This window comes from Chiloscyllium plagiosum, unplaced genomic scaffold (genome assembly GCF_037043375.1).
Source record: "Chiloscyllium plagiosum isolate Xiang-an unplaced genomic scaffold, Cpla_swu_hap1 HiC_scaffold_35, whole genome shotgun sequence".
NCBI classification, from domain to species: domain Eukaryota; kingdom Metazoa; phylum Chordata; class Chondrichthyes; order Orectolobiformes; family Hemiscylliidae; genus Chiloscyllium; species Chiloscyllium plagiosum.
In genome coordinates this window covers 11,444,904-11,589,082 of record NW_028270173.1, presented here as the reverse complement: position 1 = coordinate 11,589,082, position 144,179 = coordinate 11,444,904, and the positions used below count along the sequence as shown (strand labels likewise).

The 144,179-nt window shown below is 44.4% G+C and overlaps 3 protein-coding genes and 1 long non-coding RNA gene across 4 annotated transcripts in view; all 4 read right to left on the bottom strand.

Moving 5' to 3' along the window:
* Positions 1-4,466, bottom strand: part of LOC148140062 (zinc-binding protein A33-like) — a 31,249-nt gene extending 26,783 nt beyond the window's left edge. The window contains exons 1-5 of the mRNA XM_087979232.1: positions 3,886-4,466; positions 3,700-3,795; positions 3,376-3,609; positions 870-892; positions 658-773 (exon numbers count right to left, since the gene is read on the bottom strand). Coding sequence (XP_087835358.1) covers positions 658-773; positions 870-892; positions 3,376-3,609; positions 3,700-3,795; positions 3,886-4,296 — 880 coding nt within the window. The 5' untranslated portion in view covers positions 4,297-4,466. The remainder of the gene's footprint in view (positions 1-657; positions 774-869; positions 893-3,375; positions 3,610-3,699; positions 3,796-3,885) is intronic.
* A 19,987-nt stretch (positions 4,467-24,453) lies between these two features.
* LOC122541456 (uncharacterized) lies at positions 24,454-37,044 on the bottom strand. Its single transcript, XM_043678236.2, has 2 exons — positions 36,935-37,044; positions 24,454-32,186 (listed from the first exon to the last, which is right to left on the bottom strand). The coding sequence occupies exon 2, from the start codon at positions 31,752-31,754 to the stop codon at positions 30,945-30,947; it is 810 nt and encodes a 269-aa protein (XP_043534171.1). The 5' UTR covers positions 31,755-32,186; positions 36,935-37,044; the 3' UTR covers positions 24,454-30,944.
* A 9,694-nt stretch (positions 37,045-46,738) lies between these two features.
* Positions 46,739-71,251, bottom strand: LOC148140061 (uncharacterized). Its single transcript, XR_015753022.1, has 3 exons — positions 70,843-71,251; positions 52,803-53,992; positions 46,739-47,262 (listed from the first exon to the last, which is right to left on the bottom strand). It is a non-coding gene; the product is annotated as an uncharacterized LOC148140061 (long non-coding RNA).
* Positions 71,252-116,378: 45,127 nt separating this feature from the next.
* Positions 116,379-127,060, bottom strand: LOC122541445 (zinc-binding protein A33-like). The gene is made up of 6 exons (XM_043678223.2): positions 126,311-127,060; positions 126,121-126,216; positions 125,797-126,030; positions 123,824-123,846; positions 123,613-123,728; positions 116,379-117,132 (listed from the first exon to the last, which is right to left on the bottom strand). Exons 1-6 carry the CDS (start codon positions 126,719-126,721, stop codon positions 116,600-116,602), a joined length of 1,413 nt encoding a protein of 470 aa, XP_043534158.1. The 5' UTR covers positions 126,722-127,060; the 3' UTR covers positions 116,379-116,599.
* Between the last annotated feature and the right edge of the window lie 17,119 nt (positions 127,061-144,179).

The window sequence follows — 144,179 nt, the reverse complement described above, 5'->3', positions numbered from 1 at the left end:
AGTAACTGAGGAGTCAGTAGGTGAGTTACTGGCTGCAGACTCTCTGACCTGCTCTTGTAGCTATAGTGTGTGTTCGATAGGTGAGTTCACTTTCTGGTCAATGGTAACCTCCAGGATGTTGCAAGTGAAGGATGCAGTGATGAGTGGAATTGTTACTGAACATCAAGTGTCGATGGTTACATTCTCTCTTGTTGGAAACGGTCATTGCCTGGCACTCGTGTGGCACGAATGTTACTTGTCACTCGACACCCCAAAGCTGGACAGAGTCATGGCCTCATTGTATTTGGACATGGATTGTTTCAGGATCTGAGTGGTTGGAAACGGTGCTGATTATTGTACAATCATTAGTGAATATCTCATCACCTCCACCGTGACCTTATGACGGAGGGAAATCCATTCAGGAAGCAGCTGAAGATGCTTAGGCCGAGCCATTACTCTGACAACCTCCTACAGAAATGTCTGGGAGCTGAGATGGTTGATCTTGAACAATCACAACCATCTTCCCTTGTGTTCAGTATTACTCAAAAAAGTAGAGAGATTTCCGCTGATTCCTATTAACTACAGTTTTGCTCATTACAGACTTTGATATTTGCATGAACAAAAATACAAATTATACAATATAAACCAGACTAAAGGAGGAACTTATCTGAGCTTTACCAGGTTGAGTGGCTTCCTGCATTTCTTTCCATACAAGAAATGGGAAGAGGCTGCAGAATGTTTGAGTGGAGAGGATACCGTCTGTTATTGAGAGCACATTAAGGTCATCACTAATTCTGTAAATATTAAACATTAATTGATTAGAAATTTAGCATAAATACTTTCCTGAGTAATTTCACCAACTTGCACTGAGTTTCAGTAAAGTGTCCTACCTCCTCCTCCGAGATGTTTGCTCCTGAAATAAACCAAACACAATCTGAGTTGACAGAGACTGACTGTCTATATACAGATAGCATTAATTACACTCACATTGTTGCAAGCTGCTGAGAATTGCCAATTCTGATTGTTGGAGGCATCAAATAGAAAGAGGATGTGACACCAAGGATATTGAAGACCAGAAAAACAAATAAAAAGTTTGAACAATTACAAAGGATTGAAAGAAACATAAATATATTTTACTGGATAAAAATCTGACTTTGATATTTAAATTTACAATAAAGAAAGATATTGATCCCATAGATTCAGTAAAGATATTTTCACTTCTAAGTAAACTAAATATATGAGTGTGTGAACATCATCCAGTTATAAATAAATCCAATAAATAAATACAGAACCTGCTAAAAACCAGGCATGAGGCCTTTAGATCAGGAGACCCACTCAGATATAAGGATTCCAAGTTTGACCTTCACAAAGCTATTAAGACAGTCAAGGACCAATATCAATCCAAACGAGAGACCCAGACAGACACCCAGCAACTATGGCAAGGACTGATTGACATCACAGGTTCGAAAAAGAGACTGTGCAAGATAGCAGACGATGACATATCCCTCCCAGAACGTCTTAACATCTTCTGTCCTCGCTTTGAGCAAAATTTCAATGGAGAGGTAACACCTATTCTGACAAGTCCTAATGAACCTATCCCAACAGTCACTGCACCAGAGGTCAGATCAGTTTTCCTTCCTATGAATCCAATGAAAGTGATGGGACCAGATGGAGTACCAGGCCGTGCACTCAGAGCATGTGTAGATCAACTGGCAGAGGTCTTCTCGGACATCTTCAACCTCTCCCTGCAGCAGGCCACTGTCCCTGCCTGCTTTAAGAGGGCTGACATCATCCCAGTGCCGAAGAAGGCTTGTGCAGCATGTCTCAATGACTACCGCCCAGTGGCCCTAACTTTGGTGGTCATGAAGTGCTTGGAAAGGCTGGTCATGGCATTAATCAACTCCAGCCTCCCCACTACTCTTGACCCACTCCAATTTGCCTATTGGACCAATAGATCCATGTCAGATGCCATATCACTTGCCCTTCACTCCTCCCTAGAGCATCTTGACACCAAGAACAGCTAGGTAAGAATTCTACTCATTAAGTACAGTTCAGCCTTCAACAGTATTATCCCTTCGAGACTGATTACTAAACTTAGTGATCTCGGACTAAGCCCACTCTCTGCAACTGGATCCTCAGTTTCCTGACCCACAGGTCATAATCAGTGAAGATTGGGGACAATATTTCATCCTCACTAACACTCAACACTGGAGCCCCCCAGTGGTGGGTACTCAGCCCCTTACTGTACTCAGCCCCCTACTGTACTCACTGTATAGCCATGGCTGCATTGCAAATACCAGACTAATGCCATTTACAAATTTGAAAATGACACCACCATAGTCAGTTGAATCTCAGATGGTGACAAAACAGACTACAGATGGGAGATGGAAGAGCTGGAAAAATGGTGCACTGAGAACAACCTAGCTCTCAATGCAGGAAAACCAAGGAACTCATTATTGACTATCGGTAGGATGTTACTCATGCCCCCCCCCCCCCCTACACAATAACAGCACAAAAGTGGAACGAGTGGAGAGTGTCAAGCTCCTGGGAATGGTCATCAACAACAAGCTTTCTTGGACTCTTCACGTGGACACATTGGTTACAAGAGCCCAACAATGTCTCTTCTTCCTCAGGTAGCTAAGGAAATTTGGCATGGCGGCGAATACCCTTGCCAATTTTTATAGCTGTGCCATCAAGAGCATTCTGTCTGGATGTATCACCACCTGGTATGGCAACTGTACCATTCAAGATCAGAGACAGTTACAGAGAGTGGTGAACTTGGCCCGGACAATCACAAAGGCCAACCTCCCATCTATAGAATCCACCCACCAGGCCCGCTGTCAAGGAAAGGCTACCAGCATTCTCAAAGATCCATTTCGCTCTGGCAATGCCTTTCTACAACCTCTACCATTAGGTGGCAGGGGGGAGGAAAGGTACAGAAGCCTAAACACACGAACCAGCTGGTTTCGAAACATTTTCTACCCTACTGTTGTTAGAATACTGAATGGACTCTTAACATTCACCTGTGTCTGTGTTTTTGTTTTTGCCACTGTTTACCTATTATTTAAAACTATGCTACTTAACTCTGTGATCAGCCTGTATTGCTTGCAAGACAAAGCTTTTCACTGTGTCTCGGTGCACGTGACAATAAATTCATTTCAATTCAATTCAATGGGGAGTTCAGGAGAAATGTCATGATCAAGAAATTGATGAGAATGTGGAATCCACAGTCACACAGTGTGATTGAGACAAATATATTGAACAGAAAAGTGGAGAACCTAATGATGGAGAAAGCAGCAGAGGGAGATGGTGACGGAGGAATGAAGGAGGATGGGTGTCTGCATCATGTTGGGACTGTTCACTTTCACTGAACTAAACTGAAACATAATCCCTCACCTTCAGAAATTCCACACTGTCTTTTTGTTCCAACTGTTTCTCCAACGTTGAGAGTTTCTCCTGAAGAGAATTTAAATTATCTTGAATTTTACAGAGATTTTGCTCCATTGGTTTGAGAATGTTTTCCTCTTGTTCCCTGAGATCTCGGAGTAAACTCTGCTCTTTCTCAGTCAGCATCTGGTGCATTTTAGTGAACTCGGATTTGATGTGGGTCTGCAGGCTGCTGGATTCCTCCTGTCAGGGGAAATATAAACACAATATGTTTCTGCAAAAAAAAACAAATGAACAAATCAATTGTTGAAGCCAAACCCAGGGAGAGTTTACCTGAATTTTGGAAATCTTCTGTTTCTGCTGCTGCTCCATTTCTAGAGCCGCTGATTTCTTCCCTGTGAGAGAATCCAAGGAAGATTTCACCCGATCCTGGGATTGGGAAAGAAAATCAAAAAATAAAAACGTTAGATCATGAAAATATGATGAAATAATCAGGGGATGGAATGTGTTTCCTTTTACCTTGTAGATTCCAACAGCTTCTTTAACCGGGATAAAGCAGTGCTCCCTGTGTTCCCAGGAATCTCTACAAATCACACAGATCAATTTCTTGTCAGTTTCACAAAACAGCTTCAGTCCTTCCTGATGTTCCTCACAGTGATGTTTACTTTCCTTCTCTTGCGGATTCACATTTAATGTTCGAGCTTTCTCGGCCAGATTTGCTAAGGCCCAGCTGCCTCTGAGGGTTCTGTCCAGAAACTCCTGTCTACATTCCGGGCAGGAGTTTATCTCCTGCTTTTCCCAACTCTGGGTGATACAGGAGCGGCAGAAGTTGTGTTCACATTCCAGTGAAACCGGATCGGTGAAGAAATCCAGACAAATGGGACAAATTACCTCCTTGGTCCAACTCTCTCCCTGCTGTCTGGAAGCCATGTTCGAGCACTTCCTGATTCAAACTGCTTTTAGTTTTGATGTTCTTTCCCTTCTGAACACCTCCAGACATTCGCTGCAAGACTGGGAATTAATCTTGGACATGAATTTATTTCCCACTCACTTATACACAAAAAGACTAAACCAAGACCAGGTGCCAGGTGAAACAGAGAGTACCGAAGGATACAAATTGAATGCAGGGGAGGAAGGTAAAAGTCCAAGGAAGTGAAAGTCCAAGGAATGTTGACAAAGGGAGTGGCTGGAAGGCAAAGGGAAGAGGTGAATCTTTAACCCTGTGAGTGACAGGAATCCTCGTGTTACAGGAGATGTGATCTACCTGGACTTCAGTAAGACGTTCGACAAGGTTCCCCAAGGGAGACTGGTCAGCAAGGTTAGAACTCATGGAATACAGGGAGAAAGAGCCATTTGGATACAGAACTGGCTCAAAGGTGGAAGACAGAGAGTGGTGATGGAGGGTTGTTTTTCAGACTGGAGGCCTGTGACCAGTGGAGTGCCACAAGGACCGGTGCTGGGTCCACTTCCTTTCATCATATATATAAACGATTTGGATGTGAGCATAAGAGGTACCATTCATAAGTTTGTAGATTGGAGGTGGAGTGGATAGTGAAGAGAGTGACCTCAGATTACTACAGGATCTTGACCAGATGGGCCAATGGGCTGAGAAATGGCAGATAGACTTTAATTCAGATAAATGTGAGGGTAAATTTTTGGAAAGCAAATCTTAGCAGGACTTATACACTTAATGGTAAGGTCCAAGAGAGTGTTGCTGAACAAAGAGACCTTGGAGTGCAGATTCATAGCTCCTTCAAAGTGGAGTCACAGGTAGATAGGATAGTGAAGAAGGCGTTTGGTATGCTTTCCTTTATTGGTCAGAAGTTGAGTATTAAGTACAGAAGTTGGGAGGTCATATTGCAGCTATACAGGACATTGATTAGGCCACTATTGGAATATTGTGTGCAATTCTGGTCTCCTTCCTATCGGAAAGATGTTGTGAAACTTGAAAGGGTTCAGAAAAGATTTACAAGGATGTTACCAGGGTTGGAGGTTCTGAGCTATAGGGAGAGGTTGAATAGGCTAGGGCTGTTTTCCCTGGAGCGTCAGAGGCTGAGGGGTGACCTTTTTCGAGGTTTATAAAGTCATGAGGAGCACGGATAGGATAAATAGACAAAGTTTTTTCCCTGGGATTGGGGAGTCCAGAACTAGAGGGCAGAGGTTTAGGGTGAGAGGGGTAAGATATAAAAGAGACCTAAGGGGCAACTTTTTCACGCAGAGGATGGTACGTGTATGGAATGAGCTGCCAGAGGATGTGGTGGAGACTGGTACAACTGCAACATTTAAGAGGCATTTGGATGGGTATATGAATAGGACCGGTTTGGAGGGATGTGGGCTGGGTGCTGGCAGGTGGGACTAGATTGGGTTGGGATATCTGGTCAACATGGATCGGTTAGACTGAAGGGTCTGTTTCCGTGCTGCACATCTCTTGACTTCATGTACTTCTCTCTCTCAGTGACTGTGAGCATTCCCACAGGAGTGGGTGCTGAAGATGTGCTTCACCAATTGGGACCCACAAACTGAGACAAATTGTACAATGCACAATGACCTGTCTCTTTAAATCCACAACAATGATTATTATCTGACTGGTCACTTTGGGACAGACATGTGCTGGAAACAGTCATCACTTTGTCATGGGGAATTCGTTTATATCAGCCATTAGCTGTCCGTTCATTTTCATTTCTTCCTTTGAGGTGAATGCACTGAGGCAACTTCCAAATGATGTGGGATTGGTCAGAGGGATCCTGTGTATATTGTCACACACAGTCTCCAACAAGCTGCAACGCTGGAATGTGGAAAACCTGCCCGGGTGTGTGCTGTCCATAAAACAGAAACATGACAAATCCCATCCAGACAGTCAGCATTCACAGAGCTAGCAAGCTGCACTTACTCAGTGACATGGGAACACCATCACCTGCACGTTCCCCACCAAGTCACTCACCATCCTGACTTGGAAATTTATCCCCATTCCTTCACTGTTAATGCAGCCTTCCTTCTCTAACAACACTGTGGGTCTGACTGCAGCAGTTGTAGAAGGCAGCTCACCATGGCCTTCTCAAAGCCAGCTGAGGACAGCCAATAAATACTGGTCAGTGAGCAACACCCATGATTGATTCTATGAAAACATAACTTGCTCACTGACACTCTGTTTAGGTTCCACCAAGACCAAAGGCTGCTGACCTCATTAAAACCTTCATCTAATAAGGACAAGGGAGCTGACCTGAGAGAGAGGGGAGAGCGACTGGCCCTGACAGTTTGAACAACATGGTAAAAACAATGACTGCAGTTGCTGGAAACCAGAGTCTGGATTAGTGGTGCTGGAAGAGCACAGCAGTTCAGGCAGCATCCAAGGAGCAGTAAAATCGACGTTTCGGGCAAAAGCCCTTCATCAGGAATAAAGCTTGAAGGGCTTTTGCCCAAAACGTCAATTTTACTACTCCTTGGATGCTGCCTGAACTGCTGTGCTCTTCCAGCACCACTAATCCAGAGTTTGAACAACATGTTTTTAGCAGCCGAGCAGAGAGAAGGAAACTGGATTTGTAAACAAGAACATTAGAGCATCAGAACTAGGAGCAGGAGTAGGCCATTCAGCCCCTCAGGCCTGCTCTGCCGTTTGATACAATCATGGCTGCTCTCATCTCATCCTGAGTTGAACTTTCCTGCCTGTTCCCCATAACCCTTTAACCTGTTACTCATTAAAAATCTCTCTATCTCCTCCTTAAACTAACTCAATTTCCCACCATGCACTGTACTCTGGGATAGTGAATTCCATATATTCAAATCTTTTCAAAGAAGTACATTTTTTTCTGTTTTAAATCTGCTACCCCTTATCATTAAACCATGACCTCTCATCTAGACCTCCCCACATGCGGAATCATCCTCTCTCTGGTTACTTTCTCAATCCCTTTTAGCATCTTAGATCTCCGCTCACTCTTCTAAACTCCAGACAGCAGAAGCCTCAGCTGCTCAGTCCCTCCTCAAAAGACAAAATCCTCATTTCTGGAATCAATCTCATGAATTTCTTCTGAACTGCCTTCAATGCAACGGTACCCCTCCTCAGGAAAGGGAACCACATTTGCACACAATACACTGGGTATGGTCTCACTAATGCCCTGTACAGTTGTGTAGTTCCCTATTTTTGTCTATTTCTTTTATAATAAATATCAGGATTCCATTTGCCTTCCTGTTCCCTACCTTGTTAACACACACACGGCTATCCAGATCCCTCTGCACTGAAGCACTCTGAAGCTTCTCTCCATTTTGATCATAAATTGCCTTTGTATTCTTCTGACAAAAATGGAAAACCTCATACACATCCACATTAAAGTTCATCTGTCAAATTTTGGCCCATTCACCTTATCTAACCGTATCCATTTGCTGATTTCTTATTTCTTCGTTGCAACCTAATTTCGTGCCATCTGTAAATTGTGGCTCTAGTTCCTTCCATCCCTGTATCTGGATAATTAATGTAGATTGTAAATAGTTGGGGCCTATGGGACTTCATGAGTTACATCTTGCTAACCAGAAAAAGTTCCATTCATCCCATCTCTCTGCTTTCTGTTCATACGCTGATCCTCTATCCAAGCTAATAAATTACCCCAAACCCCATGTTAATCTGCAGCATCTGCAGTTCTCACCTTATCCCATGTTCATCTTACCTTGTAAACTGAAACATTGTCTCTGTCAAACTCAAAGTTAGTGCCCAGTGAAAACAGTGAAAACAAGAACTCCAGCAAACCTTTCTATCGCTGAACAAACCAGATAACAGCGTAACACCCAGGATTCAGGTAATTCTCACAACTCAAAGACTTCAAACTTTCATTTCCTGTCTGGGTGAGACACCCTGTCTGTTCTACTTAAGTTATTGCCTGTGTTTTTGCTTGATGATGCATCTTTATATTTTTTCAGGGAAGTAGGTTTTTTTCACTCAAGAAAACCTTATAATTTGACTCCATCCTTTTGACTGAATTAAGTACATTTGAATTGAAGTTTGTAGCTGTGAACCAAAGCAGGAAATGAAGACATTTATTGTGATGGATGAAGAGGGATTGGAAAGCGAGGACCTGATATGTGAATATAAGAACATAAGAAACAGGAGAGTTAATAGGCCATTCAGCCCCTCAAGTCTGCCCTGCCATTCAACAGGATCATGGGTAATCTGCCCCAGATCTCAGCTCCATTTTGGTGCCAGCTCATCACAGCCATTAACTCCCAGATATTTCAACATCTCTCAACCTCCACTTCAAATCCTTTTGGTGATGGACCCTCCACAACTCTCAGTATTACATTAATATTTGATGTCTCTTGTTCCAAATGCAACACTTTAAACTGATATTATCTCTCTTTTTTTTCTCCCTTTCATATTTAAATCTTGTTTTCTCTTTTCCATTTATGTCTTTTCAATTAATTCCTGTCTTTTCAGCGAGCAAATAGAACCAGTCTGACTCAAGATTGGAATACATACAGACTCTAACCTCACACCTTTAATGCACTGTCTGAGCAGAGAGGTCACCATTTTCTTTATAAAATATTAATTTATCTCGGGAATGTGACTTATAGAGTCATTGAGATCTACAGCACAGAAACAGACAGTTCGGCCCAACTCATCCATGCTGACCTGTTATCCCAACCTAATCGAGTCTAAATTGCAAGCACTTGGGTCATATAGCTCTAAACCTTTCCTATTCATATATCCATTAAGTTTCCTTTCAAATGTTGCAATTATAACAGCCTCCAACACTTCCTCTGGCAACTCTTTCCAAACCCGCACCACCTTCTGTGTGAAAAAGTCGTTCGGGTCTCTTTTATATTTTTGCCTTCTCGCCCTAAACCTATGCCTCTAGTTCTGGATTCCCCCACAACAGGGAAAATACATTGTGTATTTACCCTTTGATTTTGCCCCTCCTGATTTTATAAACCTCTATAAGGTCACCCCTCAGCCTCCGATGCTCCAGGGAAAACGTTCTGGCCTATTCAGCCTCCCCCAAAAGCTCAAATCTTTCAACCCTGGCAACATCCTTGTAATGATTCGGAGATGCCGGTGTTGGACTGGGGTGGACAAAGTTAAAAGTCACACAACACCAGGTTATAGTCCAACAGGTTTAATTGGAAGCACTAGCTTTCGGAGCGACCTGATGAAGGAGCGTCGCTCCGAAAGCTAGTGCTTCCAATTAAACCTGTTGGACTATAACCTGGTGTTGTATGATTTTTAACTTTGAACATCCTTGTAAATCTTTACTGAACCCTTTCAAGTTTCACAACATCCTTCTGATAGGAAGGAGACCAGAATTGCTTGAAAGAAGTTCTGGGATTTACATATTAATGAATCAAAACCTGCAAGCCATTCTTAAAAGATGAAAGACTTAACAGCAATCTAGGTTTGTTCAATATGTCACATCAGTGTATGACACTGTGATCTTTAGTGATAAATGCTGTGTCTTATGATCCTACTCCTCCAGCAACCCTGACAACAACCTGTTGAACTATAACCTGCTGCAGTCAAAAGGAATTAAACTGTTGGGGCAGCTGCCTGCAGGCCTTTAGAGGAGTCGGGTTGTAACAATCCAGATGTCCTGACCTTCTTGAGAAGATATGTCCAGGTCGAGGGAGAGAGTACCGATGTGGTCGATCCTTTCGGGATCTGGACCAGCAAACAACAGGTCAGGGTAACCCTGAGGGTCGATGCCAGTGGGAACATCCTCCACCCACCCTCCAGCTTTGCCATCGGAGGAAGCAGAGGTTACCTGACATACGCAGGGCAGCCAAAAGTGTGCCGAACCTGCGGGAGGTCAGGCCACATGGCGGCGGATTGTAAGGTGACCGTCTGCCGAAACTGCAAACAGGAAGGCCACCCGACCAAGGAATGTAAAGAGGCCAAGAACTGTAATCTGTGCGGAGAGGCGGGCCACATGTACAAGGCCTGCCCAAGACGAGGGGCCGCCACCTACGCACAGATGGCCGGAGGTGGCAACACGAGCCGTGGACCACCTAAGACCAGCAAGGTACCACAAAACAGCTCGGGAACGGTGTCTGGAGGCACCCAGAAGGAAGGGCAGGCTGTATCGGAGCAGACGGCAGACAGCGGGGAGGTGCAGCAGCCGATCCAAGCTCCTGCAAGACAGACGGAGGAAATGGAAGAGAAGGGATCAAAGGAGGCAGAGGATTGGATTACCGTGAAAAGCAGGAAGAGGAAACCTCCCAGAGACACCCAGCGAAGGGGGAAGTGACACCTACACGGCGAGGATACAGGCAGCTCTTCCGACGGTGAGGATGGGCGCAAGGTGGGTCTTCACCAGAGGAAGAGACAGAGCGCCGCGGGGAAAAAGGAGGGCAGCACCGCCCAAGCAGGGAAAGACGATCCCTCTGAGGGGATGGGTAAAGGCCACCCCCCACCCGGTGAGAACCAAGAGGTACCCACCGGCCCACAGCTCCAGGTAACTGGGAGCAGCGGTCCTGTGACAGCCCCGCTGTCAGATGGAGAACTGGACCGTGCGGACACTGGGCCCGACCCGAAGACACCAGAGCGGGGAAATGGCTCCAGCGTGGAGCCGGACAGCTACCTCAGCCCTGGGAGGGTCCAGCAGTTTGCCGTCACCACGGGGATGCACACAGCTACCCCAGAGGGGCAAGACCAGCAGCAAATGGACACTGTTCACCTTGTAAACTGTTAAAATGGGGGTAAAAATTGCCAGCATCAATGTGCGTAGCATCAAATCGGCTACGCGATGTGTTTCTACGATGGCCTTCCTGGCCAACGTTAAAGCCGACGTCCTGTTCCTGCAGGAGTGTGGGATACCGCACCTCAGCAGCTACAGGAGATGGTCGAGCTTGTGGGCCCATGGGCCGTCCGTTTGGTCGGGGGGGCAACAATAGCTGCGCCTCCGGCCTGGGTATCCTGTTGAGAGGAGGCAACTTCGCCATCTCCAAGGTGAAGGAGGTGGTGGGCGGGCGTCTCCTCGTCGCCGACATCATGTACAGGAATGCTCCCCTGAGACTGATTAATGTGTACGCCCCAGTGGGTAAGAGGGAACGGTTGGCCGTCCTGCAGCAGCTTCCACTGTTGCTGGCTACGGCCAGGCCGGTCATTCTGGCCGGAGACTTCAACTGTATCATTGATGCAGATGGACGATCCGGCGGGGGGGACAGTAAACTGGACACCACGTCCAGAGCCCTGATGGACACGGTAAAAGATGCCAAGCTGCACGACGTCTTCAGCACCCCTGCAGACGGAGCGCAGCATAGATACACCTGGTCACGGGCAGACGGGTCTATCCACTCAAGGATAGATTACCTGTTTGTGTCCCGAACGCTCTCGGTTAGATCCACCGACGTCAAGCCGGTGTTCTTCTCTGACCATTGCCTCCTGCTGGCCGACTGTCACCTACAGGACGAGCAGCGGGCTGGTAAGGGAACGTGGAAGCTGAACACCAAGCTGTTGACCCCGGGAAACATTGAGGAGCTCAAGAGGGACTATGCAGGTTGAAGAACCGTGAAGCCCCTCTTTGAGTCCCCAGCGGACTGGTGGGAAACAGTAAAAGGGAACATCAAGAGGTTCTTCATCCTCAAAGGTGTTCAGGAGGTGAGAGAGAGGCGGGGAAAACTGTCCCAGCTCCAGGAAAGTATGCAGAACCTGCTCCTGCTGCAGACGATGGGGGTGGATGTCACGGAGGACCTCAAGGAGGTGAAGGGCCAGCAAGCCTCGCTCTTTGCTTCGGAGGCCTCCAAGATAATCTTCCGGTCCAGGGTCCGCTCGGTGGAGCAGGACGAGACGTGCTCACGTTTCTTTTTCCAGAAGGTGCACAAAGAGAGCTCTGTGCTCAGCAGCCTGAAGGAAGAAGATGGCTCGCTAACATCATCTCAGGCTGACGTCATGAGGATCAGTAAATCCCTCTACGCCAGTCTGTATGACGCGAAGCCGACCGACAGCATGGCCTCCCAGTCGTTCCTGTCCTCTATCACGGAGGTCTTAGACGACAGAACACGGGAGAGGCTGGACCAGCCGCTATCTCTGGACGAGCTGACCAAGGCCCTCGAGTCCTTCGAAAAGAATAAAACTCCCGGAAGCGACGGCTTACCGGTCGAGCTCTATTCCGCTCTGTGGGACTTGATTGGCCAGGACCTGCTGGAGGTGTCTGTCAGAATGCTTCGGGCAGGTACCATGAGTGAATCCATGAGGAAAGGCATCATCACCCTCATCTACAAGCGGAAGGGGGAGAGGGAAGAAATTAGAAATTGGAGACCAATCTCACTGTTAAACACAGACTACAAAATCTTGTCAAAGGTCATCGCCAACCGGGTTAGGTCTGCTCTGGGGTCGGTGATTTACCCTGACCAAACCTGTGCTGTGCCGGGCAGGAAGATCGCTGAGAGTCTCGCACTCCTCAGGGATACGATCGCCTACGTGCAGGACAGAGGGGTGGACACCTGCCTGATCAGCCTGGACCAGGAGAAAGCCTTTGACAGGATATCACACAGGTATATGAGAGATGTTCTCTCCAAAATGGGCTTTGGGGAGGGAATCTGCAATTGGATCAGACTGCTCTACACCAACATTGTCAGTGCAGTCTCAATCAATGGGTGGGAATCAGATAGCTTCCCAGTCAGATCTGGAGTCAGGCAGGGCTGCCCTCTCTCTCCTGCCTTGTTTGTGTGCTGCATAGAGCCATTTGCCGAATCCATCAGGAAGGATGCGAGCCTGAGAGGGGTGACTATTCCTGGCAGCGGGGGCCTGCAGGTTAAGGCCTCCCTGTACATGGATGACGTCGCCATTTTCTGCTCGGATCCGCTGTCCGTGCACAGACTCATGTGCATCTGTGACCAGTTTGAACGGGCCTCAGGGGCCAAGGTAAACCGAGGCAAGAGCGAGGCCATGCTCTTCGGGAAATGGGCCGACCAATCCTCGATCCCCTTCACCGTCGGGACCGACCACCTGAAGGTGCTGGGTATTTGGTTCGGGGGGGCTGGGGCGTGCGCCAAGACCTGGGAGGAGCGGATCAGGAAGGTGAGACAGAAACTGGGCAGATGGGAGCAACGGTCGCTCTCCATCGCGGGTAAGAACCTGGTCATCAGGTGTGAGGTACTCTCCGTATTGTTATACGTGGCACAGGTCTGGCCTATCCCCAGAACCTGTGCCGCCGCAGTCACCCGGGCCATCTTCCACTTCGTGTGGAGATCAAAGATGGACCGGGTCCGGAGAGATGTAATGTACAAAGACCGGTGCAATGGGGGAAAAACACACCCAATGCCACCCTCACCCTGATGGCCACCTTTGTGTGTGGCTGCATCAAGCTGTGCGTGGATCCCCGGTACACAAACACCAAGTGTCACTACGTCCTGAGGTTCTACCTGTCCCCGGTGTTGCGAAGGATGGGCCTGGCCTCGCTGCCGCGGAACGCTCCGAGTAGTTGGACCGTTCCGTATCACCTGTCCTTCGTGGAGAAATTTATCAAGAAAAACACCTTTGACCACAAGTCCTTCAGGAAGTGGTCAGCACGTAGTGTCCTTGAGACCCTTCGGGAAAAGGAGAGGGCGGATACTATTGAGCGGTTCCCTGAGCAGACTGTCAAAGCCATTTGGCAGAATGCCTCATCGCCAGAACTTTCCAACAAGCACCAAGACATGGCTTGGCTGGTGGTGAGAAGGGCTCTGCCTGTGAGATCCTTTATGCACGCCCGGACTCTCAGCCGCACCGCACGCTGCCCTCGAAGCGGCTGTGGGGGGGACGAGACTGTCACACACCTCCTTCTGGAATGTGCCTACGCAGAGGAAGTCTGGAAAGGAATGCAATGGGGTTTGTCAAGGTTCGTCCCGAGCAGCGCCGTGACGCGGGACTCCGTGCTCTACGGCTTGTTCCCCGGGACGCACACTGAGACAAACATCAACTGTGCCTGGAGGATCATCAACTCGGTGAAGGACGCTCTCTGGGCAGTCCGAAACCTGCTGATCTTCCATCTGAAGGAGTTGACCCTGACTGAGTGTTGCAGACTGGCACATTCCATGGTCCAGGACTACGTGTTGAGGGACGCGCTGAAGCCTGGGGCAGCTGCCGCCAAGGCGCGGTGGGGAAAGACCACCATCTAACATCTGCCTGCCTAAGAAGAACAGGGGGCCTACCCAGTCATTTGGGCTCTGCTGACGCCTCAGCTCAATGTAATTGCACCAACCTGTGAATAGGAATGATTACCCTGTTTCGATACGCAAAGAAATGGAATGTTTACAGGATGATGACATGTCCAATTGTATAGATTAAATATATATGAATAAAGTATATTTTTGAAATATAAAAAAAAAAGCTGCCTGCAGGATTTCCCTGTGGCAGGCTATTTCGATGTGACCTTCAGGAGTGTGAAGAATTGCGAGCAGCTCCTGAAGGTCTTCAAGGAAAAGGAAGGGGAGCCTCTGTTCTCCATCTTGTTGGCGGTCCCGTTGTGTGTGCTTCCTGCGCAGAGGAGTCGGGTTGTAACAATCCAGATGTACAACCCTCACGTCCCAGCAGCAGATGTCCTGACCTTCTTGAGAAGTTACGTCCAGGTCGAGGGAGAGAGTACCGATGTGGTCGATCCTTTCGGGATCTGGACCAGCAAACGACAGGTCAGGGTAACCCTGAGGGTCGATGCCAGTGGGAACATCCTCCACCCACCCTCCAGCTTTGCCATCGGAGGAAGCAGAGGTCACCTGACATACGCAGGGCAGCCAAACGTGTGCCGAACCTGCGGGAGGTCAGGCCACATGGCGGCGGATTGTAAGGTGACCGTCTGCCGAAACTGCAAACAGGAAGGCCACCCGACCAAGGAATGTAAGGAGGCCAAGAACTGTAATCTGTGCGGAGAGGCGGGCCACATGTACAAGGCCTGCCCAAGACGAGGGGCTGCCACCTACGCACAGATGGCCGGAGGTGGCAACACGAGCCGTGGACCACCTAAGACCAGCAAGGTACCACAAAACAGCTCGGGAACGGTGTCTGGAGGCACCCAGAAGGAAGGGCAGGCTGTAGCGGAGCAGACGGCAGACAGCGGGGAGGTGCAGCAGCCGATCCAAGCTCCTTCAGGACAGACGGAGGAAATGGAAGAGAAGGGACCAAAGGAGGCAGAGGATTGGATTACTGTCAAAAGCAGGAAGAGGAAACCTCCCAGAGCCACCCAGCGAAGGGGGAAACGACACCTACACGGCGAGGATACAGGCAGCTCTTCCGACGGTGAGGACGGGCGCAAGGAGGGTCGTCACCAGAGGAAGAGACAGAGCGCCGCGGGGAAAAAGGAGGGCAGCACCGCCCAAGCAGGGAAAGACGATCCCCCTGAGGGGACGGGTAAAGGCCACCCCGCTGTCAGATGGAGAACTGGACCGTGCGGACCCTGGGCCCGACCCGAAGACACCAGAGCGGGGAAATGGCTCCAGCGTGGAGCCGGACAGCTACCTCAGCCCTGGGCGGGTCCAGCAGTTTGCCATCACCACGGGGATGCACACAGCTACCCCAGAGGGGCAGGACCAGCAGCAAATGGACACTGTTCACCTTGTAAACTGTTAAAATGGGGATAGAAATTGCCAGCATCAATTTGCGTAGCATCAAATCGGCTACGCGATGTGTTTCTACGATGGCTTTCCTGGCCAACGTTAAAGCTGACGTCCTGTTCCTGCAGGAGTGTGGGATACTGCACCTCAGCAGCTACAGGAGATGGTCGAGCTTGTGGGCCCATGGGTCGTCAGTTTGGTCGGGGGGCAACGATAGCTGCGCCTCCAGCCTGGGTATCCTGTTGCGAGGAGGCAACTTCACCATCTCCGAGGTTAAGGAGGTGGTGGGCGGGCGCCTCCTCGTCGCCGACATCACGTACAGGAATGCTCCCCTGAGACTGATTAATGTGTACGCCCCAGTGGGTAAGAGGGAACGGTTGGCCGTCCTGCAGCAGCTTCCACTGTTGCTGGCTACGTCCAGGCAGGTCATTCTGGCCGGAGACTTCAACTGTATCATTGATGCAGATGGACGATCCGGCGGGGGGGACAGTAAACTGGACACCACGTCCAGAGCCCTGATGGACACGGTAAAAGATGCCAAGCTGCACGACGTCTTCAGCACCCCTGCAGACGGAGCGCAGCGTAGATACACCTGGTCACGGGCAGACGGGTCTATCCGCTCAAGGATAGATTACCTGTTTGTGTCCCGAACGCTCTCGGTCAGATTCACCGACGTCAAGCCGGTGTTCTTCTCTGACCACTGCCTCCTGCTGGCCGACTGTCACCTACAGGACGAGCAGCGGGCTAGTAAGGGAACGTGGAAGCTGAACACCAAGCTGTTGACCCCGGGAAACATTGAGGAGCTCAAGAGGGACTAAGCAGGTTGGAGAACCGTGAAGCCCCTCTTTGAGTCCCCAGCGGACTGGTGGGAAACAGTAAAAGGGAACATCAAGAGGTTCTTCATCCTCAAAGGTGTTCATGAGGCAAGAGAGAGGCGGGGAAAACTGTCCCAGCTCCAGGAAAGTATGCAGAACCTGCTCCTGCTGCAGACGATGGGGATGGATGTCATGGAGGACCTCAAGGATGTGAAGGGCCAGCAAGCCTCGCTCTTTGCTTCGGAGGCCTCCAAGATAATCTTCCGGTCCAGGGTCCGCTCGGTGGAGCAGGACGAGACGTGCTCACGTTTCTTCTTCCAGAAGGTGCACAAAGAGAGCTCCGTGCTCAGCAGCCTGAAGGAAGAAGATGGCTCGCTAACGTCATCTCAGGCTGACGTCATGAGGATCAGTAAATCCTTCTACGCCAGTCTGTATGACGCGAAGCTGACCAACAGCGCGGCCTCCCAGTCGTTCCTGTCCTCTATCACGGAGATCTTAGACGACAGAACACGGGAGAGGCTGGACCAGCCGCTATCTCTGGACGAGCTGACCAAGGCTCTCGAATCCTTCGAAAAGAATAAAACTCCCGGAAGCGACGGCTTACCGGTCAAGCTCTATTCCGCTCTGTGGGACTTGATTGGCCGGGACCTGCTGGAGGTGTATGTCAGTATGCTTCCGTCAGGTACCATGAGTGAATCCATGAGGAAAGGCATCATCACCCTCGTCTACAAGCGGAAGGGGGAGAGGGAGGAACTCAAAAATTGGAGACCAATCTCACTGTTGAATGCAGATTACAAAATTCTGTCAAAGGTAATCGCCAACCGGGTCAGGTCTGCTCTGGGGTCGGTGATTCACCCTGACCAAACCTGTGCTGTGCCGGGCAGGAAGATCGCTGAGAGTCTCGCACTCCTCAGGGATACGATCGCCTACGTGCAGGACAGAGGGTTGGACACCTGATCAGCGTGGACCAGGAGAAAGCCTTTGACAGGATATCACACAGGTATATGAGAGATGTTCTCTCCAAAATGGGCTTTGGGGAGGGAATCTGCAATTGGATCAGACTGCTCTACACCAACGTTGTCAGTGCAGTCTCAATCAACGGGTGGGAATCAGATAGCTCAAAGTTTGTGCGAAGATTTGTAGCTCGGGTGCTCGTTGTTGTGGTTCTGTTCGCCAAGCTGGAAGTTTTTGTTGCAAACGTTTCGTCCCCTGGCTCGGCGACATCATCAGTGCTTGGGAGTCTCCTGCGAAGCGCTTCTTTGATGTTTCCTCCGGTGTTTATAGTGGTCTGTCCCTGCCGCTTCCGGTTGTCAGTTTCAGCTGTCCGCTGTAGTGGTTGGTATATTGGGTCCAGGTCGATGTGTTTGTTGATGGAGTTTGTGGATGAATGCCATGCCTCTAGGAATTCCCTGGCTGTTCTTATCGTCCTGGACCCAATATACCAACCACTACAGCGGACAGCTGAAACTGACAACCGGAAGCGGCAGGGACAGACCACTATAAACACCGGAGGAAACATCAAAGAAGCGCTTCGCAGGAGACTCCCAAGCACTGATGATGTCGCCTAGCCAGGGGACGAAACGTTTGCAACAAAAACTTCCAGCTCGGCGAACAGAACCACAACAATCAGATTGCTTCCCAGTCAGAACTGGAGTCAGGCAGGGCTGCCCTCTCTCTCCTGCCTTGTTTGTGTGCTGCATAGAGCCATTTGCCGAGTCCATCAGGAAGGATGCGAGCCTGAGAGGGGTGACTATTCCTGGCAGCGGGGGCCTGCAGGTTAAGGCCTCCCTGTACATGGATGACGTCGCCGTTTTCTGCTCGGATCCGCTGTCCGTGCGCAGCCTCATGTGCATTTGTGACCAGTTCGAACAGGCCTCGGGGGCCAAGGTAAACCGAGGCAAGAGCGAGGCCATGCTCTTCGGGAACTGGACCGACCAATCCTCAATCCCCTTCACCGTCAGGACCGACCACCTGAAGGTGCTGGGTATTTGGTTTGGTGGGGGCTGAGGTGTGCGCCAAGTCTTGGGAGGAGCGTATCAGCAAAGTGAGGCAGAAACTGGGCAGATGGAAGGTACGGTCGCTCTCCATTGCGGGAAAAAAACCTGGTCATCAGGTGTGAGGCACTGTCATTGCTATTATACGTGGCACAGGTCTGGCCTATTCCCAGAACCTGTGCCGCTGCAGTCACCCGGGCCATCTTCCAGTTTATATGGAGGTCAAAGATGAACCGGGTCCGAAGGGACTCGCTGTACAAACATCTGGACAACGGGGAGAAAAATACACCCAATGCCACCCTCACCCTGATGGCCACCTTTGTGTGTGGCTGCATCAAGCTGTGCGTGGATCCCCGGTACGTAAACACCAAGTGTCACTACGTACTGAGGTTCTACCTGTCCCCGGTGTTGCGCAGGATGGGCCTGGCCTCACTGCCGCGGAACGCTCTGAGTAGTTGGACCGTTCCATATCACCTGTCCTTCATGGAGAAGTTTATGAAGAAAAACACCTTTGACCACAAGTCAATCAGGAAGTGGTCAGCACGTAGTGTCCTTGACACCCTTCGGGAAAAGGAGAGGGCGGATCCTATCGAGCGGTTCCCTGAGCAGACTGTCAAAGCCATTTGGCAGAATGACTCATTGCCAGAACTTTCCAACAAGCACCAAGACATGGCTTGGCTGGTGGTGAGAAGGGCTCTGCCTGTGAGATCCTTTATGCACGCCCGGACTCTCTGCCGCACCGCACGCTGCCCTCGAAGTGGCTGCGGGGGGTTGAGACTGTCACACACCTCCTTCTGGAATGTGCCTACGCAGAGGAAGTCTGGAGAGGAATGCAGTGGTGTTTGTCGAGGTTCGTCCCGAGCAGCGCCGTGACGCGGGACTCCGTGCTCTACGGTCTGTTCCCCGGGACGCACACCGAGACGAACATCAACTGTGCCTGGAGGATCATCAACTCGGTGAAGGACGCTCTCTGGGTGGTCCTAAACCTGCTGATCTTCCAGCTGAAGGAGTTGACCCCGACTGAGTGTTGCAGACTGGCACATTCCAAGGCCCAGGACTACGTGTTGAGGGACGCGCTGAAGCTTGGGGCAGCTGCCGCCAAGGCGTGGTGGGGAAAGACCACTGTGTAACATCTGCCTGCCTAACGAAGAACAGGGGCCCACTCAGTCTTTTGGGCTCTGCTGGCGCCTCAGCTAAAAATGTAATCGTACAGACCCGTAAATAGGAATGATTACTCTGTTTCGGTATGCAAACAAATGGAATGTTTACATATGTCTGACATGTCCAGTTGTACAGATCATCAAAGTATTTTATGAATAAAGTATATTTTTGGAAAAAAAAACGTGTACTGCAGGATTTCCCTGGGGCCGGCTACTTTGATGAGACCTTCAGAAATGTGAAGCAGTGCGAACAGCTCCTGAAGGTCTTCAAGGAGAAGGAAGGGGAGCCGCTGTTCTCCATCTTGTCGGCGGTCCCATTGTGTGTGCTTCCTGCGCAGAGGAGTCGGGTTGTTACAATCCACATGTACAACTTCTATGTTCCAGCAGCTGATGTCCTGACCTTTCTGGGAAGGTACGTCCAAGTTGAGGGAGAAGCCACCGATGTGATTGACCCCTTTGGGATCTGGACCAGTAAGCAGCAGGTCAAGGTGACTCTGAGGGTCGATGGCAATGGGAACATCCTCCACCCACCCTCGAGCTTCGCAATTGGAGGGAGCAGAGGCTACCTGACATATGCAGGGCAGCCAAAAGTGTGCCGAGCCTGCGGGAAGTCGGGACACGTGGCGGCAGATTGCAAGGTGACCGTCTGCAGGAACTGAAAACAGGAGGGTCACCTGACTAAGGACTGTCAGGAAGCAAAGAGCTGCAACCTGTGCGGAGAGGCGGGCCACGTGTACAAGACCTGCCCAAGACGGGGGGGGCCCCACTTACACACAGATGGCTGGAGGTGGCAATGCGAGCCGTGGACCCCCAAAGACCAGTAAGGTGCACCCAGACAGCAGGGAAACAGAGTCTGGTGGCACCCAGAAAGAAGAACAGGCTGGAGTGGAGGAGGTGGCAGCCAGCGGAGAGACACAGCAGCTGATCCTAGCTCTCGCTGGGCAGATGGAAGCAATGGAGGAGGAGGTAATCGAGCAGGCAGAGGAGTGGATACCTGTTAAAAACAGGAAGAGAAAATCCGGCCAGGCCCCCAAAGCCTCCCAGCAAAGACAGCTGCACGAGGGAGGGACAGCCAGCTCTTCGGATGGGGAAGACGGGCGCAAAGAATGTCATCACCACCAGAAGAAGAGACAGAGCGCCGTAGATAAAGAGGAGGGCATTTCCTCCCAACCAGGAAACAACGGACCCCCCGAAGTCCACCCTCCACCCAGTGAGAACCAGGGGGTACCCACTGTCCCACAACTACAGGTAACTGAGAGCTGTGATCCTCTGACAGTCCCATTGTCAGACACAGAACTGGACAGTGCGGACCCTTGCCTTGGCTCAATGACTCCAGAGCAGGTAAATGACTCCAGTGAGGAGCTGGATAGCTACCTCAGCCTAGCGAGCGTCCAGCAGTTCGTGCTCACCATGGGGATGCAGACGGCTTCCCCAGAGACAGGACAGTCAAATGGACCACGGTAACCCCATAAACTGGGATTAAAAAAGGTGCATTTGCTATCGTATAACAGGGCACCCACTCAGTAGGTGGGTTCCGCTGAAGCCACAGCTAAATAATAAGAGACTGGATGGTTAATAAAGGGAACTGTAAATAGGATAACTGTAAATTCGAGTAATTCAATCTGTTCTTTGTAATGTTAAGACATGCAATGTATATATATTTATGAACGACATGACAAATTGTACAAGTACCAAAGATTTATTTCGATGAATAAAGTATATTTTGAAATAAAAAAAAGAATTCCCAATTTTCTGTCCTTCCCCATTACTTTGTGTTACTGTATTCTTCCGCAAGACTGCATATTTTAAAGGACCAAAGTATTTAGATCACTCTAAACCTTTAATCTCCAACGAACTGTTTCCAGTTCAATTTTTAAATCCCGGTTGGAGAACAAATAGTGCAATACTACCACTTGCTGACATTAAATGGTATTGCAAGTAATAATTTCCCACAATCGATTCTTTTACGTGGTACAATATTGCCATCAGCTGGCCAGAAATGGGAGTGCAGCCTTATAATTTTGTTCCATATCTCAGGGAGGCCGTGCTGTCGGTCGGCTTCGTGTCATACAGACTGGCGTAGAAGGATTTACTCATGACGTCCTCATGACGTCAGCCTGAGATGACGTTGCGAGCCATCTTCTTCCTTCAGGCTGCTGAGCACAGAGCTCTCTTTGTGCACCTTCTGGAAGAAGAAACGTGAGCACGTCTTGTCCTGCTCCACCGAGCGGACACTGGACCGGAAAATCATCTTGGAGGCCTCCGAAGCAAAGAGCGAGGCTTGCTGGCCCTTCACATCCTTGAGGTCCTCCATGACATCCATCCCCATCGTCTGCAGCAGGAGCAGGTTCTGCATACTTTCCTGGAGCTGGGACAGTTTTCCCCGCCTCTCTCTTGCCTCATGAACACCTTTGAGGATGAAGAACCTCTTGATGTTCCCTTTTACTGTTTCCCACCAGTCCGCTGGGGACTCAAAGAGGGGCTTCACGGTTCTTCAACCTGCGTAGTCCCTCTGGAGCTCCTTGATGTTTCCCGGGGTCAACAGCTTGGTGTTCAGCTTCCACGTTCCCTTACCAGCCCGCGGCTCGTCCTGTAGGTGGCAGTCGGCCAGCTGGAGGCAGTGGTCAGAGAAGAACACCGGCTTGACGTCGGTGGATCTGACCGAGAGCGTTCGGGACACAAACAGGTAATCTATCCTTGAGCAGATAGATACACCTGGTCACAGGCAGACGGGTCTAACAGTGATGAGGCTGATCTCTGTGAACACATGGTCAAGTTCTGGCACTTGCTTGGATTGAAATCAGATTCAAAAGAACCTGAAGATGGCAGTGCTGCTAGTGTAGCTGCTGGTGCTCCCTCAGCTGCTGCTGGTGTAGCTGCTGGTGCTCCCTCAGCTGCTGCTGGTGTAGCTGCTGGTGCTCCCTCAGCTGCTGCTGGTGTAGCTGCTGGTGCTCCCTCAGCTGCTGCTGGTGCTCCCTCAGCTGCTGCTGGTGTTGCTGCTGGTGCTCCCTCAGCTGCTGCTGGTAATGCTGCTGGTGCTCCCTCAGCTACTGCTGGTGATGCTGCTGGTGCTCCCTCAGCTACTGCTGGTGATGCTGCTGGTGCTTCCTCAGCTACTGCTGGTGATGCTGCTGGTGCTTCCTCTGCTGCTGCTGCTGGTCCTCACAGGCAGCCTGTGGGCCTGTTCCAATCAGATTAGATTAGATCCCCTTCTGTTCCAGCATTCTTCCAAACTCCATCGCGACAGTTTTTACACACTCTGTCAGGACAGGTGATTCAGACTCTCCTTCGGACAAGAGAGATGTGTCTGGTGAAGATGGACCGATGGATTACTACAGGAGTCAGTGCTAACCCCAAGAGTTTTCAACATTTATACAAATGTCGAGTGAACAACCACGTCTCACAAGGTCATCTTTGTTGATGATATCTGTTGTGCCACACAAGCTCCATTCATCTGCAGCTGGACTCTACCTTCCATGGTGATGTGACCAAGTTGGCTGATGACTGCAGCGCATGGCTTTTCACACACAGTCCCTCGAAAGCAATACCCATAATGCCAATGCCAAAAACTAATTTGTATCAAAATGGATGGTGAGACACTAAAGCTTGATCCCAATCCAATGTACTTGGGGCAGGTGGTAGCTCAGTGGTTAGCACCTCTGCCTCCCAGTACCAGGGACCTGGGTTTGATTCCAGCCACAGACAGTGACTGGGTTTCCCACAATATCTGTGTGGAGTTTGCATTTTCTCCTTGTGTCTGCATGGGTTTTCTCCCACCGTCCAAAGTTGTGCAGGTTATATAGATTGGCCATGGCAAATTTAAGGTTATTAATGTGGTATGCTGTTCAGAGGGTAGGTGTGGACTCAATGGGCTGAATGGCCTGCGTTCACACTGTAGGGATTCTAATCTACTTGGAACTGGGGAAATGTCCTTGTCTTGGAACCTTAACTCTGCTGCCCTGGGTACAGACATTGCCAGACCCTGCAGATTTTCTCCAGCACTTTCTGTTTCAAGATTATATTATCCCTTCCCTCAGACGGTCTCCTGAGGTTTGCTGAACAAGGTTTGGCTGCCAGATTTCCCACAACAGTGACTTCAAAAGACATTTCATGAGAAACACAGGATGCTGGAGAAACTCAGCAGGTCTGGCAGCATCTGTGAGGAGAGAAACCAAGTTAGTGTTTTGAGTCTAATGTGCTTCTTCTTCACAATGGAAGGGGGCTGGTAAATGGTGGTTTTTATATTTTTGAGGTGGAGGAGGGTCAAAAGGAACAGATGCTGTGGAGGTCACTGCAAGGACAAAGCTATTGCTAATAACTTTGTGAAGGAGAAGTGGTGATGTTAGATTGGTGTAAGTTTAGGTGTGGAAAGGTGAAAATACCTTTAAAAGGCCTTTGGATGCCTTGTGCACATGAGAGTTGAGACATAAATGCAAGTCTTTGATTTATTGGAAATGTAACAGACCCTGTAAACTGGGAATGATATCAATCCCATCGATGGAGACGTATCTCAGCCCAGAGTGGCACTGACCAATGCACTATCTACAGGACTCTCACTGTAGGCTCCTGGGAGTTTCACTGAAAAGGAACACAGCTCGCTGACAAATCAGGTTGGTTTGGTTAACAGGAAAAAAGTGAATTTAATGAGAGATATAAACATTTACAGGAGATCGATAAAGCAGCAAACAACCTCACAATATTTAAAATAGACCAAACTTTGAATCAACTAAAATAACACAAGGTTTTCCCGAAACAGGAAATTAATTTTGGAAGGGGCACACCATTTTTACATTGAGTTCTGACAGGCTGAGGGGATCTGTACAGTCTCACCCCTACTCCCTCACCATACACAGGAGAACACAAACGTTCCACATGGTATTAGTGAAATGCCCATCACCAGAACAGGATCGATTAGTTTGAATAAATCATGGGTTCGAAAAAAGATGACGTCAGACAGTCCCGAAGGGACACTTCAAGAAAAATTAACATTCCAAAGGAACCGTAAACATTTAAACGACGGTGAAGTCAGAGTGATGAGGTACACCAGCCTGCAGCTCCCACCATTAATGGAAGGCCTGACCCATCCCAATGGACACTGTGTGCTCTGTCTCCAAGCAAACCAGGGCATGGACATAACCACAAAGGAGAAGCTGATAGTCAGGCACAACAGCCCCATCCACATCCCACTGCCTGGACTTGTTAATGACTAAAGAGCAGACCAGAGGATCTGCCCATAATCTCTGTGATGGTGGAGCAGTAATGTCATTAGACCAGGGATCCAGAGCCCCAGCTCAAGGGTCGGGAGGCATTGGTTTAAATTCAAAGAATTTTTAATTAAAATTAACCATTGTTGATTGTCATAAAAATCATCTGGTTCACTAATATCCTTTAGGGAAGGAAATCTGCTGTCCTTCCTTAGCCTGACCTACATGTGACTCTGGACAATTTTCTGAGGAGGGTTCCTGTCAGTCACTCAGTTGTATCGACCCCAGAGAAACTCTAACTCAGAAATGAGACCGGACGCAACAAGGCACTAGAAACGACAGCAGGAAACTCAGCCCTGCCTCTGCCAAGTCTCCCTTCTACTAACACAGTCATAGAGACTACAGCATGGAAACAGACCCTTCGGTCCAACTCGTCCATGCTGACCAGATATCCTAACCTAATCTTGTCCCATTTGCCAGCACTTGGCCCATATCCCTCTGAACCCTTCCTGTTCATATACTCATCCAGATGCCTGGTAATATTGGAATTGTACCAGCCTTCACCACCTCCTCTGGCAGCTCACAACCATCTGGGAGCTTGTGCCAAAGTTGGGAGAACGGTCTCAAAAACTATTCCAGTAAAAGTTGGACAGAGTCATAATCACGGAATTGCACCTCAGAATGTCTCAGACAACACCATCACCGTCCCTGGGAGCGTGCTGGCCGGAGAGCGGGGAGGGGGTGGTGGGGGGGGTGTATTGGATGGGGGGGGCTTCATTACCCATCACCAAGAGCGGCTCAGCAGCTCCATGACTGACCAAGCTGGCCAGGTCCTCAGGGACACAGCTGCTCAGTGGGATCTGCAGCAAACAGGGGGAACTAAAGGGATATATCTACTTCACATTGCTCTCACCAATTCAATGGGCAGGCACATTTGTCGGTGACAATATTGGTCTGAGGAGCAGTCATGTGTGAGATGAAGTCCTTCCTTCCCACTGAGGGCACCCTTCACGATGTTGAGTGGCAGTATCACTGTGCTGAATGAGACAGGCTGGGACCAGATTACCCATGAGGGCTGTGGGCCATCAGCAACAGAGCTGTATTTGAGCAATATCAGGATTGTCACAGCCTGATACATTCCCCACTCTCCCATCACACTCAGGAGATTAACCCTGCTTCAACAAAGGGTGTAGGAAAGCAAGCCTTCAGCAATATCAAGCAGACCGAACAATGAAGGGCTCCCCTAATGAAGCTACAGCACACAATTTCCTGCCATGAAAAACAGCAGAGGAAACATGCAATAGTCCCAGGAAGCAATCCCACAGCCATCATATCAGACCGAAGGCCTACAGTCCTGCCACATCCAGTGTCATGGTGGGGGACAGTTAAACAACTCACTGGAGCTGCAGGCTCCCTCGCGTCAATGACAGAGAAGCCCAGTACATCAGTGCTTAAGGCAAGGCTGAAACCTCTGGACCCATCTTCAGCCAGAATTGGTGAATGGATGCTACATCTCAACCCATACTTGAGGGCTGCAGTAGCACCGACACCAGTCTCCTACCAATTCAATTCACTCCATGTCACAGCAAGATAAAGTGAAAACCTGAATAATGCAAAAGCCCTGGGTCCTGTCAACATTCCAGCCATGGTACTGAAGAGTTGGGCAACAGAGCTAGCTCTAACTCCTGCACCAGGATCATGCAGGACAGAACAACCTGTTCAATTAACACACTACCTTGGAGCTGCAACATCCACTCCATCCCCCACTGACACCCAGTAGCAGCCGTGTGTACCATCTACAAGATGCACTGCAGAAAGTCACCAAGGCTCCCGCGATAACACTTTCCAAACATGTGACTTCGATCACTGAGAAGGACACGGGCAAAAGATACATGGGAACATCATCTTCCGAGACATTTACAATCCTGACCTGGAACTATACTGTTGTTCCTTCACTGGCGCTGGGTCAAAATCCTCAAACTCTCTTCCCAACACACTGAGAGCATTCTTGTACCTGAAGGACTGCAGCAGTTTAAGATGACAGCTCACCAGGACAGTTAGGGACAGCAATAAATACCGTCCTTGATTAAACAAAGTTGGCCTGGCCGTTCACATTTCACGTCTATGAACAAATACAATTAAATAAAAACAAAGTAAGATCTGATTCTAATCCAACTGAAAGATGGTACACCTTACCCATTCACACTCAGGTAATATTAAACTCTCAGAGTACTCCAGCCTTTACAATCCTGGTCACCCTCGGCCGTTAACCTAGCTGCCAATTCAGATTGTCAAAAATGACTCTGAACTTTACTGGCACAAATGAAGCGTGTTTGTTGAATATAAACAGTTACATTTGGTGAGAGTCACGAATAGATAAACCAGTTCCCATTTCTGCACAAACCCTTCTCCTTCAGTTGAGTTGGAATGTGTTCGAATTCAGAGCTGTTTGCCCTTTGACCCTCCATTCAGCACAGTCCTTCTGTCCCCAGTGATCTGGGCTAACTGCTTCCTCATATTCACCTTCAGTGCCTTCTTCCAAAGATTGCCTTTACTTCCTTCATCCCGGTCAGTCTCCTTGTTTCTGACGTCCTGGAGATTTGAGTTTTGAGCGTACCTGGTGTACAACTGATCTTTCCACATTTCACCAGATCTGACATGATCACATCACATCACACTCTCCTGGACCTGTTTCCTCTGCTAAAACTGCTCATTACTCCTCAAGCATCCTGAAGATAAAAGGTAACCTGCAGCTTCCTCTCGCCAAATACAACAGTGTCCTTGTGAAGGTTGCGTTCAGCTGTCCAGAGCTCTGTTTAGACCCCATTCAGAGAGCTGTGTTCAGTTGCCCCTCAGCAAGGAGGATAATAACCTGACAGGGAAAGCATTATAGATTCCAGAGAAATGTTCCTTGCATTAAAAGGGTTTAATGATGAGGTTGGGCTGACATACTGAGTTTACATTCATTTGACATTTGAAATATAAGAGGTCATCTAATTGAGCTGTTTAAGTTAGTATGATAGAGGAGGTGGAGATAGACCATTTCTCTGCTGGGAGAGTGCAGGATGAGGGGGAACAACATTAAAATTAGAGTGAGGTTGTCCAATGGTAATGTCAGAAAACATCTCTTCATCAAAAGGGGACAGGAAATCTGGAACTCTTTCCCCACAAACATTGTGGAAACTGGGAGTCAGTGAAAGATTTATTATTAAGCGATGAAGAGATAAAGAGCCAAAATAGGTTTGTCGAGTTAAGATCGAGATTAGTTGTGATCTCCGTGAGTGGGGTAACAGGCTGAAGGGACAATGCCCTGAATTCCGATCGATTGTTCTCTCTCTGCTCTCAGCTCCATCAGTTAGTCAGATTCCAGTTGCAATTCTCACCCCATGCCATCTCTATTAGAAAGATCACCCTTATCCCGAACTATAATAACATGCCACATTAATCCATCTGCTGTTAAAATCCTTATCATTGCTTCTTGTTGTTTCTAAACTAGACCATTCCAAGGTCCTTCTGTGCAGCTTGCCATCTGCCATCCTCCATAAACTTCAGGTCAGCTAAAACTCTGTACAAACTAGCATCTGTGCTCACTGGCTGACACTGGCTCTCAATCCCCTGTGGTTCCAATTACAAATTCTAAAGCTCAAGTATAAATCACTCCATGGCCTCACTATCTCAGACACTTATAGTCCTATAGAAGCAAAGAGGTGCTTCTGCAGCTGTACAGGGCCCTGGTGAGACCACAATACACCTGGAGTATTGTGTGCAGTTCTGGTCTCCAAATTTGAGAAAAGACATTCTGGCTATTGAGGGAGTGCAGCGTAGATTCACAAGGTCAATTCCTGGAATGGCAGGATTACATTACACTGAAAGACTGAAGCGACTGGGCTTGTATACCCTTGAGTTTCGAAGACTGAGAGGGGATCTGATTGAGACGTATAAGATTATGAAAGGATTGGACACTCTGGCAGTAGGAAACATATTTCCACTGATGGGTGAGTGCCGAACCAGAGGACACAGCTTAAAGATACGGGGTAGACCATTTAGGACAGAGCTCAGGAGAAACTTCTTCACCCAGAGAGTGGTGGCTGTGTGGAATGCTCTGCCCCAGAGGGCAGTGGAGGCCCACTTCTGGATTCATTTAAGAAAGAGTTGGATAGAGCTCTCAAAGATAGTGGAATCAAGGGTTATGGAGATAAGGCAGGAACAGGATACTGATTAGGAATGATCAGCCATGATTATATTGAATGGCGGTGCAGGCTCGAAGGGCTGAATGGCCTACTCTTGCACCTATTGTCTATTGTTTTCTCCAAGTTCTCTGGAAACCTTACGTTCTGGCCAATAGTACATTTCTACACATCCTCTCCCAACCAATAACAGCTAAGTTCAATGTTTTACAATTCCCTCCTTAATCCTCCCTGAATCTTTCTCTCTCCTTAACTCCCCCTTTCTCTGTCTTGGTGTTACTTTGCTTGATTGCATCTTGATGGAACATTTTGGGGAATGTTTACTATCTCAACATGCTTTACAAACGCAGGCTGATTCCCTCCAGTTCTCAGCGAGAGTACAGACTGGCGACATCGATTACCTTGAGGGGCCATTCAGCAACTGTAGACCCAAAAAGTGAATAATGTGAGACATATCTTGCCCCTTTCCCTGATTTCCCAGTTGGTGTGGCTGCTGTGGAACAGGATTCCTGACTGATTCCCTCCCTCCATACCCCAGAGATGCTAAAGCTAAATGAATTTGAGTCACAGATGTACAGTACGGAAACAGACCCTTTGGCCAACTGGTCCCTGCCAGTCAGACATTCTAAATTCATCTCGTCTGATTTGGCTGCATTTGGCCCATATCCCTCTAAATCTTTCCCATTCATGTTCCTAATTACTCCCGCTGGAACGTAACCCATCCCAGATCAGAAGCTGAACTGTTTGTAACAACTGAGTATCTGACTGTCCTCTTGGCCAGACGGAGACTCAGTGAGTGACTCCTACCTGATTCTACACTGAGCAGATGCTGACTTTATGCAGAAGATTGTGTACTGCTGGTTAAAATTTAATTCAGGATTTTGACACAATCGGACTGATGTTGGGAGGGTTTTGAGAGACACATCGCCAGGACAGACAATGCTGTGAAATAACAGTTCTCCTGTGTAAGCACTGGAGGCTAAACAACAGACAACTCTCTGTTCAGCAGAACAGTGATCTGGCCCCAAGTTTGTGTCGAGTTGTCAGTGTGTGCCAAAGAATGGAGCAGTGGGTAAAACAATTCTGGTACACATCACACTGGGAGGATTTGTCGCCGTGTGGATTTGGTGTTGGTCCCAAAGTGTCAATGCTTCATCGCAGAAATAACACAAGTCGGCTTTCTCCCCATGTGAGTGTTCAAATGGATCAGGAGATACACTGTCCTTTCAAACCTCACACCTGAACGGTTCCCCACTGATACACATCCTCTGCTGCTTCAGGAGATCACAAGGTTGGGTGAAGACTGCCTCAGAAACATCGACACGGAAGGCCTTCTCGCCTGTGTCAGTCGGCTGGTGTCCCAGGAGATTTGAAGGCTTCAGTAGAATTCTGTTGTAAATCCCCCTCCCTTGGCTGGATCCTCTGATGGACCAGGAACGTCGGCAAGTGACCCTTCGGACCCACATTTCACAAGTAAATGGTTTCTCTCTGCTGTGGGTGTGCTAGTGATATCACAGGCCCTTGTTAAATGTCTCACACGTTAACAGTTCCCTCCTGGTCTGAATGTGTCTGTTTCACAAATATCCCTCAGTGACTGTGCAAAGGATCACACACCTCACAAGTGAATCACAATGACTGTGAAGCTTTTGATGAACCATCTCACATTTAAACATCCGTTCCTCAGTGTGGATGCATCAGTGCTGCATGAGTGTTACTGAGTGTGTGAGGAGTCAGTCGCACACTTGACTTGGCCACCCATTGGGTGAGTGCGACGATGATCCAACATGCTCCATAACTGCTCAAAATCTTTATGACAGACCTCGCACGTGAATGTTTTCTTCTCGCCTGTGTGAATGCGACGGTGACTTACCAAGCCTGACAACTGTGCAAAGCACTTATTACACACCTCACACTTGAACGGCTTCTCCCCAGTGTGAAGGCGTTGGTGTTCACGGAGCGTTGATGAGCGGGAGAATGATTTTTTGCACACCTCACACTTGAATGGTTTCTCCCCAGTGTGAATGCGTTGGTGTGCACGAAAATGAGATGAGCGTGAGAATGATTTGCCGCACACCTCACACTTGAATGGTTTCTCCCCAGTGTGAACACGTCGGTGTTGCACAAGTGCTGATGATTGTGTAAAGGCTTGGTCACACAACTCACACCTGAAGGGACTCTCTCCGGTATGAATACTCTGGTGTATCAGGAGCCTCGTCGATGTTGGGAAAGCTTTATCACAAACCTCACATTTGAAGGGTTTCTCTCCCGTGTGGATTGTCCGATGGACCAGGAGATTGGACAACTGGGTGAAGGCTTTGTCACAAATCTCGCAGCTGAACAGCTTCTCGCCCGTGTGAATGCGTCGATGCCTGTGGAGATGTGATGACTGAGAGAATGATTTGTCGCACACCTCGCACGTGAATGGCTTCTCCCCTGTGTGGGTGCGCTGGTGGATCAGAAAGTGAGATGAGCACGAGAACGATTTGTCACACAGTTCACACTTGAAAGGTTTCTCTTCCATGTAGCAGTCCTTGTTCACACAGTCATACAACGGGTGCAGAAAGTCTGTGGAGTCAGGCAAACCCTCCTCACACCTGGACAACCTCTCACCTGTCGGAAAGAGTCAGTTCATGAAGCTTGATGAATAAACAAAGCTCTGACCACACCTTGGAACAGAGCCAGACTCTTCCAAGCCTCACCCAACTGCCAACAGTTGAACCTTTGGAAAAGTTTGTTCTGAATTCTGATGGAAGACTCAACGTCACTGAGCAGTTACAGATCTGATAAAATGCCAAAGCTCCCCTCACCGAACCGCTTTCCAGACGTCGGTCTCACCGCTGAACCTTCCCTGTGCTGAGCAATGCTGCCTTTCCATAGTTGTGTAGTTATTCCTTCAGCAACGTTCAGGATCTTTCTGCAATTTCCAACCTCTCCTGTATTCAGAGCGGTCCTTCTGTAAAACAGGAAAAGATAACATGAATTCCTCTAACCTCCATTACTGGTGACTAACTCCTCACTTGGAGACAGTCCTGCAGTGACTGCCAGTCTGCTATTCCCCATAGGAATCCGAGTTTCACTTGTTTGTCTCACACACACACACACTTTATTTCCTCAGCGCAGCAGCCCATTCTCCGAACCCAGGGACAGGTGAAGGAAGTCTTCATCTTCAGATCAAACAAGTTCAGGAAAAACTATCACTTCCTTCCAGCTGATGTACAGCACAGAAACAGAGCCTATGATCCAACTCGTCCATGCCAACCAGATATCCTAAATTAATCTAGTCTGAACTACCTGCATATGGCCCTTATCCCTCTAAATCCTTCCTATTCATAAACCCAGCTGAAACGTGTGCCGCTGGAAAAACACAGCAGGTAAGGCAGCATCCGAGGTGCAGGTTAATCTACATTTCAGACATAAGCCCTTCATTAGCCATGCAGGAGGGCAAAAGAGGCAGAGACATATAGAGGAGGGTGGGGTAGGGATAGGGCTGGGGGGAGGTAGCTGGGAAGGCGATAGGTAGATGGAGGGTGATGGTGAGGGGTCAGAGGGGAGGGCGAGCAGATAAGTGGGAAGGAAGGATAGTTCAAGAGGATATTGCTGAGTTGGAGAGTTGGATCTGAGATGAGGTGGAGGGAGTGGAGTTGAGGAAACTGGTGAAGTCGATGTGTGGATGAAGGGTCCCAAGGTGGAAGATGAGATGTTCTTCCTCCAGGCGTTGGGTGGTTAGGGTTTGGCAGTGGAGCAGCTCCAGGACTTGAATGTCCTTGGCGGAGTGGGAGGGCCGGCCACAGGGTGGTGGGTTGTTTGCTGTGTGTGTCCCACAGATATTCCTTGAAATGTTCTGGGAGTTGGCGTCCTGTGTCCCTCGTGTAGAGGAGACCACATCGAAAGCAACGGACACAGTAGGTGAGGTATTTGGATGTGCAGGAAAATCTCTGCTGGATGTGGAAGGATCCTTTGGGGCCTTGGATGGAGCTGAGGAGGTGGGGGGGGGGGGGGGGTGGATGCAGCTTTTAAACATCTTGAGGCAGCAGGGGAAGGTGCCTGAAGGAATTTGAACAGTTCATCAACTTCATGAACACCTTCCACCCTTACCTCAAGTTCAACTGAATCATCTCAGACACCCACCCTCCCCTTCCTGGACCTCCATTTCTGGTGACCAACTCAATATGGACATCCAACTTCAAACCCACCGACCCCCACAGCTACCTGGACAACACCTCCTCCCACTCCCCTAATCCTTACTCCCATTTCCTCTGCCTCCACCGCACTGAGGGTCGGTGTGGACTTGTTGGGCTGAAGGACCTGTTTCCACACTGTAAGTAATCTAATCTAATCTGCTCCCAGGAAGATCAATTCCACTCCGGAACAGGCGGCACGGTGGCACAGTGGTTAGCACTGCTGCCTCACAGCGCCAGAGACCTGGGTTCAATTCCCGACTCAGGCGACTCACTGTGTGGAGTTTGCACATTCTCCCCGTGTCTGCGTGGGTTTCCTCCGGGTGCTCCGGTTTCCTCCCACAGTCCAAAGATGTGCGGGTCAGGTGAATTGGCCATGCTAAATTGCCCGTAGTGATAGGTTAGGGGTATGGGTGGGTTGCGCTTCGGCGGGTCGGTGTGGACTTGTTGGGCCGAAGGGCCTGTTTCCACACTAAGTAATCTAATCTAAATAGATTATGTAGAACGTTTACCTAAAACCAAGAATGGGAATGGAACATCCCCAATGTCCTTGGCAGAGTGGGAGGGGGGAGTTAAAGGACTACCACGTGGTCAATAATGCCCTCCAGCACATCTCCTCAACTTCCCGCACCTCTGCCCTTGAACCCCACCCCTCCAACCGCACAAGGATAGAACCCCTCTGGTCCTCACCTTCCACCCCACCAACCTCCGGACACAATGCCGTTTCACTCCCTCCAATCACACCCCACCACCATGGATATACTTCCCTCCCCACCCTTACTGGCATTCCACAGAGCACATACCCTCTGCGACTCCCTCATTAGGTCTACGCACCCAACAAACCCACCCTTCGCTCCCAGTACCTCTCAATGTGGTCTCCTCTACATTGGGGAGACAGGAAGCCAACTTTGCGGAATGCTTCAGGCCACACCAAACAACCCCACCGGCCTGTGGCCGACCATGTCAACTCCCCCTCCCACTCCGCCAAGGACATGCAAATCCTGGGCCTCCTCCATCACCAAACCCTTCCCACCCGAGGCCTGGAGAAAGAACGTCTCACCTTCCACCTTAGGACCCTCCAACCACACGGCATCGTTGATTTCACCGTGTCCTCATCTCCCAAACCCCCACCTCATCCCAGATCCAAACCTCTAACTTGGCAATATCTTCTTGAACTGTCCTACCTGTCCATCTTCCTTCCCAGCTATCCGCTCCACCCTCTCCTCTGACCTCTCACCATCACCCCCGCATCTACATTTACCTATCACCTTCCCAGTTACCTTCCCCTCACCCCCATCCTCCTATTTATCTCTCAGCCCCCTTTTCCCCACCCCACATTCCTGATGAAGGGATTTTGCCTAAAATGTCAATTCTCCTGCTCCTCAGATGCTGCCTGACCTGCTGTGCTTTTCCAGCACCACACTCTCAACTTTAGACTCCAGTGGAGTGACAGACAATGAACAGATTGAAACTGCTCAGGGATCTCAGCTGTAATTCTACCTAATCATGTTGGACCACAGACAGGAAAGTGGAAACAGTTCCATGAACATCTCCATCCTTAACTATATTGAAGCCCAGCACCTGAGTGCAAGACACAGGCTAAAATATCAAGTGGTTCATCCAATCTAACTCAGGAGCTAGAGCTGGAGAGAGAGAGAGAGAGAGAGAGAGAGAAAAAGAGAATGAATGAGAAAAGGAGAGAGAGAGGGTGAGAGAGAAACAGTGCTCCAAAGTATTCTTTCAGTCAACTGCCAGGTAGAATGCAGGAGGGAGTACAGTCTATCGTTGAAGTGACTCAGCCTATGGTAATCTAAAGATCTGATGTAGAGGTGCCTGTGTCAGACTGGGTTGGACAAGGTCAAAAATCACACTTCAGGTGTGAATATCCTTCTTCAGGTATTAGTGAGAGAGGGAGACTTTAGACAGAATTTATAAATAAAAGATCACAGGACCATACAACTGATGTGAATGAATTGAACCCACCTAAGATGGCTGTTAAATCATCAAGCACACAATTTGTAGACAGTCAGTCAATGTGACATTTTATAAATTCCTACATTGGAAATCAAACCAGTCTGATTCTAGGTTAAGACGCAGACAGACTCCAAACATGACCTTGCACCAAAAATGCACTGTCTGACCTGAGAATGTCACCTCTTTTATTCTGATAAAGCCTTAAGTGATCTTGAGGCAGTGACTTGAAAGAAATTCCAGGATTTGCATATTAATCAATTGAAACGTGCACCTCCATTCTAACTGATTAAAGATTTATCAGGAGGGAGTCAGCCATTTTAGTTGTGTTCAATACATTTGCATCACTTGTATGACTCTTTGATCTTTTACTTATAAATTCTGTGTCTAAGGTCTCTCTCTCTCATTAACACCTGAAGGAGAAGTGGGGCTCCGAAAGTGTGTTTACAAAATACATCTATTGAACTACAACCTGGTGCCGTGTGATTTTTGAAATAACTTAAAGGTTGAGGAGGATTCATCCTGACATGACTGGGGAGCAATATTTGGAGACAGCTTCGGTGTTAGCAGTTGGTGCGGAACTTCTCTGGAACTTGAAGAAATTGCTTTTGATGGACAAAATTACAATTCAGCAAAATGGGTGACATCAACCTCATAGAAGCCATGGATGGCTTCAACCTATTCATGTTCAAACTGTGATGCTGCAGATAGCTGGACATGGGGTGTTCAGTCATGATAAAAATTAAAGGGGAAAGATCTTTTCAACCAATTAGTTCAGTAGTTGCTGATTAGGTGTGGTTTAGTCATGTTTTTAGTTAAGATTTGTTCAAATATAAGTCTTTGAAAAAAAAAGTGAAATCTTCTTGTGCACATGCTTTAAAGTGTTCACTGGGAATTCAACTCCCTTTGAAAGGTTATCGGTCTCTAGGGGATTGCTTCAATATCCCAATTAACATTACTACAACCCAGATTGTCTGCTCATTGCTGTTTGTGTGCTCACTGGATGCCATCTTTCCTATTTTACAACAGGGACCACACTTCAAATGGAGTGTGAAAATTAGCTGTTAATCTCTTTGGGACATCTAGTAGCTGTGAAAGGTTCTGTGTAGATACAGAGATGGAGTGGTGGAAGGCCTCGAGAGATTTGAAAAGGTAGACAACATCGAAATCTCAGCACCCGCAGAGAACTCCCCATTCACAATTCACACAGTAACCAGCATACTCACAGCAACATCCCCAACAGTAGGAAACCAGTCAGAATACGAGATCACCCTGTACCTCCCAGATAATTACACCTCCGCTTCTCATATTCCGTAATGAGTCAACAACAAAACCCAGCTTGTAAATCAGAAGGAAAATGCTTTCAATAAACATTTAACACACAGCTCCAGTTCAGCACAAAGCACCGAGTAAACAGCTCCCTCAGCTGCATCTTCTCACACAGCAATAAGGGACATTTCCACCCTGACTGCCCACAGGATAGTCAGACTGCCTGAACATTGGTGTGGATACTATAGGATACAATTTGTATAAAAGCTGCTCCTTCACTTACCAGCTCCTCACTCGGTTCTGAGTCCCTGCAGGAAGTGAATAAACTCTGGAAGAGGAAGAGGAGAGAATGGGCAGAGTGGGTGGGCTCTCTGATTGATGTCTCTTTCGGCCAATCCAAATATTTCTGGAACAACTTGCGTTCCCTGAAGTTTGGGAAATTGACCGGTGACTTGGTGCAGCAGACCAAGTGGGAATTTAAACTTATCACTGATCCATCTGAATAAAACCTCACTTACTGCAGCTGCTGAATCAGTTCCCCCGGGAAACATTGGACAGGGATTTCTCCTGAGGGAATAGCCTTCACTTTCCTCGGAAACTTGCAAACTGACATCATGAGCGTGGGATTTCCAGAATTTCTGAATCACCTGATGAAGGAGCGTCGCTCCGAAAGCTAGTGCTTCCAATCACACCCGTTGGACTATAACCTGGTGCTGTGTGACTTTTTTAACTTTAAGATCTGTTTTGACTTCACCAGAACTCGTTCACCCTATCTGTGTTACCTCTCCGATTCCCTCTCTCCCTTCCATTCCCCTCTCTCTAACCACTACATTTCCCCCCTCCCTCTCTCTACCCCTACATTTCCCTCTCAACCTAATGCCCCCCTTTCTCTCTTCATTCCCTCTCTCTCTCCCTCTCCATTCCCACTCCCACCCCTCCATTCCCCCTCTCTCTCCCGCACCTTTTCCCACTCCATTCCCCTGTCTTCCCACTCTCTCCCTCTATTCCCTCTCACCCCCTTACATTCCTAGCGGGGACTAATGTCAGCAGTGATGGAGTTGGGTTTGGACCCAGTGTTGGACCTGGCATCATTGGGGTGTTACGAGGGTTGGCCCAGTATGACTCCTGGAGATGGTGGAGGGGAGATAGCACCAAACTCTGGTGTCTCTCCAGGGACCTGAGCTGAATGTTTTGTGCTGGTGAAGGAGCCCAGCTCCAGGCCCATGATTGAGCACTTAATAAGAAGGAATATAAAGTTTAACTTATTTCTTTATTTTCTGCCTTTATATTCAATGTATTGGTTTATTTTCTATGTTTTAAGATGGCACTGGAGCATGGCAGCACTACATAACACTTTTCACTGTATTTGTAACTAAATACACATTACAATAAATAATCAAATTGAATTCCCACTCCCGGGCTCCCCCATTCCCGTATCCCCACCCCCAATCCCCTCTCCCTGCCCCTCACATTCCCCTCTCCCTCACATTCCCCCATCTCCCTGTCCTTCACATTCCCCCATCTCCCTGTCCTTCACATTCCCCCATCTCCCTGTCCTTCACATTCCCCTCTCCCTTTCACTCATATTCCCCTCTCCCTCACATTCCTCCCTCCCTGCCCCTCACATTCCCCTCTCCCTCACGTTTTCCTCTCCCTCACCCTCACATTCCCCAACTCCCTGTCCTTCACATTCCCCTCTCCCTCACATTCCACTCTCCCTCACATTTCCTTCTCCCTGCCCCTCACATTCCCCTCTCCCTCACAATCCCCCTCTCCCTGCCCCTCACATTCCCCTCTCCCTCACATTCCCCTCTACCTGCCCCTCACATTCCCCTCTTCCTGCCCCTCACATTCCCCTCTCCCTGCCCCTCACATTCCCCTTTCCCTCTCCCTCACATTCCCCTCTCCCTCTCCCTCACATTCCCCTCTACCTGCCCCTCACATTCCCCTCTCCCTGCCCCTTACATTCCCATTCCCCTCTCCCTCACATTCCCCTCTCCCTCACATTCCCCTCTCCCTATCCCTCACATTCCCCTCTCCCTCTCCCTCTCCCTCACATTCCCCTCTCCCTCTCCCTCACATTCCCCCTCTCCCTGTCCTTCACATTCCCCTCTCCCTCACATTCCCCTCTCCCTCACATTCCCCTCTCCCTGTCCCTCACATTCCCCTCTCCCTGTCCCTCACATTCCCCTCTCCCTGTCCCTCACATTCCCCTCTCCCTCCCATTCCCCTCTCCCTCACATTCCCCCTCTCCCTCACATTCCTCCCTCCCTTTTCCTCACATTCCCCTCTCCCTGACATTCCCCAACTCCCTGTCCCTCACATTACCCTCTCTCCCTGCCCCTCACATTCCCCTCTACCTGCCCCTCACATTCCCCTCTCCCTGCCCCTCACATTCTCCTCTCCCTCACATTCCCCTCTCCTTGCCCCTCACATTCCCCTCTCCTTGCCCCTCACATTCCCCAACTCCCTGTCCCTCACATTACCCTCTCTCCCTGCCCCTCACATTCCCCTCTCCCTGCCCCTCACATGCCCCTCTCCCTCACATTCCCCTCTCCCTGCCCCTCACATTCCCCTCTACCTGCCCCTCACATTTCCCTCTACCTGCCCCTCACATTCCCCTCTCTCTGCCCCTCACATTCCCCTCCCCCTCACATTTCCCTCTCCCTGCCCCTCACATTCCCCTCTACCTGCCCCTCACAATCCCCCTCTCCGTACCCCTCACATTCCCCTCTCCCCGTCCCTCACAATCCTCTCTCCCTCACAATCCCCCTCTCCCTGCCCCTCACATTCCCCTCTCCCTGACATTCCCCTCTCCCTGACATTCCCCTCTCCCTGCCATTCCCCTCTCCCTGCCCCTCACATTCCTCTCTCCCTCACATTCCTTTCTCTCTGTCCCTCACATTCCTCTCTCCCTCACATTCCCCTCTCCCTGTCCCTCACATTCCTCTCTCCCTCACATTCCCCTCTCCCTGCCCCTCACATTCCTCTCTCCCTCACATTCTCCTCTCCCTGCCCCTCACATTCCCCTCTGCCTGTCCCTCACATCCCCCTCTCCCTGCCCCTCACATTCCCCTCTCCCTGCCCCTCACATTCCCATCTACTTGCCCCTCACATTACCCTCTCTCCCTGCCCCTCACTTTCCCCTCTCTCCCTGCCCCTCACTTTCCCCTCTAGCTGCCCCTCACATTCCCCAACTCCCTGTCCCTCACATTACCCTCTCTCCCTGCCCCTCACATTCCCCTCTCCCTGCCCCTCACATTTCCCTCTCCCTGTCCCTCGCATTCCCCCTCTCCTCTCCCTCACATTCCCCTCTCCCTGCCCCTCACATTCCCCTCTCCCTGCCCCTCACATTCCCCTCTCCCTGCCCCTCACATTCCCCTCTCCCTCACATTCCCCTCTCCCTCACATTCCCCTCTCCCTGCCCCTCACAATCTCCCTGTCTCTCTCATTCCCTTTTCCCTGATCCTCACATTCCCCTTTCCCTCTCTCTCACATTCCCCTCTCCCTGCCCCTCACATTCCCCTCTCCCTCACATTCCCCTCTCCCTGCCCCTCACATTCCCCTCTCCCTCATGTGAGAAACAAAAGCTCACTCACTTTAATAATTTCAGTCCGAGACAAATATCTGAATCCGCCATTTATTTATACACCTATAGGTGGGTGCCCTGTCTCATTACCAGGTAAGGTAATGACAAAATGCACACTAAATCCAACAAACTCTCGAAATTTATACAGTTTGAATCCCCATATTTTTCCTTATTCCATTGTTTGTTCCCTGCTTCGCTTACGTCACTCATTTCCTTAAGACTGATCACAAAACTTCTGTTTATCCTGTTTTGTCCGTGACAAACTCTTATCTCTGACTCCCATAAGGGTGTTTGACGTCAGTCTATTATAGATTATTGATTAGGCATATCTTTTTTTCTATCAGCATCTATTTCTATCCAGAGGCCACTTTGACCTCTTTGATTAGGGTTTGTTCCTGTGTCCCCGTGTAAGGGGGAAACAGATGCTTTCCTGTTTGCCCATATATCCACCATTGTTCTGTATTCATGTCTCATGCTTTCTTTTTGCTGAATATGTATTTTCTCATTCCTATTCTGTATCAGAATTTATACTTGCAGAAATAACATTAATTCATTTATATCCCACACTCACATTCCCCTCTCCCTGCCCCTCACATTCCCCTCTCCCTCACATTCCCCTCTCCCTGTCCCTCACAATCCCCTCTCTCTCTCATCCCCTTTTCCCTGTTCCTCACATTCCCCTCTCCCTGCCCCTCACATTCCCCTCTCCCTCACATTCCCCTTTCCCTATCCCTCACATTCCCCTTTCCCTATCCCTCACATTCCCCTCTCCCTGTCCCTCACATTCCCCTCTCCCTCACATTCCCCTCTCCTTGTCCCTCACATTCCTCCCCTCCATGCCCCTCCCCCATCTTTCTATTTCACATTCCCACTTTCTCCCTGCATTCCCCCTCTCGTTCTCCCTCACATTCTCCCACAGACATTCCCTCTCTCACACACACACATTCCCTTTTTCAATTCGAAATGATTGAAAAGGATTCGTTTATCGCACGTGTCAGAGCTGCAGTACATCCTCCCACCACTCGCTGCGCTGTGTCTAGAGGACTCACTCACCCATTAAAACGCACAGGGCTGCAACGCGTACACCCACCACTGGGTGCGCTGTGTCTAGAGGACGCACTCACTCATTTAAAAACACGTGGGGCTGCAATGCGTCCTCCCAGCACTGGGTGCGCTGTGCCTGAAGGACTACCTTCTCTCTGGTTTTTCTACTGAACTCTAAGGTCATGAGGGTGGGTAATATAAGGAATATTTTGAGGGAGGTGAATTTTAAATTTGATCCAGATGTATGAGTGACCTCGGTGAATGTATGTTGGTGATATTGTTAAAAATCACACAATACCAGTTTATAGTCCAACAGGTTTATTTGGAAGTACATGTACAACCTGGTGTTGTGTGATTTTTAACTTTGTCCACCCTAGTCCAACACCAGCACCTCCATCTCATCAGTGATATTGTTCACAGTTTTCTCTCTGCAGATGTTGTCCCTCACTGCTCTGAATCTGCTGTTACCCAGAAAAAACCTTGCATCCTTTCATCTTTTCAAACTGCAGCCCATTCTCAAACCTCCCCTCTCCAAAGCCCTTTCAACATGTGTTGCTTTCCAAATCGTAGAAGGAAGCTCAGCATCAGGTGAAGACAGAGGGTCAGTGTGATGGGATATAGTGAGGACTGCAAATGCTGGAGAGTCAGAGTCGATAAGTGTGGCACTGGTTAAGCAGCATCTGAGAAACAAGAGAGTTGACGTGTTGGGCATAACCCTTCATCAGGAGTGATGGGTCAGGTAAGGCATATCTCATCAGTTAGAGATGTCTGATGTGGAGAGAGGAATCAGTTGCTTAATCACAGGAGTCAGTCTTTTCATAACAGAGTAAAACTTCAAAATAAGTCACTGGACCTGAAATGTTAACTTTGCTTTCTCTCCCTGATGTTGCCCTGCTGAGTTTCTCTGTTTTTGTCAACCCCACTAGTTACAGCCTGCCAATGTAAGAATGACCCTTTTATTCCTTCTTATTTGCTTGTGTTTGTTCACCAATCATTAATCCATGTCAGTCACAGCACTCGACTGCCCAGTGGCTTCCTCCAAGCTACTTCTCAGGGTAGCAGGCCTGACTCAAAGCCTTAGACATGAAAATTGGGTCCAGTGGTCTCTGGTTTGTTGGATGTTTGTCGAACATTGTGGCAATTCAGCAGCCATACCTGTAGACATATTTACTGCATTGTCTTTTAAGGCTTTCTACCCGCCTTTCTGAAGAGCCTGTGCTTTGATTTTATAGTTTTGCGCAGGGCTGTGGCTGACAGTTGAATTTGAGATGTGCAGACGGAACGGGTGCTTTACATCTAAGTTCCCAGGGTAAACATAAACCCTTCAGTCAGCCACACTGAAGTACTACTTTCCTTAGCTTCTAGCACTTCCTGTCCAGTGAATTTCTTCAAATAAGTTTAGAAAAGAAGAGGAGAAATTTAAATATTTTAATCGAATTAGCATTTCTTAAGAGTCTTCTTTTTGTTATGAACTCTTTAAGGTTAAAACTGATTTTTCACCAGTATGACCTGAGCTCTTAATGAATTCACAACCGAATTTATACTCCAGCCAGGTGCCTTTCCATGGTCCTCATGGAACCTGGGAAGATGGGAGTGCTGGGCTTTGGAAAGAAAGTAGCCACTTTCCAACCGGTCGTTTTCCAGTGCTCCTGCTGGAAACAATGGGTTGTAACAGCCATGTGCAAGAAAGAAAGAATCTTTAAACCATCTCACAGTGAAATAGCAGACCAGCTGTCATTATGGATTCGTGTTTAACTGAGGAATCCTCCTTCAACAAAGGAGGAGGTGAAATGGGAGAAAATCATGTTTCGTTTTCCTGTTTTACAGAAACACCTATACTTGAGGTTACAGAGAGGATAGGTACCGCAAATAGATCCTGACCATAACCCAAAGAACAACAACACCAATGATGAGAAGCTATCTGATCCTTCATCGTACTGGTCAACACAGAGAAGGTGGGACAGTGAAAGTGTCATCTGGAAATTGGTCAGGTCAGGGATGCTTTGATATATAATCAGAATTTAAACTGTCATTGATATTGATCTTTCCATCAGAACCAACCATTCCAAAGGTTCAGCTGTGGGCGATCAGTGAGACTAGAAAATGTGTGTATCCTCTAAGTGTGGTGACAGCTTCAATCGTTCGTCAGGCCTCATGAACTAACTCATTCCTACAGGTGAGAGACTGTTCAAGTGAGGATACCGTGCTGCAGGCTAGGATTTCCTAATTTGCAAGGTGAATGTTGTAATGAACTGTTAACGCAGATGATTAACTGGTAGCAAAATTGTTCAAATGTGAGGTATACGGTAACACCTTTGTGATATCTTCAAGCCTCCTTAGACACCAGAGGTTTCACACAGGTGAAATTCTGCAGGTATGAGGTATGTGGGGTGGTTTTCCTCCAATGCTCAGATCTCGTGAAGTGCAAGAGAATCCACTCTGGGTAGAAACCATTCACATGAGAGGTGTGTGAGAAATTATTTTGAAAGTCATCGATTCTCTGCATAAATCAGCACCCTCAAACGGGAGAAACCATTCCCATGTAAGATGTGTGATAAATTTTTGGATTCATAACCCACTGTAAACTTCAACATGTTCAAATAAGGAAAAATCTGTTCAGGTGTACGGTTTGTGACAAGTCATTCTCACAGGTAATGTCCCTCCATGAATACCAATGCCTTCATGTAAAGGAGAGACCACTCACTCATGAGGCGTGTATCGAATCTCCGTGTCTAGCAGTGCATTCACACTGAAGAGAAAATACTCCTACATTATACAGATCATATGTGAATTCATTGCAATTTTTCTTGTACCAACATGTAAAAATGTGGCAAAATATGAAAATACAGAAAACTATGCACATGTGAGATGTGCAGCAAAGCATTATTGAATGCATTGTCCCTTTGTGAACATAAACATATTCACCCAATTGAGAAGGTATTGACTTATGTCTTCATGCAAGGGAGAAATCACTCACTTGTGAGGTGTTTGACACATCCCTCTCCAGGCCATGGAAATTTTACTATAGTCACAAAGAGGAGAAACCAGGTTTGTGCAAGGAGTGAGGGCAAATCATTCTGCAGTTAGCAAACCTCCATGTACATCGACACATTCACATGGAGGAGAAACCATTCATGTCTGAGGTGGATGATAAACCTTTCAAACGGTTATCAAGCTGCTTTGTTAATCAGATGATTCACGTGAGAAACCTTCAGGTGTAAGAACTGTTGTACGGCTCTCAACCAGTACTTTGATCGTCAAAAGTGCCAGAGAATCCACACATCTTTTATGTGTGAAGTGTGTGATAAAGTATTCACATGCTCAGCAAAACCTTTGTGGGCCAGCATATTCAGGCAGCCCTTCAACTGTAAGGTTTATGCCAAAAGGTTTCCTGATACCTTTAACCCGATGAGATACCAGAGGATTTACGACAGGAAAACCTCTTCAGGTGTGATGTTTGTGGCCAGACTTCCATCCATTTCAAGCTATTCAGGTATGAAGGGTATGATAGCAGTCAATATATCTCTGAAACCATCAACACACACAACTCTGCTGGCACGGGTTCTGTAATGAAAACATCACACAGTGGTCAGACTTCTAGGATCATTAGTGAATCTACACAGTAGAAAAACTTTCCCGAAGGGGCATGTACCACGGTTATTTCATCAACTCCTCCTCATTTAGCATATGTCAGAATCTCTTCACTTCTTTCCATTGTACTGAGTGGTGTCCATGGTATTTACTCTCCAGGACTCATTTAGAGGGAGCTGTTGTTCCAAAGCACAGTCTGTCTCAGCAGTGTTTGTCTTGAATCTCTCCAATCAACTCAGAAAGGTCAATTTAACATTTGACCAGATCATCAAATACAACTAATGGAAGACATCAATGTGCACAGATGCCTGTCATAGAGATGTACAACACGGAAACAGACCCTTCAGTCCAACCCGTCCATGCCGATCAGATATCCCAACCCAATCTAGTCCCACCTGCCAGTGCCCGACCCATATCCCTCCAAACCCTTCCTGTTATATACCCATCCAAATGCCTTTTAAATGATGCAATTATATTAGCCTCCACCACTTCCTCTGGCAGCTCATTCCATACACGTACTACCCTTTGCGTGAAAAAGTTGCCCCTTAGGTCCCTTATATCTTTCCCCTCTCACCCTAAACCTATGTCCTCTAGTTCTGGACTCCCCAAACCCAGGGAAAAGACTTTGTCTATTTATCCTATCCATTGCCCCTCGTAAGTTTGTAAACCTTTATAAGGTCACCCCTCAGCCTCCGACGCTCCAGGGCAAACAGCCCCAGCCTGTTCAGCCTCTCCCTACAGCTCAAATTCTCCAATCCTGGCAAAATCCTTGTAAATTTTTTCTGAACCCTTTCAAGTTTCACAACATCTTTCCGATAGGAAGGAGATCAGAATTGTATGTTAGACCTACCATTCCAGGGATCATCCGTGTGAATCTCCACTGGACACGCTCCAGTGCCAGTGTGTCCCTCCTGAGGTGTGGGGCCCAAAACTGGACACAGTACTCTAAATGGGGCCTAACCAGAGCTTTATAAAGTCTCAGTAGCACATCACTGCTTTTATGTTCCAATCCTCTTGAGATAAATGACAGCATTGCATTCGCTTTCTTAATCACGGATTCAACCTGCATGTTTACCTTTAGAGAATCCTCGACTAGCACTCCCAGATTCCTTTGTACTTTGGCTTTATGAATTTTCTCACCGTTTAGAAAGTAGTCCATGCTTGTATTCTTTTTTCCAAAGTGCAAGACCTCGCATTTGCTCACATTGAACATCTCTGGTCAACAGAATCAACCAGGAGTCCTGTTCCTCATCAGTGAGCCCAGTCTGGAAGGCAGGATGTGCCTCAGCCCTGACAGTCCCCATTCTCTCTCAACATTCACGGCCTGGTCACCACTCAATTAGAGAGCGCTAAAGGCCAGGCAATGTCCACAGTCTGTACTCCAGGTCAATACCTTGAGAATTGGAGGGAATGTTGAGAGGACAAGAGTTCCAATTTATAGAGTGATTTAACACTTTAAAACATCCCAAAATGTTTCAGAGTGATGCAACTAGACAAAAATTAACACCAAGATAAAGAAGGATGTATTTGCAGGGGATGTCCAAAAGTGTTGTTAAAGAAGTGGGATTCAGAGAAGTTTAAGGAAGGAATTGTAAAACATGGAGCCCAAATGACATTGGTGAAGAGATTTGCAAGATTGCAGTGACCTTGGAGGGAGATGGGACCTGAAATGTCAGAATTAGGGAGAGGAAATAATGCTTGAGATTTTTCTTGACTCACTGAGGTGTGCGTTGGAAATTGAGTCCAACTATTCTCAGGATTATCACAAGTGTGAAAAGTTTAGTTAAACTGCCCAAAGTCCCCAATTTACCTGACAGATGAATTTAAGCTAAAAGGCAACACTCAACAGTTTCTATAATTTTCAAGAAGCTGTTTATTACAAACAAATTGTCTTTAATCAATGGTATTTAAGAAATACAGATTGCTAATTTATAATCCAACAGTTTCAGTTTTATCACTTCTTAAAGTCCCCCTTCACAAATAAACATGGAGATTCACACAAACAGATAAAACAGGAATATGAAGGTCTTGCGCCTGCCACACGATGAGTTTAACTCTTATATCTCGCCAAGCAGCTGCAAGATGACTCTTAATAATAACAAACAATCGTATTTATTAACACAGTTCTTATTATAACAACAAAATACTCTACAAACTAACAATTTACACTATAAATCTAATCAAATACCTTGTGCTTAAACTTCACTCTGGGTGATCACATACTACCACACTAGATCTTGGCTTTGATCCATGTGGTGATGATTGTCTGACCTTCTCCTGGGTACATATATCCTGGTCTGTCCGGTGTTTCTTGTGTGTTGTTTCCGGTAATGATGATGATTCCGATGAAGTAGATCTTGATTCTGTTGCATGTGGTCATGGTTGGCCTGGGAAGAGATCAAGATTGTCTCTGTTGTTATCCTTGTCTAACATCTGAACATTTTCAAACTAATGTAATGTATATGCCCTAACTGTCCCCACTTAGAACATAGAACATTACCATGCAGTATAGGCCCTTCGGCCCCTGATGTTGCGCCGACCTGTGAAACCAATCTGAAGTCCATCTCACTTACACTATTCCGCTCTCATTCATATGCCAATCCAATGACCACTTAAATGCCCTTAAAATTGGCGAGTCTACTACTGCTGCAGGCAATGCTTTTTTTTAAAGGGAATGGGAACCCCATTTGGAATGTTAGTTTGGGTTTAGTAGCTTGGCAGGCACCAACCTCAGTTTCTCGTGGTAAGAGTTTGTAGTTTTAAATGGCCTGACAGTGGAGTGGTCAGAAAAAACTGAAATGAGGTGGTCATTATGACCAAAGAATGAAATGTGAAGACAAAGTGGTCATTGTGACCTACGAAGGAAACATGAAGACGAAGATGAGACAGTCGCAAGTGAGCATGGCTAAAATCTGATATGGAGATATATCCAATCGATAATGCACGGAAACCGAACAATTGTAACCTGGTTAATCCCATCAGTGCGTACAGGAATAAGAGTTGGTCCCACTGGGGTGATAGAGGTATTGAAATGTCTGTGAGGTTGGACCATCAGAAACAGTGATTCCTCATCTTGGGTGGCTGTCATGAGCTATTTCATCATCTGGATTAATGAGTTAGTGCATTCGTTAAATAGGTATCCAACAGAAACTCATCATGAATCCTCTTTCACTGGGGGCTTGGCAATATTGCATCCTCCCATGCCTGTGCCCTATCATTTCCTCTGGTGGTGAAGCTCTAAGTGTGGGACGGTACCATTTGATGGTCTGGTTCAGCCTGCTTTTACTTGGTCCATACTAGCCTTTTAGTATTGTCACGTATCCATGTTGTGGATATGCTATCTGGGATCTGAGTTTTCCATGAGTTTGGGTGTTTCAATGTCCTTGTTTATCAGGGAGTTATTGGAGAGTTCTATCTAGCATGTTGAGAATGTGTAACACATCCATGCTGTCTGTCACTAGCAAATTGTTCCAATCTGTTAAGTCATTTAGATCATCTGGGGGTCCCTTGGGTGAGGAAGCTGCAATGGTAGTGATGGGAGTGTATAAATTTTGTCAGCGATGTGGTCTGACTGAGAGGATGTGTAATGGGTTGTCCTTGGTATCTGGACTAATCTTGGTCTTATCACTTGCTCTAGGGTAGTGTCATCCACTGTTCATATCTTAAGGTGGTGAGAGTGGCTTTGTTGAGTGCCATAGGCTGGAATTGGTTTACGTAGTACTGGCCGGTTTTTCCTGTGGTGAGAGTCATAGAGATGTATGAAAACAGACCCTTCGGTCCAACTCATCCATGCTGACCAGATATCTTAACCTAAACTAGTCCCATGTCTCTCTAACCCTTCCTATTCATACATCCATCCAGGTGCCTTTTAAATGTTGCAATTGTGTCAGGCTCCACCTCTTTCTTTGGCAGCTTATTCCATACATGCACCGTCCATTGTGTGAAAATGTTGTCCCTTAGGTCCCTTTTAAATTTTTCCCCTCTATTAGAACGTTGTATACTCAAGTACCTGAGTATTTGGGGAAGAGAAAGGAACAAGGGTTGTTTATTTGTAGCATCACGTGCTCCCCCATTGGCTATTTGATAGGGTTGACTTTACTGTCGAAGTAAGCCTTACTTAATTTTCTTTTTGGTCCCTAATCTGACAGCTGATGCTAGATTAGATTACTTACAGTGTGGAAACAGGCCCTTCGGCCCAACAAGTCCACACCGACCCGCCGAAGCACAACCCACCCAGACCCATTCCCCTACATTTATCCCTTCACCTAACACCATGTGCAATTTAACATGGCCAATTCACCTGACCTTGATATTCTCGGTGAGGTGCTGCACCACTTTTTCGTGGTTGAGGACAGTAAGGGCAGGTTCTGTGAGGCGGAGGCCAAACAGGTAGTTGATTCCTTTCATTGGTCGGCCTGTCATCAGGTTATGGGGTGTATACACTGTGGATTGTGAGTTTTTTTTGCATACCATGAGAAGGACAAACAGAATTACTGTGTCCTGGGTTTTATTGTTTTGCTGCACTGTCTTCCTAATCATCCCTTCTAGGTATGGTTCATCCTTTCCACAATCCCACTGGATTGGGAGTAGTATGCAATGTGGATTTTCTGCTTGTTACTAAGCAGAGTCACCACATTCTGCATGACTCTGCCGGTGAAATGGATTCCCTGATCTGACTGGATACTGTGGGGTCGACCCCATCCAGTTAAAACCTGTTGTGTTTGGATTTGTGTGATTGTTTTGGCTGTATTTGTCCAAAAGTGAAAACCCTTGACCCATTTCGTGAATGTGTCGATGATGACTAGAATATAGGTAAATCTGTTCCTACATGGTGGAAGGGGACCTATTTAATTCATTTGTTGATTTGTCCAGGACCCTTTCAATGGACGGGTGTGCCTCATTCTCCCTTTCAGGCGTACAGCAGACAGTTCCCTGTGTAGTGTGCTGCATCCCTGAGTATTTGGGGCCACTAACGCAGTTCTTTCAATGGTTCAGTAGTGGCCTCTATTCTCTGGTGCCCATACACGTCAAGGTATTGGTATATGATTTGATTCCTGGCTTCAATTTGAACTACATAAACTCTTGCTTTTAAAACTAATCTGCCCTATACCTATAAGAAATCTTTTTATCATAAGCATCTGGATAAACTCCTCCCCAAATCTGTTTCAAGGAATTGTCACGGAGTTGCCCAGGATTGTCTATTTTTGTTTGGCTTACAGTGACTGCATTTGCCTGCTCACTGATGGGTGGCTGCCAGAATTCTCCTATGTGAGCACCTTCCTTAGTGAACTCACCCACTTTGTGGTTACCTTCTGGGCATGTCTTGTGATGGCTTCTAACTTTAATTTTGCCAGATTTCCTTCCACCAGCAGCCTGCAGTACATATTTTAATAAAGGGGGCTGATGGTAGGGGTTTTCCTTCAGCAGAAATAAAACCTCTAGCTTCCCAAAATGGTAAAAGTTCAGTGAGGCTGTTGTACATATATATGCTCTCGATGTATATGTCTGCGGGTGAAGGGAACAGATCGGGGTGGCCGACTACATAGGCTACAGTTGCTTAGGCACTGAGATAGCTGGGTAATTTTAAGGGTAATTCACCTCGTGGCTGTCCATGTGTGTCTGTCATAAAAATCCCAAAGCCAGTGATCTGACTGCCTTCCTCTACAGTGGAGGACTATCTACATAGGTTTTGACTGCGATATCTGCCTGCCTATCCTTTTGTCTCATTACAATCGTTTTTCCTACTGTTTAGATATAAAAGGGCTAGTGGGGTGTTTAGTAGCTATTATTTGGCAGTCATGTAAGTCTCCCCCATCATTTAGGTTATTGGTTTGGAAGGTAGGCACCTTGGTACATCTGACTGTGATGTCCCAACCTTGAAGCAGCAGAGTCTATGTGCGGCTCGAATCTAGCTCACTGAGCTATCTTTGATTGGGCCATTTAGCAGGAGCTGGGCTGGGGTGTGCTCAGTCAGTATGGTCAATGGGTTTAAATCAATAATGTAGTTGAAGTACCGGACTGCCAAAAAGACTGAGGAATTATCATTCGCACAAGGAAAACCCTTGCTGTATGGGCTGTAGGACCCTGGAGGCTAGGCCACTGGGCCTGGCTTATCGTGCCGCTCCTGCAGTAGAACAGCAGCTTTCGTCCAGTCTGTGGCTGCAACTTCTAGGGCGTATTGTAAGTCAGGGCTGGGAACTAACAAGCTTGGTGCTGTTGTGAGGGTGTGTTTTAAATTGATTACTGACTCTATATGCTGGGATGGCCAATTCCAGGCAGTGTTCTCTTTCAGCAACACTGAGAGTGAGGCTGCTTTGGTAGTGAAGCCATTGACGTGGTTCCTGCAGTATCCCATTAAACCTAGGAAAGATTGGAGTGCACTAACATCTTGGGGGAGTTGAAGTCACGATATGGAATCTATTTACTTCTGCTCTATCTCTCTTTACCTGTGGGTGACTATCGTTCACAAGTATGCAACCCTAGTTGTAGAATTTGCACCTTTTCCGGGTTTATTTTACAGCCGAGCATAAAAGCCGAGTGTAAAAGGTCGAGTAATTTGTCTGGGAGCTGGATGGCTCTTCATTTGTTTGTAGGAGTAAGTCATCTAGAAGTTGGATTAGGCAGTCCGGCTGGGAAAACCTATCTAGTCCTTTGACTAATCATCTATGGAAAATCGAGGGTGAGTTATGGGTAGACAAGTCCAAATATACTGTACTTCCTGGACGGTAAGCACAAATTTGTATTGGGAAGACCTATTTAAGGGTATGGACCGGAAATCATTACTAATGTCAAGTACTGTGAAGTACTTTGTGGGGCTTGCTTCATTATTGTGGCTGGGCTGGTGCTGACTGAGAGGGCTGACTTTATTAAGCTCCGATTATCAATGGTTAAATGCCATGAACCAACTTGGAGCATTATTCGTGGAGGCTACAGGTCATAGCACTCCTTGCTGTAACAGATTGTCAATCACCTTGGTCACCTCTCCCTCTGCCTGTCTGGGGAAACTCCATTATCTTTGTGGTTTCGGATCAGGTTGGTTGATTTTCACCCCTCTTGGGATATGCCCGTAGGATCGGGTTCATTGCGAGAGGGGCCTGTCTCCAGGGGGAGCTGAAGGAGTTGATTCCTCTGGGAAGGGTGGGGGCGGTCCCCAATGCTCCATGCACATGGCGTCCTGCTGCACATTTTCCCTGAGCTCATCCCAGTCTATCTCCTGTCCTTCTCCCTCTCTAAATTCTCCATATGTGCATGTTATTCTGTATCAGATTGAGAGTTGGGCGTTTAACTTTACAATCTCCCGCAGGCACTTAGTGTTTCTCGTGCTTAGCTGCCTGGTGCATTACCTTTACTGCTGCTTGTAGATCTGCACATTTACTTAACTGACTCCATTCTCAGCGGCCTTTTTCGCTGACACTGCGTTCTGGGTGTCCTGGTATGCATTCTCACACTGGTTTTGGATTGCCCCATGTGTAGGAGGTTTGCCTGATTTCTCTGGTCCTGAGTGGCGTTTTTCAGTTGCAACTCCGATATTTATTTTTTCGTGTCCTCTCATTTGTTATGGATCATTTTCAATTCTTGCTTTGTCCCTAACAACTGTCCCAGACAGCACATCATTGCTGTGACCTTTTCAAGTTTGGAAGCACTTCACTTGAATTTCGCAAAAACCCTCCCAATATTTTTGTCCTAGGGATCCTGGTCCCGTTTCATCATTACAGTAAAATTCTGCCCAGAGGGGCCACGTTTTTCTTACTAATGTTGTGCCTTAGCTACTTTTCTCCTATGGCACAATCTCCTACTCTGACACCTTTCTCTGCTAATCTCGTTTAATTCAGGGGTTTTGGGCTGTGTCAGACTGAGGATACGGCTTTCACTATGTTCCAGTCGTAACCCTACTTGGTCTCTACTGACTTTTGGTGTTTTACCTTACCTTACTCAGGATCCCATACGCACATCCACAAAGGAAACAGCCGTTTGCTTGATCAGGAGTAAACAGCTGTTGGCTTTGTCCTTCAATGTAGACCTTTCTGTTCCCTTCAATTTACTTGAATTCCTGGCCTTCGCATAGGGCAGCTCTTCTCTTAACCACCGGATCAGGCAAAATCTCAAGGAATATTAAGTTCTGTGGGATTTGATCTCGGAGCGACACAGTTACTTCTTATCGAGGTCCTAGTCTGGGGTGTTAATTTGTTGTGCTTGCTGCACAATGTGTTTAGTTCTTATATCCAGCAAAGAAACTGCAAGTTGACTTGTAATAATAATAAATGATATTTAAAATAATTAATACTATCATAACAAAATACTCTACAAACTAACAATTTACACTATAAATCTAATCAAATATTTTGTGCTTTAACTTAACGCTGGATGATGATATCCCACCACACTAGATCTTGGCCTTGATCCACATGGCGATGATCGTCTGGTCTTCTTCCGGTGGTCCCAGGGGTATCTTCTCTACCCAGTGGTTGGTATTACCATCCCTTCTTATACTTAGAAGTCTTTGTGGTCTTTTGGGAGGTTCTTTGATGTCTATCAATAAATCAGTCAGGGCTTGATCACCCTGATCAATCAGACCAACCAGGCAATGACATGTCAATGGCAGGGTGGTCCTTGGGCATCTATTCCTGGGGGTGTTGGGGGCTTTGTAGGTCAGGTAGCCCTTTCCAAATAATGATGTGAGGTGCCCGTTTGCCTGGTAAACAACCCAATCTTTCCGATTGTCCTGGGGATGACATTCAGGTCAATTCCATTCAATTCCAATTCAAGTGTATATTGTATGTCCTCAGCTGCTGAGTCAGTTGTATACTGTCTGTCTGTGTCTGCAGCCTGTCTGGATTCTGCAGCCTGTCTGGATTCTGCAACTTGTTTATTTCAGAGTCTTTGAGCTCAGTCACTTTGGCCAAGGCTTGCCTCAATTTCTCAGCATGCCTCAATTATTGTCCCTTTTTTCATAAGACCAACATTTTGGGCAGCCCATCCAGTCACAAAGTGTGGATCAGGAGAAAAAACTCATGGAGACACAGTTTAATAACATCAGTCTGGTCTGCAGGATTCAATGAGTTGTTTTCTTTCTCTTTCTATCACTGAAGACTTTCTATTATACTCAGTTCCGAATATCTGCGAACGAAAGAGGACGATTGTGGATTTTTTAAAAATGCAGATACCACTGAGGGCCTCTTTTATGTAAGTACAATCCAAATGCATGTAAATATGGCCAATAAAAATTGAAAAATATATGCATGCACTAAAAACACATTAAACATTTAAACACCTCAAAGAAAAATGTACCAATTAACAAAACAGTGCAAAAGATAAATATTCATTAAAATGCGCTTGCAATAGATAGAATAATCTTGAAGATGAGATAAGAAGCAGTTGCATAGTATAAAACATTGTGCAGTGATGATGATTATGATGTGTAAATTACAGTGAGACAGCTGAATCTGATGGCAATGAGGGAGTTGTTAAAAATGACATCCAACAATTGGAGTCCTTGGTGTTTGCGTACCGGGGATCCACGCACAGCTTGATGCAGCCACACACAAAGGTGGCCATCAGGGTGAGGGTGGCATCGGGTGTATTTTTTCCCCCGTTGCCCAGCTAAATATACATCGAATCCCTTCGGACCCGGTCCATCTTTGACCTCCATATAAACTGGAAGACGGCCCGGGTGACTGCAGCAGCACAGGTTCTGGGAATAGGTCAGACCTGTGCCACGTATAGCAGCAATGACAGTGCCTCACACCTGATGACCAGGTTTTTTTCCCGCGGTGGAGAGCGACTGTAGCTTCCACCTGCCGGTTTCTGCCTCACTTTGTTGATATGCTCCTCCCAAGACTTGGCACACACACCCCCGAACCAAATACCCAGCACCTTCAGGTGGTCAGTCCTGACGGTGAAGGGGATTGAGGATTGGTCGGCCCAGTTCCCGAAGAGCATGGCCTCGCTCTTGCCTCGGTTTACCTTGGCCCCCGAGGCCTGTTCGAACTGGTCACATATGCACATGAGTCTGTGCACAGACAGCGGATCCGAGCAGAAAACGGCGACGTCATCCATGTACAGGGAGGCCTTAACCTGCAGGCCCCTGCTGCCAGGAATAATCACCCCTCTCAGGCTCTCATCCTTCCTGATGGACTCGGCAAATGGCTCTATGCAGCACACAAACAAGGCAGGAGAGAGAGGGCAGTCCTGCCTGACTCCAGATCTGACTGGGAAGCAACATGATTCCCACCCATTGATTGAGACTGCACTGACAATGTTGGTGTAGAGCAGTCTGATCCAATTGCAGATCCCCTCTCCAAAGCCCATTTTGGAGAGAACATCTCTCATATACCTGTGTGATATCCTGTCAAAGGCTTTCTCCTGGTCCAGGCTGATCAGGCAGGTGTCCAACCCTCTGTCCTGCCACATAGGCGATTGTATCCCTGAGGATTGCGAGACTCTCAGCGACTTCCACCAAGTGTCAATACGTACTGAAGTTCTACCTGTCCCCGGTGTTGTGAAGGATGGGCCTGGCCGTGCTGCCGTGGAACGCTCCGAGTAGTGGGACCGTTCCGTATCACCTGTCCTTCATGGAGAAGTTTATGAAGAAAAATACCTTTGACCACAAGTTCATCAGGAAGTGGTCTGCACGTGGTGTCCTTGAGACCCTTCGGGAAAAGGAGAGGGCAGATCCTATCGAACAGTTCCTTGAGCAGATTGTCAAAGCCATTTGGCAGAATGCCTCATCACCAGAACTTTCCAACAAGCACCAAGACATGGCTTGGCTGGTGTTGAGAAGGGCTCTGCCTGTGAGATCCTTTATGCACGCCTGGACTCTCAGCCGCACCGCACGCTGCCCTCGAAGCGGCTGCGGGGGGGACGAGACTGTCACACAACTCCTTCTGAAATGTGTTTTTTGAGGTTTGTCCCAAGCAGCGCCGTGACGCGGGACTCCGTGCTCTACGGTCTGTTCCCCGGCACGCACCGAGCCGAACATCAACTGTGCCTCGGTGAAGGACGCTCTCTGGGCGGTCCGAAACCTGTTGATCTTCCAGCTGAAGGAGTTGACCCCCACTGAGTGTTGCAGACTGGCACTTTTCAAGGTCCAGGACAATGTGTTGAGGGACGCGCTGAAGGTCGGGGCTGCTGCCGCCAAGGCACGGTGGGGAAAGACCGCCGTGTAACATCTGCCTGCCTAAGCACAGGGGGCCGACGCAGTAAGGGGGCTCCGCTGACCCCCCCAGCTAAATATGTGGATAGTAATCGTACAGAACTGTATATAGGAATGATTACTCTGTCTCTGTATGCAAAGAAATGGAATGTTTACATATGCATGGCATGACCAATTGTACAGATCATCAAAATATGAATAAAGTATATTTTTGAAATTTAAAAAAATCTAACAATTGGAGTCCTAGGAGATGGAGTCTGGGAGGGAGGGGAAAGCTGGGAGCGAGATGGTGGCAGGGAAGAGGCATCTTTCTGATTGTTCTTGTGGTTTTGCAGCTAGCTTGGTTTTTATTATTATTATGGGAAGCTGAGATACTTTGTTCTTTAATTTCTATAAATTTCTGCATTCGAACAAAGCACTTTCTGTGGGCCTTTTGACTCAAATGCTATGCTTGAGAGATGGATTGTATTTAAGCAATAAATCTGTAGATACTTTTGATGCTCTCATGATTTTTGTTATTTTCATGAGCATCAAGGCAGATTTCAACCTCCACCTCATCTTCAGCTGATTCCATAAACTCACTTTGTACCAATCTTTCCAAATACTCCATTGTTCGCTCTTCTCCTTTTCTTTCAAATAACTCCACAACCTCTTCCTACACCATTTTGGAAAGTCCTTCTCCAACTTTGAGCCAGTTTAGTGATGTGTGAGATTTCTGCTGATATGAATAGAAATCTTCTAAAGTTGTTCACCACCTCTGGTCATCTCTTCTTCCAACAAAATATTCACTGTGTGAGAAACGAAGCTCATTGCCAAATAATTTTAGTCCGAGTCCAATTCCAAAGCAGTCTTTATTCATACGTTCTTGCAAGAGCTGGTGTCCAAAAAGTAGGCACACCGCTGAACAATATCAGTGCATTTTTATACAGTCTCTGTGAGTCTCTCGGTACTTCCCCTTTTACTAGCTTTACTCCGCCTCTGTTTACTTCTCCTATTACTCGACCCCCGACCCATGTTTATTTCTTACCTTAGTTGGTTACTTTTATCCTATCCAGTTCCTCGTACATGACAATTGCAGCTGCTAGTCTAACCGTTTTACCACATCCGTCTGTGCCCTCCCACATCAATAGCTGAGGCTTATGATTTCTGCTGAAGCAATACTGAGTCTTATGACTTCTGAATATGTGACTTCTGCAGAAGCAACACTTCCACACATTTTCCACAATTCCCCCTCTTCTTTATGGCTAATATTTGTTGTCTTCTGCATGTCCCCCATATGTCACATCCAAGTTTGTCAGCAGCATCCCTGAGACTTCATCTATCTTGGGAACCTCTTCAAGGTCACTCATCCCTCATTGTTCAACAGGTAGAGTTCCTCTTGCTGACTATCTGTTAGGGGCATTTGTTTAGTCAGGGCTGTTTCAATCAGCTGCTGGGTTAGTCCCCGTGCACAAGGTACGATGCAACATCCTATAGCTATTAGTACTCTAGTAACCACTATCAAGAAGATGAGTATGGAGAGCACTGGTATGGAAGGAATGTCTTACGAGGAAAGACTGAGGGCCTTGAGGCTGTTCTTGTTAGAGAGAAGAAGGTTGAGAGGTGACTTAATAGAGACTTAGAAGATAATCAGAGGGTTAGATAGAGTGGACAGGGAGAGCCTTTTCCAAGTATGGGAACGGCAAACACGAGGGGACACAACTTTAAAGTGAGTGGAGATAGGTATAAGACAGATGTCAGAGGTAGTTTCTTTACTCAGAGAGTAGTAAGGGTATGGAATGCATTGCCTGCAACGGTAATTGATTCGCCAAGTTCAAGTGCATTTAAGTCATCATTGGACAGGCATATGGACGTACATGGAATAGTGTAGGTGGGATGGGCTTCAGATTAGTATGACAGGGCGGCGCAACATCGAGGGCCGAAGGACCTGTGCTGCGCTGTAATGTTCTATGTTCTATACCTTTCCATTTCCCAAACCATGAATCCAGCCACCCAGTGAGCGATGTGTCTACCCCTGAATTCTCAGCCAGCTCCTCTGCTAAGGTAGTCAACCCCCGCAGGGCTCGAGTGATTGACCCATCGGGCGCTGTGTTATTTGAATAAGGGTACAACAGCTCCCCCTAACATCACGTACACGCCCCCTTTCTCGGCTAGGATCATGTCTAAGGCCATTCTGTTCTCCCAAGCTACTCTGCTGGTTGCATCGAGCTGCTCTGCTACACCTTTGACTGCATCCCTAGTGTAGTTAATGAACCTCTGCTGATTATAGAAAATATAGTTTATCTAATCCACATTCTTGTTGACCGTTACCCACCAGAAGAGAGCCGACTCAAAGCCTGCTGCAATCTGGTTGCAAGCCTTGAACTCATCCGGCACCCCTCTAGGAACTCCTGCAGAGTCTAGATATATCTGATCATCAAATAATGATCCAATAATGATCTTTTACTCCGACTCCTTTTGATCACAATCCTTTCCTTTTCAAATGCCAAGGTGAATGGGATTGCCAATTGTACAATTGCACATATGCCTCCCAAACTGGAGGTAGGATGCGTCTCAGTACCACCACAGATTGCTCGGGGAACCTGCAGCGCTGAGTAGTTCCCTCCCTTGTCAGTTCCGGTCACATTTTCAATTTCGATACATGACTTCAGCTCCCCAAGTCCCTGAACTGATTTAGACCTTGTCTGCTAACACACAATGTGTGATTTCCGACAGTGGCCAAAAACGTGGGCGGGATTTTTCAATTTTTCTTCTCCAAGAGAGGGAACATTAGGGATAGGGAAGTACAATTCCCATTATTCTATGCAGTCTTATCCTGATACAGGGTTATCATACATTCCATGCCCTTCTTGTCTCACTGCCATCCGAGCCACTGGCCTATCGGAGGCACATGCATAGCAATTGCGTTTGTTCAGACTTTACCCATTCAAGCCAGGTATTTGTATCCCTGTAGCCAGTTTCTATTTCGATGGTCTCTTTTAAGTCCTTCACCTCTATAATTTTTACCACCTTAGTGTCGTTGGAATGAGCGAAAGGATATACCTGTGGCATCTGAGTGGTCTTTGTATTCACTTCGACTGGCCACTTCCCTTTGCCCACCTGTATGCGGAAACAACGGCCCGAGAAATCCTTCCCATTTGCTTTCATCTCTATCCCAAATATTTCATTTACTTGGACCTGATAGGTGTCTCCTCCCAGAACCTCTTTGTGCCATGTGGTTTTCTTTATCGCTAAGTATATTAGGTTACACTTCTTATCGGGACACTCGAGCTGACCAGAAGGGGCCCCGGTGTACTGTGACGAGTGGATTTATCCAAATACCACCCCCAATGCCATCCCCATAGGACTTAAGATGTACCTTTGAGTAGCTGTACTGCCTCTGATTTTCTACATTTCCACAATCAACTAGGCTGTAGGCATCGGTATCTATTACTTGCGGATTAGCACTCTCAGGGACTGTTACTACCAAATAAGAGGACCACACCAAGGTTCAGTGAAATCCTAAGACTAGGAGAGCTAAGATCATACATCTAAATATCCACCTCATTCCAAATACAATCTTATAGAAATTATCCCGCGCTCGCGTCGCCACCGAATAATCAATCACTCAAAGTCTTTTTAGTCTGAGTTTCAATGGTTCTTTCGTTGATTCGGCTGTCCAGACTTCTTTCTCAACTGGAGACTCCACTGGTCCCTTAACTCTGGTGTAGTGAGTCCAACTTTTTTCCGCTATCCTTATCACCATTTCGGTAGTCAAAAGAGCCTGGTACGGCCCTTCCTAATCCAATTGTAATTTAGACACTGTCCCTGACTTCACAAGGACCCAATCTCCCGGCTGGATTGGATGAACGGAGTCTGTGCGAGTAAACCCTGTCTCCTGAGAAAAGACAAAGAGGAGGACAGGCCCAGTATATACTTTCTTAAGAACAAGTCCTTAGTCTCGGGGATCGGCGGTTCCCCCTGTCGTTCACAAGTATGGCAGCCCAAATAATATTTCATAAGAGGACAGACCCAAATCTTTCCTTGGAGTCGTTCGCACTCATAGGAGTGTTATCGGCAAACATCGGGTCCAGGGGAGTCTGGTCTCTAATACCAATTTGGACAACTGTCTTTTAAGAGTTTGGTTCATCCTCTCGACCCTCCCTGAAGACAGAGGGTGCCAGGAGGTGTGAAAATCCCAGGAGATTTCCAAACTTTGCATTATTCTGTGGAGCACCTTAGAGGTGAAGTGGCTTCCCTGGTCTGAGTCTATACGTTCCACTATTCCATACCAGGGAACGATCTGCTCAAGAATGATCCTAGACACCCCACTTGCTGTTGCTGCGGCCAGGGGGTATGCTTCCACCCAAACGGATAAATGGTCTACTATAAATAACATATATTTTAGCCTTCCTACCCGGGGCAATTCAGCGTAATCCACCCGTATGCTCTGGAATGGTCTTAGCCCAGGGTCTCTCTCACCTGGGACCTGTTTCCTTTGTACCTTCTTATTTATCTTCTTACATGTTAGACAGTCTTCACATATCTGTTTGGCAATCGTGTATATCCCTTTCCATCCATATTTCCTAAGAACCAAATCACACATTGCCTGCACTCCCCAATGACTCCCCTGATTAGGACAGTCATGATTTCTTGCATCAGCATCCTAGATAACATTTCCCGACTATCGGGTAGCACCCATTTCCCTTCTACCGTTTTCGTAGCCCCTAGTTTCTCCAACTCCTTCTCTTCCCTAGCACTAAATAGCGGTCTCCCCGCAGTTTCCTGTATTATCGGGACCGAGGTAAATATCGGGGTGACCTGTGTGTTCAGAGCTGCCTCCTTAGCGACTTCATCTGCCAATCTATTTCCTCTTATTTCGGGATCATCTCCCCTCTGATGACCATTAATGTGGACTATGGCTATCTCCTTTGGCAGCAAAAGGGATTCCAATACTTGCTGAACTAAAGCCTCATGAGCCAGTTCTTTACCTTTACTGTTTACCAGTCCTCTCTCCTGCCATATTTTCCTGAATGTGTGTGCCACCCCAAAGACATACTTAGAATCTGTGTAGACAGTTCCTTCCTTCCCCTCCAGGGCCTTAAGAGCACGTTCTAGCGCATAGAGTTCGCAAGTCTGTGCCGACCAGTCATTGGGCAGCCTACTAGCTTTGACTACACTCCCCTCCGTTCCATCCACTACCACATATCCGTTGTGTCTTTTACCTTCAATTACTCTGGAGGACCCATCCACAAACAGTCTGGCCTCTGCGTGGAGAGAGATGTCCTTAAGGTCCATTCTTACTTTATTCTATGATGTCAAGGCAGTCGTGTTCTGGGTCCGAGGGAGCTACCTCCTCCCCTCTCCAGACAAAATAGCTGGATTCAGACAAGTGTCTGTGATCAATGTAAGGTCATCCTTCTCTATTAAAATTGCTTTGTATTTTAACATTCTAGAGTCCGTAAGCCACCACCCTGCCTTCTGGTTCAGTATGGCCCGTACTTGATGCAGGGTGCTTACTGTCAATGCCCTGCCGAATGTGAGATTTTGACTTTCTTCCACCAGTAGTGCAGTTGCTGCTACTGCCTGCACACACTCGGGCCACCCTCTAGAAACTGGATCTAATATTTTAGACAAGAATGCTACCGGCTGTTTCATCCTTGTCCATTTCTGGGTCAGGACTCCAAGGGCTGCTCCCTTATCAATGGTGGCAAACAAGTGAAAGGACTTATCTAGGGAAGGCAACGCAAGGACAGGGGCATGGATCAAACCTTTCTTTAATCCTTCCACTAATTCTTTTTCTTCCTCTGTCCACTTTAACAGCTGTGGTTCGTCTTCCAGCAATTTCAGGTATAATCTCTTTGTCTTTTGGGCGTACGACTTGATCCATAATCTACAGTATCCCGTTAGCCCCAGAAATTTCCGTTTAGTCCAAGGGAGTGGCATTCCCACTATCCCTTCAATCCTTTCAGGACTTATTTTCCTTTTTCCTTCACTGACCAGGTGTCCTAAGTATTTTACTTCCCTTTCTACATATTGTAATTTGTTCCTCGAGACCATCAATCCCTGTTGTCCTTGAAAATTTAGCAATTAGTTAGTCGCTTCCGTTGTTCCCTTCTCATCTTCTCCCGTGACCAGTAGGCCATCTACATATTGCAGCAAATATGTCCCTTGGGGACTTATAAACTTTTGCAAAATTTGTTCTAAAACCTGGCCAACCAAGTTCGGGGACTCAGTGAATCTCTGAGGAAGCACTGTCCATCTATATTGCTGTTTCTGCCCCGTTCTTGGGTCTTCCCACTTGAAGGCGAACATGTTTCTGCTTTCTTCTGCCGGGGGCATGCCCAAAAGACGTCCTTTAGGTCCACCACATGGAACCACTTGTGGTCGTGTGGGATTTTATTCAAGAGGGTATAAGGATTAGGGACAACCGGGTGTCGAGTCTGTACTATCCTGATAAGCGCCCTTAAGTCTTGTACCAGATGATAGGTACCATCTGGGTTTTTTTACTGGCAAAATGGGGGTATTATAGGGGGACATGCAGGGTTCCAGCAGGCCATCCCTAATTAACCCCTCAATCACAGGTTGTAACCCCCTTCTTCGTTTGGTTGAAATTAGGTATTTTCTCTCACATACCATCTCCCCCACCTGTTTCAAGCTGATCTGTAAAGGGGGAATCTGCAATCCCCCTCGATTGCCTTCCCGTGCCCATACCGTAGGATCTATTTGTTTTTCTTATTCCTCGGTCAAAAGGACCATTCTTACTATTAGTTGTCGTAGATTCCTAGTCCTAATAGTATAATTAAGTCTCTTCCTAACAAACTACTTCCTATGTCCTAAATGTATAACAATTGTCCCTCAATTTTTCCTTCGTCACTTTCGATTGTCATAGGTTCAAACACAGGGACTGTAAATCCTTCCCCCTTCACTCCAGACACCATTATCTGTTGTTTTGTAATTTGTACTCCTTTGGGTATAAAATTCAAGGATGATCATGCTGCCCCCGTATCTACTAAGAAAACTGTATCCTCTTTATGAGGTCCCACCTTTAAATTTATCAAGGGTTCCCGGTGGGTCTCTGGGGGCAGGAACCCCTGACGCACCTACTCTTCATCAAAATTCATAAGCGGTATCACCCTCTCTTCCCTTTTCAGATCCGGACATTCCTGCTTAAAGTGACCTGTCCTTCCACAGTAGTAACATCCCGGGGAACCTGTAGGGATTTCCACCTTGATCCTTGTCCCTGTCGACTGGACCCCCCTAACGGGTCCTCCTCGTTTTCTTCCCCAACCTCTATTTTCAACATGCCTCTAGCCATCACTCCAGTTACCTACTACCGGTTCCACTCTTTTCTTGACTACCTTATCAACCGTGGCTACCATCATTTTCGCCTTCTGTTTTTGCTTCTCATCCTCTCTCTTTACAAACACTTTCTGTACCTCTCTTAATAATTCATCCAATGATTTCACACTCCATCCCTCTATTTTCTTTTGGATATCCGGCCATGCCTAAGTCACAAAATGAATTTTGAGGAGGCCCTGTGCTACTGAATCCTCAGGATTCATACCTGAATACTTCTTCATTGAGTCCCATAGTCTTTGTAAAAATGCTCAGGGAGTCTCGTCTTTCTCTTGCCGGACCTCAAATGCTTTTGTTAAATTCTGGGATTTAGGGACTGCCTCTCTAATTCCTTGTCTTCGAGGTCCTTCATCTGGGTTCGGTCATCTGCATCGTTGTTCCTCCAGTCTGGGTCTGTATTGGGAAACTTCTGTTCTGCCAGTATCACTCCCGCCCTGGGGGGATTTTCTCATTCCCACAACCGCATAGCTACCCCTCTAATCAGCCCTCGCTCTTCTCCCGTAAAGAGGATGTTTAAAATGGACATTATCTCAGTCCAAGTATATAGACTGGGGCCTAGAAATTGATCCACCTGTTCGGAAAGACCAACAGGGTCTTCAATAAGAGATTTCATTTCCTTCTTAAAGGTCCTAACCTCTCCACTCGTCAGGGGGCGCTCACAAAGCCAATTTCGCCCATTCCTATAGGGACCTCCCTCAGCGGGTAACTCTGAGCCTCGAGCACATATTTCTTTGTGTTCGGGAAAGGGAAATTCTCAATATCCTTCTCACATTGCTTTATTTCCTTCACTAATTTCAAATTTGGGATATTCGATTGGCCGTCATTCCCCCCTTCCCCTTGTTTGACACGAGCCGTCACTTCCATCCCGCAATCTTCTGGCCGAAGATTATCTGGGCCGTTTTGGGGGGGGTCATATGGCGGGGGTAAGTGATCGAGAACATCCCATGGGGGAGAGGTTGCCAAAGGGGACTCTTCCTCTTCCCCCCCCCCACCATAGTTTTCATACGATATAGTCGGGTATCCCGATTGCCTTTCCAACGGGAGGTGTAGTCAGACCTCTCCTGACAGAAAGGCTGTTTTTCATTAATGTATTTGTTCAAAAATTGACAGACCCAATCCTTGTCCAACCCACACTTGGCCAAAAGGCCGATGGCGGATGAATACTCTGTTTGGTCCAAACAAAACAATATTTTAGCATAGTCTTTTGATCCTTTTCCCTTGTACAAGAATTATGTTTCAATTTTTCAACATTTATCCCAAAGGACTTTCCGGAGGGATGTTTTCCGGGACTTCTCTATCCTTTTATCCAGGAGTCTTATTTTTCCTTCCTTCGCCTCCCATGGTGGTCAACCCGTCAGTCCTTCAATTTTTTTTTTAATAGATATTTTTATTAGAAATTTAACATTTTTACAAGTTTACAAAAATAAACAAAACTCTCAGATATAAACATTGATATACAATTAGCTCAAATATACAATAGCCAAAATTTGACAAAAAAAAACAAAACAACAAAAGAAAACGAAAAGAAAAAAAAACAAACAAACAAAACTCAACTATCTACTAATCTAACCTACAACTAACCAGGGTGTATATTTAAGTCTCTTACATGCTCGGGCTGTGTTAGCATCAGATATAATAAAACCCGTATTCGTGCGGGATTCCTCCCCCGAGGGGCCGCGGACCAGCCAGGTTTGTAATCTCAATTAAATAAAAGCCCTTGTTAGGATAGCCGAAATATCTGTATTTATGTAATTCAAAAAGGGCTGCCATATTTTATAAAATAATTCGGTCTTTCGGTGCACCATATTTGTAAGGAAGTCAAGGGGAATACATTCCATAATTAGTCTGTGCCAATTTGAAAGTCCAGGGGGGCCCTCCGCCACCCAGTTCATCAAAATATTTTTCCTTGCACAGAAAGAAAGAATAGAAAATAGTCTCTTCCCGTACGTGTCCAGGGAGGGAAAGTTCGAAAAGCCCAAGAGGAGAGATACGGGGTCCACTTTTATTTCCGTTCCTAAAATTTCTGTCAGGGTACTTGCTACTTTAGTCCAATATCTACGGATCTTATGACAGGTCCATAAGCAATGTACAAGAGTGCCCACCTCTAATTTGCATTTAGGACACATTGGAGATGCTCCTGCCTTAAATTTTGCCAATCGAACCGGTGCTATATGGGCCCTATGAAGTATCTTCAGCTGGATAGCCTGGGTTCTGTTACAAATAGTAATTCTTCTAGCATTTTCCCAGATATCATTCCACGTTTCTGTGGAGATTTCTAGTCCCAGATCCTGATCCCATGTTTTAAGCAGATTATCCATATCTCCCGATACTTCATCATGTAGTAAATGATAAATATTACTGACGGAAGATACCCCCACTGGTCGTAGGACACTACATTCTCTATCGGATTTATAACGTAGTCTTCTTCTGTATATAATCTCGAATTTGGAAGTATCGAAAGAGGTCTCCATTGGGTAATCCGAATTTCTGACGCAGCTGTCCGAAAGACATCAGGACCCCATCTTTAAATAAATCCCCGAGACATGAGATACCCCTGGATCTCCAGAGTTTAAAAGTGGCATCTGTTAACCCCGGTTGGAATCCCCATGCTCCCACTATCGGTGCATAGGGGGATGTTTTATGTGAATTACCCTCATTTTGCCGCATTATATTCCAAGCCTTGATTGTATTTAGTATTATAGGGTTTTTACAGTGATCTGTAATGATTTTCCTCTTGTCTGAGAATAAAAGGTTAATAAGTGGGTATTTTACTTGAGAAGCCTCGATGTCCAACCAGATTGATTGTGGATCAGACAAGACCCAATCAGCTATGTAACTTAATAGGGAACTTAACTGATATTTCCTAAAGTCTGGGAAGTCCAATCCACCCCTTGTCTGTGGAAGCTGTAGCTTCTTCGGCTTAATGAGGGGCCGCCTATGATTCCAGATAAAGGAACTCAGCCAGCCGTATAATTTACATAAAGCCGTCCTCGGCAGCATCACCGGAAGCATTCTCATAGGATAAAGGAGACGGGGCAGGATATTCATTTTGATTAATGCTATTCTACCCAACCAGGAAATTGGCAGGTCTCCCCATCGCTGGAGGTCCTGCCTTATCCTTTCCAATAAATACACAAAATTAGCCTTATACAACTGACCAAATACTGGAGTAATAAAAATGCCTAAATATAAGAAACCCTCCAGGGACCAGCGAAAGGGAAAAAGGGAACCGTCCGCTAAGCGGGGTATCACAGCAAGGCCACCCATTGGCATCGCCTCCGATTTTGAAAAATTAATTTTATAGCCTGAGAATGCACTAAATGTATTAATAACTTGGATTAAGCGAGGTATGGACATCAAAGGGTTACTGAGGAATAGAAGAACATCATCTGCATAAAGGGTAATTTTATGTTTACCTGTACCAATCCTTGGGGCCACTATATTAGGATCAGCTCGTATAGCTTCTGCTAGTGGTTCAATTATTAGCGTGAATAACAATGGCGAGAGGGGACATCCCTGACGGCAGCCCCTACCCACACTGAAGCTATCCGAGCCTAATCCATTGGTAACCACAATGCTCCTTTTACACCCCAAGAAATAGTTGATGCAATTAGGCACCTTCAAAATGGTAAGGCGCCGGGCCCAGATGGCTTTCAAGCTGATTTCTATAAAGAATTTACAGAAATTCTTTGGGATCACTATACAATGTTGAGATCCATTTGGTAAATACCTGTCCAACACCAAACCTCTCCAATGTGTAAAACAAATATGACCATTCAACCCTATCAAATGCCTTTTCCGCGTCTAATGAAACCACTACTCCTGGTATCTTTCCCTGAAGACAAGCTTGAATCATATTCAGAGTCCTTCTAACATTATTGGATGATCTACGGCCCTTAATAAACCCCGTCTGATCCTCCTTTATAATATGTGGCAGTATCCTTTCTAGTCTCAGTGCTAACGTTTTAGAGAGGATTTTAAAATCTACATTTAGCAAGGATATTGGTCTGTATGATGTACAATCTTCTGGGTCCTTTCCTTTTTTAAGGATAAGAGAGATATTTGCCTCTTTCAGCGAAGGCGGGAGACAGCCCTGACTATATGCATAGTTATACATGTCCATAAGTGGACCAACCAGTATTTCTGTAAATTCTTTATAGAAATCAGCTTGAAAGCCATCTGGGCCCGGCGCCTTACCATTTTGAAGGTGCCTAATTGCATCAACTATTTCTTGGGGTGTAAGAGGAGCATTTAGGACCGATACTTGTTCCGGAGTTAGGTCTGGAAAAGTCAAATTTTTAAAAATGACTGCATCCTCTTCGTCCTATCTTCACAATCCTGTGATTTATATAACTCAGAATAGAATTCTCTAAAGGTCGCATTAATCTTTTTATGATCATGAGTCAAAATACCCGTACTTTCCTTGATAGACATAATAGTCTGAGGGGCCTTTTTTTTCTTTGCAAGAAATGCTAAGTATCTACCCGGTTTGTCGCCATATTCATATAACCTTTGCTTTGCAAATAATATTTCCCTCTTAGCCGTTTGAGTAAGTGTAGTGTTTAGAGCTGTCCTAAGAGCTGTAATCCTTTGCAATTTAATAATAGAAGGTCTATCAGTGTATGCTGTTTCAGCCGCTTTTAAGCGGGCTTCAAGCAGACGCTGTTGTTCTCCCTTTAATTTCTTCTGGGTCGCTGAGTAGGAGATGATCAAGCCTCGCGTGTAAGCTTTGATGATCTCCCACATCGTTGACGGGTTGCTAGCTGTACCTGAATTAATTTCTAAAAAAGTTTTAAATTCTTGAGAGAAGTACTTTACAAATTTACTATCTTTCATTAAGAAGGGGTCCATACGCCAATGCCGAGGGGATGTCCCACTGTTCCTCGTCTTAGTTTCCATATATACAGCAGCGTGGTCAGAAATTGCTATATTACCTATTTTACAGGATGATATGGAATTTAAAAAAATCGAGGGGGCAAAAAACATATCAATTCTGGTATGACATTTATGTGGATTAGAGTAGAAAGAAAAATCTCTACCCTGTGGATGAAGACATCTCCATACATCTACTAATCCTAATTCTTTGTTCAGATCCATCAATTGTCTAGACCTGGGAGATACTCCTGCAGTACTCTTGGGAATCCTGTCTATTTCCGGATCCATAATACAATTAAAGTCTCCCCCTATAATTATATGACGAGCATCAAAAGCCATCAATTTTGAAAAGGCTTCCGTTATAAATTTAAAGGGGTGTGCCGGGGGGCAGTACAAATTTAAAATCCCATATTCCTCTCCATTTATGAGGGCTTTAATCAAGATATATCGTCCAGATTCGTCTTTTATTTGCTTTAGGATTTTGAAAGGGAAATTCTTCCAAACAAGAATAACAACTCCCCTGCTTTTTGAGCTAAAAGAAGAAAAAAAGGCCTGATCAAATCCGCCCTGTCGTAATTTCAAGTGTTCTTTATCTGACAGGTGTGTCTCCTGTAGGAGAGCTATATCAACTCTTTCCTTCTTAAGATTTGATAATATTTTCTTCCTTTTAAGTGGCGAATCACTCCCCTTGACATTCCAGGTGCACCACTTAACCGACTGATCAACCATAATCCTCTGGGCCAATCCGAGACCCCTCGGGAGGGGGAACCCTATCCAGAACATCCCGAGCGTGGAACATGTAAAATTTACAAAAATAAAGCCTCTTTAATGCACCCACAACAATACAGTAAAAAACTATTTCTAAATAAAAAAAATATAAAACGTATCTAAGTGGAGACTTTCCCCCTTCTTCCCAGGGGGCGTCACTTCCTCTCCAAAAGTCCCTCATATCCTCTCCCAACCAATGCCCCACCCTTGACCCAGGCACTCCTCAATAAAATGAGGAGAATTCAAATATAATACAAAGCTAGAGTTAACAGTGAGCACCCCACCCCCACCCATACCATTACCACTTCAACAAATAATAATTAAATATGATAATACAAAATAACGAAGGGAAAAACAACCCCGCTCCTAAAGACAGAGGTAAAATCGAATAAGTTAACCACCTCCCCCCACCAACATTAACCAAATCCCCCAGCTTATATATATATACAAATATATACATACACATACACACACATATATATATATATACATATATACATACATACATACACACACATACACACACATCCCTCATATATACATAAAATAATAACAGAAAACAAATCCAAGGCGGGGGGGGGGAGAAAATCAAATCCCTCTCCCCACCCCCCCATGATAATATTAAGCAGTAAGGTCAGAAAAAAAAGGGAGGGGATATAAACCAAAGCGGGGGGGCGGGGCGGGGGGGGGCGGAGGCAGACCAACATCCATTATGTCCTACAGTTTATCTAAGAGAGTCCAAGAATTCCTTAGCCTTTTCTGGTGATCCAAAGTTATATACGGATCCTTCATGGTTAAAGCGTAACATCGCTGGGTAGCGTAAGGAGTACTGAACATTTAAGTCCCTTAAACGCTTCTTCGCGTCGTCGAATGCCTTCCTCTTTCGAACCAGAACCGGGGAAAAGTCCTGAAATAGCATGATCTTGGATCCTTTGTAGATCATAGCTTGGGGGTCTTTTCCGAGATTTCTAGAGGCTTCTAGGAGTATCTGCCTCTCCCTGTAGCTCTGCAGCCGGAACAGGACCGGGCGTGGGCGCTGGTTCGAGCCGGGCCCGCGTATTGCTACCCGGTAGTCCCATTCCACCCTTACCTGGCCTGATCCAGCTTGCAGATTTAAAAGTTGTGGCAGCCACTGCTCCAGGAATGCTGTAAGCTGGCCTTCCTCTTCCCATTCGGGAAGGCCCAGCAAACGAATATTTTTTCGGCGACCTCGATTATCGAGGTCGTCAATATGATTTTCCAAGGTCCGGACTCGCTGCTCGAGAGTCCGGACCTGATCCACGGCCGATTGAGCGGTTGTCTCGGAGGTCGCGGCCTTTAGCTCCGCCCCTCCGACTCGGCGTTCAATTTCTTCAATCTCACGGTCGTGCTTCTGCAGCGCGGCCGAGAGCGACTCCCAACGATTTCTGGATTCGACGATAAAAGCATCGATCTTCGAGTCAAGCTTGGAAAGCATTTCTGCAAGGCTTGCTACTGTTGGTAAGTCCCCCGGGGCGGCTGTGGACGCCTGTGCTGCAGCTGGAGAGTGTGGGGGAGGGGTTCCTGCTTGCTGAGAGCTGCGGGCTCCCTTCCCTTTAGTCATTTTAACTTAGGATTAAGTTGTTTAAATGTAATATTACACAACTAATTGAGTTACTAAACTGTTATAAATGATTTATAAATGATTTGGTGAGCTTGGTAGGGGGTAGGTGACCCACTGTGCCCAAGTCTTGGGAGGAGCACTATAGACTCAGTCTTCCTGGGTCGCCGCCATCTTGGATCCCCCCAGTCCTTCAATTTGACAGGTATCACACTCCCAGTCACCAAGGCAATACTTAAAAGTCTCTTTTCTTACCTTGGTCCGTGCACGGAGTTGCTTGGCTGCAGCTGTGCCTACTTTTCCACGCCTGCTTTATTTTCCTGCTCTGGTTCGGAATGACTCCCCTAGGATCCTTGTCAGTCAACTGGACGGGGCACCCACCAACGAAACACACAGGACCATTCTAAAAGGAAATGGCCGCGTCTTCCCAGTCGTTGACGGTGACCACTCCGCTGGTAATGACAGCATCCCAGATGAGCCCCTAATTGTGAGAAACAAAGTTCACTGCCAAATAGTTTTTGTCCGAGTCAAGTTCCGAAGCAGTCTTTATTCATACGTTCATGCAAGAGCGAGTATCCAAGAAGTAGGCACACCGCTGAACAATATCAGTACATTTTTATACAGTCTCTGTGTCTCTCAGTACTTCCCCTTTTACCTCATTGGTTTATTTTGCTAATGCACGTAGCCTATCACAAGTCCTAGCTTTACTCCGCCTCTGTTTACCACCCCCATTACTGTAATTCAATCGCCCCTCCCCCCCCACACCCATTGTTTATTTCTTGCCTTATTTGGTTATCTTTATCCTATCCAGTTCCTTGTGCATGACAATTGCAGCTGCTAGTCTAACCGTTTTACCACATCCGTCTGTGGCCTATTGTTAGCATACACCCCCCACCCCCGATAGCTGAGTTTTATGACTTCTGCTGAAGCAATACTGAGTCTTATAACTTCTGAGTATGTGACTTCTGCAGAAGCAACACTTCCACACATTTTCCACAACTGTTTACCGTGTCAGTTCATCTAAGACACCTTTTTATTGATCATGTTATAATTGTTCTCCCATTTTCAGCATCCATGGCTTGATGCATGTTTCCAAAATTGTGCCTTGTATAAAAGTCCTTCAATGTTGTGCTTATAGTCTGTTTGAGAAGTTGGATGCAAAACATTTGATCATTTCTGTGGATTTATGCACATTTTAGGCAGATAACTGCCTTTTGTCTGCAATGCCAACGAATACAGTAGTGAGGGATCGGTTCCGAGACCAAATGCAGATAGTAGCGAACCCTATATATAAGTTGTTTTTCGCTTACATGCATACCCATGATAAAGTTTAATTGATAAATTATGCACAATAAGACATTATCAACTTGCTCTCTCTTGAATGAATGGATTCCTGACATTTTAGCTTAATCCTTAAGGGACCATGGAGCAATGAAAATATCATGTGCACACACACAGTTTAAATACATTTTTGCATTCCATTTTTACATGTATTTCTTAAAAATATATCTTAACCTATTGTGGGTACTCACCTGCTTCTCCATTCTTTGTTGTTGCTGTGATGGTATGATGATGTGACAATGATACGATGCCTACGATGATGAGACAAAGTGAGGTGATGGTGTAAGCGTTGTTACATTGTGTTAGGCTATTGACCTTCTGACAAAAAGTTGTCAGAAGGAGGATCATCTGCTTTGGGTGATCCTGGCACTTTGAACGGTGAAGCTGGAGAAGCAGCAGATGATGTCGATGGTTGGATAATGTCAGGAGCAGACAATGTTGATGGTTTTTCATCGTGGACAGTGGACATGGTTTGGTTTTCAATCTTTTGAAAAAACATTGCGATAGGAAGTTGTTGTTTCTTTCTTTTCAGCTCATCAAACATTCGCTTGAGAGGTTCTAATGTTTCGGTGATTATATGGGTAGCTTTAATGCTGCATTCCATTTTAGGATTGTAATCCATGATTTTGTTTTCCTTAAAGTCTGTGTAATCCGAAACACTTCACCAAAATTTTCCAATGTCCACATTGCTGGTTCTGTTTCAGTTTCTTCTTCTCCTGTTGATGACTTAACAAGTTTTTCTAATTCCTCATTCGTCAACACTCCTCAATGTTCTTCTATATGTTCTTCCACTTCTTCATCAATCACATAGACGAATCCCTCTCCACCAACTTCTCTTGCTACACAAATGATTTCTTCATCTGGCCATCAATAGCCAGAAAGCCTTTAAAATCATTCACAACTTCACTCCATGAGTTCTTCCAACAGGCATTTACGGTCTCTGGTTTAATTCACCCATTGCCGCTTTGATAAATGTTAGTGCTTCAGCAAAGTGAATGATTTCCAGCATTCCATAATTTCTAGGTTAGACTCTGCATCAATTGGTGCTCAAACCCTCTCAAACACTAGGGTGTATGTGGCCTTCACACACTGGATGATCCCCTGGTCCAGAGATTGTGTTTGGTGGCAAAAACACAACCTTAACATTTTCATTCTCGATGGCAATGGATGTTGGATGGCCACGTGCATTGTCTATCATTAATAAGACTTTAAATGGCAACTTTTCTTATTCCAAGTACTTTTTAACTTGGAGCATGAAGCATTGGCGAAATAATTTGATATAAAGCATGGCTGTCACCCACATTTTCTGATTGTGTTGCCAGAAGATGGGCAGATAGATTTTGTTTTTATTCTTGAGGGCGCAAGGATTCTTCGCTCGGTAAATCACGCTTGGCTTGATCCTATGTCCTGCGGCATTGCCACATTGTACCAAAGTTAATCTGTCCTTCCAGGATTTGAACCCTGGTGCCTGCTTTGCACTTTTGTGAATGTATGTTCTGTTGGCATCTTTTTCCAAAACAAGCCAGTTTCATCGCAAATGAAGATTTGTTTTGGATGTAGCCTTCCTCCTCGATCAACTTCTTCAATTTTGTTGGAAACATGGCATCAGTTTCTTCATCGTCAGACTCAGCCTCTGCAGTAATTTTTATATTTTTCAAATTATATCTATTCTTGAATCTAGGCAACCATCCCTTCTTTGCTGTAAATGAGTTTGTGTCCTTCTTTTCAATGGATTCTTTCTTAAAGTCTTCGTATAGACTTAAGGCCTTTTGAGGTGCCACAGCAAAACTGGACCAAATTTTAATTTCGTTCTTCACCAGCTCACGAACGCAAGATTAATTCTTACCATACATCTTAGCGACTGTATCAAGTCGGGAATTAACACTTTTTCACTGGTGGGAAGCACTTCATAGCTTCTCTTAGGCTTTGAAGAACTGCCAGCATCATGACCTTTGCACTTTGGATCCAGTATTATGCAAAATTAAGGTTAATTTTCACAACAACACTGTGTTAATGTAGCAACTGTTAGCGCGGATGAAATGATATCAGTCCGAGCCCAGAGTGCGGTTCAACAATCGGTAACGTTTATTGCTACAGTAACGCTGGCGGAGACCAACCGAGGTCCGAATCTCGGCTGCTCTGCTGTTCCCGCGCGCAGCTACATATTATATACTTTTAGTTGTCAGGATGTGTGGAATTTGAGGATGAATGGGATGATAGTTCCCCATCATCACTGGAGTAGGTGCAAATAGAATGTTTTCTGCCGTCCCAGGAGAGTTGCAGGGCACGCACAATAGGGTGCTAATTGGTTTATGTAAAACGGGTCCGGGTATTATCTGCTTGTCTCTTTCTGTGAGGGCAGGGGCTAGCACCCCCCTTTGTTCCCTTGGGGTGTTGGTGTGTATTGGTCTGTCCATTCCTGTCTGGTGGATGCCTGTCCTTTGTGTCAGGGTGGTTCCGTATCGATGGGTATGGGTGTGTTTCAGTCAGTCTCTTGATGTGATTAGGAGATGGGTTTCCATAAAAATTAATTCCGGAGTTTTAGTCTATGAGTCATGGGTAGTGTTGGTATAGTGTGGATTTTATCTGTCCTCTGTCTCCTATCTCCCGGTCACGTGGGCGGACCGGCAGCTGCTGAGTTCTGTGGGTTTAAAGCTGCGACTGCTGTTTAAAACACAAAATGAATTCTTATAGTTTCCTGATGTAGGCATAGTCCCATGGCAAAAGCAGGGCGGTTCTGATGCCCGCTTGCACAACGAATGCAGACAGTAAGATCACTAGAGACTAACTAGATGCGAGTAAAGTGGGCCAGGTGGGTACAGGACAAACAGAGATGAGTCATGTACTGAGCGTGACAGGATGGGAAGGTTTCACCATGTTACTCAGAATGGTGTGCAATATGAAACTTATGAATCGTTTATTTCTGGAATTTTCCATTTAATATTTTTGGGCCACAGTCAACTATGGATAACTGAAACCGCAGAAACCGAATCCACGGATACAGTGGTACCCCTATAACTAATCCCGTTCAACCCCCACCCACGGTATCCTGGGACCATATCCACATGGGATATCATTTCTCCAGAGATGTACTTTGGCTATCGAAAGTAAACTCACTGTAAGAGGTATGATCTGATCTGATTTGCACATTCTAGGTTCCAAACAGCAGATACTAAAATAGAATTTGAATGGATACAGCAGGTTATTTAAATTGCCATTTATCTCTGTGAACCATTGCAAGTGTGAAGACCGAGCCATTCTCACATCTTTGAAAACAGGGCATTCAATTTTCAGGCTTCTCTTTTCTCCACGACAGAAAGGGTCTTTATCATGGTGAAAACTATTTTATTACCAAACGAGCTATTGTTTCTTTAAATATCTGGGACACACAGTTTGATCTTTTTACCTTGTTGAGTAATCCCTGCCTCAGGAAGAATTGAACCAATTCTACAATGTTTGCTATCATATTTTACAAAAGCACTGCTTCAGGGAACTGCATAAATACATCCATGTTGGTTAAAAACTAACTGATACCTACCTTGGCTTTGGTTAGGCATCCCACACAAGCCCATAAAATGCCACCAATAATTGATCAAAAGCTGGGATGTGAATCAAAGGCCTGGTTTAACTGATGGTTGGAGTTTCTCAATCATTTGATATGTTTGACAAAATTTAGCATCGTCCTATGTAATCCAGGTCAAAACGAATGGTTCATTATTTTTGCCTGATCTTTCTCAATTCTTAGGCACCCTGCCACCGAAATCTTATAAGAAAATCATAAAACTTCTCTGCCACAACCAGGGGGAACTGCACTCCATTCCTCACGACTGGTACCAGAGATGGTCTCCATTTTATCACCAATATCCCATCATTGATATAACAATCAAGGACCTTTTCATATTCAATCTCCGAATATCTGTCAAATATCATAAATTAGAATCTGCACAATGTATCCAAAACATTTCTTCCTGTTTATGGACTAGACTTTATGCACTACCTGACAAAATCTGAGCTGAATCATGTGTAAGGTTTCATTCTGATCACCCAGCTTTGTCTTACTTGTAGCAGATAATCTAGCCTTGGGCAATATTAACAGCGAAGAGAGCTTGCTGTTTTAATTTCTGCTTTCTTAAAGTCCTTAAAGCATCTAATGATGAAGAAAAAAATGATTCTGACTGAAGATGCAGAAATGCCAGAATCATTGTGATGCTCTAACTTTTCATAAAATTCCTCAGTGATCTTTTTCAGTACAGTGCCCGTCGTCTGAATATTTTTCATTATGAAAGGTCATATCTACTGCATCTTCCTGATAATTTATTGTCAGATTCTGTAGGAAGAAGGATCAAGTCCCAGATATTTAATTTGTGTATCAGTAAGGATTCTTGTGCTTTCAGATTTGGTTGGTTCAACTGGTCTTCCACAGATTTTGGCATTGGGCTCTGTCTGACAAATTCTATTCTAGTCATATCAAAATTGGAAGTCAGTGAAGAAGAGATTAAATTATGTTGCTTTTTATGACATGAAGAGGAGAGATTTGTATTTGCCTTTTCATCGGCTCAGTCGGTACCACTGCTGCCTCACAATGCCAGAGACCTGGGTTCAATTCCTGCCTCGGGCAATTGTCTGTGTGGAGTTTGCACATTCTCCCTGTGTCTGCATGGGTTTCCTCTGGGTGCTCCGGTTTCCTCCCACAGTTCAAAGATGTGCAGGTCAGGTGAATTGACCATGTTAAATTGCCCATAGTGTTAGGTGCATTAGTCAGGGGTAAATGTAGGGGAATGTGTCTGGGTGGGTTGCTCTTCGGAAGGTTGGTGTGGACTTGTTGGGCCGAAGGGCCTGTTTCTACACTGTCTGGAGTCTAATCTAATCTAAAACCTCTCGATTTATATATTATATACACCATCTGATTTGCTAAAATCATTTCTTGCGTCTGTAGCAAGCCTAGTTATTAATAAGTCACTGTTACTCAGAACATCTTGGTTCAGATTTGTTGGAAGGTGCACAAATTACTTTTCTTCTCTGATGCACAACTGTGTGTCCTCCTACCATGTGGTATCGTCAATTTATTATATTTTTCTTTTGATGTCTTTGGTTTTCTCTTCTAGGGTATGATATATTTTGTGTACCCTTTCTAATACTGTCTTAATTGGTCATATGTTCAGGTAGCAGGGGAATGGAGTAGGAGAACTGTTTGAATATTACTCCAGTTCATCCTGACAGCTTTTTTTTTAAGGTCTAGCTTGACCGCCTCCTGTCAATGGATGTCTACAAGTTCCACCCTTCCCACCCTTGATGGTAGCTGTGGTGTAAAACACACAGTTCTGTTTTCCAGGGGATATGATACATTCCTATGCTGAAACCAAGACTGGGTCATGGTGACGCAATAGCAGCCTTTCCTCACATAGGTTACTTGAGTAGACTGTATATCAGCTGGCACGGTTTCCATGGTACAGTTAGCAGTTGTGTGAAAGCCACCCTTAACTTCCTCTGTCTTGTAGATTTGGTGGTAGCTCACGATCATTGATTTTTCTTTGCTGCACCCCTCTAGGGTGGTGCATAATATCTTCCTTTGTATTTTTATTGTATTAGGAAGGATGCCATGATGCCTCACCGTATCGTCTCCTAATTGGGTTTATATTCTCAACACTGTATACCTCTCCAGATTGCAAGCTATTAGTTATCACAATTATGACTAAGCTCATTCCCAACATTTCCCCTTGTCCCTTATTATTTGTTGAATAAATTTGAGGCAAATCTCTTGAGTTTGTTACCATTTATGGTGGATGCTGTCTCAGTTAATTCAGACAGTTGGTTATTGCTAATCCGTGGAGGGACTTGTTGAATTTGTTTAAGGTTTTCTCATGTCTGTTTAACCATTCATGAACCATAAACACTGCAATCATCATTTCAGACTTCTTTTTCTGAGGCTTTACTGTCTTGCCTGATTAGTTTATTATTTGTTTGGGTTTGGCTCTGAATTGCCATTACCAAGGCCTCAATTTAATGTGTCACATCCTGGTTAGCTTTGGGTTACATGTGCTGCACCTCCACTTCATTCAACATCAGAATGAGTTGTTTCTTTAAAGTTCAGATATTTTGGTCTAGAGTTATCAAATCAATTAATTATCTTCTGAGGTCCCGGTATTTCACAGGATTGCTGCATTGTATGATCCAGACTTCGCTTCCACTCCCTGTTTGAGTGTTTCCCTGTTGACTTTTATTTTGCTGTCCCTTCCCTATTGAATTGAGCTATCTGTTTTATAATAGTTTCTGATAATCTGAAGTATAAAGCTCTGGTCTTTTTTGAACATGCTTATGTCAGAGATGTCGGAATCATGCTGCATATTGTTTTAAATATAATTTTATTTTCCTTTACCAGTGCTGGTCCGTTTTGAGGTTCCTCAGTCAATTCTGGACTCACGACTGGCCTTGGGCCCTGGTTCTTAGTCTTGTAATCATGATTGTCTTTGTCGTCATGGGCATTCTGTATATGATCAAAACCACGATGCCCCTGCTATACCCTTTGTATTGTTGCATACAAGAAAGACTGCCTGTTTGATTTGAGTCCAGGGTGTGTACACATAATTGGAGCATATGTCACCCCAGACTCCTGAGTGTTTCTTTGATTTCCATCCTTGTGTTGATTTCATGGTACCCCAGGTTAACCAAATCTAATTGACACTGCCACAGGAAGCAAAGCCGTTGGGTATTTATTCGGGCATTCTATGTGAGTTGCACTTGTGGTATTACCTTGATTAACTAAAATGTCTGTGGAAAAATAAAAGTAATATCTCCCCTGGGCATTTCCATATCACTGTTCCATTTTCCTTTCCAATGTCTTGGATTGTCCTACACATTGGGATTGTAGGTCTCCCTTTGGTCAAATCATGAATCTATCTCACGATTGTTGCATAACTATTTTCAAAATTTCCACAGTTACCATATATACTCTTGGATGGGTCGAAGATGCTTTTTGGGCTGGAATTATGGGGTCAACTTATACACGAAGTATTGTTTTCAAGGGGATGAAATTCATGCTTGGCATGTGTCAAAAAATGGAAAACAAGAGCCAGATCTCTATATAAAATAATAAACAACAAAAGGAAAAAGAGTTATGGCCATTATTAAATATTTATCTACTAAATAACTTTTTCCATTCTGCCTGATACAGTAGAATTGTACTGTTGTACCATATTCCAGTTACCTGGACTGTAAAGTGCACAATGTACAAAAGTTAATAGGCATACCAGCAGGTGGTCAGGCCATTTACTGGGAGTATTTGTATAACGCAATTCAGTTTGATGGTATTTTATTTAAAAGAGCCGCATGAAACTGTTAACAATATATGGTAAACTTTAGGTTGTAGGTTTGCTCGCTGAGCTGTAGGTTTGATATCTAGGTGTTTCATTACCTGGCTAGGTAACATCATCAGTGGTGACCTCCAAGTGAAGCGAAGCTGTTGTCTACTGCTTTCTATTTATATGTTTAACCTGGATGGGCTTCCAGAGGTTTGTGGTGATGTCATTTCCTGTTTGTTTTCTGAGGGATTGATAGATAGTATCTAGATCTATGTGTTTGTTTATGGCGTTGTGGTTGGAGTGCCAGGCCTTTAGGAATTCTCTGGCATGTCTTTGCTTAGCCTGTCCCAGAATAGATGTGTTGTCCCAGTCGAAATGGTGGGTTTTTTTTCATCCGTGTGTAGGGCTACGAGAGAGAGAGGGTTGTGTCTTTTTGTGGCTAGCTGGTGTTCGTGTATCCTGGTGGCTAACTTTCTTCCTGTTTGTCCTACGTAGTGTTTGTGGCAGTCCTTGCATGGAATTTTGTAGATGATGTTGGTCTTTTCCATGGGTTGTACTGGGTCTTTTAAGTTTGTTAGTTTTTGTTTGAGAGTGTTGGTGGGTTTGTGTGCTACTAGGATTCCGAGGGGTCTTAGTATCTGGCTGTCATTTCTGAAACTTCTTTGATGTATGGTAAGGTGGTTAAGGTTTCTGGCTGTGTTTTGTCTGCTTGTCGTGGTTTGTTCTTGAGGAATCTGCGGACTGTATTTTTTGAGTATCCGTTCTTCTTGAATACGTTGTATAGGTGGTTCTCCTCTGTTTTCCGAAGTTCGTCTGTGCTGCAGTGTGTGGTGGCTCGTTGGAATAATGTTCTGATACAGCTTTGTTTGTGTGTGTTGGGATGGCTGTTGGTGTAGTTAAGTATTTGGTCAGTGTTTGTCGGTTTTATGTGTACGCAAGTTTGTAGTTCTCCGTTGTCCTTTCTTTCGACTGTGACGTCCAGGAACGCGAGTTTGTTGTTGATTTCTTCCTCCTTGGTGAACTTTATGCCTGTGAGGGTGTTGTTGATGATGCTAAATGTCTCATCTATCTTGTTTCGTTTTGTGATGACAAAGGTGTCATCTACGTAGCGGACCCAGATTTTTGGTTTGATGGTTGGTAAGGCTGTTTGTTCTAGTCTTTGTATTACCGCTTTGGCTATGAGTCCTGATAGCGGAGATCCCATGGGTGTGCCGTTGGTTTGTTTGGAGATTATGTTGTTGAAGGTGAAGTGGGTGGTGAGGCACAGGTCCACTAGCTTCATGATGTTTTCGTTGGTAATGTGATTGATGGTGGTTGGGGTGTGTGTGTGATGGTCTGTTCTAAAAGTGTGGTAAGTGTTTCCTTTGCCAGGTCGATGTTGATGGAGGTGAACAGTGCTGTTATGTCGAATGAGATCATTGTTTCGTCTTCCTCTACTTTGGTGTTTTTGATGATTTTTAGGAATTCCTGGGTGGAGTGGATTGAGTGGTGTGACTCTTCTACTAGGTATTTCAGTCTTGCGTATAGTTCTTTGGCCAGTCTGTAAGTTGGTGTTCCGGCTGGTGAGACTATGGGTCTGAGGGGGGCTCCTGGTATATGGATTTTTGGTACTCCGTAGAATCGTGGGGTGTTGGACCCATCTGGTTTCATTTTCTGGAATTCCGTCTTGTTTAATTGTCCAGAATTGTGTAATTTTCTTAGGAGATATGTAATTTTGTTTCCTAGTTGTGGGGTCGGGTCTAGCGCCACCTGTTGGTAGGTGTTGGTGTCTGCGAGTAGTGCATTGGCTTTCTCGATGCAGTCCCTTCTGTTCAGGATGACTGTGAGCCAACCTTTGTCTGCAGGTAATATAACGATGTTTTTGTCTTTTTTTGAGGTTTTCTAGGGCTTTCTTTTCTTGTGTGTTCAGTTTGTTTCCTTCCCTCTTTCGGCTCAGAGTAGGTGCAACTGTCTATCTGATCATTTGATGTGTTTCTCCCGTGAGTTTGTTGTCCTTCAATGTGGTTTCGAATGCCACTAGGAAATCCTTCTTGTCAGCGTCTTGGTAATTGAAATTTAGTCCTTTTACGAGTACCGCTTTTTCTGTGTCCGATAGGGTTTGGTCTGATAAGTTTTTTATCCATGCTCCTGTGTTATCGGTTTTGTCTTTGTTTGTGAGTTTGTCAAGTTTTTTCTTCAGGTCCCGATTTTTCTTTATCTGTGTTTGTCCTTGTTTGGTGTTTATGTCTCGTTCTACCGCGTCTGTCCATTCATTATTTGTTGCTTGTTTGAATAACGGTTTTTGGCACGCAATTTCCCAGTTGTATTTTCGGAGTCTGTGGTGGGGTCATTGATTAGTTCTCGGAGCGTTCTGCGGCCGTTTCATTCTGTTAAACTTCTGGCTTGAGGTGTTTTTATCAGCGGTTTGTATTGAACACATTTTGGCAGTACCTGTTTTCTCAAACATTCATGCAGGAAGTACAGTTGTTCACGGGTGGAACTCTCTCGGATGGCATTCCTTTCCCATCTTCAGGCAAGTTGTAGCGGGTTGCAAGGTTTGTGAAGGTTTGTAGGTCAGGTTGAGGTTTAGGGTGTAGGTTTGCTCGCTGAGTTGTAGGTTTGATATCCAGACGTTTCATTACCTGGCTAGGTAACATCATCAGTGGCGACCTCCAAGTGAAGCGAAGCTGTTATCTCCTGCTTTCTATTTATATGTTTGTCCTGGATGGGGGTCCAGAGGTTTGTGGTGATGTCATTTCCTGTTTGTTTTCTGAGGGGTTGATAGGTGGTATCTAGATCTATGTGTTTGCTCATAGGACAAACATCTACATAGGACAAACAGGAAGAAAGTTAGCCACCAGGATACATGAACACCAGCTAGCCACAAAAAAGACACGACCCTCTCTCCCTCGTAGCCCTACACATGGATGAAAAAAAACACCATTTCGACTGGGACAACACATCTATCCTGGGACAGGCTAAGCAAAGACATGCCAAAGAATTCCTAGAGGCCTGGCACTCCAACCACAACGCCATAAACAAACACATAGATCTAGATGCCATCTATCAACCCCTCAGAAAACGAACAGGAAATGACATCACCTCAAACCACAGGAACATAGAACATAGAAGAATACAGCGCAGTACAGGCCCTTCGGCCCTCGATGTTGCGCCGATCCAAGCCCACCTAACCTACACTAGCCCACTATCCTCCATATGCCTATCCAATGCCCGCTTAAATGCCCATAATGAGGGAGAGTCCACCACTGCTACTGGCAGGGCATTCCATGAACTCACGACTCGCTGAGTAAAGAACCTACCCCTAACATCTGTCCTATACCTACCCCCCCTTAATTTAAAGCTATGCCCCCTTGTCATAGCTGACTCCATACGTGGAAAAAGATTCTCACTGTCGACCCTATCTAAACCCCTAACCATCTTGTACACCTCTATCAAGTCACCCCAAACCTTCTTTTCTCCAATGAAAAACAACCCCAAGTGCCTCAGCCTTTCCTCATACGATCTTTCTACCATACCAGGCAACATCCTGGTAAACCTCCTCTGCACCCGTTCCAGTGCCTCCACATCCTTCCTATAGTATGGCGACCAAAACTGCACACAATACTCCAGATGCGGCCGCACCAGAGTCTTATACAACTGCACCATGACCTCAGTACTCCGGAACTCAATTCCTCTACCAATAAAAGCCAGTACGCCATATGCCTTCTTCACCGCACTATTTACCTGGGTGGCAACTTTCAAAGATTTGTGTACATGGACACCAAGATCCCTCTGCTCATCCACACTACCAAGTATCCGACCGTTAGCCCAGTACCCCATCTTTTTATTACTCTTACCAAAGTGAACCCCATCCAGGACAAACATATAAATAGAAAGGAGGAGACAACAGCTTCGCTTCACTTGGAGGTCGCCACTGATGATGTTACCTAGCCAGGTAATGAAATGTCTGGATATCAAACCTACAGCTCAGCGAGCAAACCTACACCCTAAACCTCAACCTGAGCTACAAACCTTCACAAACCTTGCATGGTAAACTTTACATCAACAAACTGATATTCACAGCAAAAAACTCTTCTCACCATATATCACAAATATTATGGGATAGCTGTTTAAAACAAAAGTTACCGGTACATGCAAAAGTCCAATAGAATTCTCCAAATTCCCTGTCCTCATCAGTTACACTGAATAGTTTACTCCAGGCGTCTGGGTCAAGCATATCATCGTATAGATCATCTTCATCTGCACACTCAAGGAGATCACCAATTGATTTGTCGTCACTTCCATCTGACCATAAATAGTCATCCTTTCTACCATCTAAAGCATTAGAAATTACACCTTTTTGAAGGCTTTCACAATAATTTCAGTTTTCATCTTCTTCCAGGACTCAACAATCCACTCTCTTACAGTTGCAAGTAATGGAGCACGCATGTTGCCACCCTTTGTGAAGCTTTTGTCCACTTCTTGCATCCAAGTGTCCCACTTCTTCCATACTAAGTCCTTAAAACGTTTATTGATGCTAACATCCAGTGTCTGCACCATGCCCGTAAGGCCTCCAGGAATCATTGCAATGTCAGTATTGTTAGCTCAAATTTCAGTGATAACATTTTTCACTCTGCAATCTGAACATATCCCAAACCAGTAAGCTTTTCTCCTTTCTAAGTCCACCTGGTCACATATTCCAGACGTTCCTAATCCAAATCTTCCAGCCACCTTCATCCAACCACCCTTTTACATGGACATGGACAACAATGCCTTTCAGAAATTTCTGTTTAGGCAGAGTTTTTCATTTAAGAATCAATATATGCTTTAACTTTATTCTATCTGCCATACAAACAAGTACCACAGTGAATCGACTCCTTTCATGGCCAGTGATCTTATCTAAAACTGTTTTTGCTCCAATCTTGTCCGCAGTTCTCTTCCGTGGCATTATCAGAGTTCATTGGGGTTTTGTCCATATTGCCGGTGTATGAGAGCCTGTACCCGTTTTTTGTCCGGCTTCTGATTACAAAGCATTGGAACCCTATAAACTTCTCATTAAGTTCTGCTGGTCGACGTTGGGCAACCTTGGTTTTCTGTCTAAGCACAAAATCACACCTTTTCATAAACCTACTGCACCATCCAGCACTGGCTTTTAAATCACTGAATCCATTTTTTGCTGCTTCATTTTTGGCACATATTCTGATACATTGTCAAGTCACTATGATTCCGTTCTGACAACACTGAATTACCCAGTCAGCGATCTTCTAGTTGTGGCCACTTGTTCAACTTTCCTCAGTTTGAATACATCTGTTTTAGCATAGCCTTTAACTGTGTGGTTTTTTTCCTCCTTTCTCAGACATGTTTTTCAGAAACACAGAAACCCTTGTGGCTAAGCCATTATTGTTCTTCTCTGCAACTTCAATAACGTTTAGTTTAAACTGAGCTATATACTTGTTTCTTCGTGATGCCATTTTGTCAGAAAAATTTGGGGGAGTTTTACGATAAGTTCAGAGCACAACTGTATGCGACACCTACTTCTAAGAAACTGAGGCAACAATGGGAGACAAGGTCAAGGGCTGCCGTATGGTACTGTAGACACCGGTATTTACATGCACAGGTCAAATAGATATATGTCCATATTACATAAATATGTACTATATATAGTTACCAACATTCACTTTAATGATTTGAGAATCACGTTGTGCAAATATATACTGCTATATTTAACATGATGAAGCAAGTATTGAATCAAAAATGTGCAAATCATGCCCTTTAAGGCTTCATATATGGTTAGGAAGAGACCCCTGAAAAACTAGGTTTGACTTCTACATGAGGTATACGAAAAAGACCAGATGTTTTGGCCAAAACACGGGGTCGACTTATACACGAGGTTGACCTATACGCAAGTATACAGGGTTTTAAATAACCCTAACACCTGTCATACTTCCTGAATCAGCTATGGTATTTACTGGCTCTATTTACACATATCCATGGTCTCTTTTATATTTAGCCCAGAGGTCTGGGTAAGGTGTGCAAATAGTTCTGTCTTCTCCCTTTACACTCCAGTCAATGTTGATTACTTCTGTCACTCCTGTTCCAGGGTGTAATGCATGCTGATGCTCTGGGTTTTTTTCAGTCTCCAAATTATTGTCTCCTCCAAGTCTATAAATGCACCCAGAAATCTTAATATCTCTATTCCCAAATTGGTTTGTGTTTCGATATTGGAGCAAAGCCAAAACCTGAGCAGTACCTCTATCCCTTCTGTTTCTAACTGCCCCCACTCCTTCCACTTTGCCTCCTTCCATCCTCCTCCTACTACTTGTATTAATGTAGCTTGTTCTGTACTTGGGATGTCTTCATTGGCCGATAGAAATTGAGGCTCCTATGTCTGTGAAAATTGTGAAGTGCTGATCCTGTAACACTGTGGTAAGAAACGTTCTCGGATCACTTGTTTTCATTTTCTTGAAGGCTGCCGCCACCTATTTAGTTGGTGCAAGTTTTAGCAGCCTGCTCAAATCCTTCTTGCTAATTATCTCAGTTTCTTTTGTTTCTTCCACTTTGGGCCATATCCTCCTCTCCTCCTCCACCCCCTTGACCAGGTCAGCTCTCTGTGGTGCCCATTCGTTTGGAGTTTCCACACCAACATTGCTCAAGAATGTTCCTGCAGCGAACATTCTTGAGTAATATATCCAAGCCACCTACACTTAAAAGCTGCTGGAGTTTGTGGAACACAACAGAACTACTACTATTGATTCTCGTTTGTTAAAATCTCTGTCTCTGTGAGGTTCCAAGACCTACCGCAGATGCCTGAAACCGTGAATAGTTGCGAACCAAATATGCAAGTCATTTTTTTTTGTTTATATTCATACCTATGATAAAGTTTAATTGATAAACTACACACTAAAAGTCATTACCAACATTAAATAGTAATAAAATACATTGTACATTATTATACTTGTGCTTACTCTGTCGAATGAACGGGTTTCAGACGTTTTAGATTAACCCTTAAGGAACCGTGGAGCAATGAAAAATATCTTGCACGCACGCACACACGCACACAGACACACCCACACACAGTTTAAGTACATTTTTTACACCTAGTTCTTTAAAAATATGTTAGCCTATTGTGGGTACTCACCGGCTTCTCCGGTCTTCATTGTTGCTGCGATGATATGATGATGTGACAATGATACAAGGTCGAAAAATTGTCAGGAGGATCATTTGCTTTGGGTGATCCAGGCACCTCGAACGGTGAAGCTGGAGAAGCAGCAGATGATATCGATGGTTGGATAATGTCAGGAGCAGACAATGTTGATGGTTTTTTATCGTGGACAACGGACATGGTTTGGTTTTCAACCTTTTGGAAAAACATTGCGATAGGAAGTTGTTGTTTCCTTCTTTTCAGCTCATCAAACATTCGCTCGAGAGGTTCTAATGCTTCGGTGATTATATGGGTAACTTTAATGCTGCATTCCATTTTAGGATTGTAATTCACAACTTTTTCCTTTAAAGTCTGTGTAATCCGAAACACTTTGCCAAAAGTTTCCAATGTCCACAATGCTGGTTCTGTTTCAGTTTATTCTTCCTCTGTCGATGACAAGTTCTTCTAATTCCTCATTCGTCAACACTCCTCAATGTTTTTCTATATGTTCTTCCACTTCTTCATCAATCATATCAATGAATCCCTCTCCACCAACCTCTCTTGCAAATGATTTTCGTCACCTCTCCATCGATAGCTGGGAAACTTTTAAAATCATTCACAACTTCACTCTGTAAGTTCTTCCAACAGGCATTTACGGTCTCTGGTTTAATTCATCCATTGCCGCTTTGATAAATGTTAGTGCATTGGCAATAGTGAATGATTGCCAGCATTCCATAATTTCTAGGTTAGGCTCTGCATCAATTGCTGCTCAAATCCACTCAAATACTAGGGTGTATGTGGCCTTCACTGGATGATCCCCTGGTCCAGAGGTTGAAGCAGTGAGGTTGTGTTTGGTGGCAAAAACACAACCTTAACATTTTCATTCTCAATGGCAATAGATGTTGGATGGCCAGTTGCATTGTTTATTATTAATGGTAACCTTTCCTGTTCCAAGTACATTTTAACTTGGGGGATGAAGCATGAATGAAATCATTTGGTATAAAGCACAGCTGTCACCCACACTTTCTGATTGTGTTGCCAGAAGATGGGCAGATAGATTTTGTTTTTATTCTTGATGTGCAAGGATTCTTCGCTCGGTAAAGCACGCCTGGCTTGAACCTATGTCGTGCAGCGTTGCCACATAGTACCAAAGTTAATCTGTCCTTCCAGGCTTTGAACCCTCGTATCTGCTTTGCACTTTTGTGAATGTACGTTCTATTGGGCATCTTTTTCCAAAACAAGCCAGTTTCATCGCATTTGAAGTTTTGGATGTAGCTTTCTTCCTCGATCAACTTCTTCAATTTTTGCTGGAAACGTGGCACCAGCTTCATCTTCGTCAGATGCAGCCTCTGCAGTAATTTTTATATTTTTCAAATTATACCTATTCCTGAATCTAGGCAACCATCCCTTCCTTGCTGTAAATGCCTTTGTGTCCTTCTCTTCAGTGGATTCTTTCTTAAAGTCTTCGTAAAGGCTTACGGCCTTTTGCTGTAACAGGTTACTGTCAATTGGCATACGTTTCCGGTTCATATCTTCAACCCACAAATTTAATGCTTTATCCATCAAAACTAACACCTTATCAGACACTGTCAACATAACTTTCACAGTTTGAGGTGCCACAGCAAAACTAGACTGAATTTTTATTTTGTTCTTCACCACCTCACAAATGGAAGATTCATTCTGACCGTACATCTTAGCGACTGCAGCATACGATTTTGTTTCTTGTTGTATCAAGTCGAGAATGTGCACTTTTTCACTGATGGGAAGCACTTCATGGCTTTTCTTGCCATGAGGCCAGTTTTAAGCAAAATTAAGGGTTAAGTGGGCCAGTGTGGGTACCGAGACAAAGAGAGATGAATTATATACTGACTGAGATGGAGTGGGAAAGTGTCACCACACTACCCTGAATGGGGCCCATTTGGGCTGTGGCAAACCTCAGATAACTGAAACCACGAAAATCGATCCTGCTGATACGATGGTTGCTCTGTATAATAAATAACTGTATATTCATGTCATCACATCTCTCTTTTCTTGATTTTCTCTACAGATATAATGATCCTGCTTAAATTTATGGTATTTATAATCCTATCACCACATTTAGATATTTTTAGATCCTACTTGAGCCCTGACTTTGCTATGATCCCAGTTTTGACAATGCTGGACAAGCCGGTTATTTGTCAGGATCTGGCTTGACCCAATGTAATAATTCAAAGAATATAACATGGAGAAGAACCAAGGGTAGGAAAATAAGCAACAGGATTCCAGAATTTAATTGAAACACCAAAAGAAATTTTACAAATTTGAACCAAACACAAACATTGATGATGAATAGGCACATTGAACGAATTAGATAATGATGCTTAAAAAAAAACCTTCTACCTTAAACTCATTTAAACAGATTTATCCCAATTTAAATCATCTTTTATAACGTTTTAACTCCGATAGGCCACTAATCACACTTTGGAAAGCAATGCCTTTTTATGCTGGGTCTGGATGCTCAGATCTCTGGTATAACTCTACCAATAAGTCTTTCTGGTCCAACTATAAGTTTTGCTGTCAGTTACATTCCGTGACCACCCTCTACCCAATTCACTACAATTTCCTTTAGTCAGTTTTCTTCAAACTCACTTAAATTTTGTCCAAAAACCATCAGTTCTTGCTCATTGTTCTTTATCCACATTCTGTAATCATCTCCACAGTAATCTTAAGGCTTTCCTGCTTTCAAAAGTGACAAAACTGGGCCTAGAGCTCAAACATTGTTCCTAAGTACACACAGGTATTATAAAGGAGAACGTGAGGACTGTAGATGTTGGAGATCATAATCAAGAGTGTGCTGCTGGAAATGTTCAGCAAGTCAGGCAGCATCCTAGGTGCAGGAGAATTGATGTTTCGGGCATAAGCCCTTCAGGAATCAGCCTTCCTGATAAAGGGCTTATGACCGAAACATCAGTTCTCCTGCTGCTCAGATGTTGCCTGACCTGCTCTGCTTTCCCAACACCACACTCTCGACAAAGTATTAATAACAAAATTAACCCTTCCTAATTCACCTTCAATTGAAAATAAATATCTGCATTTTTAACTCTTAATATAACCCATAATTATAACAGGCAGAAATATAATGTACTTGAAAATATACATCAACAACATAACCAAAATAATAAAATGAATGTTTTAAAATAATCAATTTAATAACATTCAAATATGGTATTGTATCATCATATCTCAGAATCCATGAAAATGCTTTGTTTTCCTCTCTTCAGTGTTTGGATTTCTCCCTCAGGATTTCATGTTCTGGGTGCAGCGTGAGAAATGGAAACACGGAGAAATCCCAGCTCCAGGCTGGGAAACAGTTGGAGAGGTGGAGGATGAGACTGAAGCAGGGAGTTAATGAGGGAAGGCGAGTGACCAGATATTTAATTTTTAAAATTTTTTTCTAACGTTTGTACAGGTGTCCCCGTTATCCAAAAATAGAGCGTTCCTACGAAACTGTCTGTAAGCTGAAATGGCATAAAACTAAGAAGCAATTACCATTAATTTATATGAGCAAAGGTTTTGAGCATTCTCAGACCCAAAAAATAACCTATCAAATCATACCAAATAACACAAAACCTAAACTAACACTAACATAGAGTAAAAGCCATTGGAGGTTGGGGTGGTGGGAGGTACAGGAGACTGGGGTGTATGAGAGAGAGGACGAGAGTCATCTGTTAACATCGAATTGTTGTCTGATTCTATCAGAGCAGGCAGGTCACTAACATCTACACTTTCTTCTATGTCCGCCTGCCTCGATGTCAAAGGTCAAGGTTCGTCGTCTGCTGTGGCTGATGTGGAAGGTTTTAAATACAACAGTATGCTTAACTGCTTAGCCTCACACATTTTGCTGTCATGCAAGTCTTCGTAGACACTCAAAACATCGACAAACCTGCCCTAAACCTACGTGCCCTTTCAAAATTAAAGTCATATTTTTCCACAATCATTGCAGCGCTCTCAATCATAGCGAAAATCTCATGCAAGTTCTTCACGTTCAGTTCCTGGACGACGTCACTTCCAGGCTGTTCACTATTGCGTTCAGCTTCGATTCGTATCTTTTCCTCTTGCAATTGCATCAGCTCTTCATCTGTCAGTTCTTGATTATGGAATGCCAAAACCTCTTCATCATTATCTTTGTCAACTTCCACAAACCTAGCATCCTTAGCTAAAGTCACTATGGCTGTATTTACTGTTGGTTCGAAGCCTTCACTGCTTTGGGACACAGTTTTCTCCAAACGCCATTTCTCTTTGAGACTGTTATCTTATTGAGAGCATCTCGAAGGTTGGCGATTCTCAATTTTATATTGTACTGTTTCCAGATCTCTCGCAAAGATGCTTCAGAGTTGCTCTGACTGTCAATGGTACTTATGTTGGACACTAGCTCAATCTACCAGCTTACTTTCCCTTATGTGTGAGCCGAGTCCTGCGTGTTCTTTAAATGAAGCAATAGGAGAAGATATTCGGTCTCAGATTCTTACTTTATTTTAGCAGTAAGTGGATAAAGTATACAGAGCTCTGGGTCTAGGTCTTCCCGTCCCTGACAAACAGCAAAGTGTGTCAGTTCATGATGTCCGACCTTTTCCTGTCCCTGACCCAGTCTTTTGTACAGTACAGAACGTCATGCAATCACTGAGGTGGGATTGTCTTCTGATTGGCTATTGATCTGACTCCATTCTCCGCCTTCTCGTGTTCCCGGATGTCTGACCCCATGTGATCTCCTTCTGCCCGCGAAACAGTCTCCACGTGACCTCCTCTTGCAACCACAGCACCACACATCCCGCATCTGTACATACAGGGCGGTAACACCCTTGCTGTTTATCTCGTTCCCCTGACCGCAACTGTGGCCGCTCTTATTAAGCCGTTAGTACATGAGGTTCTTTTACCAGATATGGGAATTAGTCTAGCACATTCTGATCTGCGTTAACGGTTTTTTTTCTATCGTGTGGTCACATCAGCACATCTTTACAAGTCAGATGTACTCAGTACTTTTCCACAGTACTACACTACACACTGTGCTAGTTAATGGTTAAGTATAGCATTGTATTATAAGTAACTGAAACAAATATATCATTAAAGGCTTCTGAATGCCTCGAACTAAGCCATATATTTACACTTACCATAAAAGGCATCACATTTTGTGTATAGTAAGCCTTAATTGTGGCTATTAGGCCTTGGTCACATGGTTGCAGCAACAACATCATATTCAGTGGTAAGAACACAATACGAATGTTACCACCATACTCGGCAATGCCAGGTGGATGAGCAACACAATTATTGACAATCATAAGTCACCTATTATCGAGCTTATTTTCTCTATAGTATTTTTCAACAAAAGGACTAACGTATCCACTCATGTACTCAGGAAAAAATCACCTAGGTATTCCAGCCGCTTTGATGTGAACGAAATACAACAGGAAGTTACCTCGGATTTTGTGAATGGTACACTAGTAGAGGCCTAAGGACAGTATCACCAGTGGTGTTAATAACAGGCCTTATGGGAAACTGTTCTTTGATGCCTGTGTCCTTTAGCCTACTTTTCTTCTGTTGAAATAAATGTCTTGCTCAACAATTTTTTCCAATAAATTCCAGTTTTGTCACAGTTAAACACTTGCTTATACGAATAACCACCTTCTGTAATTATTTTCTTAAGTTCTTCTGGGAACTTTTCAGCTGTTTCAGTATTAGCTGAAGCACTCTCTCCAGTAACCTCTTAAGCTGCCCTCACCTCGAAAACCAATCAAACCACCCATTACTACCTTTACATTCCAGTTTCGCGACACTTTCATCACCATCAGCCAGTGCTTTCTGTTTCAGCTTATTAAAAAGACTGACCGATTTCTCCTTAAGTATAAGATAACTTAACGGAACACCACACTTTGTACACCCATCAATGCAGTCAAGCAATTGACTTTCCATTTTATCCATTACTGGATGCCAACTAAAAGAGATCACTTTGCTACTGAAAGAACCAATAGTAACTTTGGTAGCTTTCAAGATTCTTTATCTCTGTGTGTAAATAGTATGAATGGTGGACACAGTCAAGTTCAGTGCACGCACAACGTCTTTGTTTCATTGACCATGAGCGAAACGTTTAATTATGTCCAGTTTGATGCTAAGCGTAACATCCTTACGTGCTCTCTTAGGCTTTTCTGATACCTTAGATCACATTTTGCTAACGGTTGCACAAAATAAATTGAGATAAAGCACAGATGATCACATTCACAGTTCAAAGATATGGCAGCTTGATGCTGAGATGCTGAGTGTAGTTCCTGGGGAAGGCCACTCTTGCTGCGTGCGCACTTCCGTAAAAGCAAAAATCCTCTTTTGGTTAGCGAAAACAGGTACTAAAATAGGTCTTTTCGTAAAAGCGAATTGGGTAAAGCGAAACGTTCGAAAAGCGAGGGATTAGCTGCATTTGTTTTATTGACAGTCTGATTGGCATATAAAAAAGATAATTTGGAAGTTCAGTGACACAGTTAGTGACAATCTGTTGTCAATGGTGGTTTCTAATTCCCAATCCCTGACCTCTGACCCAGACTGTAATCATAAGGTCGTCATTGTCATGTCGGGGATAAGGCTCTGCTCCTTTTCTAGGATCCAGATCCAAACCAGAACAGATTCTCAGAAACTGGTTTAAACTCAAAGTCTGGAAGAAAAGATAAAGTTTCTCTGTGAATTTATTCTCAATGATGATGTGGTGTTGAGGTTTAATGCCTGCACTCTACATTTAAACTGTCAAAGACTCATAACTGAGATAAACTCCAACATCCCTGGGGATCTGACCAGTGGGGATTCACTGAAGGATTTCATCATAACCAGATTTCCACTACTCCCAAGAGTCCAGAATCCAATCTCTAGCTACAGAATGACTAGTTCCTCTCCATAGGTTCTGTGGTTACTCCCAATGATCCACATCTCCCTGAAATGAATCCCTCAGATCCCGACATACTGAACCCTTTTGCAAACTTCTTCCCATTGTCATTGAGCTTTGTGTCAGGATCCATTTTAAACTCTTCCGATCATCAGAAGACTCAAGCTAGGGATTCGTTTTTTACCCATCCACAATCACAGAGACTCTGAGAGAAAGGGAGAACCTTGAAGAAAGTATCTGAGGTTTGGTTGGGGGGACAGATCTGTTGGAAATTGGGGAAGGAGGGGATTTAGAAGGTTGCTGTCTGCTACAGTGCTGGTGCCCAGTGCAGGGACTCTTAGCTGCTGTAGACCTGAAGCATGGGGACTCCTTGATGCCCCCATTACACTGCAGAGGGCTTGCAGAAGCCTTGATGCTGTACTTGAAGACCCTTATACAGAAGATGAACTCGATTTATGTAATTTCTTTTTTGTTCGTTTTGTAACTTGAAATGGTGCCAAATGTGGTGACAAAACACTTTTCACTGTAACTTTCAAGATATAGCTTACCATAAATAATTCAGAGAGTTCCAAAGTTGCACAACTCTGAGGTACAAAACAAATGGCCATCCCTGTCCTAAAATAATTAGTTTTAATTTTAAAACAGTGCTACCTACTTCTGGACTGGTCATCCTTTCAATGTCCACCTTGTCAAGACCAGTCAATATCTTCTGCACTTCCACCAAAATCAAAAGTACCATCACATTAAAACAAGGCAGGAAACTTGGAAAATGTGAAAGGACAGCTCTTTCAATTAAGGATGGCATAAGTACAATGGTGAAAGATAACCTTAGTTCAGGAGGTCAATGTGTAGAATCCAGAGATCAATATGTAGAAATATGCTTGCGTAGAGATGGGAAATCACAGAGGATACAGGAAAAACTAATGGAGATTTGTGAAAAAGGTGTGATAATCATGATTGAACGTGCCTGTGCTGGACTGAGGTGTACAAAGATAAAATTCACACAACACCAGGTTATAGTCCAACAGGTTTATTTGGAAGCACTAGCTTTCAGAGCACTACTCCATCAGGTGGTTGTGGACTATACGATCATAAGACACAGAATTTATAGCATAAGTTTACAGTGTGATGTAACTGAAATTAAATATTGGATTGTTTGTTAAGTCTCTCATCTTTTAGAATCAACATGTTGGTTTCAGTTCTTTCTAAGTAAATTGCAGAACTTTTTTAATGTTGCATTCTCAAGTGAACTTTTAACAGTTGGTGTAATGTCGGCTCAGATAATGCATTGAAGGTGTGAGGTCTCCTGTGTGAGGCTGTCTGTACCCCAATGTTCAGACTGATTCTAATCTAAAAAAAGGATTTACAGAATCTTACATGGATTCATGCAGTTTTTGAGTAAAATAAAATCTAATTCTACAAGTACAAATTCACCCCACAAATTTATGTGTGTGTGTGTGTGTGTGTGTGTGTGTTTGGGGGAGGGGGTTGTGTGTATGGGTGTCTGAGAGAGTGTGTGTATGTGATGAGTGTGAGTGTAAAGGAGTATAAGTCTGTGAGAGGGTGCATGTGAGTGTGGGAGTGTATGTGCGAGCGTATGAAAGAAGGTCTGCATGAGTGTATGGGTCTGTAGGAGTGTGTGTGTGTAGTGCAGTGGGGTCACCTGTAGTGTGACATGAACCCAAAGTCCCGGTTGAGGCTATCAGCCTCTGCTCGGCCACTTTTCGTGTTGCCTGTCCCGAAGTCCACCTTGGAGAACAGTCTCCCGAAGGTCCAAGGTCGAATGTCCCGGACTGTTGAAGTGTTCTCTGAGTGGGAGGGAACATCCTGTCTGTTGATTGATGTGCAGTGTCCATTCATCCGTTACCGTAGCCTCTGCTTGGTCTTGCCAATGTACCATGCCTCAGGACGTCCTTGCCCACAGTGTATGAGATAGACAACATTGGCTGAGTCAGATGAGTACCTGCCATGTACATAGTAGGAGGTGTCCTCGTATGTAACGGTCGTATCCATGTTGACACTCTGACACGTCTTGCAGTGTCTACCATGACAGGGTTGTATGGTATTGTCCTGAGAGCCGGGCAGTTTGCTGTGAATAATGATCTGTTTGAGGTTTGATGGTTTTTAAAGGTGAGAAGTGGAGGTGTGGGGAAGGTCTTAGCGAGGTGCTCATCCTCATTGATAATGTGTTGCAGGCTGCGAAGAACATGGTGTAGTTTTTTGGCTCCTGGGAGGTACTAGACAACGAAGGGTACCCTGTTGGGTGCAGCTCGTGTTTGTCTTCTGAGGAGGTCATTCTGGTTTTTCACTGTGCCACGTCAGAACTGGCAGTTGATGAGTTGAGCATCATACCCCTTTCTTATGAGGGCATCCTTGAGTACTTTGAAATGCCTGTCACATTCCTCCTCATCTGAACAGATCCTGTGTATGTGTAGGGCTTATCCATAGGGGATGGTTGTTTCAATATATTTCAGGTGGAAGCTGGAGAATTGTAGCATCGTGAGGTTTACATTAGATTAGATGCATTACTTACAGTGTGGAAACAGGCCCTTCGGCCCAACAAATCCACACCGACCCTCCGAAGAGCAATCCCCCCCCCAGACCCATTCCCCTACATTTACCGCTTCACCTAACACTACAGGGCAATTTAGCATGGCCAGTTCACCTTACCTGCACATTTTTGGACTGTGGGAGCACCCGGAGGAAACCCAAGCAGACACTGGGAGAATGTGCAAACTCCACACAGACAGTTGCCTGAGGCTGGACATGAACCCGGGTCTCTGGCGCTGTGAGGCAGCAGTGCTAACCACTGTGCCACTGTTTTCTATGGGTTTGCGGTAGTATGAGGTGCTAAGGTGACCATCCTTGATGGAGATCATGTGTCCAAGAATGAGACAGATGAGTAGTCCATGGTAAGTTTGATGGTGGGATGAAACTCATTGATATCACTCACTGTGTGGTTGTTTCAGTGACTCCTCGCCATGGGTCCAGAAAAAGAAAATGTCGTCAATATCCCTGGTGTATAGTGTTGATTGGAGGTCCTGCATAGAGAAGAAGTGTTGTGTGAAAATGTGTGTGAAAATGTTGGCATATTGGGGTGCACATTTGGTCATCATGGCTGTTCAGTGTGTCTGTATGAAAACTGGTTGTCAAAGATGAAGATATTATAGTCAAGGATAAAACAGATGAGTTGAAAGACAGTGCTCGGAGATTAGCAGTTGTTGGTGTTGAGTACTGAGACTGTTGCCTTGATGCTGCCATTGTGGGGGATGCTGGTGTAGAGTGTTGGAACATCCATTGTGACAAGGAATGTTCCCGGTTCAACTGGTCCGTGGGTGCTGAGTTTCTGTAAGAAATCTGTAGTGTCATGACAGAAGCTGGGGGTCCCCTGTACAATGGGTTTCAAGATGTCTTTGACATAGCCAGAAATGTTCTCTCACAGGGTCCCACTGCCTGATACAATGGGATGCCCTGGTGTGTTGGCTTTGTGTATCTTCAGAAGGCAGTAGAAGTTGCCACCCGAGAAATACCTGGGATGAGGGCGCATAGGGAACTCTGAAGGACTGGATCCAAAGTCTGAATCAATGTGTTTAGTTCACGGGTGTGCTTTTTGGTCAGATTGGCCGATAGGTGCCTGCAGTGTTCCTGGTTATTCTGTTGTCAGTACATTTCCTTGCAGTAATCTATTCTATTCTGAATGACTGCTCTCTAGCATCTGTCTCATTCTTGGACACGTGCACTTCCATCAAGGATGGGCACCTCAATACCTCAGTCTACCACAAACCCACGGATAGCCTCATGATGCTACACTTCTCCAGTTTCCACCTAAAACATTAAAACAGCCATCTCTTATGGACAGACCCTACGCATACATAGGATCTGTTCAGATGAGGAGGAACTTGGCGGGCACTTGGAAGTACTCAAGGATGCCCTCATAAGAATGGGGTATGATGCTCAACTCATCAAACGCCAGCTCCGACGTGCCACACCGAGAAATTGTAATGACCTCCTCAGGAGACAGACACGAGCTGCACCCAACAGGGTACCCTTCGTTGTCCAGTACTTCTCAGGAGCCGAAAAACTACGCCATGTTCTTCGCAGCCTGGAACATATTATCAATGAGGATGAGCATCTCGCCAAGACCTTCCCCATACCTCCATTTCTCCCCCTGAAACAACCTCAAACAGATCATTATTCACATAAAACTGCCAAGTTTTCAGGACAATACCATACAACCCTGTCATGGTAGACACTGCAAGCCATGTCAGATGGTCGACATGGATACCACCGTTACACACAGGGACATCTCCCACCATGTACATGGCAGGTACTCATCCGACTCAGCCAACGTTGTCTATACATACACTGCAGGCATGGTATATTGGCAAGACCAAGCAGAGGCTACAGCAACAGATGAATGGATACCTCATAACAATCAACAGGCAGGAGTGTTCCCTCCCAGTCAGAGAACACTTCAGCGGATGAGGACATTTGACCTTGGACCTTCGGGTAACCATCCTCCAAGGCAGACTTCAGGACAGGCAACAATGCAACATGGCCAAGCAGAGGCTAATGACCAAGTTCGGTATTCATGGGGATGGCCTCAACCAGGACCTTGGATTTATGTCACACTACAGGTGATCCCACTGTACTACACAGACACACACACACACACACACACACAGACACAGATACACACGCACTCACGCAGACCCTCTCTCATAAGCTCGCACATACACTCCCACATTCACATGCACCCTCTCACAGACTTATACCCCTTTACACTCACACTTATACACATACACACACTCTCTCACAGACACTCATAGCCTGCGCAGGCGCGCGTATACACATAGACACACAAATTTGTGGGGTGAATTTATACTTGTAGAATTACACTTTATTTTGCTCAAAAACTGCATGAATCTATGTAAGGTTCTGTAAATCCCTTTTTTAGGTCAGAATCAGTCTGAACATTGGGGCACAGACAGCCTCATACAGGGTACCTCACACATTCAATGCATTATTTGGGCCGACGTGACACCAATTGTTAAAGTTCACTGGAGAATATAACTTTAAAAAAGTTCTGCGATTTACATATGAAAGAACTGAAACCATGTTAATTCTAAAAGATGAGAGACTTAACAAACAATCCAGGTCTTTTTCAATATATAATTTCAGTTACATCACGCTGTAAACTTTTGCTATAAATTCTATCTCTTACGATCGTATACTCCACAACCACCTGATGAAGAAGTAGAACTCTGAAAGCTAGTGCTTCCATATAAACCTGTTGGACTATAACCTGGTGTTGTGTGATTTTTAACTGTGATAATCATGAGTCATTTTAATCAGCATAGAGATTGAATGTGTCACATTAGCAAGGAGAGCTTAAATGTTCAAAGAGTTCATGAAAACTGTTTTTCTAGGCAACCTGGGATCAAGGAAAGCACACTGTTTGGTAATGTGCAATGAAGCAGGTTTAAAAATGACTTCATTCCAAAGGTATCTTTTGATAGGAGTGATCATATTAAGTGTCTTGAACTGATGCTTCAAACTTCAAAAAAAAGGGAATTATGAGGGCATGAGGTCAGAGTGAACTGAGAATTTATGTTCAAGGATAATGTTAGTCAAAATGCAGTAGCAGTCATTTCAGGAGATCTTTTAGAATTCTCAGAAAAGAGACTTTACAGTGCTAAGGAAAGATTACAATGGAAGGATATGGCGAACTAAGAAAGTTAGTGTCAGACTGAAAGAAAGATTTCAGAAAGATGAGTGGAAGGTCAGAAGACTGTACAGAAAACAAAGAACATTAAAGAATGACCAAACCATTAACGAAGTAGGGGATACATGGAATTTCCACAATTCTCAGAGTAACTTTTACCATTGGTCTCAAACATCCCCTGCCCAGTGTTGGAGAGGGAAGAGAGGATATTTGGGGAAATGAAACTCTGGCTGATATTTTCCAAATGCCAAACTACTAAAATAAGACTTTTCTCATTTCAATATCCCCTTTAATATGCCAGGGTGATTTGTGACTTGGATAATTGAGGAACTGTTGCTGTCTGCTTTCATCACATGTACTGACCCCAACCTCCACAGACACGAGATCCAGTAACCCACATTTCTGTACCTTTTACATAATAAGAACATAAAATTACAGAGAGGATCAGGGAAAAATGTGCCCGGAGACCACAAAATAAAAAGACTAGGAGGTGTTTAAAGTTGGCGAAACCTGCTATTTGAGACAGAAATGTAGTGCATAACGATAATGCTGCTGGACCAGTAATGAAAGAACCCTGTCTAATGGTCTGGAGCCCTGAGTTTAAATCCCATTTTGACAAGTGGAATAGTTAAATTCAGTTAATGAATTAGTCAGAATAAAATATCAGTGTTATTATTAATAATAATAATAATAATAATAAAACCATGACAATATGAAAAAACACATCAGGTTCACCTATACACTTTGGAAAGGAAGTGTGTCTTATTGACTGGCCTACACGTCCCCAATAATGTGATTGCCTCCAATTGGCCCAGTGAGCTTCACAATTTCATCAAACCACTGGTAAGGAGGTTCAATTAAAACAAAACACTGCAAGGACTACTTGGCATTAACCCAGACATCAGAATTTTCAATGCACACTCCACTTAGTCAATTTTTATAGATTATCTTCACTAATATCTGAGGATCTTTGTTAACATGAGGAGAGAGATCCCACAGACAAGTCAAGAGATGCCTGATAGAGTCAGACTCAGTGAATCATGTCTCACAAAGTTGCAGATTCATGCATCAACCTGCATGGTTTCTTCTCTGCCCCAGCAGCAGATAAATGCATCACAAGTGATTGTACTGTGTTATACAGTTGGGAGCAACTGGTCCTGGGAATACTTAACATTGACTCTGAGCTCTTTGAAGTCTCAGGGGATCAGTTCAAATTTAGGCAAGGAAATTGCTCCTGCTGATTACAGTCTGCTATCTTCCCTCAGCTGATGAATCTGGAAAAACTGAGGTGGCAAGGCACAGAATGTGTTCTGGGTAGCAGAATTCCCTGAAGGGTCGAAAGCTGAGGGGTGACCTTATTCAGGTTCATAAAATCATGAGGGGCATGGATAGGATGAGTGGACAAGGCCTTTTCCCTGGGGTGGGGGAGTCCAGAACTAGAGAGTATAGGTTTAGGGTGAGAAGGGAATGATATAAGAGGGACCTAAGAGGCAACTTTTTCACGCAGAGGATGGTGCATGTATTGAATTAGCTGCCAGAGGAAGTGGTGGAGGCTGGAACAATTACAGCATTTAAAAGGCATATGGATGGATGTATGAATAGGAAGGGATATGGGCCAAGTCCTAGCAAATGGGACTAGATTAGGTTAGAATATCTGGATGGCATGGACAAGTTGGATCGAAGGGTCTGTTTCTGTGCTGTACCTCTCTATGACTCTAGTTCAGTGTCCATTGCCAAGAATGACCAAGTGTCTGAGCTGTGAAGGACTTCTATTAGACTGCTGCTGACTTTTAAAACTAATCATTTAGTAGGACTTAACCATTTCTATAGTACGGTTGTTATAGGAAGCTAACATGGCTAGAAAAATCCATTTTGACTCCAACAAACGCGATATTTTAATTCATTTATATGATTTGCATGTTTGGAAAGCAGTCAAGAACCACTGAATAATGTACTGAACCTCAACTGCAAGACAATTGAAGAATAACTAACTAATAGATATTAGTAAGAGCTGGACATTTAACTTGTAACACACAATCTATGATTTATAATATACAATTTTAAATATTTAAGGTTACATTGTGAGTTTTTACTCTGTAAAATGGTGGTTTCCCAGCTGGAGATAAGGAATGTAAATAAAACATTAATAAATGACTTTGTACAATGTCAATAAATTAAATTAAGTATGGTAGAAATTTTATATAAAAATCAGACATGTAAACGTTCTGATTTGAGCTGTTGTAGTAATGTATTGGAAAACGTTCACACACCTGGGAATCTGTTTGCAGGTTTCAGAAACCAGTATAATTAACAAACAATCAATTTGTGTTGGACAGTTTGGCTGATTTGAGATAAGAAGATATGAATTGAAGGTAAAAATTGAAGCTTTTTATGAAGATATTTGTTATGCTTTATCCAGCATCAGGGAACTGGAAAGGGCACACACTTCACTTCAACCTAATTGCTTGAGGAATTGTGAGAAATTCTTTTAAGCTTCTAAACTTTTGCTCTCTTTATTGTTACTTGAAACTTTACCTTTTATCATTTAAATGTGTAATAATCAATAAATGTTCTGAATTTAATAACTTATGTCTTTGGTCTCACCTTATGGTTAAGTCTCGCATGAACCTAGATAATTTACCATTAGGGATTTATCAAAGTTAAAATGATAGGTCATTAAAACTGTATCACATAAGTCATTCCAAAAACCACTGGACTTCAGGGGGAGATGGTGATGTAGTGGTGAAGGTGCTGGACTTGTGACCTAGAGACCCAAATTCATTAGCACTGGGCTATTAGCTCAAATCAGCTGTGGTAATTGGGGAAATTTAAATTCAATGCATGAAACCTGAAACTGAGAGCTAAAATCAGTAAAAGTGACCCTGACCCTATCATAAATCATAAAAAAAAACTATTGAATTCATTGATCCCCTTTTTAATTTCCTTATTGGGTCTGGCCTACATGTGACTCCAAATCCACAACAGTGTTTCACTCGTCACTGCCCTCTGAAATACTCTAAAATGCTACTTAATTCAAAGACAATTAAGATGAGCAGTAAGTGCTAGACATTCTGATCACATTCAGTCCCATCAAAGACGGAAACAAAAATTGCAGCAATTGGTGAGGTACTTTTCTTCCAGCTTGTGCTGAGATTCACTGGAGCACTGCAGCAAGCCTGAGAAAGATGTTGGTCAAGAAACAGTGTGGTGTGTTAAAGTGGCAACCTTCACCCACTTCTTTGTCTGTTTTCTCCTCTCTCTGTGCTATTTCTCCATCTATTGTTTACTCTCCTCCAACCCCCACCCCCATCCCATCCCATCTTTTGCATAAGTACCATTCTTTTCCTGACAGGCATCAGTTCTGAAGAAGGGTCACTGGATCTGAAAACTTAGTTCTGATTTCTGCTGCCAGACCAGCTGGGTTTTCCAGCAATTCCAGCAAAAGGAGAACGACTGTAGAATTCCAAAGTCCAGAGGGATCAAGATGTTCTCGTGCACGAGTCACAAAAGCTCAACTCTAAGTGAAGCAGTAGTTAAGACTATGTTTCATTATGAGATGAAATTGCACAGAAAAGATAAGATGTCATACATTGTTGAACATATCTTAAATACTGTGTGCACTTTTGGTATCCTTAATTAAGAAAGATATAAATACCTTAGCAGCTACATCAGAAGAGATTTGCTAGATTGGATTACCTCAGAGCACCAGGAACCTGGGTTCGATTCCATCTTCTGTGCAAACTTCCCACAGACTGTTGCCATTCTCCCTGTAACTGCATGGGATCCCCCCAGGTACTCCGATTTCCTCCCATAGCCCAAGGATGTGCAGGTTAGATAGATTGGCCATGCTAAATTGCCCATACTGTCCGAGAAGGTAGAGGCTAGGCAGATTAGCCATGGGAAATGCAGGGTTATAGGATGGAGGTGGTGGGACTGGGTGGGAGGGTCAGTGTAGACTCGATGGACCGAATGGGCTGCTTCCACACTATTGATTCTATGATAACTGGAATGAGAGGATTGTCTTATGAAAAAATATTGGACAGCCTGCGATTGTTTTCACGAGTGTTTCGAATAGGAAGGGGTGACTTGTTGAAGTGCATTAGATCCCAAATGGTCCTCACAAAGTAGATGCAGAACAGATGCTTCCTCCTCTGTATTAGACTAGAAGTAGGGAACTGTCAAGACTTTTATTTCGGACTGTGGATGTAAAATTGGAAAAGTTACCAATTTAAAACCAGAAAACTGTGGAAAAAAGATGTTTACATTTAATAATAGTTACTGGAACTGATTGTGAGTTGTCTTGATAATGTTGCCAAATTCAAGCAGTGGGGAGATTGCTTGACTGAATTCCATGATGTGTTTGAGTGTGTTCGTTCAGCATAACATCATCCAACAATAGTCTTTTGATTGGTTTTTCAATTGACCAGCTGTTGTGGGCTAAGAGCATGGCATGGTAACAACATCTTGATTGACTATAAACTTGGGAATGGATAATATGGCAGTAACATCCTCGTTGCAAAGGGAAATTCTCTCTCTTTCCCTCCTGTATGGAGAACGTATCCTGGTAGCTGTTTTCATTAGCTTTTCCCATATAAACTATTCTTTAATTTTTTTAAAAATTCATTCATGGAATGAGGGAGTCATTGGCTATGCCTGCATTTATTGCCCATAAGGCAGTTAAGAGTAAATCACATTGCTGTGAGTCTGAGGTCCCATGGAGACCAAACCAGTTGAGGATTGCAGTTTCCTTCTCTGAAGGACATTAGTGAACCAGATGGATTTTTCCCACAATTGACAATGAATTCAGCTTCATCATTACACTCTTAATTCCCGATTTTTTATTGAATTCAAATTCCACCATCTACCATGGTAGGATTCAAACCCTGCTCCCCAGAACATTACCAGGGTCTCTGGATTAACAGTCCAACAATAACACCACTCAGCCATCACACCCCCAAAATTCCCCTGTTCAAAGGAAAAGATGTTAAAAAAAAACACTTTCAGAGGCACTGAAAGTGTGAACCCTGAACCACTGAATAAACGATAGAGAATCGACTTACCATGACCTTGTGTCTTAATCAAAGAATCAAAAGGAACTGAAAGAAAACAGCTCATCAACATTGGTCATCTGAACTGGTGTTAGAATTGTGCATCTCTGATTTTTTTTTTTCCCTCTCCTTCATCCATAATACTTGTGTCTGGAGTAGGGTGAAGAGGTTTTGTCCCTGAGTGAAGGAAAGATTATTTTATTGGAGTCAGTTCAGAGAAGGTTCACGAGAATGATCCCTTGTATGGAGGGATTGTCTTATAAGGAAAGACTGAATAGGTTGGGACTCTATCCATTGGAATTTAGAAGAATGAGAGGTGATTGCATGGAGATATATGGGATTCTTAAGCGATTTGACAAAGTAAATACTGAGAGGATGTTTCCCCTAATGAGAGAGTCTAGGACCAGAGGGCAAAATCTCAGAATAAAGGGGCACTAATTTAAGACTTAGATAGTGAAGAATTTCTTCTCTAAGGGTTCTGAGTCTTTGGAATTCTTTGCCACAGAGTGCGTCAGGGGCATTCGTCATTCTGTGTGTTTAAAGCTCAGATAGGTAGATTCGTGATCTGGTGGAAAGTCGAAGGGTTATGAGGAAAAGGCTAAAAAGTCAGCATGAAGAATGACTGAGCAGGCTCAAGGACCTGAACGACAACAACTGATCCTATTTCTGGTTTTGTGACCCTGTCTTGCCTATTTGTATGTACATTGGAATTTTAAGGAAGTAGTAGAATTTAAATTATATGGAGGTTATAACATCACAAAGTGAGTTTCTTTATAGAGTCATAGAAATGTACAGCATGAAACAGACCATTCCGTCCAACTTGTCCATGCCGACCAGATATTGTAACCTAATGTAGTCCCATTTGCCAGCACTTGGCCTATATAGCCCTCTAAACCCTTCCTATTTATATACATATCCAGATGCTGTTTAAATACTGTAATTGTACCAGCCTCCACCATGTCCTCTGGCAGCCAATTCCATATACATACCATCTTCTGCATGGAAATGTTGCCCCTTCGGTCTTTTTTTGGGTCTGAAGGTCACCCCTCAATCTCCGATGCCCCAGGGAAAACAGCCACAGTCTATTCAACTCTCCCTATAGCTCAACTTTTCTGGTTTGTTTGTCAGTCTTCATTAGTAGCTTTGGAAAACAAATTTTGTCACATTTACACAAATAAACAAGCTCCATGATCAGAATGGAAAAGCACAGAGTAGAAAAAAACAGGTTAAGCTGTATGAACTTCAGTAACAGTAATTCCTGCAACAATTAACTTCTTCATTCTCAAGATCACTTAGATATGGTTCATTTTACCTTCAAGTCACAGAGACATAGAGATGTACAGCACAGAAACAGACCGTTTAGGCCAACTCGTCCATGCCAACCAGATATCCCAGTCTAATCTAGTCCCACATGCCAGTACCTAACCCATATCCCTCCAAACCCTTCCTATTCATATACCTATCCAGATGCCTTTTAAATGTTGTAATTGTACCGGCCTCCACCACTTCCTTTGGCAGCTCATTCCATACACATACCATCCTCTGCATGAAAAAGTTGCCCCTTAGGTCTTTTTTAGGTCCAAAGGTCACCCCTCAGCCTTTGACGCCCCAGGGCAAGCAGCCCCAGCCTATTCAACCTCTTCCTATAGCTCAACTCCTCCAACCCTGGCAGCATGCTTGTAAATCTTTTCTGAACCCTTTCAAGTTTCACAACATCTTTCTGATAGGAAGGAGACCAGAATTGCACGCAATATTCCAACAGTGACCTAACCAATGTCCTGTACAGCTGCAACGTGACCTCCCAACTCCTGTACTCAATACTCTGACCAATAAAGTAAAGCATACCAAACACCTGCTTCACTATCCTATCTACCTGCAACTCTACTTTCAAGGAGCTATGAACCTGCACTCCAAGGTCTCTTTGTTCAGCAACACTCCCTTGGACCTTACCATGAAGTGTATAAGTCCTGCTAAAATTTGCTTTCCCAAAATGCAGGACCTCACATGTCTCTAAATGAAACTCCATCTGCCAATCCTCAGCCCATTGGCCCATCTGATCAAGATCCCGTTGTAATCTGAGGTAACCTTCTACGCTGTCTGCTACACCTCCAATTTGGTGTCATCTAACTATACCTCTTATGCTCATATCCAAGTCATTTATATAAATGACAAAAAGTAGTGGACCCAACACCGATCCTTGTGGCACTCCACTGGTCATAGGCCTCCAGTCTGAAAAACAACCCTCCATCACCATCCTCTATCTTCTACCTTTGAGCCAGTTCTGTATCCAAATAGCTAGTTCTCCCTGTATTCCATGAGATCTAACCTTGCTAATCAGTCTCCAGTGGGGAACCTTTTTGAACGTCTTACTGAAGTCTATATGGATCACGTCCACCCCTCTGTACTGTCATATAAGTCTGTGCCTAGTCAATCCTCTTTGTTACTTCTTCAAAAAAGTCAGTCAAGTTCATGAGACATGATTTCACATGCACAAAGCCATGTTGACTATCCAGAACCAGTCCTTGTCTTTCGAAATACATTTACATCCTCTCCCTCAGGATTCCCTCCAACAACTTGCCCACCACTGACATCAGGCTCACCAGTCTATAGTTCCCTGGCTTGCCCTTACTATCTTTCTTAAACAGTGGCACTACGTTAGCCAACCTCCAGTCTTCAGGCACCTCACCTGTAACTATCAAGGATAAAATATCTCAGCAAGAGGCCTAGCAATCACTTCCCTAACTTCCCACAAAGTTTTAGGATATACCTGATCAGGTTCTGGGGATTTATCCACTTTTATGCATTTCAAGACATCCAGTACTTCCTCCTCTGTAATCTGGACATATTTCAAGATGTTACCATCTATTTCCCTACATACTATAATCTTCCTTCTCCACAGTAAACACTGATGCAAAATACTTGTTTACTATCTCACCATCTCCTGCGGTTCCACACAAAGGCTGCCTTACTGGCTTTGAGGGGGCCTATTCTCTCCATAGTTACCCTGTTGTCCTTAATGTATTTGTAAAAATCCTTTGGATTTTCCTTAACCCTATTTGCCATACCTATCTCATGTCCCCATTTTGCCCTCCTCATTACCCTCTTAAATATACTCCTACTGCCTTTATACTCTTCTACTCTTCACTCAATCGATTCTTTTTCTGAACTAAAACCCTCAATTTCTCTAGTCATCCAGCATTCCCTACATCTACCAGCCTTTCCTTTCACTTCAACAGGAGTATACTGCCTCTGGACTCTTGTTATCTAATTTCTGAAGGCTTCCTATTTTCCAGTCGTCTCTTTACCTGTGAATATCTGCCCCCAAACAGCTTTTGAAAGTTCTTACCTAATACCGTCAAAATTAGCCTTCCTCCACTTTAGAACTTCAACTTTTAGATCTGGTCTATCCTTTTCCATCACTACTTAAAAACTAATAGAAGTGTGGTCGCTGGCCCCAACGTGCTCCCCCACTGACAATTCAGTCACTGTCCTGCCTTATTTCCCAAGAATATTTCCCATGGGGCGGCATGGTGGTACAGTGGTTAGCACTGCTGCCTCACAGTGCCCGAAACCTGGGTTCAATTCCCACCTCGGGCAACTGTGTGGAGTTTGCACATTCTCCCCATGTCTGTGTGGGTTTCCTCTGGATGCTCCGGTTTCCTCTCACAGTCCAAAGATGTGCTGGTTAGGTGAATTGGCCATGCTAAATTGCCCGTAGTGTTAGGTGAAGGGGTAAATAGAACATAGGACATTACAGCGCAGTACAGACCCTTCGGCCCTCGATGTTACGCCGACTTGTCATACCAATCTGAAGCCCATCTAACCTACGCTATTCCATGTACGTCCATAAGCTTGTCCAATGACGACTTAAATGTACTTAAAGTTGGCGAATCTACTACTGTTGCAGGCAAAGAATTCCATACCCTTACTACTCTCTGAGTAAAGAAACTACCTCTGACATCTGTCCTATATCTATCACCCCTCAATTTAAAGCCCCTTGTGCTCGCTGTCACCAGGCTCTCACTGTCCACCCTATCTAACCCTCTGATTATCTTATATGTCTCTATTAAGTCACTTCTCAACCTTCTTCTCTCTAACGAAAACAGCCTTTCCTTGTAAGACCTTCCCTCCATACCAGGCAACATCCTAGTAAATCTCCTTTGCACCCTTTCCAAATCTTCCACACATCCTTCTTATAATGCGGTGACCAGAACTGTATACAATACTCCAATGCGGCCGCACTAGAGTTTTGTACAGTTGTAGCATAACCTCATGGTTCCGAAACTCAATCCCTCTATTAATAAAAGCTGAAATACTGTATGCCTTCTTAACAACCCTGTCAACCTGGGTGGCAACTTTCAAGGATCTGTGTTCCTGGACACCGAGACCTCTCTGCTCATCTACACTACCATGAATCTTACCATTAGCCCAGTACTTTGCATTCCGGTAACTCCGACCAAAGTGAATCACGTCACACTTATCCGCATTAAACTCCATTTGCCACCTCTCAGCCCAGCTCTGCAGCTTATCTATGTCTCTATGGAACCTACAACATCCTTCGTCACTATCCACAACTCCACTGACCTTAGTGTCATCTGCAAATTTACTAGCCCACCCTTCTATGCCCTCATCCAGGTTGTTTATAAAAATGACGAACAGCAGTGGACCCAACACCGACCCTTGCGGTACACCGCTGGTAACTGGACTCCAGGATGAACATTTCCAATCAACCACCAACCTCTGTCTTCTTTCAGCAAGCCAATTACTGATCCAAACCGCTATATCTCCCACAATCCCATTCCTCCGCATTTTGTAAAATACTCTACTATGGGGAACCTTATCGAATGCCTTGCTGAAATCCATATACACCACATCAACCGGTTTACTCTCATCTACCTGTTTGGTCACCTTCTCAAAGAACTCAAAAAGATTTGTGAGGCACGACCTACCCTTCACAAAACCATGCTGACTATCCCTAATCACCCCAACACACACAAACTAAAGTAACCACCCCAACACACACAAATGAAGCTGCATCAGGACACTATTCAAAAGGGCCACAACACACTGCAGTACACGAGAACTGCAAAAAGAAGAAGAGGAACACCTATACAAGGTATTCGCCAAAAACGGATACCCGCGCAACTTCATCAACAGATGCCTAAGAGAAAGACCACGGAACGAGGACATGCCACAACCAAAAGGACTAGCCACACTACTATACATCAGGAGCATCTCGGAACTGACAGCCAGACTACTGCGACCCCTAGGACTCATAACGGCACACAAACCAACAGCCACGCTCAGACAACAACTCACCAGAACGAAGGACCCGATACCAAACATGAGCAAGACGAATGTAGTGTACAAAATACCATGCAAGGACTGCACTAAACACTATATAGGACAAACAGGAAGACAGCTAACAATCCGCATACATGAACATCAACTAGCCACGAAACGACACGACCAGTTATCCTTAGTAGCCACACACACAGACAACAAGCAACATGAATTCGACTGGGACAACACTACTATCATAGGGCAAGCCAGACAGAGAACAGCCAGGGAATTCCTAGAGACATGGCATTCATCCACAAACTCCATCAACAAACACATCGACCTGGACCCAATATACCAACCACTACAGCGGACAGCTGAAACTGACAACCGGAAGCGGCAGGGACAGACCACTATAAACATCGGAGGAAACATCAAAGAAGCGCTTCGCAGGAGGCTCCCAAGCACTGATGATGTCGCCGAGCCAGGGGACGAAACGTTTGCAACAAAAACTTCCAGCTCGGTGAACAGAACCACAGTATCCCTAATCAAATTATTCTTTTTTAGATGATTATAAATCCTATCTCTTATAACCTTTTCCAACACTTTACTAACAACTGAAATAAGGCTCATTGGTCTATAATTACCAGAATTGTCTCTACTCCCCTTCTTGAACAGGGGAACCACATTTGCTATTCTCCAGTCTTCTGGCACTATTCCTGTAGACAATGACGATTTAAAGGTCAATGCCATAGGCTCGGCAATCTCCTCCCTGGCTTCCCAGAGGATCCTAGGATAAATCCCATCCGGCCCAGGGGACTTATCTATTTTCATAAACCACGGCTCCCGCGCTCTACAGCTTCCTCCCTGCCTGACAGGTACATATTTATCTAGGACACACAGTAGCTTTTCCTTGAATAAGCTCCACATTTCTAATGTGCCTATCCCCTGCAGTTTCCTTCCCCATCCTCTGCTTCCTAAATCTTGCCTAATCGCATCGTAATTGCCTTTCCCCCAGCTTTAACTCTTGCCCAGGGTATACACCTATCCCTTTCTATCACTAAAGTAAACATAACAGAATTGTGATCGCTATCACCAAAGTGCTCACCTACTTCCAAGTCTAACATCTAGCCGGGCTCATTACCCAGTTCCAAATCTAATGTGGCTTCGCCCCTTGTTGGTCTGTCTACATACTGTGTCAGGAAGCCCTCCTGCACACACTGGACAAAAACTGACCCATCTATAGAACTCATTATATAGTGTTCCCAGTCAATATTTGGAAAGTTGAAGTCCCCCATGATAACTACCCTGTCTCTCTCACTCCTATCAAGAATCATCTTTGCTATCCTTTCCTCTACATCTCTGGAACTATTCGGAGGCCTGTAGAAAACTCCCAACAGGGTGACCTCTCCTGTCCTGTTTCTAACTTCAGCCCATACTACCTCAGTCCCCAAACATCCTTTCTGCAATTGGAATACCGTCCTTGATCAACAATGCCGCACCTCCCCCTCTTTTACCATCTTCTCTGTTCTTACTGAAACATCTAAATCCTGGAACCTGCAACAACCATTCTTGTCCCATGTCTCCGAAATGGCCACAACATCGAAGTCCCAGGTACCAACCCATGCTGCAAGTTCAACCACCTTATTCCAGATGCTCCTGGCATTGAAGTAGACACACTTCAAACCAACTTCTTGCTTGCCAGTGCCATCTTGCGTCCCTGAAACTTTACTTTGGACCTCCTTTCTCTCAACCTTTTCTATACTTGAACTACAATTTTGGTTCCCATCCCCCTGCTGGATTAGTTTAAACCCACCCCAATAGCCTTAGCGAAATTCCCCCCCAGGATATTGGTACCCCTCTGGTTCAGATGAAGACCATCCTGCTTGTAGAGGTCCCACCTACCCCAGGAAGAGCCCCAATTATCCAAGGATCCAAAACCCTCCCTCCTGCACCATCCCTGTAGCCACATGTTCAACTCCTCTCTCTCCCTATTCCTTGCCTCACTAGCACGTGGCATGGGCAACAAACCAGAGACAACAACTTTGTTCGTCCTAGCTCTAAGCTTCCATCCTAGCTCCCTGAATTTCTGCCTTAAATCCCCATCTCTCTTCCTACCTATGTCATTCCAGGAAATGACATTCTGCCTATGTGGACCACGACTTGGGACTGCTCCCCCTCCCCCTTAAGGATTCCAAAAACACGATCAGAGCCATCACGAACCCTGGCATCTGGGAGGCAATACACCAACCGTGTGTCTGTCTCGTCCCCACAGAACCTCCTATCTGTCCCCCTAACTATGGAGTCCCCAATGACTACTGCTCTGCTCCTCTTCCCCTTTCCCTTCTGAGCAGCAGGGACAGACTCTGCCAGAGCACTGTGCCCCACTGCTTTCCCCTGTTAAGTCTCCCCCCCAACAGTATTTAAAAAGGTATACTTATTGTTGAGGGGAATGGCCACAGGGGATCTCTGCACTGCCTGCTGGTTTCCTTTCCGTTCCCTGACTGTAACCCATTTGCCTTTTTCTTGTACCTTAGGAGTGACTACCTCTCTGTAACTCCTCTCAATAACCTCCTCTGCCTCCCGAATTATCTGAAGTTCATCCAGCTCCAGCTCCAGTTCCCTACTGTGGTTTTCGAGGAGCTGGAGTTGGGTGCACTTCCCGCAGATGTAGTCAGCAGGGACACTAGTGGTGACCCTTACCTCCCACATTCTGCAGGAGGAACATTCAACTGCCCTAACCTCCATTCCCACTATTCTAAATTCCCAAAGAGACGTTGAAAAAATAAGGAATAAAAAATAAACTCGTTACCTTACCAATCTGGCGCACAGGTCCTTTTTTTTGGTGAGAGGAGGAGGACGGGTGGAGACACTACCCAAGTAGTGTTTTGGGTAACGCAACCACACAAATATATGACTTCCCAGAAGTCCTTCGCTCCTCCCTCGCACCTCTTGACAAATGGAGGCCCGACTCCCAAGGTAAGTTCCTTTTGATGCGGGAAAACTCACCCTTCCCTGCAGCCCTCGTTTCACCTCTCCTTCTCTCCTTGCCGCTCTGTCAAAATGGAGGCCCGACTCCCGAGGTAAGTCCCTTTTAATGCGTGAAAACTCACCCTTCCCGGCAGCCCTCGTTTCACCTCTCCTTCTCTCCTTGCCACTCTGGCAAAATGGGTAAATGTAGGAGAATGAGTCTGGGTGGGTTGCTCTTCGGAGGGTCGGTGTGGACTTGTTGGGCCGTAGGACCTGTTTCCACACTGTAAGTAATCTAATCTAGTAGGTCAAGTTTTGCACCTTAAAACTATTAGGGCACCTGTAATACAGTCCCAATAAGGTGATCATCCCTTTCTTATTTCTCAGTTCAACCCAAATAACCTCCCTGTATGTATTTCCGGGAATAACCTCCCTTAGTACAGCTGTAACGCTATCCCTATATCAAAATATGCCGCTTTCCCTCCTCTCTTGCCTCCCTTTCTATCCTTCCTGTAGCATTTATATCCTGGAAAATTAAGCTGCCAGTCCTGCCCATCCCTGAGCCATGTTGCTATAATTGCTATGATATCCCAGTCTCATGTTCCTAACCATGCCCTGAGTTCATCTGCCTTCCTTGTTAGGCCTCTTGTTCCCCCCCTGCCCCCGCTTTTAAATCCTCCCAAGCAGGTCTAACAAATCTCCCTGCCAGTATATTGGTCCGCTTCCAATTCAGGTGCAATCTATCCTTCTTGTACAGGTCACTTCTACCCCAGAAGAGATTCCACTGATCCAAAATTTGAATCCTTCTCCCATACAACAGCTCCTCCAGTCACGCTGTACCCTCCTATTCCTGCCCTCACTAACTTGTAGCACCTGGAGTAATCCAGATATTACTACTCTTGAGGACCTTTTTAAATTCTTGCCTAACTCAATATTCTCCCTTCAGAATGTCATCCTTTTCCCAATGGTGCTATTTTTAGATTACTTACAGTGTGGAAACAGGCCCTTCGGCCCAACAAGTCCACACCGACCCACCGAAGCACAACCCACCCATACCCCTATATTTACCCCTTTACCTAACACTACGGGCAATTTAGCATGGCCAATTCACCTGACCTGCACATCTTTGGACTGTGGGAGGAAACCGGAGCATCCAGAGGAAACCCACGCAGACACGGGGAGAATGTGCAAACTCCATACAGTCACCTGAGTCGGGAATTGAACCCGAATCTCTAGCGCTGTGAGGCAGCAGTGCTAACCACTGTACCACCGTGCCACCCACTTTTTCTGGATCTTCAGAATAGAAGCAGCAAAAATGGCCCTTCATATTGTGATATGTTCTTCTTGTCAGATGTGGGAGTTCAGGGAGAATTTACATGTTTCTGAGGATTATATCTGCAGCCAATGCCATTTGTTGCGAATCCTATCAGATTAAATGGATCGGTTGGAGAGACATTTCGAGGCAATGAAGAATTTACAAGAGTAAGGGGTGTGATGGATGGCAGTTATAGGAAGGGAGAATAGCCGAAGATATAGTCAGGTAGATGGGTTAACTCCAGGAAAGGTAGAAGAGATCGGCAGATTGTGCTGGAGTCTTCTGTGGTTATCACCATTTGAAACAAGTATGCTGTTTTGGAAAATGTAGAGGGTGATGGACTCTCAGGGGAATGCAGCACGAACAGCCAAGTTTCTGGTATCAAGACTGGCTCTAATGCAATGAGGGGTACATCGGGTTCCAAGAGATCGATTGTGTTGGGGACTCTCTAGTCCGAGGCACAGACAGACGTTTCTGTGACCCGCAACAAAAAATCAGAATGGTGTGTTGTCTCCTTGGTGCCAGGATCAAGGATGTCTCAGAGAGTGTGCAGAATGTTCTCAAGTGGAAGAGGGTAAAAACTAGGTAAACCCCACCCCCCCATCACCAAACCATCGTCTCCCAGACCATACAGAACCTCATCACCTCAGGAGATCTCCCACCCACAGCTTCCAACCTCATAGTCCGGGAACCCTGCACCGCCCGATCCTACCTCCTTCCCAAGATCCACAAGCCTGACCACCCTGGCTGATCCATTGTCTCAGCCTGCTCCTGCCTCACTGAACTCATCTCTACCTACTTCGACACTGTCCTTTCCCCACTAGTCCAGGAACTCCCCACAGATGTTCGAGACACCACCCACACCCTCCACCTCTTCCAAGATTTCCGTTTCCCCAGCCCCCAACGTCTCATCTTCACCATGGATATCCAATCCCCCTACACCTCCATCCACCATGACCAGGGCCTCCAATCTCTCCGTTTCTTACTCTCCCAATGTCCCCAACAGTACCCTTCCACCGACACTCTCATTCGTTTGGCTGAACTGGTCCTCACCCTGAACAATTTCTCCTTCGAATCCTCCCATTTCCTCCAGACAAAAGGGGTAGCCATGGGCACCCATATGGGCCCCAGCAATGCCCGTCTCTTTGTTGGCTACGTAGAACAGTCCATCTTCCGTAATTACACTGGCACCACTCCCCACCTCTTCCTCCGCTACATTGATGACTGCATTGGCACCACCTCATGCTCCCGCGAGGAGGTTGAGCAATTCATCAACTTCATCAACACATTCCACCCGACCTTAAATTCACCTGGACCATGTCTGACACCTCCCTCCCCTTCCTGGACCTCTCCATCTCTATTAATGACGACTGACTTGACACTGACATTTTTTACAAATTCACCGACTCCCAAAGCCACCTGGATTACACCCCTTCCCACCCTACCTCCTGCAAAAATGCCATCCCTTATTCCCAATTCCTCCGTTTCCACCTTATCTGGATCCAAGAGGACCAGTTCCACCACGGAACACAGCAGATAGCCTCCTTCTTTAGAGACCTCAGTTCCCCTTCCCACATGGTTAATGATGCCCTCCAATGCATCACGTCCACATCCCACACCTCCACCCTCAAACCCCACCCCTCCAACGTAACAAGGACAGAAACTCCCGGTGCTCACCTTCCACCCTACCAACCCTCACATAAACCACATCATCCGATGACATTTCCGCCACCTCCAAACGGACTCCACCACCAGGGACATATTTCCCTCCTCACTCTTTTCCGCCTTCTGTAAAGACAGTTCCCTTTGTGACTACCTGGTGAGGTTCTCGCCCCCCAACAACCCACCCTCCCGTCCTGGCATCTTCCCCTGCCACCGCAGGAATTGCAAAACCTGCGCTCACACCTCCTCCCCCAACTCCATCCGAGGCCCCAAAGGAGTCTTCCACATCCATCAAAGTTTTACCAGCACATCCACCAATATCATTTATTGATCCGTTGCTCCCGATGTGGTCTCCTCTACATTGGGGAGACTGGGCGCCTCCTAGCAGAGCGCTATAGGGAACATCTCCTGGACACCCGCACCAATCAAACACACCACCCTGTGGCCCAACATTTCAACTCCCCCTCCCACTCTGCTGAGGACATGGAGATCCAGGGCCTCCTCCATCGCCGCTCCCTCACTACCCGACGCCTGGAGGAAGAACGCCTCATCTTCCACCTCGGAACACTTCAACCCCATGGCATCAATGTGGACTTCACCAGTTTCCTCATTTTCCCTCCCCCCACCTTACGCCAGTTCCAACCTTCCAGCTCAGCACCGTCCCCATGACCTGTCCTATCTGCCTATCTTCCTTTCCACCTATCCACTCCACCCTCTCTGACATATCACCTCCATCCCCACCCCCACCCCCATTTACCTATTGTACTCTATGCTACTTTCTCCCTACCCCCACCCCCCTCTCATTTATCTCTTCACCCTGCAGGCACCCTGCCTCTATTCCTGATGAAGGGCTTTTGCCCGAAATGTCGATTTTCCTGCTCCTCGGATGCTGTCTGACCTGCTGTGCTTTGCCAGCACCACTCTAATCTAGACTCAAGGGGAAGAGGGACCAGCAGGAAGTCATTGTCCACAGTGGAACTAAATCTTGCTGACTTATCAACTGAAAACACAATTATCTAAAGCCTCTCCTTATCAATTTTTAACTCACTGATTGTTGCAAGTACCTCTTCTTCCACTATGATTTGGGAAGCATCTTTGACCTTAAATGAAGAAAGATGAGACACAGATATGTAAATTTACTGCTTATATTGTCCTTATGATGTAAATATGCATCTTAATCTTACCAACAATTGAGATTTCACAATGTGTAATATGGAAATTACCTTGCACTCATTTAGTTTACAACGTCTTGTTAGCAACAATTTCAGACCTCTGACCTCTACCCTGACCCTAAACAAATGAGAACAACCTAACATCTAGGATGATGCAATCATCCTGAGTTTAAGCCTATTTTATAGATTTGGATTGTAATTGCAGCAAATCCTCAACCATTTGTTTTTATCCCAGGTCCAAAAGAAGGGATAAAGCTTCTCTGTGAATTTATTCCCACTGAAAGTGTGGAGTTGGAACTTGGTATCCACACAATAAAATGAAACTGTTCCAGCCTCATAATTAAGATAAACCCCCACATTTCTTGGAATGTAACCAACTGGGAGAGGGGATCCAAGGGAAGGTCTTATATGAAACTGATCTTCACTCCGCTGGATGGTCCAGAATCCATTCTCTGGTTTCAGTCCAACACTTCTCTTTCTGTCCACAGATTGTGCAGCTACTCCCAGTCTCCAGTGCCGATTCCCTGACACGTCCACTTCCCAGAAATGTCTCCCTGATGTGAACCCTATTGATCCCAGCACAGATTCCCGGATTGTAAACCTTTTTATGTTATCAGCGAGGCTCCTTGCAGTGCCGGTCCATCTCACACTTTTCAGATCATTAGACAACTCAAGCTCTGGATGTGCTGTTTCTTCATCAAGGGTCACAGAGACTGGAAAAACAAACAAAATTAGACAGAGTCACTAGAGGTTCTTCTGAGGAGACACTTAGCACGTCTGACAGCATCTGTGAAGAGAAATCTGGATTAACGTTTTGGGTCCAGTGATCCTTTCTCAGTACCACTCATTGGACCTAAAATATTAATTCTGTTCTCTCTTTGCAGATGCTGCCAGACCTGCTGTAAGGCTGAGGAGATCACAGCGTTATGGCAGTGAGAAAGGGACTCACTGAGTGCATGTCTGAGGGAGGCAGCATTTCCAGCAATGTCTGTTTTTATTTCAGATTTACAGCATCCGCAATTCTTTCAGTTTTCCTTCTTTGGAGAAACTGATTAGGAATTGGAGAAGGGGGAGGATTCATTGGGGGAATCAGGGCAAAGAGGCTGAGAGTCGTAGAGTTTTACGGCACATACATATTGTTGTGGTACCCACCTCAACATCCTTTCAGGCAGGGAGTTCCAGTTATTGATTATTCTCTGGGTGAAAAAATTCTTCCTTAAATCCTTTCTAAACTTTCTGTCCTTTAACGTAAAGGTATTTCCCACCCACCCCCTCCTTGCACAAGAGCAGGCAGATGGAACTGGTTTAGTTTGGGATGATGTTTGGCGTGGACTGTTGGACTGAAGGGTCAGTTTCTGTGCTGTTTGAGTCTATGACACATACCGGTCCGAATTGTTTTGTGTACCTCAAAACAATGCTCCAATAAAAAACTATATTCATTTCCAAGCATTACTGACTTTTCCCTGTGACAGCTAGCTTCCATTTAACTTTCTCTGAAAAATTCCTTATTGAAGGAGAAATTAAAATAGCTTCAAAGATATTGAAAAGATTAATTCTGAGTAAAAGTCTGACTATCATGAACACTGGCATGGTGGTTAGCACTGCTGCCTTATATCGCCAGGGACCTGGGTTCAATTCCCGCCTCAGGCAACTGTCTGTGTGGAGGTTGCACATTCTCCCTCTGTCTGTGTGGGTTTCCTCTGGGTGCTCAGGTTTCCTCCCACAATCCAAAAATGTGCATTGGCCATGCTAAATTGCCCATAGTGTCCAGCGATGTGTTGGTTAGATGTATTAACTGGGGTAGAGTAATAGGGGAATGTTTCTGGGTGGGTTAATCTTCAGAGGGTTAGTGTGGACTTGTTGAGCTGAAGGGCCTGTTTCCACACTGTGGGGATTCTAATTCTATCATTGTGCAAACAATCTTGTATCAACAGCAAATGACTGAAAGGAATCAGAATAATGGAAAGAAAGTAACTCATCAATTTCTTTGGTCCAGATTGGTGCAATTGAACTGTGTTTCCTTGATTTTGTTTTTCCTTTCACCACCCTTAATATCCATTCTTGTGCATCTGTCTGTTTGTGAAGGGGGGAGTTTAAGCATGCGTAGAGTTTAGGATTTACAGCTAAACGTTAGGAATTCATATTTCCTTTTTATCATTGGTTAAAGACCATTTATTTGCAATAAACTGTTACTTTCTTGTTAAATACAGGAACATAATAAGCATTTTGTTTTCACATTAGTTTACCGGTAAATTGGCGAATTTAGATAATTTGGTTAAATTTCTTCAGATTTGTAATAGCCCCAGGACTAGTTGCACTTGATTCCTATTGCAAATGCCCCAGCTAATTGTGACAGCTTTCTGGGAGTGTGTGTACATGGGTCCAGGTATGCCTATTGATCAAAGTGTGTGTATATGGATAGTGATATGTGTACACATAAGTAAGGGAATACATAACTGTGTAGATCAATAGGTGTGCATATAAATAACAGTCTGCATATGGATAATGGTATGTGCATATGTCTGTGGGTAGGGGCTGTGTGTTAGAAGTGTATGTGTACCTGAATAGAAAGATATTTGTATATTGGTGGGACATCTGTATATATGGGGAGGGACTCAGATTCAAGATCATTCCACAATCCTCCTTTCAAGATAGAGTCAGAGTCATACAGACCCTTCGGTTCAACTGGACCACACTGACCATGTTCCAAACTAAACTAGACCTACTTGCCCGTAATTGGTCCATATCCCTCCAAAAGCGCAGCAGGTCAGGCAGCATCCAAGGAGCAGGAGAATCGACGTTTCGGGCATGAGCCCTTCTTCAGGAATGGGTTCCTGAAGAAGGGCTCATGCCCGAAACGTCGATTCTCCTGCTCCTTGGATGCTGCCTGACCTACTGCACTTTTCCAGCAACATATTTTCAGCTCTGATCTCCAGCATCTGCAGTCCTCACTTGCTCCCATATCCCTCCAAACCTTTCCTATTCATGTACCTGTCCAATTTTTAAAAAAATGTTGCAACTGTATCTGCATCCATCACTTTCTCTGGCAGTTCTTTCCACACAGGCACCACCTTGTGCGTAAAAAGGTTGCTCCTCATGTTCCTTGTAAATCTTTCTCCCCTCACCTTATAATATGCCCTCTAGTTCTGAACACCCCCACCACAGGGAAAAGAATCTTGCTATTTATCTTATCTATGCCCCTCATGGTTTTATAAACCTCTATGGTTTATAACCACCGTAGGCTCAGTGGTTAGCACTGTTGCCTCACAGTGCCAGGGACCTGGGTTCAATTCCACCCTCGGGCGACTGTCTGTGTGGAGTTTGCACATTCTCCCTGTGTCTGCGTAGGTTTCCTCCCACAGTCCAAAGATGTGCAGGTCAGGTGAATTGGCTATGTTAAATTGCCCATAGTGTTAGGTGCATTAATCAGAGGGAAAATGGGTCTAGATGGGTTACTCTTTAGAGGGTCAGTGTGGACTTGTTGGGCTGAAAGGCCTATTTCCATACTGTAGGGAATCTAATCTATAAGCTCACCCCTCAATCTCTGCACTCCAATGACAAAAGTCCCATGCAATCCAGCCTGTCGCTTTCACTCAAACCCTCCAGTCCCGGTAACACCCTGGTAAATCTCTTCAGAACCCTCTTCTCCTTCCAAAGCAGAACTGTACACAGTGCACCAGAAGAGGCCTCACCAACATTCTGTACAACCTCAACATGACATCCCAACTTCTATACTTAAAGGTCTGAGTAATGAAGATAAGTGTGCTAAACACCTCCTTAACCACCATGCCGACATGTGGTGCAAATTTCAAAGATTTATGTACCTGAACCCCTAGGTGTCTCTGTTCTACAGCACTATTACTTGATGGTGAGACTTGATACAGACATCTCACCCTACCCTTATCACAGCAAACAACCATCACCATCAGACATTCGAAAATCAGTATGAAATCCATACTTTTCAACAAAATATATACATAAAAACCAACAGATTAACATCATAGGACAGAGAGAAGCAACATTTGTACCCAAGACCCTCCTCACTGCCCTCAGATCACACTCAGTTTCTGAGTGAGTGGGTGGGACAAATGTTGATCTCCTTCTGCTCAGCCCAGAGCAGAGGACAGCCTCACTGATCACCAGGAACATTACTCTGCAGAGATATGTTTCTGCAGAAGGAGGCTGCTCCATTTGAATTAAATATAAACGTAGGAGGACCCAAAGTGAAACTTCAGTTCTGCCCCATGTGAGGACCCCCACATTTGACACATTGGCATTCCTCAGACTTTCCCTGTTTTCTCAGCACAACCTTGTGTAAAGACCCTAACGCTGCGCACTTCAGTTCCAAACGGACAAGTTCTCAGTGGACAGAGGACACCAGAAAAATCAGCTGATCTGGAAAAGTAGCAACCTGGTAAAACACCCTTCCAAGGTTGTATATAGTACTAAACAAAAAGACTCTCTTTTGCTAAAAGGAGGAAGGGGACTCAGATGCACATTGGTTCTTTACAATCATGTTAATACTTTGGGATACTAAGGTTGTCATCATTGCTTATACTAGCAAGCTAAATATCTCACCAATACTGACTGGAAAATATTGATTAAGGTCTTAACTCCCAGATACCTCTCATCTAGACCATGGAAATAAACAGTTTTATATGAGGTAGTTAGAGTTGTCAAACTTCCTATCAACCTGGCAACTGAGAGGATGAACAAATTTTTGATTAAGGTCAATCAAATCTTTGGACAGCTGTAAGTATAAGCCTTCAACGTGGTGTGCAATCATGTTGCTCTCCTCAAATACAGCAAACATCAGTTGATTTCATGACCCTCACCACTCTTCCTCCCTCCCACGCTCCCAGGCAGCAACAGGAAGGACTTGGGTCATGGTAATTTTACTGGACTAGTGATCCAGGGATCCAGAGATCCTGATGAACCAAAGAACACAAAAAGCAGGAAGCCATTCAGCCCCTCATATCTGCTTCACTGTTCAACAAGATTATGGCTGATTTGTCCCAGATCTGAGAAGGACATGGGCCAAATGTAGGCAAATGGGACTAGTTCAATTCAGGAAACATGGTAGCATGGACAAGTTGGTTTGAAGATGTTTCCGTGTTTTATTACTCTGCGATTCTATACCTCTAACTCCACTTCTGTGCCAGCTCCTCATAGACAGATGTCAACTCCCATCTGAGATGGAAATGTGTTGCTGGAAAAGCGCAGCAGGTCAGGCAGCATCTAGGGAATAGGAGAATCGACGTTTTGGGCATTAGCCCTTCTTCAGGAATGAGGAAAGTTGGTCCAGCAGGCTAAGATAAAAGATAGGGAGGAGGGACTTGGGGGAGGGGCGTCGGAAATGTGATAGGTGGAAAGAGGTCAAGGTGAGGGTGATAGGTCAGACTGGGGTGGGGGCGGAGAGGTCGGGAAGAAGATTGCAGGTTAGGAAGGCGGTGCTGAATTTGATGGATTTGACTGAGACAGGCTGGGGGGAGGGGAAATGAGGAACACATTTCCATCTCTGATCTCCAGCATCTGCAGACCTCACTTTCTCGTCAACTCCCATATGTCTACCTCCTCTTCAATACTTGTAGTGATCTAGCCACTACAATTCTCTAGATTAGAGAATTCTGGGCATTTACTATTCTCTGTGAGAGTATATTCCCTCACTATCTCAGTTTTAAATGAGTGTCCTGTTATTCTGTAACTGCATCCCTTAGTTTAAGGTTCCCTATTAGTGGAAACATCTTTTTAACATTCACCCTGTCAACCCTCCCCTCAGTCTTGTATGTTTCAGTATGACCACTCCTCATTTTTCAAAACTCAAATGAATAACCTGTTTAGAGATTCTTGATAAATTAACCCCTTCATTCCAAAACAACAGCCTAGTGAATTTCTTGTGAACTGCCTCCAAAGTCAGGATGTCAATTTTTAAATAAAAGGACTAAAACTGTCAGTTTCACCAACACCCTGGACAGTTGCAAAACGATTTCCTATTTTTAAACTCCAAACCCTGAGCAATAAAGCCAAACATTTCTTTTGCCTTCTTCATTTTTGCTGCACCTGCTTGCCAGCTTTTTATGTTTCATATACAAGAATTCCCAGACCTCTCTGCTGTATTTTGAATCTTCTGTTATTTAAATAATAGTTTGCTTTTTGATTCTTTCTACTAAAGTCTTCCTACCTCATACATTAATCTCTGCCTGCTACTCCATTTTTGCCCACTCACTCAATCTGTGCTTAGGTTTGGGGGCATGAGTTCAAACCCCAACAAGGTGGAAATTAAGTTCATTTGGTGATTTTTAAAAAAAAATGGAATTGAAAGCTAAAATCAGACATGAGCAACATATCATTTAGGCAATGACATGTGTCATCTTTACCCTGACTTGCAAGTGAATGCAGAGCAACTGCAATGTGGTTGACACTTGAATGACATCTGAAATAGCCTAGCAAACCAGTTAGTTCAAGGTCAATGTCAAATATGCAAGAAATATTGAATTTATTAGCAACACAAAGCCCATTAAAACAAATGAAACTCCTGCAGTTCAAAAAAGCACCTCATCATGCCTTCTCAAAGGTAATTAGGGATGGACAATAAATATTCACCCATTGAGCAGCACCACATCACATGAAGAATTTCTTTTAAAGACTTATACTTGCTACCATGAGCATGATAAGCATGATTTACCAAGTGGAGAATGAACATTACAAGGAGAAAATATTCTGCTGGGATTAACAGAGTGTCTGTTTGCTGAAATATGTCAGGCGATGGGTTCTGAAGTGAATGCCTCATCTGAGAGACCTTGGACCTATTTTTGTAACCGCCCTGTTCAGAAATGTTACTGCACACCTCTGAAGGGGGTGAGACTTGAAATCAGGCCTCGCAGTCCAGTGATAGGGGCACTAATAGTGCACCACAAGAGAGACCCTGAGAGACCTGATAAAGGAGCAGCGCTCCAAAAGCTAGTGCCTCCAAATAAACCTGATGGACTATAACCTGGTGTTATGTGATTTTTAACTTTTTCGATGACATATTTGTTGTATGACTAACACATTGATTCCAATCAAAGTATTTGTTTCTCAAACAATATTATTTTGCAATTATTTGGTTCTAAAATTTACACTTTGATATGTTTATATGTAATGAATCAATTATAACATCTAAATCAGGACCAATTAACCAATCTGAGTTTTACCAGGCTTGATGGCTTCCAGGAATTCTCTCCAAATTGTGTACGATGAAGGGCCACGGAAATGTCCATCATTCAAGGCACCATCTACTAACTCCAGTGTGTCATTTTCCTTGTAAATCCTGCAAATATTAAAAAGTTTATATGTTGATTGTCATTTCTTTTTCTGAACAATTATACTTTTCAACCTATCGTTTCATTAATAAACATATCTTACCTGCTTTTCGCACAATTATCGTCCTGAAAAGAAAACACACATCTGAATTGATTGGGAATGAACAAGCAGATCTCAACAGCAGAAATTTCACATGCATAATTTATATCTTGAAAGAAGCAAGATATAAAGAAGATTTACAATAATGATACCAGAAGTGTAGGGATTTATCTAAGGGGAAAGGTTAGGATACTTTTCCTGATAGAAATGAAATTTGAGAGGTAATGTGTGGAAATCATTAAAATTATGAAGTAATTCAATAGGATAGAATTGTTGTTTTTGCGGGCATTCACATCTCTATGTGAATTCAGATATGAGAGATGATTTGGAAATGCCGGTGTTGGACTGGGGAGGACAAAGTTAAAAATCACACAGTACCAGGTTATAGTCCAACAGGTTTATTTGGAAGCACTAGCTTTCAAAGTGCTGCTCCTTCATTAGGTGGTTGTGGAGAATAAGGCAATATCTCTTATGGTGTTATTCTCCACAACCACCTGATAAAGGAGCAGCGCTTCAAAAGCTAGTGCTTCCAAATAAACCTGTTGGACTATAACCTGGTGTTGTGAGATTTTTAACAGATACAAGAGAGTAGATAACTTAGAAACAGCTTGATTATTGGGACAATGATTAGAATGCCAAACTTGTTACATGTGGGGCGGTTGAAACAATAAGAATGAATTGATTGATTTATGGTCATATCTACCCAAATATTGTTAACCAGCAGTACAGGCAGATAAACAAGGACTAACAAATCATAGAGTGATTTTTAAAAAATCACTTGGACAGAGGCATACAGGTGACATTGCACAGGTTGTGCACTGGGTAAGATCAGCATTATTTGAGGACATTAAGAGTTAAATAGGAATTTCTATGTTAACATTAACACCAAGAGAGTACAATTCTCTGCATGGGCTTTTTACAGCCTAAAGGTCAAAATCAGCAGAATTTCCAGGAAGGCCTTGGGAAGTAGAAAATATGAACTAATTAGAAGACACAAGCGGAAGGTGTAGGTAAACAAAAGTTAAACAGGTCAGGAATATGGCAAAACAGGACCTGACAAACCCAGCTAAGACAATGGGCTGACAAAGTCGTGATTTGAATAATGGAGCGTGCGCACATGACCAATTGTGAGTAAAAGAATTGCATTTCCTGTATTTAGCAGAGTTCTGGTCCAATCTAGTGGAGGTCTAGTTTTCCTTGGGTCCACTTGAATAATCCCTCTTTTGAGACTCCTGTAGTCAATCATTAAAATTAACCACAACGAGACATTAAAAGAAAACTAGGTAAGTGCATGAAGAAGTAAAAAATTTCAAAAATATTTCAAAAGTGAGTTGAGGTAGGTGGGGGAGCTCCTGTGCAATGAAAACACCGACATAAATCTATTGGGCAGAATGCCCTATCTCTGTGGAAAACTATGGAGAATTTAAAATATAAACAGCAGAAATTACACCAAAATCAAAAAACAGAAAGAGTTGATCAATCTTATTTCTGTCAGATAATCAACAGTCTGGCTCATATACACGACTTTCACACCCACTCCATCATTCATATTCCCGCACCCAGAACATCTCATGGACTAATGTGAACTGCAGGAAAGTATTAAACTTGGTGCATTGAAATAATTACAAGCTAAGTCTCAACATGAGGGCAATTCACCCTCAATAAGGCAACAGCAGGTAAACTGAATATTATTAAGGCAACTGCAGATGGTCGATTCTTGCGAAGAGCGTGAAAGGTTATCAGAGGCAAATGGGAATGTGGATCGGAGGTTATTATCCAGCCATCAACACATTGATTAGCAATGCAGGCTAATTGTGGGTGGTGAAAATAGCAGATTCATCCAGAAGAGATATCATCACCCATGGGTTTAAATCAGATTGAAATTATTGGTCAAGGATATATTTATTTCTAAATTCTCGCCCACCATACCATGACCGTTCATTTTCACTGAACCTAATTAAAGTGTAATCCGCCACCTTCAGAAACATCACCCCGTCTTTTTCTCGCAACTGTGTCTCCAATGTTGAGCGTTTTTCCTCAATAGAATTTAAATTCTCTTGAATTTTTCGAAGGTTTTTCTCCATTAGTTTTAGAATCCTCTTCTCCTCTTCCTTGAGATCTCTGAGCAAACGTTGCTTTTTCTCACTGAGAATTTGGTACAATTCAGCAAACTCGGATGTGATGTGAGTCTTCAGACTGCTCGCCTGTTCCTACAAACAACATTGAAAGATGATGATGTCCCGCTATGAAGGGAACAAAACAAAACCGATTTCTGGAAAATTAACGCTTAGAGCCCTTACCCGAACTTGGGAAATTCTCTCTTTCTGCCGTCTCTCCATTTCTGAAACCTCCCATTTCTTTTCTGTGATAGATTTCAAAGATGATTTCACTTCACCCTGAATTTAAGACAGAAAATACCACAGTGATCACGGCTTTAGACCCCGAAGGTGTGATAAAATAATTAGGTTATGAAATCGGTTCCTTTTTTACCTTGTAGATCTCAACAGCTTCTTTAATTGATATGAAGTTGTGAGATTTGTGTTCCCGAGAAACTACACAAGTGTAACAGATCAATTTCTTGTCAGTTTCACAAAACAGCTTCAGTTCTTCCTGATGTTCCTCACAGTGATGGTTACTTTCCTTCTCTTGTGGATTCAGATTTAATTTCCGAGCTTTCTTGGCCAGATTTGCTAAGGCCCGATTTCCCCTGAGGTTTCTGTCCGGAAACTCCTCTCTACATTGCGGGCAGGAGTTTATTTTCTGCCTTTCCCAACTCTGGGTGATACAGAAGCGGCAAAAGTTGTGTCCACAATCCAGTATAACCGGATCGGTGAAGAAATCTAGACAAATGGGACAAACGGTCTCCTCGGTCCAATTCTCTCCCTGCTGTCTGGAAGCCATGATCAGTGGCAGCACTTCCTGAGTCAAAACAATTTCAGTTTCATTTTCAATGTTCCCGAGCTGCTGAATACATTCGATTACAAATTCTCAGACTATATTCACTACAGTGCGTTTCTTCCCTTGCTGCTCCAAGTCCTGTCGATCTGGAAGAAACACACTACGTACAAACAATAAACACGACTGGAGGCAGGGGAATAATAAACATTCGCGGGTAAAAGGGAAGATCCGGGGTAGGTTGGCACTTGGCATGGGACAGAAGTGCAGGAGGCGGCTGTCCTTCAGTCATCTGACTCCAAGCAGCTGGGAGCTCCTCTTCGGGAATGGGTCGCGAACTTGTGGTTAATTTGGCAGGACGCTTGCATTTAAGTGCATTGCACATCGCCTCCAGTCCTGGCCCTTTATATACAGGGCGATGATATCCCTCTTCATGGTCACTCGGGTGGACACTGGTGTCTTTGCGGACGTCTAATGCAACCATTTACACAGCCTGTATTGGCGCATACATTTCTTTTACCCATTGGCTGCCCATTTCTGTGTACTTTTCCCCGTATAAGAGTTCAGAGTGAGTTGGCATGTGGGAAACTTTGCATGTCACACAGTCTGATCATTCGGTGAATGGAACTTCTTACTGTTAAGGTAGTTTGTCGAGTAATCCGGTAAAACAGATAACTTTCTAAGTTTCTCAATTCTGTGAACCTGCCATAAATGTAAATGTGTGTGTATGGTACAAGCCTGGTATAAAATCTAACATTCTCTTTTTTAATCCCTTCAGCAATTTTTGTGCAATACCACAGGGAGGTTACAGAAGCATACTTATTAATTATAGTCACCACAAATGAGAGAAATCAGATAAATTTCTGGAGAAATTCAATAGGTCTGGTAATATCTGTGGAGAGAGAAACAGTATAAGTTCTGAGTCCATTGACTCCTCTTTGGAACCTGAAAGTGGGATGAAAAATGATGGTCTGTATGCTGTTGACAAGAAGGAGGATATGTGAGTGGTACAGATGTGAGGGTGCTCATAGCGAAAAACAAAGAAAATGCTACTGGTAGTGAAGGAGTGTTCGAAATGCAATTTGATGTTAATGATAAGACTCAATAGTTGAAAATAGCTTGGCTTTGCTGAGAGTAAATCGATGTAAAGGGACATAGGAGGAGCACTTATAATCAAACTAGGGTAGATTGTTCATTCTCTTAAATGATCGAACTCAGTGTCAAATCATGACAGCTGTAAAGTGTCCATTCCCGGTGGTGCTGTAAGTGACAAAGCTGCCATCAGTTGTAAACATTTATAAATGATTCCATGTTGTCACTCTTCCCTCCCTCTGTCATCTTCTTCAGTCCAAGCAGACAATGTGTCATCCATTTTGACCCTTTTCTCCCCAATGTTTGATGCTTAGTGTCTCCACTTACTTAAACTCTAAAACACACAAATTCACTGCCTGAAGCACTCCTCCTCTCTGTGTTGTATTTATCAGTTAAGATACTTCCTAAATAAGACATATTGATTGTGCTGATTAACATCTGATCCTTATATAGTTCGGTGTCCAAGTTTGTTTGATAATGTCCTTACCAATTGTGTGTTTTATACACAGCAAACATATAAATGAAAATCATGCTCGGCAAGAACAAAATTTCCAGACTCCCCTTATCCCTGAAGTGCTCTGTCTTTTTGTGTTTCACTTTACTAATGTCACCAGGTTACAGACAAATAGGTTTATTGAAATCACAAGCCTTCATTGCACTACTGCTTCGACAGGTGAAGTCACCTGTCAAAGGAGCAGCGCTCAGAAAGCTTGTGATTTCAAATAAGCCTGTTGGATTCTAACCCAGTGTCGTGTGACTTCTAACTTTGTTCACCCCAGTCCAATACTGGCACCTCCTGATCACAATTTTACTAATGATGCAAGAAGCTTAAATACTGAGGAATGAAGAATGTTTTCACTTTTCAGAATACATTTTATAGTTTTTTTATATACAACAAGGGAAGCATAACTAAGCATAAAAACTAGAAGTAGACATAAGCAATTCAGCCACTCAAAACTACTCTGCCATCAAATAATGAGCAACAGCAGAATTAGGTTTGTTGTCATTTGTACATGTTTTCTGAAAAATATTATTAAAATATCATAGTTCTATTACATTTTGGGAGCACTGCTGCACCTGAACAGAGATAATGACAAAGGGACTGCTTTACTGAGGACCTTTGCTTTCCAGTGTCATCCTGTCACCTTGAAAAATTGAATGTGGGAGCTCAGTCGGGAAGCTCAGTCGAATAATACAAGTCGGGAAAAAGTACCAGGCATGAGGCAGCAATGGAAATGGATGATATTCTGGAGACAGTAATAAGGTAATAGAGGGAAATAGTGAAATGTGTGACACAGGACGGGAGAGGTAAAGGGGCAGATCTTCAGAAGTTACTCAGTGTTAAACTGAATGGGAGTGTGAAAGGGAGCATCAGCATGAACTCAGCTAGAGTTGAGGGGCTGAAGGGGACAATTTTAAATTCCCAAACTCGATGAAAATGCATCTTTGTCACTTTTTAGCATTTGGAATTCCCCGTCAGGATTACATATTCCAGTGCAGAATAGAAACAGAAGCACAGAGAAATCCCACCTCCACACTGGGAAAGAGGTGAAGACATGGAGGATAAGACTAAGTTGTTTGACTGAAGCAGGAAGTAAATGAAGGAAGGAGAAACACAAGATATTTAATTTGCTTTTCATTGCTTCATAGAATCCCTCCAGCATGGAATCAGGCCCTTTGGCCCAACAAGTCCACACTGACCCACGAAGAATAACCCACCCAGACCCATTCCCCTACCCTATATTTCCCCCTGCCCCAACCTAACCTACATATCGTTGAACACTATGGGCAATTTAGCATGGCCAATTCACCTAACCTGCACACCTTTGGATCTTGGGAAGAAACCGGAGCACCCAGACCAAACCCACACAGACACGGGGTGAATGTGTAAACTCCACACAGACAGTCACCCAAGGCTGGAGTCAAACTCAGGTCCCTGGCACTGTGAGGCAGCAGTGCTAACCACTGAGCTATCATGCTGCCCCAGTTAGTGGTTACTTTAAATAAAAAGGTATGTTCAGCCTTAGACTTCTTTAATATTTACTAATGCCTCTCTCAGACTCAACTACAATGTATACAAAGAAGTCATTTATAAAGTAATAGATTTTTTAATCTTAAACCTGCACTGATCTGACAGTTAAGAAATTAATCCATACCCTTGCACCACCATTTGTTAGCATCCTTATCCATTCTTACTTCAGCTTTTAAAGCCTTTTCATTCTCAAACATTGTGTTATGGCATGAAGTAAATGTGAGATAAATGCCACATCATTAATTTAAGTGCTGAGTCAAATACTCTAATTTAATAATAGACCTACTCCAACTATTAACTTTGATATATCTTTTAAATAAAAAGCATGTTGGGAACCAAATGTGCAAAAACATTCATTAATGCTGACTTTTTAAACAGCTAGGTAATGAGATACTTCATTACTTGTGAGGAAAAGTCAACAGAAGGATACCTCTACAGGGTGGGAGGAGACTCCTCCAGAACATAAACATTACCAAAGATCATTTGGGCTGAATTCCCTGTTTCTGTGCTGTTTATGGTGCGTAAATAATCATAAGCAAAAAAAAAACCTAACTGTAGTAAGGAATTAAACTTTTTTTAAAAACAAAGTTAACACAGGTATAGGTCTAAGTTAACCCTGTAAATCAGAGACGAGTTTTTTTAAAAATCCATTTGTGGGATGAGGGCTTGGGCTGGCCATGCCTTCTTTTACTGCCATTTACTGAGCAGTTATCCAATAGGTCCATTTTTGCTAATGTTGAATTTTAGCAAAGTGGTAGTTACCAATGGGAAACTTGAAACCTCCGGGATGTTTAGGAAAAATAGTATGAGGATCCAGTGGAAAAATATAAATGTAGCAATTATTCAATCACTGACAAAAAGATCATGTATTCTTTCTTTTTAAAAAAAAGCTAAGATTTTTGGAGGTGTATTTACCTCCTGGCTGATTTACCCTCGAGCAATATACCAATGAACACTAAGTCACTTACTCCTGCAGAATATTGCTGTCTGTAGTCTGTGGGTAACCAAAGTCCATTAACTCATCAAGTAGTTCATAGATTATAACAAAGTTATCATGAATACTTCCTTCTTCTTCCAGCTCTTTAAAATACTCAGAAAATACGGGGAAAGTAAAGGGGACAGAAATGTCAATGTCAAAATACTATAGTTCAAGCTTTAATGTAATGATGAAGCTCCAGAAACAACACCTTTTACTGCAGGTAGGAGAATGCAAACTCAAGCTTACAAGACCCACATAACCGTTTTCAACCTCCACTAAGCAGAAACAGACTCCTATTGTTGGGAAAGGAACAAAAGAAGACAAGGTCAACCAAAGCCGCACAAGTCTTGATTACACAGAGGTAGCTGAGCTTTCAGGGCTAGGTAATCTTAGTCAATGCAGGCAAGTCTAATAGAGTCAGCTATCTCAATCAGTATCTAAAAGCTAATCTCAGAAATAGCCTGCAGAAGGGTCTAGAATCAGGGGATAGAGTTAATAAATTAGTGGACTCACGTCTGAGACTGAGACAAGAGATTCGTCACTATGCTCTGAGGGTCATTAGTCTGTGGAATTCTCCTTCCCAGACAGCACTAGAAGCTAGGTCATTGAAAATGTTTGACCATGAGTTGCATAGTTTTGAACAGCAAAGTTATCAGTTGAAGACAAATGTATGTAAAGCTTTAAAAGACCGTGCAAGAAAAGGATGTGTGTCTGATTTCATTCTTCACTATCTGGCCTGGAATTCATTTACCGATCTATTACAAACTTAGAAGAGCCTTATAATTTTGACAGCACGAGCACATGCACTAGAGTTTCAAAGTTCTCAAAAATAATTGGAGAATCACCATCTCTGTAACAAAGCAACAAACTGTTGTCTAAAATGACACATTTCAGAAATGTTGGTGGGCGGCACGGTGGCACAGTGGTTAGCACTGCTGCCTCACAGCGCCAGAGACCCGGGTTCAATACCCGCCTCAGGCGACTGACTGTGTGGAGTTTGCACGTTCTCCCTGTGTCTGCGTGGGTTTCCTCCGGGTGCTCCGGTTTCCTCCCACAGTCCAAAGATGTGCAGGTCAGGTGAATTAGCCATGCTAAATTTCCCGTAGTGTTAGGTAAGGGGTAAATGTAAATGTAAATGTAGGGGTAGGGGTATGGGTGGGTTGCGCTTCGGCGGGGCGGTGTGGACTTGTTGGGCCGAAGGGCCTGTTTCCACATTGTAAGTAATCTAATCTAATCTAATCTAATCTAATCTAATCTAAAAATGAACATTTGCATTCTGTATATGGGTGAATAACAGGATACATAGGGAGTCTTCCAACTTGTTTAATTCCACCCTCTATGCAAACCAATTTGAAAACCTTTAAAACATTTAAAAAGGAAATGGGAAAGCTACTGATTCACCAGAGCAGCGAGATATTTTGGGGATGGGAGGAAGAAATAAAACTAATATCCTCACCTGTACCACGTAATATTGAAAAACAAACACGAGAGGGACACACGCATTCTCCTTGGAGGTTGCGACAACTGTAGTGATTGGAGTCAAGGTATTTAACCTAGTGGCCATAATTGCTTTCACCACCCTGCACCCTCTCCAAACAACTGGAACCATTTAATCACCTGGGAGATATTAAGAACCAATTCCAGAATTTTCAAATATTGAGTGCAGTAAAACAAGAAAAGTTCTCACTTAATAACAGATCACAAAAGAACACATTGCAATCTGCAGAACATCTACAAACATTAATATGTGAGCAAAAACAACTGGAAAGTTCCATAATTTAGAGCAAAGTCCAGAAAGTCCTATTGATAAACAATACAGCTGGAAAGAGATAAGGAAATGTTTAATCATTATGCTATATGGCGTGGGGTAAGGTTGGTGGACCAGTTGGCATGAGAAAAGGCAGCGTAATAGCTGGAAAGGGGTAGAGTTGTATGGATGGGACAGAACACCCTTGTATCTAGCTTAGTAAACATTCAATGTTAACACAATTAATTGGCAAATTAGTCAATGACAAATAAATGAGCCAGAGCTTAGTCTCATATAACTGGCATTCTGCATTAGCTGGTGTGATGATAACATATGGAATATGAACAACAAACTTGAACCATTCTGAAGTTGTGAGGCTGACCAGTATGAAGGAGCTTCTCTCAGGTCCTGGACGTGACTATATTAGGAGGTGAGATGACATCCAGTTCAGACAGTCTTCCAGTCTTTTAGAAATATAATTAAGAAAATGAATAATTGAAAAGAGGGTAGAAATAAGTCAGTGCAATATACAAATTATCTGTAACTAACTTGGTGAAGCTGATGAGGCTGAACATATTAATGATGTTGTTTATGGACTTTCATATAAATTCTCCAAAGTTTCATCCAAGAGACTGCCAACAAAATGAGAGCATTTTGAATTGGAGGTAACCTGTCTGCTTGGATAGGGAATTAGCTACAAGGCAGAAGTGAGAAAGTTCATTGGTCTGTATGCACCAAACTAGGGGCATATTCCAGGCATCCGCACCGGGAACACTACTTATAAATATAAATAAAGCAACGTGGAAGGAATAGAGCTGCATATCTAAATATGTTCACAACTCTCAGTGAAAAGGTACAGCAACTAATTTTGATAGCAGCAAAAAGTTGCCAAGGAACACAGATAGATAAGGTGAATCAGCAAAACTTGAGACAAAAAAACATTCGATATGGGAGAGCATGAGATCATTCACTATGGCTCAAACAAAGTTCGGTCAGAACATTATCCAAATGGTAACAAGTCAGGAACTGTCCTGGAGCAGATTTGGGAGTTCAACCAAAGCAAAGTTAGTGGACAGGTACAAAAGTACATTTTAAAAAGGTGAATGGATATTACCTTTTATCACAAGATGGCTGAATTCAAAGGGAGAAACAATACAGCAAAAAGAGAAATCATCTTCTCTATTGGGATAGTCCAGAACAAGGAAACATCATTTTAAAATTAGACCCAAGTTGTTCATGGATGCTATCAGGAACAGTATTTCACATTTTTACTGGCATTTGTCCATTCACAAACAATCTATTTTGAATAGGGTGCCTTTACAAGGTATACCTTTGCTGAAGTTCAATCCTTGACAGGTAATAGTGCTGCACATGAAGCCAATAGTCTCTGTGGATATGTCATAAGCTACTTAAGCTGCTGATCATTAAAGTTGCGGATGCCAGCCCACCGGTGGCTTGCCATTTGGTACAATAACCAACATTCAGAGGCTTCATGTCAAGCTTGCAAACATCTTCAAAGTGAAATTTGCGTATTGTACTGGTTATTTGGTTCCCAGATACAGAAAGTCATCCAACATATGATTGCTTTTCATCTTTGAAATAGCCTTGAGCCAACAAAGCCACTACTGTTTCATGAATGCTAACAAATGTGGGAGCAGAGCTACCTTCATGCACTTGTTCTGCGAGGACATAACATGCTGCAAAGATAGAAACTGTTGAACTTAAAGTCAGAGATGGTCCAACTCTCCATGCTGAACAGATATCCCAACCCAATCTAGTCCCACTTGCCAGCATCTGGCCCATATTCCTCCAAACCCTTCCTACTCATATACCCATCTAGATGTCTTTTAAATGTTGCAATTGTAACAGCCTCCACCACTTCCTTTGGCAGCACATTCCATACATAAACCACCCTCTGCGTGAAAAGGTTGCCCCTGGGTCACTTTTATGTTTTTCCCCTCTCACCCCAAACCTATGGCCTCCAGTTCTGGACTCCCCCATCCCAGGGAAAAGCCCTTGTCTATTTATCCTAGCCATGTCCCTTATGATTTTATGAACCTCTAAGGTCACCCCTCAGCCTCCGATGCTCCAGGGAAACTAGCCCCAGCCTGTTCAGCCTCTCCCTATAGCTCAAATCCTCCAACTTCCTTATAAATCCTTTCTGAATGCTTTCAAGTTTCACAACATTTTTCCAATAGGAAGGAGACCAGAACTGCATGCAATATTCCAAAAGGAGCCAAACCAACATCCTGTACAGCCACAACAAGACCTCCCAACTCCTGTACTCAATACTCTGAACAATAAAGGAAAGCATACCAAACGCCTTCTTCACTATCCTATCTACCTGTGACTCCACTTTCAAGGAGCTATGAACCTGCACTCCAAGGTCTCTTTGTTCATCAACACTTCCCAGCACCTTACCATTAAGTCTATAGTTCTTCTAAGACTTGCCTTTCCAAAACGGAGCACTTGACTTTTTTGTAAATTAAACTCCGTCTGCCACTCCTCAGCCCACTGGCCTATCTGAACAAGATCCCATTGTAATCTGAGGTAACCTTCTTCGCTGTTCACTATACCTCCAATTTTAGTGTCATCTGCAAACTTACTAACTATACCTCTTATGCTCACATAAGATCACTCTAGCTAGTCTCCACTCGACAAACAGACCAACTGAGAATTATGCACCAGAGGCAAAAACTGGGCAAGTGTAACTAAAACTTCATTCTCAATTACTCAGACTGACTCATAAACCTATCAAGAAAGAGACACAAAGGAGAGTTAATATTGCAGAGCAGGTAACCCAAATAGTTTATTTGCTGATCAATTCGTTCTTTGCTATGTTGAGAAGTTTGGTATTTTGAGGCATGTGTACAAAGGTTGAGATGTATATCATTGATGCTAGTTGTTGCTGAATGCAGTCAAAGTGCAAAACAAACATACTAATTACAAAATGCATGCTTCAGGGACACAGTAGAGACCCATTTTGCCCCAAGCTTTCTGATCTATTAGTTGGGCATTGTCGATTCTGGATGGATCTGTTTGTAAGAACAGAGTAAATTAACAACACCCTTGTGAAGGGTCCAGTGCTATTTGCTAAATGTGAAAGCTCTCTTCCCTTCAAGCTTGCCATGAGGGAAAGTGGGCCGAAGGGCCTGTTCTGTGCTGTATTGTTCTATGTTCTATACCAGGAGTAGTAGTCTCATTAGACGTGGAAAAGGCATTCGACAGGGTTGAATGGTCATATTTGTTTTACACATTGGAAAGGTTTGCGTTGGAAAGGTGTTTACCAAATGGGTCTCAACGCTGTATAGTGATCCCACGGCAGTTGTGATTACCAATGGATTAGGATAACTTCAGTGTAGATAGGGGCTGCCGTCAGAGATGTCCTCTTTCGCCATTGCTATTTACGCTAATAATTGAGCCACTAGCAGAAGCTATATGGGCTGACCCTAATACAAATACCCCGAGGATTGGTATAGGTAAACATAAAATGACCCTTTATGCAGATGATGTTCTTCTATTTCTCAGTAATCTCCTGATGTACGTGTCTCGCTTAATCCAAATTATTAATACATTTAGTGTATTTTCAGGCAATAAACTTAATTTCTCAAAATTGGAGGCTATGCCAATGGGTGGCCTAGCTAGTATATCCCACTTATTGGATGGATCCCACTTTCCCTTTCGGTGGTCCCTGGAGGGTTTTTTATATTTAGGCATTTTTATTACCCCAGTATTTGGTCAGTTATACAAGGCTAACTTTGTGCATTTACTGGAGAGGATAAGGCAGGACCTCCAGCGATGGGGAGACCTTCCAATTTCCTGGCTAGGTAGAATAGCACTAAATCAAATGAATGTCCTGCCCCGTCTCCTATACCCTATGAGAATGCTTCCGATGATGCTGCCAAGGCTGGCACTACGTAAATTATATAGCTGGTTGGGTTCCTTTATCAGGAGTCATAGACAGCCACTCATTAAGCTGAAGAAGCTACAGCTTCCACAGGCAAGGGAGGGTTGGATTTCCCAGATTTTAGGAAATATCAGTTAAGTTCCCTATTAAATTACATAGCCGATTGGGTCTTGTCTGACCCACAATCAATCTGGCTGGACATCAAGGCTTCTCAAGTAAAATGCCCACTTATTAACCTTTTATTTTCAGACAAGAGGAAAATCATTATGGATCACTGTAAAAACCCTATAATACTAAATTCAATTAAAGCTTGGAATACAATGCGGCAAAATGAGGGCAACTCACTTAAAACATCCCCCTATTGCCCCGATAGTGGGAGCATGGGGATTCCAACCGGGGCTTACAGATGCCACTTTCAAACTCTGGAGATCCAGGGGTATCTCATGTTTAGGGGATCTGTTTAAAGAAGGGGTCCTGATGTCTTTTGAACAGCTGCGTCAGAAATTTGGATTACCTAATGGAGACCTCTTTCGATACTTCCAAATTCGAGATTACATACAGAAGAAGACTATGTTATTAGATAGTCTTTATAAATCAGATCGAGAATGTAGAGTGCTATGGCCAATGGGGGTATCTTCCATCAGTACTATTTATCATTTTTTTACATGATGAAGTATTGGGAGATATGGACAATCTGGTTAAAACATGGGATCAGGATTGGGACTAGAAATCGCTATAGAAACATGGAATGACATTTGGGAAAACGCCAGAAGAATCACCATCTGCAACAGAACTCAGGCCATTCAGCTGAAGATACTTTATAGGGCCCATATAGCACCGGATCGATTGGCAAAATTTAAGGCAGGAGCATCTCCAATGTGTCCCAAATGTAAAATAGAGGTGGGCATTCTTGTACATTGTCTATGGACCTGTCATAAGATCCGTAGATATTGGACTAAAGTAGCAAGTGCTCTGACAGAAATCTTAGGAACGGAAATTAGAGTGGACCCTGTATCTCTCCTTTTGGGCTTTTCAAACTTACCCTCCCTGAATATCACGGGAAGAGATTATTTTCTATTCTCTCTTTCTGTGCAAGGAAATGTATTTTGGTAAACTGGGTGGCTGAGGGCCCCCCTGGACTTTCAAATTGGCACAGATTAATTATGGAATGTATTCCCCTTGACTTCCTTACAAATATGGTGCACCAGAAGACCGCATTATTCCATAAAATATGGCAGCCCTTCTTGAATTATATACAAACAGATATTTCAGCAATCCTAACAAGGGCTTTTATTTAATTGAGATGGCGAACCTGGCTGGTCCAGGGCCTCTTGGGAGAGGAATCCCGCACGAATACGGGTTTTGCTACGATTTGATGTTAATACATTCCGAGCATGTATCTCACGGCCCAATTTCTGTTATCCGTCAGGTTGTTTTAAAAATTTTATTTGAATAATGTAAGAGATTTAATTATACGCTCTGGTTAGTTGTAGGTTAAATTAGTAGTTAGTTAAATTTTGTTTTTTTTCTTGGTATTTTTTCTTTTGTTAAATTTTGGTTATTATTTATTGAAGATTTAATTGTATATCAATGTTGATACTTGAGTTTTTTTATATTTCATAAACTTGTAAACATATGTTAAATTTTCAATAAAAATATCTATTAAAAAAGCTCTCTTGTCACAGAGTGACTGCTTGCCAATACAAGACCTCAACACCTGTGATCTTTCAGAGCAACTGCTCAGAACTAGCTTTGTGAAGGATACAATATAAACTATTATGTTTGATCCACATGAATTGGACCACTTCATGTGATAGGATTGGTGTGAGGGAGCACTCTTCCTCTTTCTCCATCAGAATAGACATGAAGTGTTCAATTTCCAACATCTCCCCATAATTCCGACAAATCAGGACCTTAAAATGAGACCTTCATGTCTATTTTATTTTAATCTTCTGGCATTTATTTCAACAAGTATTTCATCTACAGATAATGTAAAGTTTGGAAATTCAGTGGGATATTTAGTGATGACTGATTGTCAATGGTGGTTTCAAGCACTTAACTCCTGACGTCTGACCCTAATTGTAGAGTCAGGTCATTCTGACATCAGGAATGATGTGACCACCTCAGAAACCCAGCTCCTTTTCCAGATCCCAATCTGAACCAGAGCAGATTCTCAGAAAATGGTCCAAGTCCAGAAGAATGGATGCAGTTTCTCTGTGAATTTATTCCCTTTGGAGATAGGATGAGATGTCTGCATTGTAAAATGAAACTATCCTAGACTCATAACTGAATTAAACTCCCACTTTCCTGGGGATCTCAACAATGGGAAGAGGGGATTCCGGAGAGGAGTTTATATTAAACTGATTCCAATACCACCCAATGGTCCAGAAACCAGGCTATGGGCTCAAACTGACCCATCTTTTCCTCTCCACAGACTCAGCAGCTACTCCCTGAATCCAGTACCAATTCTCCACCACCTCCACTTCCCAGTAATGTCTCTCTAATGTGAATCCCTCTGATCCTTATGCACAGGGCCAGATTATAAACCTGTTTGCAACGTGAGGAAGGCTCCTCTGGATATGAGCCCATCTCAAACTCTTCAGCTCCTTGGACACCTCGAGCTGTGGATTTGCTATTTCCACATCCAAGGTCACAGAAACTGGGAGACGAAGCAGAGAATTACAAAGTAGGCGCATATGTGTGGGATGAGATTGTTGGGGTGTGTGTGTGTGTGTGTGTGTGTGTGTGTTGAGGTTTTTGAGGTGGTGTTTGTTGGGATGGTGGTTTTAGGGGTGTGTAGGAGTTAGTTGGTTGTGCATGTAGAGGTGCTGGATTAGTGGTGCTGGAAGAGCACAGCAATTCAGGCAGCATCCGAGGACAGGCAAAATCGACGTTTCGGGCAAAAGCCCTTCATCATGAAGGGCTTTTGCCCGAAACGTCGATTTTGCCTGTCCTCGGATGCTGCCTGAATTGCTGTGCTCTTCCAGCACCACTAATCCAGAATCTGGTTTCCAGCATCTGCAGTCATTGTTTTTACCTCGTGCATGTAGAGGTGTAGAGGGAAGGGAGTGTAAGTCTGATGGTGAGAGTTGGGGTTATGCCTGGTTTTTGTGGGTGGTGTGTGTCCGGTTGTGCACAGGAGAGGTGTTTATGTGTGGGTGGGAGTGTATGTGGGTGAGAGAATCAGCAGGATGTGTTTGAAGCTCTTTATATTTGGGGTGGTAGTGAGGTATGTATCTCCGGGGAAGATTTGGGCGTATGGGGAAGCATGTTTGGGCATAATGTTTTTGGTGTGTTTTGGGGGGGTATTTACTGTGTGCAGCTGGGTATGAGTGTCTACACGTGCGTGTGTGTGAGATTTGTGTGGGTGTGTGCATTTGAGGGAGTGGAGTGGGTGTGTTTTGAGGATGTTTGGAGTTTGTGAGAGCATGTTGTGAGGTTGTCTATGTGGGGAAGGGGTGTGTGCGGCATGATGCAAGTTGTACATGTGACAGGGATGTGCTGGGTGTGAATTGTGGGGATGGAGGGTCTGGGTGGGCACAAGTGTGTGTGTGTGTGTGTGTGTGTAAGGGGGAATTTGCGTAGATGTGAGAGCGAGGAGAGTTATGTGACGTTGTGTGCTGGTTGGTGTGATCTGTATATTGGCATGCACTGCCAGAAAGAGTGGGTGTGTGTGTGTGTAAAGCTTTATACATATATATGTATATATGCATAGGTCTGTGCCTGTATTAGATTAGATTCCCTACAGTGTGGAAACAGGCCCTTTGGCCCAACCATTCCACACCGATCCTCCAAAGAATAACCCACCCAAACCCATCTCCCTCTGACTAATGCACCTATCATTCTGGGCAATTTAGCATGGCCAATTCACCTGACCTGCACATCTTTGGATTGTGGGAGGAAACTGGAGCACCCGGAGGAAACCCACTCAGATACAGGGAGAATGTGCAAACTCCACACAGTCGCCTGAGGCTGGAATCAAACCTGGGACCCTGATGCTATGAGGCTGCAGCGCTAACCACTGAGCCACTGTGCCTACTAGCATATGTGTGTGCACATATGGAATTATGTCTATGTGTCCATGAAGACAACTGTTACCCTGTTTGCATGGGAGGAAAATTGCTCAATTACTCCAGTAAATTATTCAAGGCAGTGAGATATTTTACACAACAGATGGAAAACTGTTTTGGGCACTGACCCCAAGACTGGGGAAAGAGAGAGTGGGGCTTTTGGGATAATCTCCACCTGAACTGTGCTGTAACCACTCTCCAAACATTACAGATTAAAAAGAAAGTATCAGGCAATAGTTTGGGATATGGATTCAGATCATTATAACCAGAAAGTAACAGGACGGGAAAAGGGATACAAACCCAAACACGTATCAGCAAATAATATCAAGAGTAGGTAAAAAAATTAATGAAATGGTTTTTATCTGAATGCACACAGTATTCATATTGAGATAGATAGATTGATAGCATAAACCAAAATAATTGAATGTGATCGGATAGTCATTATAGAGATACGGTGTTCCAATAAGGCTCATAGCAAGTACTTGAGGAACACCATCTTTCAGTTCAGCTCTCTACAACCTTCTGGACTCAATATTGACCAAACATTTTGATTTAAGCTTTTCTCCACTTTTTTTAAAATCTCTTATATTTCTTTATTCAATTACTTTGCATTTGGACAGCCAATATCCAGCCATTCATCGTTCATCTAAGCACAACATTTGTTTCACTTTCCCTACCACTACTCTACTTGGTTTTTAATAACGTAATGCCTCATGTCCATTACCTTTCCTTTTGGCCTTCTTACATTATTCCTCAACAACAATAGTGTTCGATAGCGATTGGTGCTGAGTCCACTTTTGTTAGTCATTTATTTAAACGATTTGGATGAGAAAATAGGATGCATGGTTAGTAATTTTGCAGGTGACACCAAATTTGGTGTTATAGTGGCCAGTGAAGAACGTTATCTAAGATTACAAAGAGATCTTGATCAATCAGGTCAATGGACAGAGGAGTGGCAAATGGAGTTTAATTTGGATAAATGTAAGGTAATACGAATAAGGACAGGACTGATAAAATTAATAGTAGGGCCCTGGGTAATGTTGTACAACAGCAAGACATAGGAGTTCAAAACATAAGTCTTTGAAATTTGTGTCACAGGTTGGCAGGATGATTAAGGCATTTAGCACACTTGCCTTCATTGCTCAGTCCTTTGAGTATAGGAGATCGGAAATCAAGTTGAGTTTGTACAGGTTGTTGGTGAGACCTCTTTTGGAGTACTGATGCAGTTCTGGTCACCCTGTTATAGACAGGATATTATTAAACTGGAGAATCGACGTTTCGGGCATATGTCGAAATGTCGATTGTCGATTCTCCTGCTCCTCGGATGCTGCCTGGCTTGCTGTGTTTTTCCAGCACCACATTTTTCAACTCTGGTCTCCAGCAACTGCAGTCCTCACTTTCTCCTATTATTAAACTGGAGAAGGTTCAGAAAAGATTTAACAAGATATTGCTGGGAATAGATGGTTTGAGATATAAAAATAGACTGGAAAGGCTTGTACTTTTTTTCACTATAGGAGGTTGAGGGATGACCTCATAAAAGTTTATAAAATCATGAGGGGCATTGATAAGGAGAATGATAAGGGTATTTTCCCTTGGATAGGAATGTTCAAAACTAGGGGTTATATTTTTAAGGTGAGATGATAAAAGATTTAGAAAGGACATAAGGGGCAACATTTTTACATAGAGATCGGTTCATATGTGGAATGAACTGCCAGGGAAAGTTGTGAATGCAGGTACAGTTAGAAATTTTAGAAGTCATAGAATAATTTCATTAATAGGAAAGGTTTGGAGGGATATGGGCTAAGTGCAAGTAGGTGGGACGAATTTAGTGTGGGAATATGGTCAACGTTCCTTGTTGTACTGAAGGGTCTGTTTCCACGCTGTATGACTATGACTCTATAACTGCTCCTCCTTTTCACTGTTTACAACTATTAGATTGCTCACCTTCTTAGGTTCTGATGATAGATCATTGACCTAAAATGTTAATTCTGCTTTTTTCTTCACAACTGCTGTATGGCCAGCTGAGCATGTCCAACATTTTTGTTTCTTTTCAGATTTCCTGCAATATTTTGCTTTTGGAAAAATAGTGACCTGGTTAACCAATAGTTTCCACCCCTAGGTTTTCCAAGACCCAAGTCAAGAGGTGAGTCTCCTCCAAATGAAAGACTAACATCTTGTCCTGGAGACAGGAATATGTAACACAGCCACAATCATGTTAAAATACATGAACAGCTTAGGCATCACATTTGCTCATCAAAATAAACACACTTCTTCTTCAATGCTGATGGAAAAAGTACTGATCAAGATCATGATGTCTACATATTTCTGGTCTGATTCATCATAATGAATTATCTTTGATTTGGGGCCAGCAGTGCAACACCCACCTGAATAATCTCCCGATACATTAAAGATATTTATCTGGATTGAGTACAGTGGTGTCTGGAGCAATTAAGAGAAATGTTTCCTGTTTACTAGCCAATCTTCTGTTTGTGACAATCAGTTAGCCATTCCACCACAAACACTTACTTTATGCAATAACCTTCAGTGTGGCACCTTATGAAATGCCTACTGCAAATCCAAGTACAGATCCATGTCATTCTTAGCACACATTACTTAGAGTCATAGAGATGTACAACATGGAAACAGACCCTTCAGTCCAACCCGTCCATGCCAACCAGATATCCCAACCCAATCTAGTCCCACCTGCCAGCACCTGGCCCATATCCTTCCAAACCCTTCCTACACATATACCCATCCAAATGCCTTTTAAATGTTGCAGTTGTACCAGCCTCCACCACTTCCTCGGTTAAACATGACTTCTCTTTCAATAAAAACATGCTGCCTTTGCCTGATTGTTTTTTCAGTGCTTATTTAACATTTTTGATAATAGTTTGTAGTAACTTCCCTAAGACAGATGTTAAGCTAATTGACCTGTAGTTTCCTGTTTTCTGATTCTCTCCCTTTTTCAATCAATTAGTTTCCTTGCTATCTTCCAATCTAATGGAATCTAGCAATTTGGCAAATTAAAATCAATAGATCAACTATCTCATGAGTTATTTCTTATTAGATTGAAATCCATTAGGACCTTGGAACTTGTCAACCTGCAGTTCTAACAATTTGCTCAGTACCACTTCCCTGACGATTATAACTTTGTTGCATTCTTCTCTCCCTTTTATTTCATGATAACAGCTATTTCTGGGATATTATTTGTGATATCTATAGTGAAGTTTGATGTAAAAATACCTGTTTAATTCAATTGCCATTTCCTTACTATCCATTACTAATTCCCTAACTCAGTTTCTAAGGGACCTAAACTCACTGCATTAAATCTTTTGATTTTTAAATAACTTCAGAAACTCTTTTTATGTTTTAAGCTAACATTATCTCGTACTCTAATATTTTTACTCAATATTTTAGGAAGTATTTATTGATTTTTATATTGTGTTCAATAATCCGACCTGACATGCAAGTTTGCACAATGAGATCACTTTTCCTTAAGTTTGATGCTATCTTTAAACTTTATACTTAAACACAGATGGTGACTCCTCCCCTGGACTTTTTCTTTTTGACTGGAATGTGTCACTTTTGTGTATTCTGATATATCTTTTGAATATCAGCTGGTGGATTGCCATCACAG

What these genes read in the sequence shown, in the direction of transcription:
- LOC122541445 (XM_043678223.2), bottom strand. Translation starts at nt 126,721, where the DNA reads ATGGCTTCCAGACAGCAGGGAGAGAATTGGACCGAGGAGACCGTTTGT. An exon ending in ACGGGGTGATGTTTCTGAAG is followed by an intron (nt 123,847 to 125,796) that starts GTGGCGGATTAC and finishes TTTTCTTTTCAG; the next exon opens with GACGATAATTGTGCGAAAAG. An exon ending in CCTGGAAGCCATCAAGCCTG is followed by an intron (nt 117,133 to 123,612) that starts GTAAAACTCAGA and finishes TTGTTTTTCCAG; the next exon opens with TCTCTGTGACCCTTGATGAA.
- LOC122541456 (XM_043678236.2), bottom strand. Translation starts at nt 31,754, where the DNA reads ATGGAAGAGAAACCTTTCAAGTGTGAACTGTGTGACAAATCGTTCTCG.